Raw genomic sequence first — 144179 nt, forward strand, 5'->3', positions numbered from 1 at the left:
ACTATGGTTGTACACAAGAGTGATGTACTAAGACTGCAATCAAGAGTTCCTCTGGGAAGTGTATCAGTCTACAATGTTGCCAGATCGAGCATATTACCGACATTGAGTTCAGAGGGGAGCACGACTGTATTGTCCACCTTACGTGAACGACGCGGCGGGCGGTTTTTTCTCTAAGACTATCTGCAACACATATTGCACGCTTAAGAAACAGAAGAATTAAAAAAACAAAATTATAGTTTATGAAAGGAACGTTAACAATAGCGTTCGAAGTATTCATTGTATTGCATATGTGTGTCATCGTCTTCCAATGCCCACTCAAGGAAGTCAAGGATACACAGTCTAGCTTCAGTATTATAAATACGCCTCTCTTTGTGGATGAACTCTGACTTAGGTTGATAATCATTTTGAATATTTAGCAGTGCTGAGACGGTAATAATCGAATTATCCGCTAACTTCACACTTCACAGTGGATTTTCTCAAACTAAGAAATTACCTGAATTAGTGAAAATTTCAAAATGGCTTCACATAGAGGCTATGATGCCTAGAAGAGTCTTTACATCCTGCTGACGTGAGAATAGCATAATCTCCACGTCAGAAGCTTGCTTCTACTTAACCATTTAAGAGACTCGCATTTTTTCCACCATGACTAATTTTGTTAGTTAAGCGCATCATCCGTTACAGCACACTTCTGGGGCTGGGAAATGTGGCCACAATGGTCTGGTGGAACGAAATATCACAAGTGCAATGCGTGGGTTCAGGCATTTACTTTTAAGAGGCACAAACAGATTTATTTTATCTCTGGTAACCTCAAGAGAAAGACGTTATAATCCATAATCCGCATTAAACATCACGTTCCTTCATTCCCAGCAGGACAGAGCTGGTTTACTTTGGGAAATGACATAGGCGGAGGTCATGGTAAACAGAAATACTGTCGCCAGTAAACTTACTTACATTAGAAAATTTTGTTTTATTTGATGAAACGATAGCCATTTAAAGGAACAGGGCTCTTATTTTGCTTGTACTTGATTGAACTAGAGACGTTGAAAAATTTGGTGCTGGACTGTGATTCGAATTCGTATGTCCTCTTTCACGGATCTGAATCTCTCGGAACACTATAGTTTAATCATTTCGTTCCTTTTCCCAAGACTGCAATCTTCTCTAGGTCTCCTCCAAAGGTAAGTATGTGGGTCTAAATCCCGATCCAGTACGAAAATATTCATCGTTTCATTTCAAGCCCTATCACGTGCACACCGGCCTGCTAGTGAAAATTAACGTCCATTTTTAATGTTTGCTCATGTGTTGCCAACAATTTCTGGTCAAACAGACACGCATCTTACTGTTGGTATGTAAGCAATTGATACTTAAGCTATATTTGTGGACGAAAAAGAAAAATGATAGGAGTGTGGTTCGATTGTTGCTCAGGCACAAAAATTTGTATCCTTATTTTAGTTTCAAACACCTAGCAGCTGGTAAGAAAAACCGATACGTAACATTTGATATTACTTAGTTAACAATCTGATTACGTGTTGGGTTAATATCTTCGTCACAGACCTCCACATCATGAGCTACATCTTTAAGTGTATACACACTTTGTTGCTTCTGAATTGAGGTATATCAGACATCTTTCGTGGTTAGTTAACAGGGATGAAAGGGTTTTGATAGGTGTCCCGATTTATTCCATTGATCATAAATACGACCTTTCGTAATGATGTGGAACGTGTCATTTTAATGAAAGATTTCTTTACATACCAGTATTCAAGTTTTTACTCTCTCTCCCATTCTTTTTTTATTTCTCTCTCTCTCCCCCCCCCCCTCTCTCTCTCTCTCTCTCTCTACACACACACACGCACACACACACACACACACACACACACACACACACACACACACACACACAGCCGGCCGTGGTGGCCGAGCGGTTCTAGGTGCTTCAGTCTGGAACCGCGCGACCGCTACGGCCGCAGGTTCGAATCCTGCCTCGAGCATGGATGTGTGTGCTGTCCTTAGGTTAGTTAGGTTTAAGTAGTTCTAAGTTCTAGGGGACTGATGACCTCAGCTGTTAAGTCCCATAGTGCTCAGAGCCATTTGAACCATTTGAACACACACACACACACACACACACACACACACACACGTTTTATTTATATTTATTTGTTTGGTGTGCTCGACTATCAGCGAGGCACGAAAACGTCCGTGATGAGTTTCTTAGTTTTGAGTACAGTTATGAAAGAAATATAAAAACAACTATGAGAGTTACTGATTTATGATGCTTAGTTTGCAGTCAGTTCTGAGTATTATTAGCAAGTACGCTCCAGCCCCTAAACCTAGTTACAGAAATGCGAATCAGACGCATTACATATTCCAGGCCATAGCAGCCGCATCTTTGAGACGGCAGCTGTGGTCACTTCCCAGCCCTCTGTAGGATCAGATCAGTTCGTCTTCTTCCTGCTGGTATTGTAACTGAGATTTGGCAACAAGGCAAGGTATGTTTGGCAACTCTGTGATCGACGAGTTACTTCCTGGTATGCACGGAATTAAGCCTCAAGGTTCATTTCAGTTTTCCTGTCATTTCCATTGAATAATCTGTGTTATTATCCCTTGAGGTGTAACAAAAGATTGTAAATTTTCGGTTATCAGCCCAGGAAAGCCGTTCAACGTGGAAATTTCACCTAATCTCGTCCTTTACATAGCAGTTACGAGTTCTAGCCACTATTGGCCTTGTAAGAGCAAAACGGAACACAGGCCTCTTTGCAAGCGCTCTGGTGATGTGCTGACCTGTGAAAAAGTATCCTTTATGGTTCGTTGTTCCAGTCTCACTGACTGCAACATTTTTATCCCTTCTGTGAAAGAGCTACAGGGAGACAGATCAAATATCGGTAAGGAAACTGAAAGAAAATACTTTGAGCTCATAGTGCAATGGTGAAAAACTTACAGTGCTGCACAACAGGTAACGCCTCCTTCCGCTGCTGACAATCAAATTTTGGGTTTCTAGGAGTACATAACTTTATTTATGAAATGCACATTTGCATGCCTGTTGAGTATGACACACCATACCGATTAAACAAAAACCCAATCGAAATCTGTGTGAGTAGTATTTTACTAATTCATGCTGATAGAGGCACACTCGTGTACAGATACTCAGTTTTATTAACACAAACTTTCGTGGTTTGTTTATGGGGGGTAGTTTTATTTCATTTCTTATAATTCAGTGCACAATTTTCGTAAGGTCTCTTTTAGTGTTGTTAAAACAGTACTAAACGTAAGAGAAATTAATCATAAACGATATATGCGAATTCTCTGATGTTATCTGTAGCAGTCTGACAATACACATGCAGTTTATTGATTACATGCATGTAGAAAACTTGTTCTGAGATAAAGCTGTCAAACAAGGTTAGAAGAAGAATAAAATGCCACTACCAGACGACTGGTAATGTAGAAAATACTTTTCTGACTATTTTGGTATGATGCACTCTCCCCATACATAATACATAAGCTTCGTGGTGCATCTGCTGCCTGGCTGTCTATTAAACCTGAAAAGAACAAAATGTCACAGAAGTTAGCCCTTTTTACACATGCAGCCATTTTGGGTTGTGAAGTGAAGGGAATTATGATCAAAGTTCCATTGAATTGATAACTTCAGCAGACAGCAGAAATGCGTTTAAAAAATGTAGCAGTGAATGTAATAGAACTTACGACGTCTTACCTATGGTGCGCGACACTTACGATTACGCTACAAACTGTAATGTAGCTACAGCAGCACCAGAAGTCAAGATAATTCCTCCAGATCTTCCGCATTCCACATTGCAGTGAGATAATGCATATGGCCGGATCTAGACTTCTGAGAGACAGACAGTTACAGATTTTCTTTTGCTCTGCACGACGTTTTCAACAAACAGATAGCGCAGTAGAGTAGCTCAAATGGAAAGAAACACTTCCTATTTAAATTTCTGTATCCTACACTGTTGGCAGTTCGGTGTGGGTGGCAGTTACGTGATTTTATTTCAGTGATTACAAAATAGAGTCGAATGTATGCACTGGGTAGCCGAGACAGCTAGTTCATGGCGATTCGGTCAACCAAGTAAATTAATGTACTGAACATGCTGCAAACCAATACAGGGAGCCTGTGTGTCGGAATTCTCATTGAGTGTGTTCGATAGAAAAATGAATCTCACAGAAGAGAATTTGGTGGTGTGTTGGATTGATGATAGGGTCCTATGCTGATGGTGTGGGCTCGGTTCCAACTTCTACCGATGATTTTTAACAGGGAGAGACACAATTCTGTTCTCTTCTGGCTACGCCAAGTGAAGAAGGTATAATGGCATTGTGGTCCTAAATCCACATTAAACATGATATTCCTTCTCTACCAAGTAGACGTTAGGTTGAACCACAATAAAGTCAGGAATGGTGAAATATGGGAACCCTATCACTAGTAACCTTTCTTATACTAGTTATTTATTTCTAGTGACGAAACCAACGCTATGTAAGGTCACAGGACACTTATTCCATCTTTTATTTGAGCTTCTGTATGTCGATAAAATTGGTTCTGAACTTGGAGTGCAACCCAGACCGCCCTTAACGCGGAATTTGATCCCTTCGTGACAATACAGCTCGACTACAATTTATTGTTTGTTCAAAACTGCAGATTCCTGAACATCTCGACACATTGCGCGTGAATGGGTTCGAATCCTAGCCCGGCACTAAAGTTTTCATTATGTATTAACATGCTCTATCATGAGAACACCTATCTGCTGCTCGCTAATAACTTCGATTTTTAATGCATTTTCATTCGTTGTCAACACTAACGATATCTGACGTTTTTGACTCCCAGTGAGACACAGAACTATTTGAGAGACCAGTGTAAGTTCAAGGTTGTTATTCCGAGCTGCTGGTGGAGAAAAATTCGGTAGCTGACGTCTCTCTGTGTAGTCAACAACGATATGTGTGGCGTTCGATTCCCAGTCACCACAGAACTCTTCGTCATATTATTTCTAGTTGAAACACGCTCACATGTCGCTGCTGGTGTAACAAACCTATATTCAACGTTCGTTTTCTCTAGAATATAACAGCGATAGGTGCCGCGTTGGAGTGGGGTCCTAGGAAGGAAATAATTAATGTTTCGTCTCGTCATTTCAGTTAAAACATCTAGCTACTGCCGAGAAAATCCGATATGTTACAGTTGATTGTGCTTCGATAACAATCCTATTAGGTTCCGGGTTCGAATCCCTGTCCAACACAAAGCTTCACCTCACAACATTTCAAGTAAGTTACTTGTGAAGAAGCAATATTTAACATCTCTCGTAGTTCGTTAACATGGACAACAGATGCTGAGTAGGAATCCGCGTCCGTTAAAAATGTTTACATTATGTAATTTAAAGTTGATATTTGCTAACTCATACTGTCTGAAATCGAGGTATATCACTCTCTGTATGCCTAGTCAGGAATGACTGTTAGTTTTCGTCAGTAACGAATTCTTGGTCTGCATGACCTGGATTTGAATCCATATGCAGAACGAGGCGGTTCGTCGTGTCATTTGAAGTTCATACATATTCTCAACTAGCTGCTAGTGAATAACTTAAATTTTTAATGTCATTTTGTGCTAAATAACAAGTATGGTATGTTACTTTGAAGAGGAAATCGCGAATACGAGGAACTTACTACGTGCGTTACCTATCTGACATAATAATGTGAGTGGTAACATTTCAGGTATGTGATTTATTGCAATAAATGTGAGGTTACAAGCCTTAAGGACAGTATTGTCTGTGATAAGATGTTCCCTGATATTTGTAGTATCGTGGTATTACTTTGCATCTTGAGTTATTGCGATACAGAGCAGAGTTTTCTAGTGATGACTTGTTGGAACCATTTTCAATAGCCAAACGACTGTACCAAGGAGCGATTAGAGGACCTGCTAGACAGCTGCGCTATGTGGGTTGTGTGCGAAATGCAATTCAGTTCTGTACCTCCGTAACAGACGCCGATTTGGCGGTTACTGACAGTGCTGGCATCTATCGGAACTTCATGATACTATTGAGGTTGACTCGGGAACATTCCACGATGTCTCACAACAAATTCCGCCATTTGCCAACCGAAATTAGCCGGAAAAAAACATTTGTTGAATTACTTATTGAACGTTCATTGTACATATTTAGATTTGCAGAGTTTTACTCATGCTATGCAGTAAGTGATGATTAAAAATACTGGAACTCAAAAATCTTTGTTCTTTGATACGCTGACTGTTAAATAAAATGAAGCACCCAAAGTGGTAGGAAAGAATGAAACGAAACTTCATGGACTGAGAGGGTACATGATGTTATTGGAGTCGTTGCAAAATCGAATCAAATTTACAAAGAAATTGGCAGTATGAGTCCATTATCATTATGATGTTGCAACACCTCTGGAATTGATGCATACCCTGATTTGGTTGGACAGAATGTAATAAATCCATTGTATCAACTCCTGAGGCAAGCACTCTATTAAGTGTTGTAACTGGTCTTTGATACTCTGAGTACTGGCACTGGGACTTAGTCAACGTCCAAGCTGATCCCACACCTTTGCTATTGGGGACAGATCTGGGAAACTTCCTGACCATGGGAGTGACTCAGTAATAGGCAGACTGCTTGTATAGACACATGCCATGTGCAGACGAGCATTGTCTTGTTGAGACATGGCACTATGATACTTTATCATGAGAGGTAACGCATGAGGATGCAAGATGTCGGTGATGGTCATTCACGGTATTGCTTAGTCATATTCCATTGCTGAACACAGTAAAACGCCATTCATCTGCAGTCCTTGGTGCCTAGTCACAGCATACAGCCACTTGTGTTGTGGTGTTAACGGCAGCCTTCGGTGTTTCCTTAGTCTGGCTCCTGCTAGTTTCCGACTGTTGTGGTCGGTTGACACAGAATTTTGCAGTGAGTCCATTACTTGTTGTAGGATGCTGCTAACGCTGACGCCCTGACTTTGAGCATCCCTAAACCCCCCCTCCCCCCCCCCCCACACACACACACGCTTGTTCTCAGACGTGAAAGGGTTATGATGTGCCTTGTGGTGGGGAAAACTTGGTCATCGTTTGGAACCTTGTCGATAAGTATGCCCTTCCTCACATTCCCGTGCAGTCCAACATCCGCCAACTATAACACCGCAATGGCTCACAAATCTTAATACTGCATGAGGTTAACCAGCGACCAAATGGAGACCCACAATGAGGCCATTTCAGTCTCTGCCAGGTGCTGATAATGCCTTCTCACGTAAGCATGCAACGTTTCCATGTCCTACAATGTTATCTCTTAACAGCTGACAGTTCTCATGACTCATATCATATCTTATTAGACCTGATAACAACATTAAACATGAAGAACATTAATCACTCTGGTCGTCATTCTGTCTGTCACAAAGAACTGTAACTCTAATCATCTATGTAATTGCCGATGAAATAAACATGTACAAAGCTACATTGATATATGACCATGTTTTCTGTGTGCTCCATTTTTTGACAGGAATTACAGATCGTTGACGCTTTTTCGTATCATCCTCGTTTCAACGCCGTGTCATCCATTTCCTCTACACTTAACTTAGTACAGAATTAAATGAAGTACTAGTCATTCCATCCCATAGTATAGCAACAACATAAACAACAACTTTAGAATAGCTACCCTACAACACATTCTACGCTTACTGCGAAATTTTTCTCCTGACACAAACTGCATAAAAGGAATAACAAAACATTGTGTTTGCACGACGCATATACACACACTAGAGTGTATCACGACACAAGGCAGTGTGTTTAATAACTAAAACACTAAAGAAATCAACAACAAAAAATTGAGAAAGAGAAGGCATATGCTACAACTGTTAAGTAATAATTTTTAAGCGGCTGCAGACATAAACCTGTGTGGAGTCTGAGAGACCAGATGGCTGCTCAGCTCGCCTTTGGGTCATAGACGCGAGAGGGCGTTGCCAGCTTGTTGACACATGGGTGCCAGGTCGATAATGGCCTGACGACTGCCAGAGGCTTGTCTGGAACTGATTCACTCACAGCAGCTACCACAACAACATCCTTCATCACAAATGAACAGCAGTCAGAATGGCTTCATGAACTAGGTGCCTGCTGCAGAGAGCCATACTCAGCAATGTTTGATGGTCATTGAGGTATTTGGATAGCACCTTTTCGTCATGTATGATGTAATTTAACCATGGCAGCATGAGAACAATTTACAAATTTAGCCATTTCAGAAATGCTTATACCCTTGGCCCAAAAGCCAATGAGCATGCCCATTTGGATGTGAGATAAATCGCTCCATTTCCGCATTACCGACAACGACTCTACTCTTATCCACATTTGCCCAACATGCTTTATATTCTCTCACTGTTAGTGCTGCCTCCTGCCGTCTGTGAGCGGTTACTGCATGTTGATGTCGGACAAAGGCGGTGGCCCCTTTAATGTGATTGGACTGTGTAATTGTGTTCTACACACATTTGAGAAGAGACAATCATGTAATTATGCAGGATTTACTTTGGAGGCGAGGTGAATTGGGCGCAGCAGAAGAGGACTTGGTGTGGCATTGTATACGTTCTGACATAGGGAAATCCTCTCCACCACCAATCAAAACAAAGAAGAGGAAACACATATTTTCAAAAGAATATCTACATTTTAATTATATTTCATGTTTCTTTATAAAGAAATTTTAAATTAGTGTAAATTGTTTCGGTTCATGGTCCACTCAAAAACGATTTTTCATATGTTATTACTTTAAAAATTGTTTTATTAAAAAGTATATTCGTCATTCATATGTAAGGTGAAATAATAACATATGCTCAATTCTTATAGGTAGAGGGCACTTTTTACTGTTGCCAATCAGGTGTCTCTAAAACTGCGATATAAGGTTTTAACAGATTAAAATTTACTTTAGTTATGGCAGTGAACCAATTGTTCTGTACTGAGAAGTTACTCTGTAACTGCAATATATGGTATGTTGGCATTTAATACGTTCCAAAATTTCTTTTTGTAATCTCAGTTATTTCTATTACTAACTGTATCTCTCTTGTTATTTATATGTTTTAACTTTGTCCAACAGATCTGAAGATGGGCAGCTAGCCCCAAACCGGTCATTGAAAATAAAAAATAGTGATCAAAGACTGAAATGCCATATTTTTATTTTTATTTATTTTTATGATACAATATAGCTGCTTTGGAAGTACATAACAAGGATCAGAAAAGGATGATGCTGCTGGAAATACTGGACTGCCAGCTTTATGTAACTCATATATTGTAGGAACCATGGGATTGATATTAACAACCATACAGCTGGTGGTTCCAGATACAATACTTATAAATGATTTGATATTTGTAGTGGTAGTAGTAGTAGTAGCTTTATCATCTGTGGATCTCTTTTTACAAGGGTATAAGACATGTCAAAGTATTTACAAGTTTAGACCAATTTAAAATAAGCTAATTTGTATACACATGATTTACAGACTTCTAGTTAGAGACATTCATTAGATTTTCTCCTGGCATACAGTACTTTTTTTACAAATAACTTATTAAATAAAGTAATCCCATGCTGTTCACTCATATCTCACTTTCAGTCTCTGCACACACTATACACACATTGTTTCATTACACTTCACTCACTACACACACAAACACTCACTCTCTCTCTCTCTCTCTCTCTCTCTCTCTCTGTCTCTCTCTCTCTCTCTCTCTCTCTCTCTCTCTCTCTCTCTCTCTCACACACACACACACACACACACACACACACACACACACACACACACTGGTGATCTCTAGGCCATTTTCTGTACCACAACTTCCCATTTGCTATCCAGAAAAACTGAGTCAGCATCCCTCTATAATGAGTGAAATGTTGAGTTCAGAAAGAGGAAGAGGTGCTAGTATTGTGCTATGCATAGCTTGGGGGTAAGTATTTCTAGAAAGGAAAAAAGAAGGAGAACAAAAACATAATGTGAAGGTGTTATGTGGAATGTTGGATGTTTATAATCATTACTATTATTTATTTGTTTAACATTTTTAAATCAAAATCCTACTTTATTTTATCTAAGTAATCCTTCAATGTATAAAATTCATTGCATAATAGGGCATGCAACAACAGGTACTTTTAGTTGCCTTTTTAAATAAGTGTATTTTTTAAATTTCTTTAATCTCTTTTGGTAATTTATTGTATAGCTTTATTCCACAGTAGAAAATGCTGTTTTGAGTTTTATGTTTATTTTTTCTTGGTAAATGTAAGTTGAGTCTAGCTTCTATTGCATTGTCATGGACAGAGCAGTTTGAGCAGTAATTACCAATATTATGTGTGTAAAACTGAGTGGTAATTTATTCACCTGGACCAGTTAAAATCCCCAGTGTTTTGAACAGATGTTTACAATGAGGCCAATTAGTATTTTTGGTTATTATTCGTATGACTCTTTTCTGGAGTTTGAAGATCGTGTTCATATTTTGAGTGTTTGTTCCCACAAAAAGGATGTCATAGCTAAGAATTGAGTGTACATATGAGTAACATGTAACTAAAAGACACTGTTTGTTACACACTGATGATAGGATTCTAAGGGCACAACAAGCTGATGAAATTCTGTTTGCAAGTACCTCTGTGTGTTCACACCACTTCAACTGAGAATCAATATTCATTCCTAGAAATTTGCATTTATTACACAGTCTGTGAAGATGCCATCTACATTTAATTTAACATTGTCATTTTTCCTCTTCAAACTGAAATTCATGCTATTAGTTTTGTTTATGTTCCATGTCACTTTATTGATTATTGATCAATTACAAACTTCCTTGAGAGTTTCATTTGCTTTTTGTGCAAGGAGTTCTCTTGTTTGCTTAGTGACTATAATACTGCTGTCATCAGCGAAGAGAATTCTTTCACTATGAGTATCACTACTGGGAAGATCATTGATGTTTATCAGGAATATTATTGGTCCTAATATGCTACCTTGCAGTACCCCTATATTAATGTATTTTGGTTCTGATAAGGGTTTTACTAAATGTTTAGATCTATTTGAAGTAGTTATCTCTACTCTTTGTAACCTACCTGCTAGGTATGATAGAAACCAGTTATTAACTACCCCTCTTACTCCTAATGCCTCTAATTTGTTTAATAGAATCTTGTGGTCGACTGTATCAAAGGTCTTAGATCCAAAAATATGCCTGTGACACATTCATCTTTATCAAGAGCATCAAGTGTAACTTTTGTGAGTTATACTACACCTGACTCCATATTTTTGCCACTTCAGAAACCAAACTGTGATACGCTGAAAATATTGTATTTGTTCAAGTAATTCATTAATCTGTCTTCCATAATTGCTTCTATTATTTTTGAGAATGGTGACAGAAGGGAAATGGGCCAGTAATTTTAAATGTCTTCCGCATTACCTTTCTTAAGCAAAGGTACGACTCTTGCCTCTTTTAACTGCCCTGGAAATGTCCCTGATGTGAAGGATTCACTTATTATATTTGTTAAAGGGCCTTATATAATCCCTATGCAATGTTTCAGTATACACATTGGTACTTCGCCTAAGCTTACTGAATTTTTATTTTTAGTTTTTGAACAGTTTTATTGACTTCATTCGCTCTGGTTGGAAGTAACATTATTGTATTTAGTGCAACACTGTTTACAGGTCTTATATTTGTTTTGACGAATTTTTGCTGTAACCTCTCTGCAATACCCTAAAAATGCTCGTTTACATAGTTTACTAAGTGTTGTGGATCATGTATTACCTTATTCCCCTCTCTTAGCAGGATGTTATTCTACGTTTGTTTGCCTCTCCCCGTTTCCTTTTTTATAACATCCCAGACTGCTCTGCTTTTATTCTCTGCATTATATATTATTTTGTCGTTAAATGAATTTTTGTAGCAATCAGAACCTTCCTATAGGTCTTTTTGTACCATGATACAAATTTAAGTATTATGGATCATTGCGAATTTTTTTCATGGAACTGAAGTGTTTAAGTGTTTGGGGGGACGTATTAATGCCTGTTATTATCCATCTGTTATTGTGAGATGTTGATACAGACATGCATATTTTTGGAAATGCCTTTTCAAAGTTCAATTGAAACAAGAATTTATATAATTTCGTATTCACATTAGTTTTCTTATGCACTACATCTCAGCTTTGTTTTGCTAGTTCTTTTGAAAAATCTTTTATTTTGATTTCTGATAGATGTCGTTTGTAGGTTTGTAGTTTAGGGAATGATTCGATATCTGATTTTACTGTTGTAATTTGACAGAGATCGTCTGATAGTTCGATGACTTTTACAGCTACATCATATTTTTCCCTGTCAATATTTGTGGCCACATAGTCAATTACTGATGCAGTCATTGTCGTAACCTTTGTTGAACTATTGACCACTAGGGACATGCCAAAACATTTACGAAGATGCTGCTGGATTCATTTATGATATTAGTGTTGATGTTAATGTTCCCACACAGAATTATGTTGACCTTTGTACTTGAGACTTTATCTAGAACTTCTGTTAATTTATTGAAAAAAGTGTCCACACAACCACTGGGAGATCTATACATACACCAAATGATTAATTTCTTGGTGATATCAAGCCCCGTTAATTCTATAGCTGATATTTCAAAGTGTTTGCCTTCACTCACTGTACCGAGGTCATGTCTTGATTTGAACTATGTTCCTTTTCTGATATAAATGCATGATCATCCACTCCTCGAAGCAGTTCTACAGTAAGAGTTTGCTCTTTTATACAATGATAATACTACATGTTGGATTTCTGTGTCTCTATGCCAGTGCTCAGTAACACAAACTATTGTGCAGTTCAAAGATTAGAGCTCAACTTCTATTAGTTGTATTTTATTTTTTATTGAGTGCATGTTTTGATGGAGGATGAAATGCCTCATGTTACTCTTTCCAGTGGTTAGTTTTTCATTGTGACATCTGGTATGTGTGATATTTGAAGTGTTAAAATCTATCTTGTGAGTAATTGTTTCAGTGTTTTTTAAACTGCTAGAGATACTCTTAAGGCAGGGGAACCTGTTGTCTGGATTTATCCTAAGAAAGACCCACTTTTCCTACCTGTGATTACAGGTATTTGACCACTGGCTTTTACCTGTCCATTGAAAGCTGCAGTCAGATCGTTACGTCTATACATCAGAACTATTAGTGAAATGGTTCACTTTGGTAGTGCAATCACTTTTGTTCAGAAGAGTTTAGTAGTGATAAAATTGTTGCAGATTATTTTCTTCTTAAACTTGCTTAACATACTAATTACTTGTGTACTAAATTACTAGAACGGATTACAGCTTGTTACTGACATTTAACACCTTCAGGTCATTGAAAGACGCATTAAATATGGTATTGCTCATGGTTCATGTAGACATTCTATTGTGAACAATGGTGTCATGGTTAGCTTTGATGGCAAAACTGATGCATTTTAAATCATGTATCTCGATGTTAATAGCCAGCACACCTGAGCAATGGTGCAATATCTTCCAGTGTAAAACACTGTACAGCTTTCTCTGGAAAGTGTTGAAACTTCTGAGGTGAAAAATGTACCAGATGATTCTGATGTAGGACACATTTTAAAAGCAGATGACAAATATGATGATATTATTTAAAATTTTCATTCAGATTTGACTTTATTTCTGAAGAACTACCACTGCCATTGATTTTTAATTTCTACATAAAAAACTACATAAGACTCTGCAAGCCACAATATGGTGCATCTTAGAGAGTACCTCGTGCCGCTTATATTCGGATGGAGCGAATTTAAATGCTGAAAAAATGTAGGTAGATTATCAAGTCCATGTGGTCACACCACAAATGTATCATCCACATACCGCAGAAAACGAAAGGGATTGAGAGTGTCTGACTGCAGTGCTTTTTCTTCAAGTCCTCCATAAAATAATTGGCCACCACAGAAGACAGAGGGCTTCCCAATGCGACACCGTCCACTTGTTCAAAATATTGATCACGAAATAAGAAGTGAGCAAGTGTTTAAATAACGCCACTACGTCCTCCTCAGACTTGTTGCTAATGAGCTCTAAAGAGTCCTTCAAGGGCACCTTTGTAAATAAAGACACAACATCGAAACTTACTAAGACACCCGACGATTGCAAACTAAGAGTTTTCAGGTGACCTATGAAATCGTTAGAGTTTCGAATATGATGGTCCCACTTGCCTACGATAGGTCTCAATAGTGATGTCAGATATTTGGCAACAAAATAAATAGTTTCTCCTATGTTACTTACAATAGGATGGAGAGGCAACCCAGTCTTATGGATCTTGGGTAGGCGATAGAGTCTAGGAGTATCTGCAACCTGTTGACGCAAACCCTTAGTGACTTGCGCAGGAATCTAGCTCTTCCTGATGAGTTCCAAAGTCTTTCTCTGGATCCTACCTGTGGATCACTTTTTAATTTACTGTATGTAGGATCGTCGAGCAGTTTGTATAACTTGCTATTATATTCTGTGCGTAAGAGACGCAGAGTAGCATTTCCTTTGTCAGCAGGTAAGATGAAGATGTCCTGGTCTTCTCTCAGTTCTCGTAGAGCATTTCTTTCAGCTGAGGTAATGTTAAAGTTGGACGTCTTAGGTCTAGCTCGAGTCAAGATGTGGCACGTGTCACGCCTCTTCTCTTTGGCAGTATCCTTAGGAAGTTTCGAAACAGCCTGTTCTATTCCACTAATCACATCTCGGATGGGAATGGTCTACACGGTGCAAAATTCAGACCCTTCTCTAACACCGAAACTGCAGCGTCGTCCAAAGTCTTCTCCGTGAGATTATACACGGTACGTCTTCTTGGCAAGAAGTTGCGTTTGGGCTTAGAGTCGATCTATTTTGTCATTTGACGAACCTTACCTTGCCATTCAGTCCAGTGGCCAAGTGGCGCTGTCTGCCCAGTTCCAGAATACCGCTGAAAGGTTCGTTGAAATCTTCAGATGGAGTGATAGTAAATATGTGGGCACCAAGTACAATTTCTATAGCGCACCATTTGTCTCACAAATTCTGTACTCGGCTGTCGTTTAATTCTAATGGCGGCCACAGAATTTATACAGTGTTAAAATTTGGCAAACGTATGAATCTGCATCTACATCTACATGGATACTCTGCAAATCACATTTAAGTGCCTGGCAGAGGGTTCATCGAACCACCTTCACAATTCTCTATTATTCCAGTCTCGTATAGCGCGCGGAAAGAATGAACACCTATATCTTTCCGTACGAGCTCTGATTTCCTTTATTTTATCGTGGTGATCGTTTCTCCCTATGTAGGTCAGTGCCAACAAAATATTTTCGCATTCGGAGGAGAAAGTTGGTGATTGGAATTTCGTGAGAAGATTCCGTCGCAACGAAAAACGCCTTTATTTTAATGATTTCCAGCCCAAATCCTGCATCATTTCTGTGACACTCTCTCCCATATTTCGCTATAATACAAAACGTGCTGCCTTTCTTTGAACTTTTTCGATATACTCCGTCAATCCTATCTAGTAAGGATCCCACACCTCGCAGCAGTATTCTAAAAGAGGACGGACAATCGTAGTGTAGGCAGTCTCCTTAGTAGGTCTGTTACATTTTCTAAGTGTCCTGCCAATAAAACGCAGCCTTTGGTTAGCCTTGCCCACACCATTTTCTATGTTTTCTTTCCAATTTAAGTTGTTCGTAATTGTAATACCTAGGTATTTAGTTGAATATACGGCATTTAGATCAGACTGATTTATCGTGTAACCGAAGTTTAACGAGTTCCTTTTAGCACTCATGTAGATGACCTCACACTTTTCGTTATTTAGGGTCAACTGCTACTTTTCGCGCCATTCAGATATATTTTCTAAATCGTTTTGCAGTTTGTTTTGATCTTCTGATGACTTTATTAGTCGATAAACGACAGCGTCATCTGTAAACAACCGAAGACGGCTGCTCAGATTGTCTCCCAAATCGTTTATATAGATAAGGAACAGCAAAGGGTCTATAACACTACCTTGCGGAAGAATGGTTTGCTTGTCGCGGTGTCTCAGTAAAAATGCAAGGGTGCTTAACAATCTATCTTTTTTTGAGATGTAACTTGTCAAACTGACATATGTTTCTCGCCATCCCTCCTCCCCCCTCCCCCCTCCCCCCACCCGCAAAGCGTAAAGGTACCAGAACTGACTCTCGAAGCTTTCCTGGCGGATATTTTGTAAATAGTCTGCATGGGTTTGCCACCAGATGACGTGGTGCATATTCCAAAATATTTCCCCTGAGCAGCTGTCCGACATCTTCAGGTGGTTCAACCTTGCCGGTGGCTACGTACGACGGTATCCGCACGTCGACGCCCTGTATGTACAACAGGCGCACGAATAATGATTTGCAGATAGATGGCGCCATACTGAAACGCCCTCTGCCGAAAATCGCAGAGCGGCTCTTCTTCGCGTGCGCTGTACGCTATGTTTACTAGCCAGGAAATTCTTGAAAAGTCACAGTATTTTAATGCATTATGAACTTGTCTTTTACCGAAGTGTTGTTATCTTAAGAAACAACCAGAATTATCTCGTGTTTCCGTTAATATGCTAATAACTGAAAAATTTCTTAGCGCCTCTCCGTTTATAGAAATCTATGAAAAACTGTATGTCTACTTGTCAACTTATGTCATTGTATAAGTACAAAACAGGTCTCTAATGCAGTTTGCAGATCGACAGTGATACCAGCATCGTACAGCACACAGGAAATTGGTTGGAAGCTGAAGCCAATAGCACTACTAAATTGTCATCTGCAGGTAACGGGTAATCATGCAGTCCGTAGCTCAACATTATTTAGTGAAGATATTAAAATCACTTAGTTGTAACACTCAGAAATAGTTATAATCTGTGAATCCATCTGAGAATCCGTACATTATGCCTGAAATTGGATTTGGCTATATGCTACGTTACTGCTTTCTTCTTCTGATTCTTCTTCTTGTTTTATACTTCACGGGTTAAGCATTGAGACTGTTATGTCTTCACACATTATCTGTCCATCTTTTTTTGGGTCTTCCAACATACCTTCTTCCTGTTGGTTTGTAAGCTAAGGCTAGTCTGAAAGTCGATTACTGTCAATTCTCTGTACTTTTTCGTAACAGGTGTTAGGGTGTTTGGTTATTCTGCTTTCAGTTGCCACTACTTTCAGTTCTTGTCACATTGTTTCGTTTTCTATGTGGTCTGTTCTTTAGTATCCTTTTGTTCTTCTTAGAAATTTCATTTCTGATCTTTAAATTTTATCTAATGTTCTTATTAAAGATGGCCTGCATTCACTCCTATGAAAAAGTGCTGTAACAGCTTTATTTTTATAAAATTTTGCTCTCGTTTCTTGTCTGGTCTTATTTCTAAATACGTTATGAATGATGCCACATTTATTTCTAAATGTAACCCGTTTTACATTTAGATCTTTATTGCGGTATAGGCACCTTAACATCCCAAATAAGTGAAGGACGACACCTGCTCCAAAATCACATTATCCATAATGATTTTGTATCGTATCGTATCTACACCCCAGAAAGCCATCACTTTAGTTTTGTTTTCGGAACTATCAGTATCGTGTCGTTTACAAAAGTAGTTCAGGTGGTATAGTGCACGTTGTCAGTCGTCTTCTTTTTCTTGCAATATCAAGATATCATCTGCATAAAGTAAAACATGTAACATGGTGTCTTTTGATATTTTAATACCTTTTCGTATGTTTAGGATAATGTCATTACTGAAAATATTAAGAAAAGTGGGTAATATCGGGCACTACTGTCGTACCCCTTATTTATCAAAATTTCTTCTGTTGTTGTTTCACTTGCATTTACTATAATTTTTAATTCTTTGTATAGTCATCTTACGCCCTTTACTAACTTTACGTTATGATACGTATAATATACATACCAGTGCATAAGTATTATACGTATATATAATATGTTGCAATAGGGATATAAAACACGCTAGCGCTGTGGGTTTCATTCAGAATGACATACAGAAATATGCGGTTGTAGTGGCTTTTCCAGAATAATAAAATATCCTTACTTTAAGGTTTGCAACGCTTTATTACTTTAGACAGGGGTATTATACCACAATAAAACAACAGTGCGTGTAGAAGCAGAGTCCATCCATCTTTAATCCTCCTTGAAATTTCGAAGAATGGCGAAGAACGAATAAGAGAGGTTTAAGATCTGAAAAAGAAGAACAAATAAATCACATTTCACCGCTTTACATTGATCTGTATTTTACAGTTTCACATAAACATGCACATATAAGCATTGAATTACTAACATTTATCCACACATTTCGCCTGATAATAGTGCTGATTCATTGTGGTCTAAATTTTACAAACCACTGAAAGCGGTACAAATTTATAAATTTATATGTTTCCAGCCGTAGGTTTTGATACCACTTGAGCAGCTGATACAACATAATTGAATATTAATTCAAACTACGAGGGTAATCCCAAAAGTAAGGTCTCCTACTTTATTGTAAGTACATAGACCTGCTGTAGGCTGCAGTACGTAATGGGAGATGAAGAAGCTTGCACAGGATAGAGTAGCATGGAGAGCTGCATCAAACCAGTCTCAGGACTGAAGACCACAACAACAACAGACCTGCTTATTTCTACTTTGGTTTACATCAGTTTACAGCTTGAACATTTAGCTATTTTTCGACATAATCACCATTTCTGTCGATGCATTTTTGTAGACGCTGTGGCAGTTTTTGTGTGCCCATGTCATACCAGCTCACCACGATGCTGTTCAGAGAGTTATGAATCTCTTCTTTCACTTCGTCATCGGAGCTGAATCGCTGGGACCACAAATAACACTGACAGCTACTGTGAGACTCTGAAAAAACTCAAACGGGCAATTCAGAACCAGAGAAGAGGAACGTTGAGCAAGGGCGTACACATTCTCCATGACAACGCTCGCCCACACATCTCTCGGCAAACCGTTGCTCTCCTGCGACAGTTTCAGTGGAACATGATCACCCACACACCCTATAGTCCTGACTCGGCGCCCAGTGACTATCACCTGTTCCCTAGGTTAAAAGAACATTTGGCCGGAAAGCGACTCAGCTCCGACGACGAGGTGAAAGAAGAGAGTCATAAATTTCTGAACAGCATGGCGGCGAGCTGGTATGACATGGGCATACAAAAACTGCCACAGCGTCTACAAAAAATGCATCGACAGAAATGATGATTATGTCGAAAAATAGCTAAATGTTCAAGCTGTAAACTGATGCAAACCATTGTAGAAATAAACAGGTCTATGTACTTATAAAAAAAAATAGGAGACCTTACTTTTGGGATTACCCTCATAGTTACTGAGCTCATGGTGCAACCGTTAAAAGACATCACACCTTAAGAAAGAATATACATAGAGTTTCCTGTGTTCTTTTTTACTGTTTTAATTCTCGCATTTATCTAAATTTAATGTTTTGATATGATTAGCTCAAAAATTCCAGATAATTTTTAAATTAGGAAATTCAAAATTGTATGGCTTTCAGGTTAAGACACAGCGAAGTATAATTTCAGACATTGACATGCGAACAGGTAACACGTGCATGTTTCATTACTGGAACGAATGCGCTCTGCGTGGTCTCTCTGTGCAAATTTGTAAGATTGTACTGCATATCTCGTCCTCGTGGACAATGAATAAAACACTTGTAGATTCGATCACTTCTGACAAAACTCTGAAACTCGTACTGTAAACCTAAGAAATGTCATACTATTTTATGTTAAGCGTAACACAGACAGATATATGAAGAGAATTTTATTTGTCTAGAAACAGGTCTACGGTAATGGAAGTAAGGGAAGCTTACAGATTACGTTAAGATGACGAATTTATGAATAAGGTTTGTGTACCACGCCTTAAGGCATCAGTGAGAACATTCCATCTATCATGAGTGCATTCTGAAGAAATTATTGAAGTTGCAGAAAAATTTGTTGAAGGTAGGATTCTCACATGTTTACAGAAGAATGCGATAAGAAAAGTGCAGTTGTGATCATGGCTTTTTTGAAGCGTACTTTAATGAAGGAGATTTCTTTTTGAAACACGAAAGTGGAATATCTTATGGCTCGCGTCAGGGCCAACGGTAGGCAATGAAGTAGCGTCAAATTTGCTCACAAATCGGAATCAGAGGTTCTTCACAGATAAGTAAGCTGACTGCGAGGGCAGAAATGTTCGCCTACTCATTCATTTGAACACGCACATATGACTCATTTTAGTGTGTGTGTGTGTGTGTGTGTGTGTGTGTGTGTGGTGTGTGTGTGTGTGTGTGTGTGTGTGTGTGTGTGTCTGTGTGTGTGTGTGTGTTACAAGCCATAATGCTGAGCTGGTGTCCCTTTTCTTCACTCAGCAAAGAGTATAGTGTAGCAAAAGACATCGTGCTTGTTCTCATGGATGCTCAGGCAAGTAAAAGAAAAAGATAGGATGCAAAATGATACTTGAAGAAGTGATCTCGGTGTTCTAGAGATCGACTACGTGAGTACGATATACGAGAAAAATTCAGTTGTGCATCAGTTCGTATCGCCAGCAGTCGAGACCAAAATGATATCAGGTACTTGCTATTCTCGTAACAGTTCTCGATTATCGAATGTGTATTCGTTTCCGATTGTTTCCATACTACACTTGCTTAGGGAATTCGGGTCACGGCTATCACTTGTGCGCTTGTTATATTATAACAGTGGTACAATTTCTCTACTCCATGAATCGATCTGATAATGGTTAGACTATGCAAAAATCGCAATCCCTGTTCGAGTGTGCTACCTCCGCGTTTCAAAAGGCGATGTTTTGTTACGTCTCCCTCTCTATGACACTGACAAAAGTCGGGCAATTTTTGTGGTTGTACACACGAAGAAAACTTCCTCACCGCCACGAAAGACTCTCTGGAGAGAGGGAAGAATCCTGCAGCAGTGATGCATAATGGCCGCTGAGATCTCAGCATGAGTAGGAGCAGCGACCGTTTGATGGACGTGGGGCATTCGTGTAGTGACGTCACCGCATCGTATATCGCCAGCGTCAAATTCTCGCACTGAAACACAACAGCACTCATTACTATCTCTTCTCTAAAGAAAGGACAAGACAGTACAATAACAAAATGTCACAAATGCTTACAAATGTTTTGAATATAGTCATCTAAATGTATACCTAGAAAACCTCATTATGGTGCGTGCCTGAGAGAACTTTGTGAATCACTGTCGCGTCCCACCTTTCATGTTCTGGTCGCGAATGATCCGCGGGAAGAATAATTGTTGGTAAACTTCCGTGCGAGCTCGAACCGCTCGAATTTTACATTCATGGACCTTTCGCTATATGTACGTAGAAAGAAGCAATATTGGGTTGTCTCTCTTAACCGCCTTTATTTATAAACAAACAATACGAGGTGCATTCAAGTTCTAAGGCATCCGATTTTTTTTCTAATTAACTACTCACCCGAAATCGATGAAACTGGCGTTACTTCTCGACGTAATCGCCCTGCAGACGTACACATTTTTCACAATGCTGACCTCATGATTCCATGGCAGCGGCGAAGGATTCTTTAGGAGTCTGTTTTGACCACTGGAAAATCGCTGAGGCAATAGCAGCACGGCTGGTGAATGTGCGGCCACGGAGAGTGTCTTTCATTGTTGGAAAAAGCCAAAAGTCACTAGGAGCCAGGTCAGGTGAGTAGGGAGCATGAGGAATCACTTCAAAGTTGTTATCACAAAGAAACTGTTGCGTAACGTTAGCTCGATGTGCGAGTGCGTTGTCTTGGTGAAACAGCACACGCGCAGCATGACGTTTTTGTTGCAGTGCAGGAAGGAATTTGTTCTTCAAAACATTTTCGTAGGATGCACCTGTTATTGTAGTGCCCTTTGGAACGTAATGGGTAAGGATTGCGCCCTCGCTGTCCCAGAACATGGACACCATCATTTTTTCAGCACTGGCGGTTACCCGAAATTTTTTTGGTGGCGGTGAATCTGTGTGCTTCCATTGAGCTGACTGGCGCTTTGTTTCTGGATTGAAAAATGGCATCCACGTCTCATCCATTGTCACAACCGACGAAAAGAAAGTCCCATTCATGCTGTCGTTGCGCGTCAACATTGCTTGGCAACATGCCACACGGGCAGCCATGTGGTCGTCCATCAGCATTCGTGGCACCCACCTGGATGACACTTTTCGCATTTTCAGGTCGTCATGCAGGATTGTGTGCACAGAACCCACAGAAATGCCAACTCTGGAGGCGATCTGTTCAACAGTCATTCGGCGATCCCCCAAAACAGTTCTCTCCACTTTCTCGATCATGTCGTCAGACCGGCTTGTGCGAGCCCGAGGCTGTTTCGGATTGTTGTCACACGATGTTCTGCCTTCATTAAACTGTCGCACCCACGAACGCACTTTCGACACATCCATAACTCCATCACCATATGTCTCCTTCAACTGTCGATGAATTTCAATTGGTTTCACACTACGCAAATTCAGAAAACGAATGATTGCACGCTGTTCAAGTAAGGAAAACGTCGCCATTTTAAGTATTTAAAACAGTTCTCATTCTCGCCGCTGGCGGTAAAATTCCATCTGCCGTACGGTGCTGCCATCTCTGGGACATATTGTCAATGAACGCGGCCTCATTTTAAAACAATGCGCATGTTTCTATCTCTTTCCAGTCCGGAGAAAAAAATCGGAGGCCTTAGAACTTGAATGCACCTCGTACACCAAACCAGAGAATAACCTCAGGAAATACAAATGAGGAAAACTGACCGTTCCTTTTAAGCAGACGAAAGGTAAGGTTGATGGGATACGAGTACGTGTAGTAGCCCCGGCTCGATGGGAGAGGGGAGGCGGATTGGGCAGGGGTCGACCACACGAGGTTTGGCCACGGCTTCCTCAACACCGTCAACCAACCAGAAGGCTACAAGAAGGCACAGTCGAGGAAGGAGATAGTTGCAAGCACGAAATTTCATCGTGTAACACAACAGTGGTAGGTAGGGGAGACGGGAACTGAAAACAAGGACAATGCAGCATCAGGCGCTGCTTCCTCCGGATGCTTGAAATAACCTGAGGGTGTGTTAGGGGTGCACCTCGATAGCAGTCAAAAAAAAAAAAAAAGGTTCAAATGGCTCTGAACACTATGGGACTCAACTGCCGTGGTCATAAGTCCCCTAGAACTTAGAACTACTTATACCTAACTTAACCTAAGGACAGCACACAACACCCAGCCATCACGAGGCAGAGAAAATCCCTGACCCCGCCGGGAATCGAACCCGGGAACCCGGGCGTGGGAAGCGAGAACGCTACCGCACGACCCGAGATGCGGGCTCGACAGCAGTCGAGCCAAGTACGCCAGGCACACCCCAGCTGAGCGGGGGCTCGCACAAAATCCCAAGGAAGTAATTGACGAAACAGGAGCGATAGCGTGGACGTCATTCAGTCCTCGCATGTTCATTCTTTAGGAAGGCCCAGAGACAGAGTCGCGATCCCAAAGACAGAGCCGCGATTTGTCCCAACTCCATAAAGGTAGACGACTGTCCATCCTTTCACCAGACTATCGCATGAGTCTCGGCTGCTGGGAAACACACGTCCTCTGAGCGAATGAAAAGTTTACGGTTCGACTACGGATGGAGGGGCGCGAAAGAACTAGGCGACCAGTTGCCGCCCCAGCGTGAAGACTTCACGAACACCGGCGCAGGTCAGACGACAGGTGTCATCGTCCACAGAGTTACAGATGGAGCATAAAGGACGGTCCATCAAACCAATCGCATGTAAACTCTGATCAGTGGCGAATTTTCCATAGTCGACGTGATACCATGTCATTCTGACTGACGTCGGGAGGTACGGCTGAAGAAGGTCGCGCCATACCGCCGTCCACCTCGTTAATGGATGCTTGATTCAACGTTTTTGCAGTGGACGCTATGTGGTAATTGACTGTAGAAATCATTTGGACGTCGGGGGAGCGTACATGGGAGGCCCGCGCCGACATAACTAAGGTCCTCCAAAAAAAAAAAAAAAAGAAGAGAGACAGATGTGCAAATAGAGGAACAATATGTCCTATTGACGCCGGCGGGCCCGCGTCTCGTGGTCGTGCGGTAGCGTTCTCGCTTCCCACGCCCGGGTTCCCGGGTTCGATTCCCGGCGGGGTCAGCGATTTTCTCTGCCTCGTGATGGCTGGGTGTTGTGTGCTGTTCTTAGGTTAGTTAGGTTTAAGTAGTTCTAAGTTCTAAGGGACTGATGACCATAGATGTTGAGTCCCATAGTGCTCAGAGCCATTTGAACCATTTATTTTGACGCCGGCGGGGAGATGGGGGCCGGCGTGTAAATGTCCAAGAGCTGTCGCGTGAGTGAATTCCCTGTGCCCGATCCTCGGTCATCCTCATACGCCTTCGGTTCGGCCCAAATCCCCACATACCACACTACAAATGTAGTGCCCTCCTTCCACTATCCTCTGCTCGCAGCTATTCAGCTGAGTCCAGCAAGGATTCAGACGAGTAACTATCATTTCGCCGTCAAGGTCCACATATCGCATATTTATATGTGTGAAGTCCAATCTTTCGAACTTAAGCGAAACTATCTTTTCCTCCAGCACTATGGCAATATTGTGCTGATTTCTGTCCACAGATACACTACTTGGATTTTGTAGATGGGTGCACCAATTAATTTCAATAGCAATTAATGTCAATAATATCTGTATATTTCCTCCTTCTTATCCTCATTTGCATTTTCATATCAGCACTGTTTCTTCTGCCCAAGCTGGAGTATCATTGTTAATTTCTGCATCCTCCTTCGTGGCTCGTTAGGCCCGTCCTGTTATACCTCGTGAGCCGTACTCGGTACTTCATCTGTCAGAAAAGGAAAACCCCACGGAAAAATCAGTTTTTAATTTTCCTGAGTCCAAAAACCGATTAAAAAGGCAAAATGATATCGTTTTCTGATTGTCGTGAGGCGGAGACAAGACATGTTTAATGTGCTGCCCATCATTTTCCGCTAAAAGTTGAAATCGATAAAGGGCATGTTCCACAACGGACTGGAGTATCTCTGGGGTCACGTTCAGAATGCGTTGCACAACGTGTGCCTTCAATTCACTACGTTTGTAATTGGAGCACTGAACACATCTTTCGCATAACCTTACAGCCAGAAGTCACACTAAACCCTCAGCTGCTGACAGGTGTTGTTGATATACCTCGATGGAGACAGCTGAAAATGTGTGCCCCGACCGGGACTCGAGCCCGGGATCTCCTGCTTACATGACAGACGCTCTAACCAGCTGAACCACCGGGGACACAGACGAATGCGTGCAAAGGATAAGTAACTGCAGTCACGCTATTCACCTGTGTCCTCAGTGGCTCAAATGGATAGAGCGTCTGCCATGTAAGCAGGAGATCCCTGGTTCGAGGCCAGGTCGGGGAACAAATTTTCAGCTGTTAATTATCATTTATTCTAGAGAAGCTGCACGGTCATCAATGGTATCTGTTCTTTCGAGAACAATTACTATATATATATAGTTAAAAAGCTACCCGGCCATTGACCTCCGACCCGACGAATGCACACAGGTTGCCCGAACTCTTTCGGGAATCGTCACCTTAGGGTGCGCGAGTAATGAGTGGATGGGCAAATATCTATTAGCTAAACTACGTATGTAGATTGTGGACAGTTGGGAATGTGGGTCTCACGGGAAGCGTGCAAGGGATAAGTCCCTGTAGTCGCGCTATTCATCTGTGTCCTCTGTGGCTTAGATGGACAGAGCGTCTGCCATGTAAGCAGGAGATCCCTGGTTCGAGTCCTCGTCGGGGCACACATTTTCAGCTGTCCCCATCGAGGCATATCGACAACACCTGTCGGCGGCTGAGGGTTTAAGTTAGTTATCATTTATTCTAGAGAAGCTGCACGGTCATCAATGGTATCTGTTCTCTCGAGAACAGTTACTATCTTCTTATACAGGGTGTTACAAAAAGGTATGGCCAAACTTTCAGGAAACATTCCTCACACACAAAGAAAGAAAATATGTTATGTGGACATGTGTCCGGAAAAGCTTACTTTCCATGTTAGAGCTCATTTTATTACTTCTATTCAAATCACATTAATCAGCAACAGAACATACCAGCGTGACTTCAAACACTTTGTTACAGGAAATGTTCAAAATGTCCTCCGTTAGCGAGGATACATGCACCCACCCTCCATCGCATGGAATCCCTGATGCGCTGATGCAGCCCTGGAGAATGGCGTATTGTATCACAGCTGTCCACAGTACGAGCACGAAAAGTCTCTAAATTTGGTACCGGGGTTGCGTAGACAAGAGCTTTCACATGCCCCCATAAATGAAAGTCAAGAGGGTTGAGGTCAGGAGAGCGTTGAGGCCATGGAATTGGTCCGCCTCTACCAATCCATCGGTCGCCGAATCTGTTGTTGAGAAGCATACAAACACTTCGACTGAAATGTGCAGGAGCTCCATCGTGCATGAACCACATGTTGTATCGTACTTGTAAAGGCACATGTTCTAGCAGCACAGGTAGAGTATCCCGTATGAAATCATGATAGCGTGCTCCATTGAGCGTAGGTGGAAGAACATGGGGCCCAATCAAGACATCACCAACAATGCCTGCCCAAACGTTCACAGAAAATCTGAGTTGATGACGTGATTGCACAACTGCGTGCGGATTCTCGTCAGCCCACATATGTTGATTGTGAAAATTTACAATTTGATCATGTTGGAATGAAGCCTCATCTGTAAAGAGAACATTTGCACTGAAATGAGGATTGACACATTGTTGGATGAACCATTCGCAGAAGTGTACCCGTGGAGGCCAATAAGCTTCTGATAGTGCCTGCACACGCTGTACACGGTACGTAAACAACTGGTTCTACCGTAGCACTCTCCATACAGTGACGTGGTCAACGTTACCTTGTACAGCAGCAACTTCTCTGACGCTGACATTAGGGTTATCGTCAACTGCACGAAGAATTGCCTCGTCCATTGCAAGTGTCCTCGTCGTTCTAGGTCTTCCCCAGTCGCGAGTCATAGGCTGGAATGTTCCGTGCTCCCTAAGACGCCGATCAGTTGCTTCGAACGTCTTCCTGTTGGGACACCTTCGTTCTGGAAATCGGTCTCGATACAAACGTACCGCGCCACGGCTATTGCCCCGTGCTAATCCATACATCAAATGGGCATCTGAGAACTCCGCATATGTAAACATTGCACTGACTGCAAAACCGCGTTCGTGATGAACACTAACCTGTTGATGCTATGTACTGATGTGCTTGACGCTAGTACTGTAGAGGAATGAGTCGCATGTCAACACAAGCACCGAAGTCAACATTACCTTCCTTCAATTGGCCCAACTGGCGGTGAATCGAGGAAGTACAGTGCATACTGACGAAACTAAAATGAGCTCTAACATGGAAATTAAGCGTTTCCGGACACATGTCCACATAACATCTTTTCTTTATTTGTGTGTGAGTAATGTTTCCTGAAAGTTTGGCCGTACCTTTTTGTAACACCCTGTATATAGAAGTCACACTCACTAACATCAGGTGATCTGGACGGCCAGGATGTAGGAAAATGACGGCTTAGAATTCTAGCAATGCCGAAGTGCCTCTCCAGAAACCGCTTCACGAACTCTGTAGTGTGCGCAGGAGCGCTGTCTAGCATAAAAATTATCCTACGCACACGTCCACGCTGTTGAAGGGTTGGAATGACGATGGAGCGCAAAAGACTGTCATAGCGTTTACCAGTGACGGTGCAGGCAACAGGACCCACAGCACTCATCTTCTCGAAAAAATACGGTTCTATGATAAATGATGCTGTAACCTGCATCTTTACAGAATGAAGTGGTAAAGGTTGACGTGCGTGCGGATTTTCCGTTGCCCATATTCTGCAGTTCTGAGTGTTGACATATCCTTGAAGATGGAAATGGCCTTCGTCTGTCCACAGAAAGTTCCATGTCCGTTCGTTGTCCATGTCCATCTGAGAAAGAAATTACAGGGCGAGCGTTTCTCTCGCTGGAAGGTCAGCAGGAAGCAACTTCTGAACATGGGTGATTTTGTATGGATAGCGATGCTTTTTTTTTTTGTAGGATTTTATGCACCCTGTTCGCAAGCATGTCCAACGTCTGAGAAATTGCCCATGCACTACATTTTTACACACCAGCGCTCGACCCCTCGTGCAGTACTGTGGCCACATCTTCGGCAGACGCCGGATCAATCGTTTTCCTCCATCTCCCACACTGCACTTCAAAATAACTTGTCGTTTCGAATTTTGTAATCATTTTCTCCAGACCACTGGCAGAGATCGGAACGATGCCTTTTTTCATACCCTGCAAGGCTACTGTAGAACAGTCACCGTTCTTGGAAAAGGGCTTTACCAACAGCGCGCGTTACTTAATGGAGGCAGCCATCTTGGGCATCTCGGATGTAAACTGAGCAACAGCCGTGTGTCGTGCGACTGTTGGTGTGTCTTTTATAACATTACAGCGCCATCTATTCGTCAAATTTTCGTTTCTTTTTCTTTTTTTTTTCTTACACATCGTTCCCTGTGCTTCAATAGTGTGCTGTTTAGATTTGACGTCATTCTGAGAAGTGTTTCTCTTTCTACAGTGTTTTGAAACTGGAACTTTAATTATGGACACGCTGTACATTAGAAAGATATTCAAGAGTCGTGCTGAGGAAATGTACGTTTTCAAACTCTGAAGATTTCAATTTGGCAACTGATCAAAGCAGTTACACCCTTTCTGTGAATTTTATGAAAATGTCAACTTAAGTGTTGGCGACATAACTGATATCTGAATAGAACTTCGGGTAACGATAACCACTGTCATTCTACGTTTTTATGAACGATCCAGTCTGTATAATTCATCGTAAAATAGTGTAACGGATTATTCTTTCTTCTCTTACAGTTAGGACAAGAAGAACTGATATGTCTCATTATAAGGTCGTTGTTGACCGATCCAAAATGATGTTGAAGACTGGAAAGAATTGTGTCCCGAAATTTTCCTAAATTATCAGAAATCGATGCGGACAGTGCTCGATACCATAGAAGATGGAGACAGAATGGTAATGGTTTGAAGGGATGAAACGGAAAGGCCCTCTGCTTACCTTCAAATGAACTGACAACCTTACTGAAGAATATTATGTGCCCGGTGCCATGGCTCGGAAAGAGAAGTCATAAAAATCGTCATTTTCCACTTTATATGTGTGTAATTTGCAATGAAGAGAGGTCATCCATGTACTCGAAAGCACAAAAACACAGGGGTCGTATAGCGAGCAAATTTGTGGAAACTGGTTGTCAATTTGTTTCAGGCAGTTACAGATAAAATCTGCTAAGGCCGTTGCCGTAATGTGCTTCAACTTTATGTGCACTACAGGAGACGTTAACGCGAAATATTATAAGATCTCTCGTTTTTGAAAGTAGAGACGATTCCAACGAATCTGTCGCAGACGACTTGAATAGTGATTAATCGTGATGAGTTTTTCGCTTTTACTTTACTTGGTTTCATGTTGTTATAGAAAGGTCACACGTTGTTATTCCTGCATTGTTTTTTTATTCTTGTCTTTCTTTTTCTTAGTATTTTGCTCACTAACCTTTCTTTGTGTCAACTCTCTAAAAGTGTAAAGTATAAAACCCCATTACGTCGCTTTATTTCACTCTTAATCTGCTGAATTCATACTGTATCATTGCGTGGATATGTACATTCATGAGCCAAAACATTACGACCACCTGCTTAATAGCTTGTTTGTCCGTCTTTGGAACGAAATACATCACTGATTCTGCGTATCAGGGATCGACAGTTTGTTGTTAGGTTTGTGGCTGTTATATCCTAGCCAGTAATGCCAACCGAGCCCGCTGCCAAAAGGTTGGCAGCATCAAAGTCCGGACGCCGTCCGCATAAGCAGCGCCAGCGATACAGGAAATCGCCGCAAGTCTGCGCGCGCCACCGCTGGCTTCTGGCTTCTTAAGCGCTGGAGTCGCGAGCGCTAGGACAGTTCTGTATTCGCCGCTCAGTTGTATACTCGCCACCGATTTGTGTACTTGCTAGTCAGTTTTGTGTTCATCGCAGCAGAGTTGTTGTTTGTCGTCAGCCGACGCTGACCTAGCCGCTCCGACTCGAACTAGACAGATTTCTGTAGACACGGAGTTCACTACTGTGTTTCTGTATCTTCATTAATAAAGATAAGTACCGACTTTTATTTAATCAGAATGTTTGGGTTTTCATCTTTCTGTTCACTGTTCCAGCGGACCGGTCGGCCCGCTATTAAAAGTGTGGCGGTGACTTCGTAAGCCGTTTCTACAGCGAAGTGTTTGTCGCTACGAACGCCGCCACAAAAGTGGCCATATATGGCATTAGATATCTACGCACAGATCATCTAATTCGCCCTTTATTGGGCCGCCAATTTGCCTACGCAGTGATGGTGGCCGATAGCGACCCAGGTGGGTTCCATAGGATTTACATCAGGCGAATTTGTTCGCCGAGGAATTAACGCGAGTTCACTATAATGTTCCTTACCACTATATGAAGGTTCTGGCTTCGAGACACCGATAATTATACTGATGAAAGATGACATCGAGCATGGAGGGATGCAAACGGTCCGCAGCTGTCAGTGTGTCTTCAATTACTACCACAGGCCCCATACAAGCGCAGGACAATGACTCCCATAGCATGATACTACTCGCACCAGCATGCGTCCGTGGCGCACTGTACGTTTAGAGCCGCCGTTCACCTCGATGGCGGCGTTTGTGGAGACGACCATCGAGCTGGTGCAGCAAAAATGTGATTCACCTGAAGGGCCAACACGTTTCCATTGATCGGCGGTCGAATCCCGTATCGTAATTAACGACGTCGTTTGGGACGTCATGTGAACACGTAGCGGTGGTCTGCTGCGGACGTCCATGTTCAACAATGTACGTTAACGGTGTGCTCTTAAACACTTGTGAGTGCCACAGCATTGTGTTCTTTCGGCAGAGATGCCACAGAGTACCTACCATATATCCTACTTTATAGAGTAGACACGCCTCTGAACTCCATGTCTTCCGAAGAGTCATGGACGTCCAACCATTTAACGCCTAGTGGTAGTTTTGTGGTGTCACCGCCAGACACCACACTTGCTAGGTGGTAGCCTTTAAATCGGCCGCGGTCCGTTAGTATACGTCGGACCCGCGTGTCGCCACTATCAGTGATTGCAGACCGAGCGCCGCCACACGGCAGGTCTAGAGAGACTTCCTGGCACTCGCCCAGTGGTACAACCGACTTTGCTAGCGATGGTTCACTGACAAAATACGCTCTCATTTGCCGAGACGATAGTTAGCATAGCCTTCAGCTACGTCATTTGCTACGACCTAGCAAGGCGCCATTACCAGTTACTATTCATGCTGTAAAACATGTACCGTCAAGAGCGATGTTCACCATTTATGGATTAAAGTTAAGTATTCCAGCAGCAACGTACGTTTTTTGCTGAAGTCTAATTTCCTTGTCCTGTTCCAGACCTCACGCCATCCTGCGTGAGCTAAAACGCGTGCCTTTCGGCTTCCTCTAGTAGTACCGGGTTGACTCTCTTGGCAACCCACAACAAGTTTCACAGTTCTTCTACCTCTTCCTGTAGATGCGCTCGACAGTAGTACGTGAACATTAGACCAGCTTCGCCGTTTTCGAGATAGTCGTTCACAGCCTGCGGGTAGTAATAATCTGACAGAGCCTCTTATCTCAGTGGATTTCCCCATTTGCAGCCCATATCTTCGCTAGGGTGATCCCCGTCCGTGTCTGCTCCGCTTATATACATTTGATACCGCGTCACTTGCCCGCATCGCCACTAAGCAGAATCGAGCCTCTCGGTGGGCAGTGGTCATAATGTTTTGGTTTACCAGCTTATAAAGAGGACTGCTGAGGTTATTTAAGTTTGCACTTCTCTCTGAGTATTTAAAGCCTTTGATCATGATTTTAGCAGTGGGAAACGAAACTTTAGGCAGAGAAAGATGCCGTGGATCACGGCCTAATTCCCATAAAACAAAAATACCAACGACCGCTCAAGGCTCGAATGAGTCCAGACAAGGTAGCAATAATCATAGCAGATCGGAGAAAGAAAATGTTAATATGGTTTTAGTGATGTGCAGGAATGATTATGGAAAGGTCCCGGAGCTAATCTCGCTTATAAAATGCATCAGTGCCCACATATTACTAGAGGCATAAAATTTAATGAAACAATATGACGACAGAAATGATATTCTAAATTTCGGTTCTAATGTATATACACTCCTGGATATGGAAAAAAGAACACATTGACACCGGTGTGTCAGACCCACCATACTTGCTCCGGACACTGCGAGAGGGCTTACAAGCAATGATCACACGCACGGCACAGCGGACACACCAGGAACCGCGGTGTTGGCCGTCGAATGGCGCTAGCTGCGCAGCATTTGTGCACCGCCGCCATCAGTGTCAGCCAGTTTGCCGTGGCATACGGAGCTCCATCGCAGTCTTTAACACTGGTAGCATGCCGCGACAGCGTGGACGTGAACCGTATGTGCAGTTGACGGACTTTGAGCGAGGGCGTATTGTGGGCATGCGGGAGGCCGGGTGGACGTACCGCCGAATTGCTCAACACGTGGGGCGTGAGGTCTCCACAGTACATCGATGTTGTCGCCAGTGGTCGGCGGAAGGTGCACGTGCCCGTCGACCTGGGACAGGACCGCAGCGACGCACGGATGCACGCCAATACCGTAGGATCCTACGCAGTGCCGTAGGGGACCGCACCGCCACTTCCCAGCAAATTAGGGACACTGGTGCTCCTGGGGTATCGGCGAGGACCATTCGCAACCGTCTCCATGAAGCTGGGCTACGGTCCCGCACACCGTTAGGCCGTCTTCCGCTCACGCCCCAACATCGTGCAGCCCGCGTCCAGTGGTGTCGCGACAGGCGTGAATGGAGGGACGAATGGAGACGTGTCGTCTTCAGCGATGAGAGTCGCTTCTGCCTTGGTGCCAATGATGGTCGTATGCGTGTTTGGCGCCGTGCAGGTGAGCGCCACAATCAGGACTGCATACGACCGAGGCACACAGGGCCAACACCCGGCATCATGGTGTGGGGAGCGATCTCCTACACTGGCCGTACACCACTGGTGATCGTCGAGGGGACACTTAATAGTGCACGGTACATCCAAACCGTCATCGAACCCATCGTTCTACCATTCCTAGACCGGCAAGGGAACTTGCTGTTCCAACAGGACAATGCACGTCCGCATGTATCCCGTGCCACCCAACGTGCTCTAGAAGGTGTAAGTCAACTACCCTGGCCAGCAAGATCTCCGGATCTGTCCCCCATTGAGCATGTTTGGGACTGGATGAAGCGTCGTCTCACGCGGTCTGCACGTCCAGCACGAACGCTGGTCCAACTGAGGCGCCAGGTGGAAATGGCATGACAAGCCGTTCCACAGGACTACATCCAGCATCTCTACGATCGTCTCCATGGGAGAATAGCAGCCTGCATTGCTGCGAAAGGTGGATATACACTGTACTAGTGCCGACATTGTGCATGCTCTGTTGCCTGTGTCTAAGTGCCTGTGGTTCTGTCAGTGTGATCATGTGATGTATCTGACCCCAGGAATGTGTCAATAAAGTTTCCCCTTCCTGGGACAATGAATTCACGGTGATCTTATTTCAATTTCCAGGAGTGTATAAATAAGAATACAAAGACAGGCAGAAAGATCATTCTGCTTAGCAAAAGCGACAAGAAAAAGATCTCAGATTAACTGAGTGGTCACCACGAAAATTTCGTCTCCAGTACTAACAATGCTGAGTATCAACGGACAAATTTCAAGAGCATTGCAAAAACGCTTTAGGTACGTATGTGTCGAACAAAGTTTTGAGGAATGGAAAAAGCCCCCTCGTGATTCAACAGTCATGTTAGAAAAATGTTACAAAAGCAAAGAGAGCTTCACTGCAAATTTAAACGTAGCTAAGCCCTCATAGACAAGCAAAAACTAAATTAAGCCAAAATTATCGTAAGGAGACCCATGAGTGAAGTGTTCAATGAATTCGAAAATCCTGTCTTCCGGATTGACAGAAAATCCTAAGATGGTTTGGTCTTACGTCACCTCAGTGAACGGATCGAAGCGATCTGTCCGGAGATTCTGTGACCACAATGGTAGTGAAACGGAGTACGACACAGAAAAGGCTGAAAACTAAATGTCTTTTTCCTAATCTGTTTCACAGACAAACATAGCACTGTGGGGTCTACTTTAAATAGTCTCACGAATGAAAAAAATAGCGAAATAAGTGACAAAGGGACAGAAACAGAACTGAAATCGCTCAACAGAGGGGATGCCACTGGACCTGGCTGGATAGCATTAGGATTCTACATGGAGTACGCAAAAGAACTTGCCTCTCTTCTAAGTGTATTGTACATCTTTGGAAGAGTGAAGTGTTCCCGATCGATGATTGGAAAAAAGAAAAAAAAACACATGTCAATCCCGTTTTCAAGGAAGGTCTTCGAACAGACGCACAAAACCGCGCAACTATAGATCTGTATCTCTGACGTCGGCCAGTTGTAGAATTTTGAAACACGTTTTATGCTCCCACATTATGACATTTCTGGGAACAGAAAACCTTAGTAGGAACCAACAAGAGTTTCGAAAATAATCATCGTGTGGAAACCAGCTCCCTTTGTTCGTTCAGACATCCAGAAAGCAGCAGATACAGGCTCCAGGTAGACTCCGTTCTCCATGACTTGAATTTTGGTGGGAGCATAGTGCACGCATTTTACGCTAAAGACAACATCAATTTAGTATAATGAAGGAATTTTTTATTCTGGTGTTGTAATTACTCGTACATACATCATTGTTCCTTTTGAAATCCATAGGGGTATTTGTAACAAACTTCGTGAGGAAACAGGTATACCACGAAGCAAATGTCGAAATGCCTACATCCTTAAATATATGTCTGCAAATTGATTGTTATTCTTACGGAACGCAGACCAATGAAAACTTTCTTTCATAATGACGACTTACCCAAAACATTATTTCATATGACACTCTTGAATGGCAATAAGTTATTTTATTAGTTGTAGAAGCCTAGCTGCACCGGAGGAAGACAGTAAAATATAATTAGCAAAGTTATAATGGTTCAGATATGTTGCCTTACCGCACATTTTTCTGCTCTTCTCAGACTTAGGAATATGAAATATTACTCTAGGGCTGTAGAGATTTCTTTAGACAGGGGGGGGATATCGTTATCTGTCCTCTCTATCAATTATAGACTTCTAATGTCTTGTCTCCCGTCGGATATAACTGTACATATTATTAAAAATGTGTCAGAAGCTTTCTGACAATCTATGAATCCTAGGCAGTATGACAATTTATAGTCACTTCTTGATTCTATATTTTTGTTATTGAGTTGGGAACAGTGCAGAATGCTGTGTTGATTTTTAAAGGTGGTTTGGTCCTTTATATAGTTCAAATTCAATTCATTTTTTCTGTGTGGTTACTGATAAATATAATGATTAATGACGCAAAATCTGTGTAAAAGATTGAAACCACAAAAGCAACCATTTAACCCAACTGTACCACAAATACGAATAATATCCAACGGTGGCCCGAGCGTCTGCTCTGCGGTCTCGGCAGACAATCATGCCTTGTGGTCTCTTCTGATCGCCAACAACAGCTTTCTGCAATAATCACTCATTAAGGAGCTAATATAGCGACAAACTGCTCGGAACCATTTTTTCCCAAGAAGTTGTTAGGTGTAATCGAATTTCTGTCTTGTACAAGTATTTATAAACGTCTTTCTCAATGTTTCGACTGTCATATCCTCGACACATTTATTGACACTGATTCCGAGCCACTGATAGCTTTAGGACCAAAATTTCAACAGAATGTGAAGGAGATCTTGTGAAAGAATGTTACTATAAAATTTACTGTAAACTGGGTTCCGGTAGTCAATGTCGGTTCACATAACATTTACCTATTTTGTGCTCTACTCTTTGCTTGGTATGTGTCGTGAAGTTATCACTGTTTCTATTTTTGGAGAAGGTTTATTCTTGGTTTTCTTCATATATCATCGGTTACGGTGTCACTAAAATCAGCAACTGGTCATCTAGTTTGATATTTCTGTAAAGTTCAGTCTACTGTTAACGTAAATTTGAACCACAAGTCCTGTATATCCTATAACTAAGAAGGTTTGCAGTTACCGCTGGAGATATGAGACAACTGGTTTCAGGCCTACCTTACTAAACATGTAGAATTATTTATTTCTCTTTCTAGCCCTGTGCATATTTATGATCACTTGTAACCCAAAGAGTTTGTAAGTAGACTCAGTTGACATTGTAATTTCTTGAACTTTTGAATCTGCATCGAAGAAGACGCTACATCAATTCTATCAAAATGCCGTTCCTGTGCAGGTTCATAATTGTTACAGAGATCTTATTACTGTTTGTTACAGGAAAGCTTTCTGGAACAGCCATGCAAATATGTCATTTCATATATATTCATATTAGAGGCCCACACTCGACCTCAATAATTCATTACGATTGTAGAAAAGAACTGATGTTAAATGCTGGAGTCTGTTTCCACAGTGATCTGAAACAGATTTACATGCTGGTTAGAGAAAAAGGGAAAGTTTTGGAAGCACAGTGGATGAGACGGGCGCAGTGCAGTGATTGTCATAGATAGGCTGCGCAGGCATCTTTGTGACACCCCACGACACCACCATGCAGGTGGCCAGCGCTTAGGACATCCTGTAGCGACCGCTCACCGCAAATGTTGTTATGATGTGGAGTGATGAGGTAGTTTTAGCGAAAGGCACTCTTGCAGCCGAACCTATTAACTGGCTTTTGGGACGGACGCTGGAGATCGCTTATCCTGCAGGTGAAGAGAAGCCCCAAGCTAGGCGCTTCAGAAGTGTGAGACGACACTGAACGCGTAGCTTTACAAAAAAACTTTTTTTGAGGACATAATACATACGGAGATTGGTACATCTAAACTTTTCCAGAGTGACAAGGAAGTACAACAGTGCAGGAGGGAAACTGCTTCATTAGGCGAGCAGAGTTAGAGGAATAGCGAAGAATGCCTTTTTTAAAGGAGAAGAAATTTTTGGTCAGCCAAGTAAAAAATACGCCAGATAAGAGGAACCGCACTATCTGAGAATCATTTCGAGCGGGCAGAGCCTGGGAGATTTAGAGCACCTAGCGAAAAACGCAGCAATGCGGGGATTCGTAGTCGGACGCATTCGCACAGGAATTACTTAACTTTTTATTCTTGCGTGTTTGTCATCCTCAAAGCTTGTCGTCTCTCCTCTCGTCTTGGAGCACTTTACTGCTCCGCCATCGTCGTCAGCTTCAGCCACCAGCTGATCTGATGTGTTTGAAGGAATTTAGAAAATTTTTGAGGCATTCAACACTCAGCGTCACGTCTACTAAGATGGCATGGTGGGCACATTCGTGGGATGGGGTGGGGGGTGGGGAGAGGAGAGGCAGGGATGGAGCGGTGTAAAATAGTGTCCCTGAATTTTTGAACCAGGCGGCAGTAGAGGGCACCAAAGTAAAAAAGTAAAATGTATATTATTTAGCATGCAAGACTTAACACAGTGTATCTGTGAAGTAAAATATTGTACTAAAAGTTACAAATCGTGACAGTCATTGTTGTTTTTTCATGTTCTTTAATCCATTGTATCTCAATTTAACCTGTCAACCACCAAAAAAATTAACATCCCAACTAGTAATTAATTTATGATATATGTTTGGCAAAATAATTTTAAATTTACTATCGAGCTTCATACAAATTTTTCATCATATATAGTATTTAAAAATCTACATGCTCTAATGTAATATGTTTCGTTTACTTCTAGCTCGCTAATTTTTTTAACCAAATTAGGTTTTCTAGCATTGTCGAACTTCTTTAGTAGAGCCTACACTTGAGCAGATAAAATGTTTATTCAGGGTCTGGCATGCCACACACTAAAAAGTGGAAAACATTTCATATTGAACAACTTGCACTTGGTGATATCTATAGAATGAGTTTTCAGCCTACAGCCTTCTGTACATCACCGCTTCATAGAATCTATTTCTGGATTAACAGGAGCACTCCTTTAATTCGGACTGAGCTACTCCACCCCTTCTGTAGTACAGGTATCGAACCCGCCCCAGGATGACGATGAGTCGTACAGAAACAAGAACAGGAAATGTTTTGTCAAATGAGACCACATGTGACACACTTAAGACTCCGTCAGATAATGGCCAAAAGTCTTCTTCGACGTACTCACGTAGAGTTTTACATAATAAAGTGCTTCAAACTTGTATATCATGTTGATATTTCAGTTATGAACTTCACTCAAGTTGAGACGCTTTCATCAATTTATTTCGGATGTAAACCTTGAATATCATAGTTTCTCAACTATGTTTTGTCTAGCTTTTGATATGCAGATAATTGCTATACGTCTATCAACTAAGATTTTTGTCGACCCCTTCCCAGCAACCTACCTTAAATTTTGGTGGCGCATTGCCGGGATTCTTTCTCTGAGAACTCCAGATACCACAGGTTTGCAGAGGTAAAACATTTATTGAATTACACACATCATCGCCTTAATAATAATTAAAGTCGCATACAAGAACTTAATCTAAGAGCAAGCGCGTAATGATGTACATAATATTTCTAACAAGGGGCATAAGAGGTTGATTGGTACACTTTCGTCGTTGACGAGAAGAAGATCCATCGTTGAAATTTTGGAATGGCAGTTTTATTTCTTGTTGATGAATGATATGTTGAGAAGTGAATGAAGTTTAGTGTATGCGCGAATGATGAGTCACTTCACGTTACGTTGCGCTATGAATATCGGGAATGTTAGCATTCTGAATATTTCGTTGGGGCATGCGAAGAGTTATTCGAGGGAGGGCACAAACTTTACCTTGCATGAGTGAAGCAGAAGGAGACATTATAGATAATTCAGACAAGTCTAGCAGAAATTTAGAAATGGAGGTGCCTCAGGAACATATCCCGGTAACAGAGATTCGTGAACCGACGGAAGAAATGAATTAGGGAGAATCTAATACGTTTTCGGAACGTGACCAGAAAAGAAGCAATAACAAGCAAGGAGGATAGGAGCAGCGTGTAATCTCATCTGATACGGGAAATCTAGAAGCTGCAGAATATGAAAGACTGGGACAGAGTGGCACTAGTCGTGAATCGACGCCGCCGGCATCTACGGCATTTGATGTGCGAACTTTCCTACATGAGCAGTTTAGCAAAAGTCAAGAAAATAGCGATGAACTATGTAAACGTATCAAAGAGAAAAATGTTGAACAATTTAGAAGCCACGTGGAATTACTTGGGATAAACGAGGAGAAGAGTGAGAAAATTAAGGGAAGAATGCAAGGAACAACTCGACAATTTAAAACAAAATCTAGATATTAGATAGGAGCCGCGAATAATAAAACTGAAGAATGCATTACGGAATCTGAAAAAAGGAAAAAGTGTCGATGGCAAAAGACAGGAAATACATACAAGAGTGGACTTCAGAAAGTCATTGAAAACATTAATTCGGGGAGAGAACAATACGTCAACTCGAAGATCAGCAAACAGCCTTGAGACCGCATCTGACCAAACGGTTGTTGTTGTGGTCTTCAGTCCTGAGACTGGTTTGATGCAGCTCTCCAAGCTACTCTAACCTGTGCAAGCTTCTTCATCACCCAGTACCTACTGCAACCTACATCCTTCTGAATCTGCTTAGTGTATTCATCTCTTGGTCTCCCTCTACGATTTTTACCCTCCACGCTGCCCTACAATTCTAAATTGGTGATCCCTTGATGCCTCAGAACATGTCCTACCAACCGATCCCTTCTTCTAGTCAAGTTGTGCCACAAACTTCTCTTCTCCCCAATCCTATTCAATACTTCCACATTAGTTATGTGATCTACCCATCTAATCTTCAGCATTCTTCTGTAGCACCACATTTCAAAAGCTTCTATTCTCTTCATGTCCAAACTATTTATCGTCCACGTTTCACTTCCATACATGGCTAGACTCCATACAAATACTTTCAGAAATGACTTCCTGACACTTAAATCTATACTCGATGTTAACAAATTTCTCTTCTTCAGAAACGCTTTCCTTGCCATTGCCAGTCTACATTTTATATCCTCTCTACTTCGACCATCATCAGTTATTTTGCTCCCCAAATAGCAAAACTCCTTTACAACTTCAAGTGTCTCATTTCCTAATCTAATTCCATCAGCATCACCCGACTTAATTCGACTACATTCCATTATCCTCGTTTTGCTTTTGTTGATGTTCATCTTATATCCTCCTTTCAAGACACTGTCCATTCCGTTCAACTGCTCTTCCAAGTCCTTTGCTGTCTCTGACAGAATTACAATGTCATCGGCGAACCTCAAAGTTTTTATTTCTTCTCCATGGATTTTAATACCTACTCCGAATTTTTCTTTTGTTTCCTTCACTGCTTGCTCAATATACAGATTGAATAACATCGGGGAGAGACTACAACCCTGTCTCACTCCCTTCCCAACCACTGCCTCCCTTTCATGTCCCTCGACTCTTATAACTGCCATCTGGTTTCTGTACAAATTGTAAATAGCCTTTCGCTCCCTGTATTTTACCCCTGCCACCTTCATAATTTGAAAGAGAGTATTCCAGTCAACATTGTCAAAAGCTTTCTCTAAGTCTACAAATGCTAGAAACGTAGGTTTGCCCTTCCTTAATCTAGCTTCTAAGATAAGTCGTAGGGTCAGTATTGCCTCACGTGTTCCAACATTTCTACTGAATCCAAACTGATCTTCCCCGAGGTCGGCTTCTACCAGCCCTTCCATTCGCCTGTAAAGAATTCGCGTTAGTATTTTGCAGCCGTGATTTATTAAACTGATAGTTCGGTAATTTTCACATCTGTCAACACCTGCTTTCTTTGGGATTGGAATTATTATATTCTTCTTGAAGTCTGAGGGTATTTCGCCTGTTTCATACATCTTGCGCACCAGATGGTAGAGTTTTGTCAGGACTGGCTCTCCCAAGGCTGTCAGTAATTCCAATGGAATGTTGTCTACTCCAGGGGCCTTGTTTCGACTTAGGTCTTTCAGTGCTCTGTCAAACTCTTCACGCAGTATCATATCTCCCATTTCACCTTCATCTACATCCTCTTCCATTTCCATAATATTGTCCTCAAGTACATCGCCCTTGTATAGACCCTCTATATACTCCTTCCACCTTTCTGCTGTCCCTTCTTTGCTTAGAACTGGGTTTCCATCTGAGCTCTTGATGTTCATCCAAGTGGTTCTCTTATCTCCAAAGGTCTCTTTAATTTTCCTGTAGGCAGTATCTATATTACCCCTAGTGAGATAAGCTTCTACATCCTTACATTTGTCCTCTAGCCATCCCTGCTTAGCCATTTTGCACTTCCTGTCAATCTCATTTTTGAGTCGTTTGTATTCCTTTTTGCCTGCTTCATTTACTGCATTTTTATATTTTGTCCTTTCATCAATACAATTCAACATCTCTTCTGTTACCCAAGGATTTCTACTAGCCCTCGTCTTTTACCTACATCATCTTCTGCTGCCTTCACTACTTCATCCCTCAATGCTACCCATTATTCTTGTACTGTATTTCTTTCCTCCATTCCTGTCAATTGTTCCCTTATGCTCTCCCTGAAACTCTGTACAACCTCTGGTTTAGTCAGTTTATCCAGGTCCCATCTCCTTAAATTCCTACCTGTTTGCAGTTTCTTCAGTTTTAATCTACAGGACATAACCAATAGATTGTGGTCAGAGTCCACATCTGCCCCTGGAAATGTCTTACAATTTAAAACCTGGTTCCTAAATCTCTGTCTTACAATTATATAATCTATCTGAAATCTGTCAGTATCTCCAGGCTTCTTCCATGTATACAGCCTTCTTTTATGATTCTTGAACCAAGTGTTGCCTATGATTAAGTTGTGCTCTGTGCAAAATTCTACCAGGCGGTTTCCTCTTGCATTTCTTAGCCCCAATCCATATTCACCTACTACGTTTCCTTCTCTCCCTTTTCCTACTACCGACTTCCAGTCATCCTTGACTATTAAAGTTTCGTCACCCTTCACTATCTGAATAATTTCTTTTATTTCATCATACATTTCTTCAATTTCTTCGTCATCTGCAGAGCTAGTTGTCATATAAACTTGTACTACTTTAGTAGGCGTGAGCTTCGTATCTATCTTGGCCACAATAATGCGTTGACTATGCTGTTTGTAGTAGCTTACCCGCATTCCTATTTTCCTATTGATTATTAAACCTACTCCTGCTTTACCCCTATTTGATTTTGTGTTTATAACCCTGTAGTCACCTGACCAGAAGTCTTGTTCCTCCTGCCACCGAACTTCACTAATTCCCACTATATCTAACTTTAACCTATCCAATTCCCTTTTTAAATTTTCTAACCTATCTGCCCGATTAAGGGATCTGACATTCCATGCTCCGATCCGTAGAACGCCAGTTTTCTTTCTCCTGATAACGACATCCTCTTGAATAGTCCCCACCCGGAGATCCGAATCGGGGACTATTTTACCTCCGGAATATTTTACCCAAGAGGATGCCATCATCATTTAATCATACCGTAAAGCTGCATGCACTCGGGAAAAATTACGGCCGTAGTTTCCCCTTGCTTTCAGCCGTTCGCAGTACCAGCACAGCAAGGCCGTTTTGGTTAGTGTTACAAGGCCAGATCAGTCAATCATCCAAACTGTTGCCCTTGCAACTACTGAAAAGGCTGCTGCCCCTCTTCAGGAACCACACGTTTGTCTGGCCTCTCAACAGATACCCCTCCGATGTGGTTGCACCTACGGTACGGCTATCTGTATCGCTGAGGCACGCAAGCCTCCCCACCAACGGCAAGGTCCATGGTTAATGGGGGGATTTTTGGACTATACGGAAACAATAGCTGAGGACAATAATATTAGTCAGGTCCGCTATCGCGAAAAAAGAAGAATATTCGACGGACGAAACAAACTACAAGTGAACCTGACCCCAATTGGATAACAGTGTGTGTGTGTGGTTTGAGGTTTTCGGGCGCTAAACAGCGTGGTCATCAGCGCCCAAACGCATAGAAACAGGAACACATGCAGTGAAGGGACGAAGACGGGCACCGAACAAGGAGAACGGCTAAAAGACACAGATCTGACGCAGTTACACATCCTCACGTACAGAGGCAAAACAAGAGGAGAAGAAACGCACTAAAAGAGGAAAGGAAACACAAGGAAAAGAGAACAGAAATCGAAGTGAAACAAGTAGGTAATCGTGACTGGCGGACCTCTTACCTAAAGCCTGGGTGAGCCAGTCACCCAGCAGCACATTAAAATCCTCTCCCTAAAATCCGAGGCAACAAATTGGACAGGACACAAAACCGTAAGACCTTAACCACAGTCGTTGCGTCGTCTTGCAAAATAGAGGGCAAATCCGGTGGCAAGGAAACCACCGCCCTCTGGTCAGAGAATAAAGGACACTCAAGTAAAATGTGGCGGACCGTAATCTGGACGCCACAAGCACTGCAGATTGGGGGGTCCTCCCGCCGGAGTAAAAAACCGTGCGTTAAGGGACTGTGCCCGATGCGGAGGCGAGTGAGGAGAACCTCATCCCGCCTGCATGACTGGTAGGACGTACGCCATGGGCGCGTGGTGGCCTTGACCAGACGCAGCTTATTTTCACCGACTGCCAGCCACTCCTCTTCCCATTGACGCATAACACGAAAATGCAAAAGGGAGGTAACAGCATGGAGGGGGACGGCACATTCAACAATGTGAGGGAGGGAACATGCATCTTTGGCAGCCACATCCGCCAGTTCGTTTCCGCTAATTCCCACGTGCCCCGGCACCCAGCAGAAAGAAACCTCCTTCCCCTGACGTTGCAGGTGGAGTAGGGCATCATGGATGTTCTGGACGACCGTATCCGCTGGGTACAAGTGTTGCATGGTCTGAAGGGCACTCAGGGAGTCAGAACAGATGAGAAACTTAAGACTGGGAACACATCTCATCTGCTCCAGTGCCCGCAAGATCGCAAACAATTCGGCATCAAAGATGGTAAACGCTGCAGGAAGCCTTAACTTGACGACTCGATCATGGAAAACAACAGCACAACCAACAGAGTCCCCCTGTTTAGAGCCATCCGTAAATACTGGTACATGGTCGGGATGCTGGTTTAAAATATCATAAAATAAGAAGGTAAAAACAAACGCAGGAGTGCAGCTCCTCCGGTACTCTGACAAGTCTAAAAGGACGCTGGGCCTCTGGAGCAACCAGGAGGGCAGACGGGTAAAACCCTGGAGTTGGGATGCCACACGCTCCACACCAAGGGACTCAAGCAAATGCTTGGCACGAATCCCAAATGGTGTACAGACAACCTAAGAGACACCGCGACATTACGCTCCACTATAAAAATCGGCGATGTGGCGGAAAAGGTATCTCCTGTTTTATTATTAAAGTATTTAAGGAATAAAAAGCACCATTACATAAAGTCTGTATTCTGTCATCATAAGAGAAATTGTAACAACATGAAGTGATAATGTGTACCCTCCGTCTCGCACAGTACGGTAGCTTGCGGCGTATCTATGTAGATGTAGATACAAGGGAAACATGTAACTGACATTTCATGAGATAAACGAACGCGTCAGAAGAAGTCAAAAAGATAGGAACGGAAGTACGAAGAAAAGTAACGTTGGACGACTGTTAATTGTTAAGTTCACAAGTGGGGAAGTGCGTGTTCAGGACTAATTGTTACGAGTAAGGATGTTTCATCAAGTTTACGAGAGGCGAAGGACGCTGCCGAGTGGTGAGAGGTGATGTGAGTTGCAGGAGATGAGGTTTAATAAGTATTAACGAATGCAAGGGACGCTGTCATTTACGTATGATTTTCTGTAGAGGATATTTAGAGTGGAGAATGTTTAGGTCAATCGCTGAGTTAAATGAGTACTAATGAGAATAAGGTGTGACCATTTTAAGTATCCCCAGGTTCTGTTAATATGATGTGAACTGTACGAGACATCTACATCTACATGGTTACTCTGCAATTCACACTTAAGTGCCTGGCAGAGGGTTCATCGAACCATTTTCATACTACTTCTCTATCATTCCACTCTCGAATGGCGCGTTGGAAAAAGGAACACTTAAATCTTTCCGTTCGAGCTCTGATTTATCTTATTTTATCATTTCTCCCTACATAGGAGGGTGTCAACAAAATATTTACGCATTCGGAAGAGAAAGTTGGGAATTGAAATTTACTAAATAGATCTCGCCGCAAAGGAAACCGCCTTTCTTTCAGTGACTGCCACCTCAACTCGCGTATCATATCAGTGACACTCTCACCCCTATTGAGCGGAAACGCGAGACGAGCTGCCCTTCTTTGCCCTTTTTCGGTGTCCTCCGTCAATCCTACCTGGCAAGGATCCCACACCGCACAACAATATTCCAGCAGAGGACGGACAAGTGTAATGCAAGCTGTCTCTTTAGTGGGTTTGTCTCATCTTCTAAGTGGTCTGCCAACAAAGCGCAGTCTTTGTTTCGCCTTCCCCATAATATTATGTATGTGGTCTTTCCAATTTAAGCTGCTCGTAATTGTAATTCCTAGGTATTTAGTCGAATTGACAGCCCTTATATTTGTGCGATTTATCGTATACCCAAAATTTATCGGATTTCTTTTAGTACCTATTTTTTAGTGCCAATTGCCACTTTTCGCACCATACAGAAATTCTCTCTAGATCATTTTGTAGTTGGAATTGATCGTCTGATGATTTTACTAGACGGTAAATTACAGCGTCATCTGCAAACAGTCTCAGGGGGCTGCTCAGATTATCACCTAGATCATATGTATAAATCAGGAACAGCAGAGGGTCTATGACACTACCTTGAGGAACGCCAGATATCACCTCTGTTCTACTCTATGATTTACCATCTATCACTACGAACTGTGACCTCTCTGAGAGGAAATCATGAATCCAGTCACACAACTGAGACGATAGTCCATATGCACACAATTTAATTAATAGTCGCTTGTGAGGAACGGTATCAAAACCCTCCTGGAAATATAGGAATATGGAATCTATCTGAGATCATTACTCACTGGGAATAAAGAGTTAGCTGTGTTGCACAAGAACGATATTTTCTGAATACGTGGTGGTTATGTATCAATGAGTCATTTTCTTCCAGGTGATTCATCATGTTCGAGTACAGAATATGCTCCAAAATCCTACTGCAAATTAAGGTCAGTGATGTGGATCTGTAATTCAATGGGTTACTCCTATTTCCTTTCTTGAATATTGGTAAGACCTGTGCCACTTTCCAGTCTTTAGGGACAGACCATTCTTCAAGTGAGCGGTTGTATATGATTGCTAAGAAAGGCGCTATTGTGTCTGAATACTCTGAAAGGAACCTGATTAGTATACCATCTGGATCGGAAGACTTGCCTTTCTTAAGTGATTTGAATTGTTTCGCAACACCTAAAATATCTAATTTTATGTCACTCATGCTAACAGCTGTTCTGGTTTAGAATTCTGGAATATTTACTTCATCTTCTTTCGTGAAGGAATTATGGAAAACTGTATTTAGTAACTCCGCTTTAGTGGCACCATCATCGGTAACATTTCCATCGCTATCGCACAATGACGGTATGGACTGGTTTTTGCCACTGGTGTTCTTTACTTACGACCAGAATCTCTTTGAGTTTTCTACCATATTTTGAGACAATATTTCACTGTGAAAACTATTAATTGCATTTCGCATTGACGTCCGCACTAAATTTCGAGCTTCCGTGAAACTTAACCAGTCTTGGGGATTTTGCGTCCTTCTGAATTTGGCATGCTTTCTTCGTTGCTTCTGAATCAATGTTCTGACGTGTTTTGTGTACCATGGTGGATCAGTCCCGTCTCTTATTAACTTATGCGGTATGAATCTATCTATTGCTGTCGATATTGTATCTTTGAATTTGAGCCATATCTGGTCTACACATACATAATTAGCTAGGAAGGAATGGAGACTCTCTCTTAGGAAAGCACCATCGAATTTTTATCTGCTGTTTTAAATAGATATATTTTGCATTTATTTTTAATGGTTTTGGTTGATATGGTTTCGAGCCTCGCTACAATGACCTTGTGTTCACCAATCCCTGTATCCGTCATGACGCTCTCTATTAGATCAGGATTATTTGGATTATTTGTGGCTAAGAGGGCAAGTGTGTTTTCGCAACCATTTACAATTCGTGTGGGCTCATGAACTAATTGTTCAAAGTAATTCTCAGAGAAAGCATTTAGTACAATTTCGGAAGATGTTTTTTGTCTACCACCGGCTTTGAATATGTATTTTCGCCAACAAATTGAGGGTAGATTGAAGTCTCCAGCAATTATAACTGTATGAGTGGGGTACTTATTTGTAATGAGATTGAAGTTTTCTTTGAAGCGTTCAGCTATTGAGCTATTGTATCATCTGTGTCGGGGGGGGGGGGGGGGGGTCGGTAGAAGGAGCCAATTATTATTTTGGTTTCTCTTGTAATGGAATCAAAACCAAAATGAATATAAAAAGAGGACAAACTATAAGGATGAAATCTTGGATTGATCTGGCGACAGACTAAGAATAACGATGGAACGTGGTAAGAGGTAAATAGGTAAATGGTAAGAGGTAAAACAGGAATAGAAAGAGGTAAGGTAAGAAAAACTCGTAAATTAAAATTATAGATAGTAATAGATGGTGGTTCAGGACTGTTTTGTGTATGTTGTGAAGAAATAATATGTGTGCTTTTGCGATTTTGTTACAAATTTTGAGATTTCCCATCTTGAAGGATCCACAATGAATTGAGAGAGAAAGACACTGATTTTTATAAATGAGCTAATGGATGATATTCTAGGACGAGTGTAAGGGTAAGGGTAGGCAAATTAGGAATTGTAGGTGGCCACAATAGTCTAGAGGTGACGAGAGAATCACTGCTGGCACGGCTAATAGTGGCGCGGATCACTCAGTGTCAGTGGATCTCTCAGGTCTAGCGTGTGCAAAAAAGAAAAATTTACGAGACCGTATCCCAGTTTCTACACCAACTGAATCGCATACAATGTCTAATTAATGTGAATTTACGAGATTATATGGACAAAGAAGTGAAGGAAATATGTCTAACTTTGAAATTTAAATAACTGACTGCACTTTATGCTGATATTTTGAATTTTTGAGGTTATAAGTAGCTTCATTTTTGTTAATGAAATAATTTCTGAAGGAAGAAGTATAAAATTCATTGATTACCTTTTGTAAACCTAAGTAGCAAGAAAAATTTTGAGACACGTAGCATAGATTTCATTGAGTAACCTTTGTAATTGCATGTAGTTTCATTCTGTTAAAACAATTATTTTGAGAAAATAAGCAGAGATTTAACTTAAGTAATGAGTAATTTTTGATTTGAAGTTTAAAAAGAAACAGTATGCGTGTGGCATATGTTACTAATATTTGTAAGTATAATGATAATAATTAGTATTTGTCTTATTTATTTTGTGTAACTGGTTATTATTGCAACTTGTTTCGAGGTTGCAGGAGCCGCACGAGAACGAGAAGTATGAGGGCATTCGCAGATTGAGAGGAGATTCAATTTAGTGGACGGGCTTTGGAGTATGAGGAAGTGAAGGACTCACACACCTTGAAACTGGGTCTAATTTGGTCACATGGCACGTGGCTATTGCCACAACCTGCCATTCACCACTACGAACTTGCAAAATTATACTTTTACAGCCATGAGTTATGGAAAGTCCAACCATATTTGACATTAACACTTGCCACTACCAGCGATACTAAATACTGAAGGTCATTAACGTTTCAGTAAAAGAAAGGAATCTGTGACATGAAGACCACTTTCAATTACAAACTTTTATACATACACTCGTTATCTGATTTGAGACCTGAAGTTATAGCACACAATGAAGGTCATTTATGTTTTGACAATTTGTACTTTGAATAATAAGTGTGGGCGCAATGAACTTTGGAAAATCGATACAATATGAACGATACCCCATCGCAATTAGCTTACCGTGCTTGGATTAGAACCCCCTCCACACGACAGATTGTGAATGAACAGTGATCGCCGATCTATTCAAACGGTGACAGCGATATCTTGTGTGATGAACTGGTTGTGCCTCGAATCACTATAAATTCTTGTTTGTGTTTATGTGATGATTTTTCAGCAATAATGTTTCAAATGAACTAGAATTCCATGAAAACAGTAATGATTTTATTCGTCCACTGGACAATAAGTGCATAAATGAATAAATTCACAGACATGTACTATAGTCACGACAGTAAAATAAGTGTTGCCACAGACAAATGATTGCTTCATATACTGATATTTTATGAAGTTACATTCTATGGATAGTTTACTGTGAAAATATTATTTAGTCTCATGGTTTGGGTGCTATGATCGATGTTTTGTAATTATGTGTTTTGTGTTAGCCAATTTATCTTGTGATGTGTATACATTTTTGATGGCTTAAAGCCATGTGTACTGTGTGTTTCCTTGTGAGTTGTGATGAGGTATTATGTTTTGGTAGTGACCTGTGATGATATTTTTATGTTTATGATATCTGCTTGTCTCTTGTATGACTCATGTTTTGGTATTATCAAATTAGATTTTTCATAGTATTTCTTAATTAAATAATGATCGTAAGTATCAGACAATATAAAGGAATCAGTCATTTAATCAGTAAAATATTTGTGGAGTGAAGGTAGTTGGTTATTGTTTTGGTCACAGGGTTGAATGTGTGAGTGTAAGGTGCAAACTATCCACGTGTGGACGAATCAATTAAATGTTATTACAGTTTGTAGAGTTTTGATATGAAAGCAGATAGAATAAGATTTAATGACAAAGATTTTGAGGAGTATGAGTGTAAGCTGGAAAGTTTATGAAATGTAAAAGATTAATTCACCAACAAATCTGATTGATGCGTGAGCTTTGGTTTGCTAGGATAAAGCATAAATAAACATATTACATTGACAACATCCACATCCCAAACAGTGTTACTTACGAGCATATAAACCCAGTTCCACATAGGAGTCAAATTTTTTTTAATCATCTGCGCTTTCAGCGCAACTCATTGAAAATTTAAATTTTAGGGAAGGAGTTTTCCAGAACAGTCAAGCTGTATCTGTAAATTCATATAAATTCCTATTATAAATCCAACCTCTACCTGAATAATTAGTTACACTCAGAGAAATGAACTGATATTAAATGTATGAGTGAGTATCACTTCCCGTAGTACTCTAAATCAGACTTCCACGCTGTCTGCAAAAAAGGGATTGTTCTGAATAGCGCCGGTCCTCATTGGAAGGCCAGCGAGGGGAGGCAGTCTCATTGCCTCGCACCTATGTGACATCTCACAGCGCCGCTTTGCTGATGAACAGTTAAGACATCCTGTAGCCACAGCACACGCAAATGCTTTTATGAGGTGGCATGAGTTGGAATTTTTAGTGAAAGACGCTATTGTCTGCCGAACGTAGAAAGCCGACGTTTGGAATGGACTGTGGAGATCGTTATCTTGCCTTTGAAAACCACGAGACGCCACCGCTAAACGCATAGCCCTTACAAAAAAACTTTGTATAGGGACGTAAAACCTACGAACATCGGTTCATCTAAACTTGTGTGACAAAGAAGCATGGCAGTGTCAGAGGGAAGCTTTCTCACTTGCTGAGGAAAGAGATGGAAATAGCGAGGAATGAGGAGAATGGTAGAAAAGAAGTCATTGTAACAAAGTAAAACCTGGCTTAGAGAAGGGGGCCGGCACTATCCGAGGAGTATTTTGGTCGATTGGACCATGAAAGAGTTTGAGCCCAGCCAGTCAAACTGAGCATGTATCGAAAAACGCGGCAAAGCGAGGTTTCTTTGGCGGACGTCCTCGCACAGGAATCACTTCACTTCTTCTTGTGTGTTAGCCAAATTCAGATCTTGTCGTCTCACTTATCGTCCTGAAACACTGCTACCACTCTGCCATATTCTTCAGCTCCAGCCACCAGTTGATCTGATGCGTTTAGAAGGCTTAGAAAATTTCTAGGCAATCAAACACTTAGCCGTAGGAGAGGACTGCAGGCACCGCCACTGCTTGAAGTCACAGTACTTCAGTCACTGACAACCGCTACCGCTTAAGATGTAGCGAATTTCGATTCATTTTGTAATTTTACAATCTCAGACCCTCACTCTGAAGATCTTCGTTCCAAGGTCCAGAACAGTTTGCTTCCCAAATCCACAAGAGGTGTTACCTTTAGTAGTTCTATTATATGCTAACTGTTTTCAAGACAGTCACTCAGTATTTGCGCGATTTACTATCTGTTTTCTCTCAGACTCTCATCTTACATACATCAAAGATACATTCACATATGTTGCCATTATTAAATGTTTGTTAAGAAGTTGACACAGTTTCCCACTACTGTGTATGAAAAATTAATTATCAGAGTATTTGAATATTAATGTGCCTTAATTGTTAGTTGTCCAACTTTTGAAATGCAAGTAATCGAAGTAATTAGAATACATGTATCAATAAACATTTCACTACCCTCCCCTACAAGATATCTTACATGTGATCTTAGTTTTCATTCAGATTTGGAAGCAAACCGTGCAGCTTTTCAGTCACTTCCACAGCATCTACAGCACTACTTCATTACCTTAGGATTTCCAGGCGCAGATAGTAATTCTGAGTCAGATCTGTGTACTGTTTCGTAACAACTGCAGCGAATATAAATAGCCACCGGCTGCTTTCCTTACACTTTCAACTATATTGACAGTATCGCTTTAGTTAAATGAACAACTGTCTTATTTGTAAGGCTCCTGTTGTTCTCACGGAGATACCACTAGTAACAGCCTGAGTTGTCACATAATCACCGAAGTTCCTCGTAGAGACCGTCTGCTCAGTTCAGAAACCAGTATCACACGGACTGTGCATGGTGGTAATTATCAGGCTAATATAATCACAGATTGTTTTTGCGTCCATTCACTCAATTTTAGTTTTAGACACTACATATTTGTAAGGAGAGATTTATCCCAGAAGCCTAGGAGCTCTGACAACTTGTACATTAAATAAAAAATGGAAATGAAACATTTATTCGACGTCTTTAAATAATTCCACACGAACTGCAGCAGCTTTACATCATTCATAAATACATGATCCACACATATTAACGAGACCGCCGCCTGTGTTAGAGGGCAACATGCAATAACCACTCACAACCAGCAGGTGGCAGTACTAGCAATGGAGGGTATGTAAATCGTGTCGCGTGGATACAGTGAACAGTGTCGTAGTTGTCGTAATACGGAAACGAAGTGGTTTATCAGAGGTCCAGAAACGCATGGTCAGTCGCTTTCGGGCCAGGCGTGGAAGTATTTTCGAAACAGCTACATCTGTAAATTATTTACGTGCCTCTGTGTTTAAATTGCACATGCGCTATCAAAAAACCAGCGCCGAGGCAATTGGTACACCACGGCCATGGATGACATGGGTGAACCATAGCTGGCCGGCCGGTGTGGCCGAGCTGTTCTAGGAGCTTCAGTCTGGAACCGCGCTGCTACTACAGTCGCAGGTTCGAATCCTGGCTCGGGTATGGATGTGTGTGATGTCCTTAGGTTGGTTAAGTGTAAGTAGTTCTAAGTTCTAGGGGACTGATGGCCTCAGATGTTAAGTCCCATAGTGCTCAGAGCCATTACAACAATTTTGAACGATAACTGGGGAAATGTGTAGAGGCGGATGTACGTGCAAGTTTTGAGAAGCTGACCACCCAGATAAACCAAGGTGCTACCAACATTGTCTCCTCAATGAATGTTCAACGAACGTTGCTGAGTAGGGATCTGTGCAGCACGCGCCTGTTTCTTACATCCATGCTGACTGTAGTTCATCGGTGACAAAGGCTGGGATTTGAGCGCAAATACCGCTGCTGGACGTCCACTGAGTGGCGACAGCTGGCGTCTTCACATTAATCACGATATAAGCTCCGTTGGACACAATGAAACATCTCCAAGCAAAACCTTGCAACAGTTGTTGGAAATGTCCAGGCTGGAGGGCATTTCCTGTATGATCTCCTCATTCTGGAACCCACACTGGATTAACACAAGTATGCATATGCACTTGGGAACCACGTCGACCCCCACATGCAGTTTGTTTTTCCTTGGCACAATTGCATCTACCAGCAGGACAATGCAACGCACCGCTTGCAGTATACAGGGTGTTACAAAAAGGTACGGCCAAACTTTCAGGAAACATTCCTCACACACAAAGAAAGAAAATATGTTATGTGGACATGTGCCCGGAAACGCTTACTTTCCATGTTAGAGCTCATTTTATTACTTCTCTTCAAATCACATTAATCATGGAATGGAAACACACAGCAACAGAACGTACCAGCGTGACTTCAAACACTTTGTTACAGGAAATGTTCAAAATGGCCTCCGTTAGCGAGGATACATGCATCCACCCTCCGTCGCATGGAATCCCTGAAGCGCTGATGCAGCCCGAGAGAATGGCGTATTGTATCACAGCCGTCCACAATACGAGCACGAAGAGTCTCTACATTTGGTACCGGGGTTGCATAGACAAGAGCTTTCAAATGCCCCCATAAATGAAAGTCAAGAGGGTTGAGGTCAGGAGAGCGTGGAGGCCATGGAATTGGTCCGCCTCTACCAATCCATCGGTCACCGAATCTGTTGTTAAGAAGCGTACGAACACTTCGACTGAAATGTGCAGGAGCTCCATCGTGCATGAACCACATGTTGTGCGTACTTGTAAAGGCACATGTTCTAGCAGCACAGGTAGAGTATCCCGTATGAAATCATGATAACGTGCTCCATTGAGCGTAGGTGGAAGAAACTAAATGAGCTCTAACATGGAAATTAAGCGTTTCCGGACACATGTCCACATAACATCTTTTCTTTATATGTGTGTGAGGAATGTTTCCTGAAAGTTTGGCCGTACCTTTTTGTAACACCCTGTATACAGGGTGATCCATTGATCGTGGCCGGGTCAAATATCTCACGAAATAAGCGTCAAACGAAAAAACTACAAAGAACGAAACTTGTCTAGCTTGAAGGGGGAAAGTGGATGGCGCTATGGTTGGCCCGCTAGAAGGCGCTGCCATAGGTCAAACGGATATCAACTGCGTTTTTTAAAAACAGGAACCCCCATTTTTCATTGCATATTCGTGTAGTACGTAAAGAAATATGAATGTTTTAGTTGGACCACTTTTTTCGCTTTGTGATAGATGGCGCTGTAATAGTCACTCACATATGGCTCACAATTTTAGACGAACAGTTTGTAACAGGTAGGTTTTTTAAATTAAAATACAGAACGTAGGTACGGTCGAACATTTTATTTCGGTTGTTCCAATGTGATACATGTACGTCTGTGAACTTATCATTTCTGAGAACGCATGCTGTTACAGCGTGATTAGCTGTAAATACCACAATAATGCAATAAATGCTCAAAATGATGTCCGTCAACCTCAATACATTTGGCAATACGTGTAACGACATTCCTCTCAACAGCGAGCAGTTCGCTTTCCGTAATGTTCACACATGAATTGACAATGCGCTGACGCATGTTGTCAGGCGCTGTCGATGGATGACGACAGCAAACATCCTTCAACTTTCCCCACAGAAAGAAATCCGGGGACGTCAGATCCGATGAACGTGCGGGCCATGGTACGGTGCTTCGACGACCAGTCCACCTGTCATGAAATATGCTATTCGATACCGCTTCAACCGCACGCGATCTATATGCCGGACATCCATCATGTTGGAAGTAAATCGCCCTTCTATCATGCAGTGAAACATCTTGTAATAACATCGCTAGAACATTACGTAGGAAATCAACATACATTGCACCATTTAGATTGCCATCGATAAAATGGGGGCCAATTATCATTCCTCCCATAATGCCGCACCATACATTAACCCGCCAAGGTCGCTGATGTTCCACTTGTCGCAGCCATCGTGGATTTTCCGTTGCCCAATAGTGCATATTATGCCGGTTTACGTCACCGCTGTTGGTGAATGACGCTTCGTCGCTAAATAGAATGCGTGCAAAAAATCTGTCATCGTCCCATAATTTCTCTTTTGCCCAGTGGCAGAACTGTACGCGACGTTCAATGTCGTCGGCATGCAATTCCTGGTGCATAGAAATATGGTACGGGGGCAATTGATGTTGATGTAGCATTGTCGACCCCGACGTTTCTGAGATTCCCGATTCTCGCGCAGTTTATCTGCTACTGATGTGCGGATTAGCCGCGACAGCAGCTAAAACACCTACTTGGGCATCATCATTTGTTGCAGGTCGTGGTTGACGTTTCACATATGGCTGAACACTTCCTGTCGTCCAGGATACCGAGCAGCATACATAGCACACGCCCGTTGGGCATTTTGATCACAATAGCCATACATCAACACGATATCGACCTTTTGCGCAAATGATAAACGGTCCATTTTAACACGGGTAATGTATCACGAAGTAAATACCGTTCGCACTGGCGGAATGTTACGTGATACCACGTACTTATACGTTTGTGATTATTACAGCGCCATCTACCACAAAGCTAAAAAAGTGTTCCAACTAAAACATTCATTTTTCTTTACGTACTATACGAATATGTAATAAAAAATTAGGGGTTCCTATTTTAAAAAAACGCAGTTGATATCCGTTTGACGTATGGGAGCCATCTAGCGGGCCAACCACAGCGCCATCTGGTTTCCCCCTTCAAGCTAGACGAGTTTCGTTCTTTGTAGGTTTTTGATTTGATGCTTATTTCGTGAGATATTTGGCCCGGTCACTATCAATGGACTACCCTGTATGCATGGTCGGAGGAACACAAAGATGATTTTACCGTATTCCCCTAGCCAGCGCATTTAGACACAATCAAGAATCTGTGGGACCACCCTGAATGGGCTGTTAGTGCTATGGAGCCTTAACTGAGAGACTTAACATAGCTGTCCACTGCACTGGAGTCAGCATCGCTCCACATCCCTGTTAGTACCTTCCAGAACCTCATTGACTCTCTTTCTGCATGTCTTGCAGCCATCCGCAGTGGGAAAAGTGGTTATTCAGGCTTTTGAGAAGCGGTCGCATTAACGTGATTGGACAGTGTAAAAAAGACACGCAATTCCAAGTAAAAATCGTTATTACTTTTAGGTTACTGGAGATGTATCATTTAATTTAAAAATATGATGCGTAAACTAACCACGTCTGATTGTTAGTAGTTGCGCGTTTAAATTCCGAAGGATTAAAGCTGTAATTCAGTAACGACATCGCGGTAATTAGAATGAATGGAGCCTCTCTTCCTGGACCACAACTGAAAAACTTCTGAGTTACTCCCTATTAACCCTTCTTTTATTCCTTTTACTTTAACTTCAATTGTAACTCTTCTACCTGCCTTCGTGGAGAAGTGAGTTGCATCTGATACAAAGGGTGGCGAGAAATGGTCTGAAAACTTGTAAGGGTGTTGCAGGGTAGCTTGTGCTGAGAAGTAGTTGTTAAGAAAAAAAAAACGATACGTTGTGCCGTTTCCGAGTTAATTAGCGTTCAAGTTATAGAATCTGGCCTGACAGATACAATTAGTGTCAGTTGTTCTCAAAGCGTAGATAGCAGTGCACGAGACCGCTCAGCCTTTGGCTCGGTTTCGATCCTTACTATCGTCCCATGTCCACTTTTTCCATCGAGCTCTGTTGTTCAGTTTTAGGCAACCTAATGAAGAACGTTTTGGTGATACGTCTCTGGCGAGCCGCTTGAATTTGCGCGCGCAACAGCCTGGTTGGCTAACTTCTAGGCTTTAACCAGGAAAAGGCGCAACATACAGATTTTTTCCTTAACAATTGTTTCTCAGCACAACTTACCATTCAACACCCTTCCAAACTTCTTAGACTGTTTTTGACTACTATTTAGATTTTATCTTCCTTATTACGTACGGATTTTACTGCAGAAATTGTTGGCACAGCAAACTAGTGTCTTAGCACATTTTTAATTAACTTTCGACTTCACGTAAAATGTGGCCATTTAAAAAAGTAGATTGAATACCAGAATATTAACTAATGTTATATACATATAAGCTGATCTTCAAGTAATTAAACAGCTACAAATGCAAACCCACATGGACAACTGAAATTGAAAAAGATTAAAAAGCATTGGAATTAGAACGGACATAATAGGTTACGTAACACTTTTTAGGTTAAGCATCTCAGAAGACAGAATTTCAGGACAAAAATGTGTCAGCAAATGGAAGGAAACAGAGGAAGGAAGGAAAGGAACGACACCCTCGAAGGATGAAGTAAATCTGGGAGGAAGAAAAGTGCTTTGTTGAACGCAATAAATACAATTCTCTCATCGTATCATATGAACTAAATATTTGTATAAACCAAACAGCACATACAAACATAGAAATATCTTGGAGTGATATTATAAACTAGCTGCCGAGCTCAAAGCAACGTACCTCCACCATTAGTTTGTCTCCGAACCAACAGTAGAGCAAGAGCTCACTAAATATTGCAAACATGTAGCCGCAGATCTTCCCAGTTTCTCGGGCTCCTTGTGCACTCTGCAACATACACAGTGTCAGAGGACCTAAATATGAAACAAAATAACAAAATTTGCCTGTATTTTTGAAAGAAAAATAATAACTATTTGGAAAAATTTGGAAATGTTAGAGAGTATAAGCTAGTTTAAAATGGCACGGTACAGTGCTTAATTCTCTGCAGTTACGAATGTAGACTAAAAGAAGTTCTTAGATAAGACTTGGCTGGTCAAAAGCAACTATGATAAACATGTGATATTATTATTACACTGAAGATAGAAGGTTGGGGTCTTAGAACTGAGATGGGGAACCAAAAACCGGTAACAAATATATAAGAGAGATTTTTTTGTGGGGAATATTTCTGGGTATTTAGGGAATGAAACGTACGTGTGAGTGAACTATATAAATTCCTTTATTCGTTTTTTCTATCTTTCGTACTTATAAAGTCAACCAGCAATGGGCAGTGACTGTTCTCAGTCATGCTTAATATATTGACACTAACATAAAAATAAGAGTTACACAAAAGAGAAACATTGTCCCTTTTTTTTTTCATGGACATCATCAGAACCGTTAAACACAAAGCAGGTTTCTTGTTTGATATCTCCCAATAGTATCTGATGAGGATTCTCCCAAGGGATCAACATCATCCATGCTGTCGTCACTCTTCAAAGCTATGTCGGAATCAGAATTAGTCTCGTTTCCTTTCCCTTTTTTGTGTACTTGCCACAGCTTTGGTCACAGACATAGTTTTCTGGCTTTTTGTTTTTGGCCTGCTCCGTTTTTTGTTTGGAAGCTTTTCTTTTTCAGCAATAAATTCACTACTGGAGGTGTGGTGTCTCGCGGCTAGTTGCTGGTGTATGAAAACGGCGCCAAGCTGTACACCTCTTTGTGTTTAGTAGCTGGGCCGTACGCGACGGTGTATCCGTTTTAGGAACCGATTGTATCATCCGCTGCGCAACAAAATTACTTTTTCGAAACCCTGTAATTGTCTTCCATTCCGACGCATAAGTTTGGTTCAGAGGTGCCTACAACGTTCTTCTGTAACGGTGAGAAAGCAGAGCGCCCAGCGGCTTACTCAAGGACTCGACGGCCTTTCAAACTCCAATGCGCTGACACATGTGAAGAAAATGTCACAGCTTAGAAGTTCATGTGAGCTGTAATGTGGGTTAATGATGTCGCATTGCCATCAAAATTTTACCACAATCCTGCCTAACGCCGTTGTGGGCGTGTCAGACGATGGGAAGGTCGTTACAGGCCCTCTTAGTCACATTTCACTCCTTCTTTTGATGCCTTTGCAGTGGAGGTCAGGTTTGCTCATAGGTGGCCGAGGATAATAGCATTTCAGTTACAACGCCGGTCAGAATCGACTTGAAAAGGCTTCTGGGGTTGCCATAAAGGGCGTCAATGGAACTATCCTTTCCACATTGGGGCGTTGATTGCACATACTTCGGGGTCGAAAACGACAGTCGGAGTGCGATTACCACCAGTGAAGAACGGGGGAGGGGGGGGGGGGAGGGGGGCGTGCGGGGACACAGCAACCGATAGGTGAGTATAAAAAATGGTTCAAAAGTTTCTAAGCACTATGGGACTCAACTGCTGAGGTCATTAGTCCCCTAGAACTTAGAACTAGTTAAACCTAACTAACCTAAGGACATGACACACATCCATGCCCGAGGTAGGATTCGAACCTGCGACCGCAGCGGTCTCGCGGTTCCAGACTGCAGCGCCTAGAACCGCACGGCCACTTCGGCCGGCGGTAGGTGAGTAAAACGGTCCCTTTAAGACCACAGTTCGGCAACACTTTAGTCATCAAACAAGCTCCTGTGTTGAGCATGTTACAAATGTAGTCATCAGAAACTTCGCAACACATTCAACCACACGGCGGCTCTAGCGAATGAGAGTTAGTCAATCTCTTCGACACTCTTTAGGTGCCGTTTGCTGGCCTTCGGGCGCTAGAGCAGCCCCGGAGCTGAATGTGTTTCGAAGAATCTGAGAGGTACATTTTAAAGTGCACAACAATGGTGCATCGGTGGCACAGGGGATGTTGCCGAACTGGGAGATCTTAGAGAAACCCTTTGCCGTTTTCACGCACATTTTAATGTTGTCTCCCCATCTTCCCCTTCCCCCCACCTCCACCCTTCCCCGCCGGCACTCCTCAGGAGGGCGCGTTAAAGGAAGGATGAAAAAGCACAAAAGAAAAAGGTTTTCTGCTTCGGATCACGTTTAGATTTCGGTGAGTGGCTTTGAACAGCCTCTAATGGTTCCACCCTGTATTGTTGTTGTTGTGGTCTTTAGTCCTGAGACTGGTTTGATGCAGCTGTCCATGCTACTTTATCCTGTGCAAGCTTCTTCATCTCCCAGTACTTACTGCAACATACATCCTTCTGAATCTGCTTAGTGTATTCATCTCTTAGCCTCCCTCTACGATTTTTACCCTCCACGCTGCCCTCCAATGCTAAATTTGTGATCCCCTGATGCCTCAAAACATGTCCTACCAACCGGTCCCTTCTTCTTGTCAAGTTGTGCCACAAACTCCTCTTCTCCCCAATTCTATTCAATACCTCCTCATTAGTTATGTGATCTACCCATCTAATCTTCAGCATTCTTCTGTAGCACCACATTTTGAAAGCTTCTATTCTCTTCTTGTCCATACTATTTATCGTCCATATTTCACTTTCATACATGGCTACACTCCAGAAACAACTTCCTGATACTTAAATCTATACTCGATGTTAACAAATTTCTCTTCTTCAGAAACGCTTTCCTTGCCATTGCTAGTCTACATTTTATATCCTCTCTACTTCGACCATCATCAGTTATTTTGCTCCCCATATAGCAAAACTCCTTTACTACTTTAAGTGTCTCATTTCCTAATCTATTACCCTCAGCATCACCCGACTTAATTCGTCTACATTCCATTATCCTCGTTTTGCTTTTGTTGATGTTCATCTTATATCCTCCTTTCAAGACACTGTCCATTCTGTTCAACTGCTCTTGCAAGTCCTTTGCTGTCTCTGACAGAATTACAATGTATACCGGAGCAAAATTTGTCGCACTACACTGCAAAGGGGTCACATCACGTCCATAGAGGTTGCAGTCCAAGGATGTCCTTAGAGTAGAGTTGAAACTCTTAGGAGCTGGGAGCAATGTCGAACGTTGTCAAGAACGTCGTCCTACTGCTCATCGTACTGCTAATTGTCGTTGTCGACCGCAAATTGTGTGGAAACCGAAGTACCAAGGGAAGGAGGGCTTTCACTGTCGCCCTTTATGCCATCTCGTAACGTCTTTTCGTGTCGATTCTGAGTGTCGTTGTGTCTGAACTGTTTTCCTCGGCCACCCACAAGAAAGTATGTCAAGATATTTTGACTCAAGTATCTTTGAAGCTGCCAGGTAAGTCGAAAAGCTAGTCCCCTGCCCAGAGCGTATTTGCCTTTCTTGCACTAGGACAGGAGCATTTCTCATTCTGGTTACATAATGTTCCTTCTGGAGTCACATACTTCAATGAAATATTATACACAGAGAGAAAGTAAATGTTAAATATTTTAATGAAAGTAAATCTCATTCTGAGTGAATGGAAAACGACGTTCTCGCCCACGTGCAGCTACTTTGACTACATTTTGAAATGAGTGACTACTTACCAGAGCTATCTGTACCAACAAAATGCAGAGAACAGAACCGAGGGAGGCGCTCTGAACCAGTAGCATGTTTCCCAAGCAGTCCTGAAGTGACTCAACGTTCCTGTTAAAAAGACACACGGGGAAAACAGTTTAATATCTGGTGGAGCTTACATCTGGTTAAATTCAAATTGAGAACAGGTTGAGAATCGGATTTTTCATCCATAACTGTGATATCTAACTCAGTGCCCACTATAGACAATACTCGTTAACCTTAGTCGCAAAAGAAAACCATTTGAAATGACCTAGTTTCAAAAGTTGCTGTTCAGTAAGGATGATGTAATGAAACAATGTTTGCAGAGAAGTATATCATAGTTTTTGAAAGACAACATGGCATATGAATAGTAACAACAATCACAACAATTAACATAAGGAGTAAGGACTATGCAATGTGGGTTGGGTTGGTTGGGGGAAGACACCAAACAGCGAGGTCATCGGTCTCATCGGATTAGGGAAGGACGGGGAAGGAAGTCGGCCGTGCCCTTTCAAAGGAACCATCCCGGCATTTGCCTGGAGCGAGTTAGGGAAATCACGGAAAACCTAAATCAGGCTGGCCGGACGCGGGATTGAACCGTCGTCTTCACGAATGCGAGTCCAGTGTTATGCAATATGAATGTAATACGTACAAATGGGATGAAGAAAACCATTTGAAAGCGCGTATGTGCAAGATTGGAAGCACTAGCAATTGAAGCCACAGTGTCCGAAATGACTTTGATGTGATGTGAAATGAAGTTATTTCCGATTAATGGTGGAGCAACAAGAACATGGGAGGTTTTTAAAATATTAAAAATACTCTCAAACAGTCGCTGAAACATGTATACGAGCTTTCTACTGGCACAACTTCCATGAACAAATACTGAATCTTCTTTTAAACATTTCTGACGGACAGTGATCCCTACTTCCCCCTTTTAATGGTATTTATAATCTGAAATAACCTGGATCGCTAATCAGGAACACTAAGGATGGAGAATAACATTAGGACCTAACAGGTTATTTTCGTGTGGTATGGCAGTAAACAAAATACTTCTGGAAATGGTTTCTCTTGTGTATTTCATGAGATAATTACAGAAATACGACAGCAAAAAATTACCAGAAGACAGTTTCTGTCAATACACAGTCACTGTTTTCGCTGGCAAAAGTATTGACTCCAGAAGTGGCTTCGATTTGTCGACAGAGAATTGTACGAAAAGCAACAGATACACCCATTACACAAGACACGTTAGTGCTTCTCAGGACATAGGTAAGTATATTGTGTTCCTACATTAAACGTGAGTCTCTACAGTTTGTCAGTGATAAACACTGACCAGTTAAAACATAATGACCACTGCCCACCGCGACGTTGGATGACTGGTGGCGTTGTGGGCGCGTGACGGGGTAACAAAAATATGTAAGCGGAGCAGACACGGGCGGGAGATCACCCTTTAGAAGATATCGGCTTCAGATGGTGAAATCCATTGAGATAAGCGACTTTGACAAAGGACAGATTATTATTTCCCAGAGTCTGTGAACGACTATCTCGACAACGGCGAAGCTGGTCGAATGTTCACGTGCTACTATCGTGAGCATCTACAATAAGAGGTAGAAGACTGTGAAACTACCTCTAGGCGCTAAATGCTTGGACGTCCACGACTCTTCACAGAACGTGTGGTTCGGAGGCTTGTCTGCTCTATAAAGTGGGACAGATAGTGATCTGCCGAAATAACACAATGCTGGTGCACGCACAAGTGTTTCGGAGCACACCGCTAATTGTAAATTGTTGAAAACGGAGCCCCGCAGCAAACCACCCCTATCTGTTCACATGTTGACCCAACGACATAGTAAATTACGATTGCAGTGGGCACGGAACCATCGGGATTCAATGGAAACTTGGAGAGCTCCACGGACGCAGGCTCGTGGGAGCAGTATTATGCTGTGGGACAAATTCTCCTCCGCTTGCGTGGGACCTGTAGCAGTAATCGAAAACAGCTGCGAACCCACTGCTTCCCTTCATGCTTGATATCTTCGCCGACGGCGATGTCATCTTTCAGCAGTATACGTGTCCGTGGTTCGTAGCCAGAACCATGCTACAGTGGTTTGAGGAACGTTACAGTGATCTAACGATGATGTCTCGGCGACAAAATTCGTCTAATGTAAATCCTGTGGAACCCACCTGGATCGCTATCGGGTCCCATTAACTGCGTACGCAAATCAGCGGTCCGTTATTTAAGCGAATTACATGACCGGTGCGTAGGCACTAATGCCACATACCTCCACAAACCTACCAAGAAAGTATCGGATCCCTGCTACGCAGAATTAGTCATGTACACTACTGGCCATTAAAATTGCTACACCACGAAGATGACGTGCTACAGACGCGAAATTCAACGGACAGGAAGAAGATGCTATGCAACTGATTAGCTTTTCAGAGCATTCACACAAGGTTGACGCCGGTGGCGACACCTACAACGTGCTGACATGAGGAAAGTTTCCAACCGATTTCTCGCACACAAACAGCAGCTGACAGGCGTTGCCTGGTGAAACGTTGTTGTGATGCCTCGTGTAAGGAGGCGAAATGCGTACCATCACGTTTCCGACTTTGATAAAGGTCGGATTGTAGCCTATCGCGACTGCGGTTTATCCTATCGCGATATTTCTGCTCGCGTTGGTCGAGATCCAATGACTGTTAGCAGAATATGGACTAGGTGGGTTCAGGAGGGCAATACGGAACGCTGTGCTGGATCCCAGTGGCCTCGTATCACTAGCAGTCGAGATGACAGGCATCTTATCCGCATGGCTGTAACGGATCGTGCAGCGACGTCTCGATCCCTGGGTCAACAGATGGGAACGTTTGCAAGACAACAACCAACAGCACGAACACTTCGTCGAAGCTTGCAGCAGCATGGACTGTCAGCTCGGCGACCATGGCTGCGGTTACTCTTGATACTGCATCACAGACAGGAGCACTTGCGATGGTGTACTCCACGACGAACCTTGGTGCACGAATGGCAAAACGTCATTTTTTCATATGAATCCAGGTTCTGTTTACAGCATAATGATGGTTGCATGCCGGCCGGTGTGGCCGTGCAATTCTAGGCGCTACAGTCTGGAACCGCGTGACCGCTACGCTCGCAGGTTCGAATCCTGCCTCGGGCATGGATGTGTGTGCTGTCCTTAGGTTAGTTAGGTTTAAGTAGTTCTAAGTTCTAGTGGACTGATGACCACAGATGTTAAGTCCCATAGTGCTCAGAGCCATTTGAACCTTTTTTTTATGGTTGCATTCGTGTTTGGCGACATCGAGGTGAACGAACATTGAAAGCGTGTATTCGTCATCGCCATACTGGCGTATCACCCGGCATGATGGTATGGGGTGCCATTGGTTACACGTCTCGGTCACCTCTTGTTCGCATCGACGGCACTTTGAACAGTGGACGTTACATTTCAGATGTGTTGCGACCTGTGGCTCTACCCTTCATTCGATCCCTGCGAAACCTTGCATTTCAGCAGGATAATGCACGACCGCATGTTGCAGGTCCTTTACGGGCCTTTCTGGATACAAAAATGTTCGACTGCTGCCCTGGCCAGCACATTCTCCTGATCTCTCATCAATTGAAAACGTCTGGTGAATGGTGGCCGAGCAACTGGCTCGTCACAATACGCCAGTCACTACTCTTGATGAACTGTGGTATCGTCTTGAAGCTGCATGGGCAGCTGTACCTGTACACGCCATCCAAGCTTTGTTTGACTGAATGCCCAGGTGTATCAAGGCTGTTATTAGGACCAGAGGTGGTTGTTCTGGGCACTGATTTCTCAGGATCTATGCACCCCACTTGCGTGAAAATGTAATCACATTTCAGTTCTAGTATTATATATTTGTCCAATGAATACCCGTTTATCATTTGCATTTCTTCTTGGTTTAGCAGTTTTAATGGCCAGTAGTGTATTACATCAGTTGAAAGACGGACAAGCGAGCTATTAATTAGACGGTTATAATGTCTTGGCTCATCAGTGTATATAGATGATGTGCCCATTAGTAATCTGACATCAAGTTTCATGATCAGCCACAGTGACTGTGACTAGTTTTCCGCACACCATGTTCACATCACGTGGCAGCTTCAGTTCCATGATTCGGCAAATGATGTACGTGTACGTCAACACAGGCTTTCAGAGGCACAGCCTTATACAAATAATGTCTTCTGTATGTGTTACACCGTTAATACTATCATAGATCGTAAGGGGAGGGGAGGGGGCACCAGCACATCAGAGCAAATGCCTGTGGTTATTGGGGTCAGCCAAGACAACGACTTTAGGTTAAATTCAGAATTCAGATAATAGTATGAAAGAAATTTACACTACTAGCCATTAAAATTGCTACACCAAGAAGAAATGCAGATGATAAACGGGTATTCATTGGACAAATATATTATACTAGAACTGAAATGTGATTACATTTTCACGCAAGTGGGGTGCATAGATCCTGAGAAATCAGTGCCCAGAACAACCACCTCTGGTCCTAATAATGGCCTTGATACACCTGGGCATTCAGTCAAACAGAGCTTGGATGGCGTGTACAGGTACAGCTGCCCATGCAGCTTCAAGACGATACCACAGTTCATCAAGAGTAGTGACTGGCGTTTTGTGCCGAGCCAGTTGCTCGGCCACCATTGACCAGACGTTTTCAATTCTTGAAAGATCTGGAGAATGTGATGGCCAGGACATCAGTCGAACATTTTCTGTATCCAGAAAGGCCCGTACAGGACCTGCAACATGCAGTCGTGCATTATCATGCTGAAATGTAGGGTTTCGCAGGGATCGAATGAAGGGTAGAGCCACAGGTCGTAAGACATCTGAAATGTAACGTCCACTGTTCAAACTGCCGACAATGCGAACAATAGATGACCGAGTCGTGTAACCAATGGCACCCCATACCATCACACCGGGTGCTATGCCAGTATGGCGATGACGAATACACGCTTGCAATGTGCGTTCACCGCAATGTCGCTAAACACGGATGCGATCATCATGATGCTGTAAACAGAACCTGGATTCATCCGAAAAAATGACGCTTTGCCATTCGTGCACCCAGGTTGGTTGGTTGTTTGGGGAAGGAGACCAGACAACGTGGTCATCGGTCTCATCGAATTAGGGAAGGATGGGGAAGGAAGTCGGCCGTGCCCTTTCAGAGGAACCATCCCGTCATTTGCCTGGAGTGATTTAGGGAAATCACGGAAAACCTAAATCAGGATGGCCGGACGCGGGATTGAACCGTCGTCCTCCCGAATGCGAGTCCAGTGTCTAACCACTGCTCCACCTCGCTCGGTCGTGCACCAAGGTTCGTCGTGGAGTACACCATCGCAGGCGCTCCTGTCTGTGATGCAGCGTCAAGGGTAATCGCAGCCATGGTCTCCGAGCTGATAGTCCATGCTGCTGCAAACGTCGTGGAACTGTTCGTGCAGATGGCTGTTGTCTTGCAATCGTCCCCATCTATTGACTCAGGGATAGAGACGTGGCTGCACGATCCGTTACAGCCATGCGGATAAGATGCCTGCCATCTCAACTGCTAGTGATACGAGGCCGTCAAGATACAGCACGGCGTTCCGTATTACCCTCCTGAATTCACCGATTCCATATTCTGCTAACAGTCATTGAATCTCGACCAACGCCAGCAGCAATGTCGCGATACGAAAACCGCAATCGCGATAGGCTACAATACGACCTTTATCAAAATCGGAAACGTGATAGTACTCATTTCTCCTCCTTACACGAGGCGTCACAACAACGGTTCACCAGGTAACGCCGGTCAACTGCTGTTTGTGTACGAGAAATCGGTTGGAAACTTTCCTCATGTCAGCACGTTGTAGGTGTCGCTACCGGCGCCAACCTTGTGTGAATGCTCTGAAAAGCTAATCATTTACATATCTCAGCATCTTCTTCCTGTCAGTTAAATTTCGCGTCTGTAGCACGTCATCTTCGTGATGTAGCAATATTAATGGCCCGTAGTGTAAATTGACAGTGGTTCCCAATTCTTTTATAGTAATAGAGTCAAAAATGATGTCAACATATTAGAGGAGGGACGGGGTAGGGCAAAAAAATGAAGTAAATGTCTTCTTAAGGTATTTGCAAGATCGTGGTAGTTGAAAAAAAAAGACGATTTTATTCGTCTGTCCGAAACCTATAGTAATACGACTGATTATAAATCAGCTGCATATTCATGTAACTCCAATATGGAGAAAGGAGGTGTTACGTTAAGAAAAGAATGTAACTACAGAATTGTAGAAACAATTAAATTCTGTGTAGATCAGGGTATAGAAGCATGTGTCTGTGAGTTAATATTGGGAAACGTAATGCCTCTGATTCTTTAGCACACAGGCCTCCACTGATTAATGGGAAATTTTCATAAAAAACTTTAATTTATTATTCTGCTGTCTATCAGGCAGCATGTGGCATAGCACTGTACATCGCCCTACAGAAATCATACGATAGCTAGCTTTATATACTCGTATGTGATGAGTCACTTTTTTGCCACCACAAATGTGTCTTGGATGAGGCAGCCAGTAGATTCATCCGTGCGTGTGCCGCTACTATAGAAGCAACAAAATATTACATTGTTATAAGTTAAATTATACCTTTGCCATATGTCAAATGGGATGAAACTCTGCACAGCATTTTGTAGCGTCAATAGCCAACAATAATATTAATTTCAGTCTTATATCCAGAGAAATACACAAAATCACGTAAAACACAGAGTTTGGATTTTCTAAATTTATTTTTCTAACGTTATGGTTTCTCTTAAATAATGACTATTTTGTTTTGTTTTGTTTTATTGTTTGAGTGAATGAGGACTAGATTTGGTATATTTGCGACGTGTGAATCTTTTCAACAGTAAGTAACGGCGTGTGCAAGAGTGTGAGAACGTGGATATACATGTTTCTTGTGCCTCATACATCGGGGAAATTATGAATTATAGAGAAATCAGCTTAAGTTATTTTTAATATTATAAAGTGTTTCAGTAGTTCAGTCATTTAAAGAGGAAGTTACTTGCTATAATAATTTTGTTTAAAATCATTTGATAACGTGACTGACTCAGTGTAGTAAATACGGGATGGTGTAGATCAAAATCGAAAGCTCATTGACTACCCTGGGACTCCGCGGTCAGAAGAGAGTGATTTTGTGCGCATTAAGTCTGTGAGGAGGAGGCGGTCTGGAGTCTGAGAAGAGTCAGCACTTGGCCTTAGTGGTGACCAGATGTGTTGCACTGTGCTCTGTAAAAATGTAGCAACTACAATTTACTGTGAAATTTAGAAGATTTAAACATATTAGAAGGTGATGAAGTCTTCTCTTGTTATCAGCCGAGTCAAGGCGTCGTTCTGTGGCAACGTTGCAACAAGTTTCCAACTTGTCATCTTCAGATGAAGATGATAGTAGGAAACTTGATGAAACAAGTCAGGTGAAGATGATAAGTAGGAAACTTGATGAATCGTTGCAGCAGAACGACGCCTTCATTTGGCTGACAACCTGAGAAGACATCATCGAGATGCGCTGAGAAAGTCTAAATTCACATGTACTGGAAAGTAACTACAAACGTAAATGACGATTATGCAAATTCTTGACTCTTTTCTGTGAAAACTGTGACTTTATTCCGAATAAGTAAAATTCCGTGTGCCCAGCTGCGAAACTGTAACCGAGAACTTATAGAGAGAAGTGAACATTTGACAATAGAAAACGTTGTGTATTTTCGGTATCGGGTCGATGTGGAAACCTTAAACTACCTACAGAATAGTGATTCTTCATGTGAAAGTCATATTACCAACTGTAAATTGTACAGACTGGGTGGCATAAATTTATACTGAATGAGACAATTTAATGACGATTTTATTCAACTTTTTTTTGCTCGTTTTGTAACCTGAAACTTGAACTATTTAGTAAGCTGTCGAGAATTACAGCTGTTTTAGTCTAGGAATATTATATGTCATATCAGAGCAAAATGTCAGTGGAATAGTGTTATATAACGAACCGCCTCAAGGAGGAAGGAATTATTTACTAGTGGCGATTTTAATGTAAATTTCTTGAAGGAATTTGACATGAAAAGTGATCCAGAAATGCTGTTAGTTACTTATGATTAAGGATCAGTCACAAATTTTCCTATCAGAGTAGCTCGAGATAGCAATAACCTTGTAGAAAATGCATTCTTATAACAAACGAAAGTTACCTGCCTATTTTGTGGTTATTGGATAGTCTTATCACGACCAAGCAGTTCATTAAGTGTGTTCTATCTCAGAAACCATTCGGAATAGAGCATACGTCTACACAAAGTTCTTTGCTTGAAAATAGCGTTCTGTTATATCCTTGAATGCTGACTATTCCTCATTGGAAACACTTTGTGGGCTGTTCCATTTCAATTTGGACGAAAAATGAGAAAACTAACCTCATATTTTTTTAAAACATTAGTAATTTCTACACGTGTGAATTATTGTACAAGAAGCAACTTTCAAAAAGTTATGTTTACTAGTTTTTAGTTAAAATTCACTAAAGCTAGCGTTAAATTCGGAACTAGACAAATTGCCTGGTGTGTAACTCAAGAACCTTATAACGGTTTTCAGTGAACTACAATTCATTTTGAAGTTGAGTGTCTGGTGTTGAAGGTGATGTATAACAATAACACAACAATAATTAGTATCAGTTTTGAAAACATTTATCTCATGTATTACGAATAAAAATCATTAGCATTAAGATTAAAGTTACATAGGCTTGAACCTATTTTTATTACATACTAATTTCAGTTTTAAGTTTTACGCAGCCCCTTGTCTTAAATGTGGAAAAAATAATTAGATAATAAATACACACATTAAAAAAACTTTTGCATCACTTCGGTTCCGAGAGTTCCTGAACCTGTACAAAAAATTTGAATAGAAATCAACATAAACATCATTTCCGCCCTTTTTACACCTCATGAAAACCACACATTGCATTTTTTACCACCATACAGCGAGATCTTCAGAGGTGATGGTCCAGATTGCCATACGCATCGGTACCTCTAATGCCCAGCAGCACGTCCTCTTGCACTGATGCATGCCTGTATTCGTCGTGGCAAACTATCCATAAGTTCATCAAGGCACTGTTGGTCCAGATTGTCCCCCTCCACAACGGCCATTCGGCGTAGATCCTGTAATGTTCCCCAAGTGTTAGCGGATTTCGTGACTGTGTGTTGTCGCGCAGTACCGCTGAGACAGTTTCAGCGCTGCTTAATAGACGCTGCGATTACAATAAAATCTCTCTGTAACTATATTATCTATGTAATTTTAAACGAACCGCCTAATTATACCTTTTTTCTCAGCTTTTTTCGTGAATTTGGTAAGTAAATATGGCTTACTTTGTTTGGGGATGTCTGTTGGCGACTGACCGCATATTAACGGCACCAATCAGTGTAATACGTTTGGTTTGTTTTCAAAATAGAACCTATACCTAAAATTTCACTTTTTGCAAAACGAAGCCCGATAGCTTTTAGGCGTAAATCACGTCATAAAATTATGCTCGCCAACAAACAGTTCCGGTAGAGAAGCCTAGCGAAATAAATATGAATTATGATGGTGGTAATTAAGATCCAAAAATCTAATCAAATTAAAAAAATATTATTAATAATAAAACCACCACCATAATCCCTCAGGGTCTTTGGTTGGTAGTCCATGAGCAGCATTTTTCAATCTATCCCAGATATGTTCGATAGGGTTCATGTCTGGAGGACATGCTGGCCACTCTAGTCGAGCGATGTCGTTATCCTGAAGGAAGTCAGTCACAAGATGTGCACGATGAGGGCGCGAATTGTCGCCCCTGAAGACGAAGGCCTCACCAGTACGCTGCCGATATGATTGCACTATCGGTCGGAGGATGGCATTTACGTATCATACAGCCGTTACTGAGCCTTTTGTGACCACCTGCGGCGTACGTCAGCCCCACATAATGCCACCCTAGAACAGCAGGGAACCTCCACCTTGTTGCACTTGCTGGGCAATGTGTCTAAGGCGTTCAGCCTGACCGGGTTGCCTCCAAACACGTCTCCGACGATTGTCTGGTTGAAGGCATATGCAACACTCATCGGTGAAGAGAACGTGATGCCAATCCTGAGTGGTCCATTCGGCATGTTGTCGGGCCCATCTGTACCGCGCTGCATGGTGTCTTGGTTGCAAAGATGGACCTCGCCATGGATGTTGGGAGTGAAGTTGCGCATCATACGGCCTATTGCGAGCAGTTTGATCGTAACACGACGTCCTGTGGCTGCACGAAAAGCATTATTCAACATGGTGGTGTTGCTTTCAGGGTTCCTCCGAGATATAATCCGTAGGTAACGATCGTACACTGCAGTAGTAGTCGTTGGGCGGCCTGAGCGAGGCCTGTCATCGACAGTTCCTGTCTCTCTGTATCTCCTCCATGTCCGAACAACATCGCTCTGATTTACTCCGAGACTTCTGGACACTTCCCTTGTTGAGAGCCCTTCCTGGCACCACGTAACAATGCGGACGCAATCGAACCGCGTTATTGATTGTCTACGCATGGTTGAACTACAGACAACACGAACCGTGTACCTCCCTCCTGCTGGAATGATTGGAACTGATCGGCTGTCGGACCCCCTCCGTCTAATAGGCGCTGCTTATGCATGGTTGTTTACACTTTGGGCAGGTTTAGTGACATCTCTGAACAGTCAAAGGGACTGTGTCTGTGATACAATATCCACAGCCAAGGTCTATCTTCAGGAGTTCTGGGAACCGGGGTGATGCAAAACTGTTTTTCATGTGTATGTTTACGCTAGTGTTGTACTTCGGTTGCGATGGGCTGCCGCCTCCGTTCAACCCGAAAATAAGGCTCACAGCGTTGTTGCCTAATATTACGAATTCAGCCAGCGGGTTTTTCCGCTTTGTCTATTTACTTTTATTATTTATTTATTTTTTGCAGCCATTCCATTGAAGATACCATTAAAACGTTTACTAAAATTTGTTTCAAATCACAGGCTGAATAATATGGCATAAATTTTATTCCACTTAAAATAGTGTTTTTTCGAAAAAATACGAAACAGGATGGAAACTACATTAAATTAAAGTTCTAAACATTAGCCCCTCAAACTGTCCAATGCTGCTCTCGTTTTCTCATTTCATTTCGGAATTTTACTTCGAATGGTTTTTCAGCAACGAATCTCAGATTCGGGCAATTTTATTGATTTACTATAACTCTGACTTTTAAGTACCCGGAAGCACTTTTTATGACAACTACAAATTTGGAGAAGATATTAACTTAACGTCTACTTTAGACGACAGAAAACTAAACCCCTACAAAAAATGCAAAGTTTTCTGCTCTCCATATTGGAGTGGCTTAGACCATATAACAAGTTTATTGACAAATTAGTTCCTACACTCAAACAGCAATTTTCCTGTCCGTTGCGGTACATTACCCCGCAAACTGGGCCTTAGTAGTAGCCCATGCAGTCTCAGTGGTTCCTCTTGCTCCAAGGATGAACCTTGCGGCAGTGTGGCACTATTGGGAGTTTTCTCGCCTAACTTACATCATGAGTTGCTCTCTACAATTAACACACGACAATGTACAGAAGGCGTGCAGAAATATGGAAACACAAAAACACGAGATATTACAATGCCTAATAGGGTGTAGGAGGCCGGTGTATTGGAAACAGCTTCCAGGCGTGTCTGAATGATTAATACTGATTCTGTATCGTTTTCAACGGAATCTTACACCATTCTTCGTGCAAAGTAATGGCAAGTTCAGTTAAAGGTGATGGAGTGAAATTGCGACAGAGTGTACTTCTCTCCAAAGTACACTGTAAAGGTTCAGTAACACTGAGATACGATAATTCACCCTCGTGCACGCAAAACAAATCATGGACGGTTCGAACTGTGTGAACAGAGGCCCTGTGGTCTTCGAACCCAGCGTCATCACTGCGACAAGAACGCTGTACGACGGGACAGACCTGGTCAGCCGAAATCGTCACATAAACCTTGGAAGTTGTGCGACATTGCAAAGTAACCATAGAGCCTATGGAATACCACGATATGGTTGCCCAAATCGTCACCGAACCGCCATCATATTTCACTCTTAGGAAGTTAACTCGATCAGAAGTTCGAAACAGTGTGAAACTGAAGACTCATCCGATCACAACGTTCTTCCATTGCTCCATAATCTAGGTTTTATGGCGTATGGAACACGTTTTCCCGTTGCAGGCATGTGCATCACTGATGAGTGCTTTCGGAATCCCAACCCGCTCTGCGATCCCCGCTTCTGGAACCTCGTTTGTGTTGTTTTGATGCTGACAGCGTTCACAAGTGCGACATTCATTACTGCAGAGAGTTATGCAGCTGTCGTCATCTAATTTTTCATTACGATCCTTAGTTATAGGTGTATGGCGGTTCTCAGACAAACACCCCATTGTTGTCCTTAACTAAACAAAAAGCACTGTTGCCCTAGCTACCTCAAATGTTTAATAACTACCACCACCAACATAGCGCACTATTTACAGCTTTAAGCAATTCGTTAAAATTTTGTGAGTGTTTTACGCAGTATTCGCAAAATACCCATTTTTTTTCTTTTTTTTCAGGACGATACACCACATCAAGAAACACGCAGCAGGCCTACGTTTTGACTGAAACGAACTTATCACCCACACTTTTGGTATGTTACGTAACAGTCATCTCCCTTAACTCTATATGATTATACTGGACTTGTACAAACCGAAGATGGTAACGCTTCTACTGATAAAGGTATGTACTTCGCTAACATGCCTAACACTTGAGCCGCTACCACCAGGATAAGGAGAGTGGAAGCTACTACCATTATTGAACAATGTGTATATATATATATATATATATATATATATATATATATATATATATATATATATATATATATATATATATATAGCTTCCATACTCCGAGAAGTCTACTCCTATTGCACTGCGGCGGCCGCTGTGGCCGAGCGGTTCTAGGCGCTTCAGTTTGGAACCGCGCGACCGCTACGGTCGCCGGTTAATCCTGCCTCGGACATGGATGTGTGTGATGTCCTTAGGCTAGTTAGGTTTAAATAGTTCTGAGTTCTCGGGGACTGATGACCTCCGATGTTAAGTTCCATAGTGCTCAGAGCCATTTGAACCATTCGAACCTATTGCAATGCACCATACACTGCAGTGTTTGTCTTGATGTCACCAAAGGTCGTTGAAAGAGGGCGATAGTCACTTCTTTATCTAAAACAGAAAAATGCAACATGACCTCTCTGGCGACGTATTCAGAGTGCATCCGTCCGTACTGCTCCCGCCACAGATGCCGCCTGGAGCTCTCGCCACTTCAGCGCTCTGGTTGGCTGGTTGCGACACGCGCGCGGACGGGCAGCGCACCTGGACAAACAGAAAATTAATGGCACAGGCCTAACACTGTTATGACCGGCGAGGGGGGCAAGGGAGGAGGGCTTTCCACCCCTCTTCCATCCTCCTCACCAGTCACCAGCCCAGTTCCTTGAGGGCAGGTAGGCGAGGTGTCTGAACCTGCAACCAGCCTTGATGAGAGAGATCTCTCCATACGAATCTAGATTTAAAAAAAAAAGTGATGATGCATTCAACCATTTCCCTTCCACTAGTCCTATGCATTCGAGTAGACCGCATGCAGGAATTTGCATTCCTCCTAGTCGCTTGATGTGTGACAAAAAGTTCCAAACACATGTGCCATGCGGTGCGTCCATATGTCTTCCCACAATAACACACCCAGGTCTTCTCTACTGCCAAATGGTGCAGTCTTCTCATTAGCATGGAACATTTCTTATACTGTCTGCGCTTTTTTGTGAACGTGCAATGATGTTATTATGGTAGTGCACTTAGGTCTGCCTATTAAGATGTCAGTCCATCCATTTATTTACGCACAAAACTCATGGAAGAATGTTGTCTGCCACTGCGTAATTTGCTTCAAAATTGAAGTGCCTTAAGGCGTGCTACCGGTTTAGTACAGTCACTGAGGCTCATACAAATAAACAAAAGGGAGTGGCCTCAGTCATTACCAACTGGTTCTGCTAAATCAGTCATACACTTTATATGAAAAACAATAAGAAGACGAATTAAAAAGCAATTTATTTTTTTTCCAGAACTTCACAGTGCAGATTAATAGAACGTGGGCCATCTATTTTTTTTTTAATATACGAGGGTTGCTCTTCCGTGGATGGCACCGTTTTTCCCATATTCTCACCTTTATCAGGTTCTCCATCAAAAATCTAACCATCGATATGTACATAGCTATACGATGCAGTAGTAATATCATCTCTCTCTCCTATCCAAGCCTAACATATTTATTGAAAAACAAAAGACGGTACTTAAGATGCTGGATGTCTATCAGTAAAACTATCGTTTTATCTTCCAATTTTGTCGTTGCGGTCATTTTACAAGACGTATGTGAGAGGAAGTAGTATGCTTTCTCCTAACATTTAGGGGAAGCGGTAAAGACATTACCTTTCAACCCTCTTTTGTCACAGTATTGAAATATGATTCGTCTATAATTGTCAACATCTCTTGGTGCTTTGGAAGAATGTCTTTACATTCTAATCATTTTGTGACACATGTGTGTGGTGCTGTGATCATTTAAAACGTGTTTTGTAATACACTTTTCCCATGCTCTGCACATATTCCGCAAACCACTACACATTACCAGGTGGACTGTGTGATAACAGTGGTCGGCTGCTGTGGTCGAGCGGTTCTAGGTGTTTCAGTCCTGAACCACGCGGCTGCTTCGGTCGCAGGTTCGAATTCTACCTCGGGCATGGATTTGTGTGATGTCCTTAGGTTATTTAGGTTTAAGTAGTTCTAAGTTCTAGGTAACTCATGAGTTGGATTGGGTTGTTTGGGGAAGGAGACCAGACAGCGAAGTCATCGGTGTCATCGGATGGGGGAAGGAAGTCGGCCGTGCCCTTTCAAAGGAACCATTCCGGCATTTGCCTGGAGCGATTTAGGGAAATCACGGAAAACATAAATCAGGATGGCCGGACGCTGGATTGAACCGTCGTCCTCCCGAATGTGAGTCCAGTGTGGAATTGATGACCTCAGATGTTAAGTCCCATAGTGCTCAGAGCCATTTGAACCATTTGTGATAACAGTGTTATCGATTTTAGTTCCTATTCGATACTCGCAGTGGTCTAGCAAAAGCTGGTGTCATGACCAAGGAAGCCTTACTGCTGCGTCTTTAGTACACCGGGACTGCCCAAAGTAAATCTGAAACACGACACGCACAATTCGTTCTTGTGAAATGATTGTCTACAGATATGTCTCTGTACATATCCTAATTACATTATTCGTATTCCTATGATCATTGTGCTAGATATATGATGGGAGCGGCATAATGGTATCAGATTCCTAGTTACAGTTAAGCGTTTTGCAAGAAATACATCGTCTTTTATCAAATGGGATATACCAGTACCAGTATAATGCGATTCTAACAGCATCGCAGAATTTGCAACACACACTATTCACTGGATCAGTTTCATCCGGCCACTGTGGCCGAGCGGTTCTAGGCGCTTCAGTACGGAACCGTGCTGCTGCTACGGTTGCAGATTCGAATCCTGCCTCGGGCATGGCTGTGTGTGATGTCCTTAGGTTAGTTAGGTTTAAGTAATTCTAAGTCTAGGGGACTAATGACCTCAGATGTTAAGTCCCATAGTGCTTAGAGTCATTTGAACCATTTGATCAGTTTCATTTGTGCCATCCCTATGCTGATTATCCACAGTAAGTCACACACAATTCAGAGCTACTGCAAGAGTACTAGACGCTGTAAGCTTTATCCACGCACTGTTCATTCACCCTCCCCCAACCCCCCTCCCCGCCCCCCTCGTCCACAACATGCTATCTAGAATGGACTGATCATAACATCGTATTCTGATTAAAGCAGTGCATACCTTCTTTTACCGTGAAGGCTATGCATTTACGTGTAGTGTTGTTTGTAGTATCAGAAAACACACTCACCAGTGTTTACACGTAGGTTGGAACTGTAGTGTTGGAGACACAGGTGAGATGCGGAAGTGATTTGCGGCTGTTCACCTGCCGCACTTAAGTCGACCTCTCAGCTCTTAGTGTTTCAGTTACTTCTCTTAAGACTCCAGAAAATGAATCTGAGCCCAACATATGGACTGTACAGGGTTATTACAAATGATTGAAGCGATTTCACAGCTCTACAATAACTTTATTATTTGAGATATTTTCAAAATGCTTTGCACACACATACAAAAACTCAAAAAGTTTTTTTAGGCACTCACAAATGTTCGATATGTGACCCTTTAGTGATTCGGCAGACATCAAGCCGATGATCAAGTTCCTCCCACACTCGGCGCAGCATGTCCCCATCAATGAGTTCGAAAGCATCGTTGATGCGAGCTCGCAGTTCTGGCACGTTTCTTGGTAGAGGAGGTTTAAACACTGAATCTTTCACATAACCCCACAGAAAGAAATCGCATAGGGTTAAGTCGGGAGAGCGTGGAGGCCATTACATGAATTGCTGATCATGATCTCCACCACGACCGATACATCGGTTTTCCAATCTCCTGTTTAAGAAATGCCGAACATAATGATGAAAGTGCGGTGGAGGACCATCCTGTTGAAAGATGAAGTCGGCGCTGTCGGTCTCCAGTTGTGGCATGAGCCAATTTTCCGCGGGCTACGCGTGAAGCTTGCCCGCACGCGTTCAACCGTTTCTTCGCTCACTGCAGGCCGACCCGTTGATTTCCCCTTACAGAGGCATCCAGAAGCTTTAAACTGCGCATACCATCGCCGAATGGAGTTAGCACTTGGTGGATCTTTGTTGAACTTCGTCCTGAAGTGTCGTTGCACTGTTATGACTGACTGATGTGAGTGCATTTCAAGCACGACATACGCTTTCTCGGCTCCTGTCGCCATTTTGTCTCACTGCGCTCTCGAGCGCTCTGACGGCAGAAACCTGAAGTGTGGCTTCAGCCGAACAAAACTTTATGAGTTTTTCTACGTATCTGTAGCGTGTCGTGACCATATGTCAATGAATGGAGCTACAGTGATTTTATGAAATCGCTTCAATCATTTGTAATAGCCCTGTACTTACGCTCGCTCCATATGCTTACTGCTAGGTATTTTACGGCAGTTAACTTTTCCAGTAAATATGTAGGGAATATCTATTCGTATTTTAGTGCAACTGTTTCAATTACATTCAGGTCTATTACACCACCAGTCACCGATTATCGACAGGTTCCCATGCAGTTCGTTAATGCCTTCCTGTAGACGACTCCATCATCTGCAAAGATGTTACACATAAACGAATACCCGCACAAGCAGGAGTTTACATTATTCCAGTATTATCGATTACCCATCTATCCCACTCTAACGTGTTGAATGGGTAAATAATGATTGCCTATACATACTCTAACCCACCACTATGTTTTCGGGAGAAATACATCGTCTTTCCCAAAGCTTTTTACCTGTTACGCATTCGAATGCAGTATATCAACCTAGACGGTCTTAGTAGCATCCACATGGTGCATTTGATTCAAGCATCAGCAACGAACATAAACAGTTGTCGACCCCCACGATTGGTAGATGGCAACTCTTTTTGGTAGGGTGTAAACAGGGTGAATCACCTAAAGCCTACACCGCATATATTGCTGAAATCGAAAGTGCTATTGATGTGCAGCTTTCATAGGTTGGATTGTTAGCCAACCAACAGATTGTAATAATGCTTATGCCCCCCCCCCCCCCACCTCCCTCTCTGCCAAACCAGCATACACTCATACAGAAAATAGTGTGACTGGGCTTGATATTTACAATTGATTTGCATTTGCAACCAAATGTAGAATACGTGATATGTTCCCTGCTCTCACGGGTTGAGAAAACTGCTGCTTGTGTGAAATGTGGAGCCCTCTTTCCTCGTGTACTGTGTATCAGAGACCTGTTTCAGCTACAGTAAGGCTAGATGTTTACTATTATATTACATCGGCAAGCAGATGTAGAATACACGATCGTCCATTGAATGTTTAGGAGAGAAAATTGCTGCTTGCATCAAGTGAGGACCTCCTCTTTCCTCATGTGCTGTGTGTCAGAGACCTGTTTCAGCAATTCTGACGGAAGCTGCTACTTCGTAGGAAACACTGTTATTTAATTATGTATGTTCTGTACACTGTTAATATGCATTGAGGAAATAAAGCATTATAGCTAAAATGCATCCTGTTTTTGTTTTTTCGTATATCAATCTCTCTTTAATCTGCTCTTAATATGACAACTACGATTACACTATGATCTTAATACCTCCTGACATGCGTTAAAATGTGTTAAAAATCGTGTTGGAACGTATAATTCGTAGACAATACCATCTTTCTACCAAAAGTATTCAGTAATCTAAGGTGTAAAACAAAAAACTTAATTTTGTTCCCCAACAGAGCATTATTGTTAAAACCTGGGCTACACAGTTACATAAAATCTGGTAACAAGTGCTTTGTGACACGTAGTCACTAGATTCTGTATTGGCATATATTGCAGACAGTAAAAGGAAATTTTATTCTATTGCCACATGAAGCTGTTCATAACATAAATTACAGAATTATAGAATGCTGTCTACAGCCACATGTCATATTACTGCAGTAAGAAAGCATTACACAACTGATGTAATCGGAACTGGCAGAAGAAGGTGCATGATTTCTCAATATATACTAGCTACACATATTAGCACTTTAAAAGGGGGTACGTCTATGCATTCTAGTGACTCTGTGCCATTTTCCATACAAGGGAGCAATATTGTGGTGTCTAGAGGCATATTAGTAATTACTAGAAGTGGGGCAGTGGGAATGTAAGAACCCCATATAAAACAATCCACTGCAACACATACCACATCCTGCAAACTGCTTATGTTCATGACATTTTGATGCTTGAGAAATATGCTCTGCGATAACTCTCGAGCCGTTAATTTTAACGTAGCAAGGCCAAGCACAGTGGGCTTGATGCACTGACACTACTGCTGCTAAAGGCAGGGCTGCCGAAACAGAATGAGCTGTAATTAGCCGTCACCTGATGCTCGATACATATGCCAGTTTGCTGAACAGCCTCTGCCACTCTATTTGATCGAGTCTCAACTTCGCACCTCGCCATACATTCTCAGTTTTTGCTATAGCTTTGTGGTCACTGTAACGAGCTATCCAGACATTAAATCACATGGGCCAGTTAGTTGTTACATGAAACATACCGGTGAACAGTAACATTGATTGGACGGATCAGTAGTGTTACAGTCCGAGTCCGGATCGTTTTGCTATCAGGAAATCGAGCAAAGAGCGAAAGGAAAAGGTCATGTGGAGCGCTGGGGCACTGATGAAACGTAATTAAATTAACTTATTGGCGAGAGTTTTGGAATATCTTTGTCTTTTTCCCAGCGCTTCCCGGCAGCCACTGTGCTGAATCTGCACTGCTTGAAAGTGTGAGGTGGCAAGTCAGTGCCTGTCGAGGAACTTGTTGAGCCCAGGCCCTGGCGTTGTTATTCGGACAGTGTAGGGGCCATGCATCTTCACAACCCAGCATAGCTGTGGAAGGCTATAGGAGCCTCAGCGCTGTTGATGAGTGAAGCTGTACTTAGGCTTGGTCCCAGAATACTGCATACTCCTGTAGTTGGTTATCGAATTGGCGTGAAGGTGGAACAGCAACACAAAGGACAGCACAAGTGATATCCCCAGTATAGAGCCAGTAAGGCTGTGATTGTACAACCCCCATAGTGGAGACACAGCAATCCAGCGCCCAAGCTGAACAGCTTGTGAATGAGGGGATCAGTTCTTCATCCACGGAAGATCGACCATGCCCTATCCTTACTCAGTCACCACTGTGACTGGCAAGACTGCATTTTGCAGACAAGAAGTCATCTCCATGGCCAGATGATTGTAGATACGCAGCAATGGACTACATGTCGGATGCAGCTTCAAGACCAGGGGTGTCCAAGCAAAATGTTTGCCTGGGCCACATTGGAAGAAGATGAATATTCTTTAGTTTCACATAATATACTGAACACTAACAATAAACACTAAGGAAAAAGAAGAACACGTTGTACCAATGAGAGAATAGCATCGTGTGTCGAGAGTTTTAAATTTAAAATATTTAGTTAGTCATAAGTCCACATAAGAGAATTTTTTCTTTTTCTTTTTTTATAGATCGCATCATAAATTCACACTTCTTCGGCAGCGCTGACACTCGCTTTGGACAACATGTAGTGACCCCCGCCCCCCCATCCCCCTGTTGTAGACACTTCTTGAATTCATCAGAGCGTCGAGCGTCCTGCAACTTAATAGAGCTGGTCTTCCATCGTTCCTTTATGTGAAGTTTGCTTCCTGAAAGATGTTCATGACATCTCTAAGTGTAGTTACTACATTTGGTCTCATTGCAATAGACTGTTCTGTCTGCTCTGCAACTGTTGTCAAAATGCTGAATCAGTTCTTGGCTTCCCTCTAATATAGTCTCACGAAACGAGCTCTGGGCTTGTTTGTACTTTGGGCCCTTGCATTGACATTCGGTTATGACGTAGCTACACACCCCACTGAGAAGTCGGCTTCTACAAAATTTTATTCCTGCTCGTACTGCTCTTACTTAATATTCCACTGTAACACGTTCCTCCATCCTTTATAAAATTCATCGCATATTTTCATACTTTCCTACTAGTCTACGTGTCTTATTCTTAATTCTTTTTAAATATTGCATTAATTCTTAATCAATTCCTTACTCCTACTTTCGAGTGCTCAGATCTGTGATTCACTGTAACTCCTCTGTAGCACCATATATGACACGATGCAATTTGGACGGCTACAGCAGCAGTAGCACATTCGTAAATGGCTTTCATCAAGTGCATGGTATTTCCTAGTATGGCCTCGGCTGGTTACCGTGGAGTTACACGTCGCCTCCAATGCGTATGGGGTGCCAACCTCACTGACAGGCAGCGTGCCTGTCGCAGCAGAGAATGCTGTTGATAAGCCACTAATTGGCTGTGCCAGGTATCCATTTGGACTTGACTATTTAGTCCACTGCCGGACCACGCTGTCAATTACGTCCTATGCCTAGTCAGTGTACCAGCAGCCCAACCACATCAGCAGTTCAGTTCAGTGCTATAAGTTGGTAGTACCAGCAGTTTCATCCCAGAACTCCATGCCGGCTGACCTTTCCCAGTTCGTGGTGGTCTTCCTCAGCAGTACATTAGCCATCATATGCTGGCGGGACCAGCACAGTAACATCCCACGGCTTCAGGCCGCCCCCTACCGTCACTCTAGGGCTCATTAGATAGGCACATCACAGAAAATGTCACAGGAGACATATTTCTGTTGTATGTAATTGTGTAGCTATTAATCCTAGGAAATTATAACACTGTTTCGGATTTGTTAATAAACATTTGTTTTTTAAAGTGTCTTTGATCTCGCAGTATGAGAATACTTGAGTTTTAACTACTTGCTTCTTCGCCTTCCTAGAGTTTTTATTCCATACCACATGAATGTTGGAGTCTGCATTAAATCATCTACTGCTCCACTGAAGGATTTTACCAGGCCTACATGAATAGCCGATGTTTTCATCAGAAACTGCACCTTCAAATTCAGTGGTCACGTCATCTCTCTAACACTTGAGATGGATCCTTGTACTTAGCTAAAAACTTATTTGTTCTTCCTTTTGGTGTGTATGGGTTAGTTCCTATACCCACTGACCTACTTGATAGTGTGGCGATTTCAACAATCATTGCTCTGTCTTTTATTTCTATTCTAATGCTTTTGTATTTGCTCATTTCATCCTCTGCCAAACTTTTCGTATCCATCTTGCGAACTTCTTCACTGCCTCCTCATTAGCACTTAATTCAGGTTTCAGAACCTCAAAAGGAGATGGCATCACTCTACAGTACACAAACTCTTAGGGCGAAACACCTGTATTCCTGTGTTCGTTTGAATTATATGCTGAGGTGACATGCTGGAAATATGTATGCCAAGTATCATGTTGACTGTTCAGGCCGTTTGGCAGACTCACTTCATCCATGCCGAAATTGTCTAAACTCAAGGGAACCAAAATTTATCCATCCATATCTGAAATTCGTACTACCCTCATGCGCACCATACAGCGCAAATTATCTATCTGTTGCATGCCAGTGGATCTACCATGCACCACAAAATCCTCGATAAGTTCGTACCTACACTAACCCAGACCAGTTTTCCTGTAACTGCTGGTGCGTCATTCCGCGTATTAATCTTTAGTGTATGTCTACGCAGTTTAACTGTACCAGTTAAACTGCGTACAGCTCCACCTTGCGACATTGTTTCACTAACAGCTGTCTCCCCTAACGGAAACAGAATCTCACCAAATTCGATCACACGCCGCGAGCGATCAATTATTGTGCGATGTCTATTCATAAAACTGAGTCCGAGAATTGCACAGCACCGTCATCAAGATCTGACAACATGTCCATAAGCTGTAATTCTTCAGGCTTTCCCGGCGATATGTTGACGTGTTGAATAATCGGGTCTTCTGTCGGTTGTTCACGTCGTTCTCGCACGATATTTCGACGGCGTGACTTCATACACTACTTAAAATTTTCAGCCTCAGAGCTAAAAGTGAGCAGCGTTGTCCCCAATGATTCTACCTCATTGTTACCCGCTCCATGTAACTTGCTCGTACATCGTGGAGACTGAAGTCCCTTCCTGTCTAAGAGGTCCAGACTAACAACTGACACATGTGCGCCCGTGTCTGCCAAGGATTTATCCTTCTTATTCCCCACTATGCCGTCCAGCAACAATCCGTCTCTGCACTTAACCTTGCAGTGTATTGTTTTATTGGTAATGACCTCCGACGGTCAAGGCATTTCTGTTTGCTTTTAACGAACGCGTTTTCTTTTGTGCTTCTCCTGGTTACTATTTCTGCAGTCAGAGACCTTATGTCCAACCTCAGCACTTTCAAAGCACTATGGCTGGCGACGTTGCCCCTTCACGTGACCTGTTTGTCCACATCTGTAGCATTTAACATCAGATATCCGCTTTCGAGTCGAAAAATCTATTTCCTCTAACTGTGTGGCAGTTCTGATAGCAGAGCAAAATCCACTAGAATTCTTCATTCTCACCATTCGCGAAATCTCTGCTGGAATACCCCTCAAAATGCGTCCACGACCCTATTCTCTGCTTCCGCCTCCGCCTTGTGCGTTAATTCGTAAGTCTGAGAATTCAGTTTATGAATCCTTTATGAATCCTGTAGGAGAATATTTTTGCTGATTCATTATGTTACTGCATTAACCCCATCAGCTGTTCTTTGAAAAATCTAGCACTGTTTTTCTTACGATATCATTGGGGTACTCCTACAGACAGCAACTTAAACGGTTGTATCTCACCAAGGGTTTCATGGTAAGTGACGTACGTTTTAGCGTCGTCTTTTAACCGTAACTTGCACTGGAACGATTTCCTAACCGACTTGCTTCCTTAAAGTCATCCAGGAAAGCTGACACATCCTCTCATGTTTTCCCAGAACAATATGTAATGAGACTAGCTGCCATAGGATCAATAGATGAAACAGGTATCCCCTCCTTGTGCTTGCGTCCGCCCAGTTGCTACACGTAACACATCTAGTTCTCTCTCCTTTTTTTCAGTAAACTGATTTGGTTTTATTTTATCCTGGAGTAACGCGGCTACCAAATTTTTCAAAATTTCAACGGTTTCACTCAAAGTTACTTAAGGCATTCCTGAATTACACTTCAGAGCAAGTGGTATCCCTTAATCACCACGTAACATCCAAAAGCGAAAGTAACTATCGCCCAGCGAGACTCAGTGCACTGCCTTACTTCATGGCCAAATCGTCTACAAGATCCACACGTTACGGGCAAGCCTTAGAACGCGGTAATTCACGTCCTTATAAATAACAAAACTGGCACCTCCGAAATGTGACCGATCTGCAGGTTCTTGTTGCCTAAAAATTGTCTCTTTCGAGTTACTATGCAGATCCCTCAGTCCCAACATGGCCCCAAAACAAAAGAAAAAGAAAACAGGCCAACGGAAATTGGTCACTCACAGCACCGCATGATCTCCACTTCTTGACGCTAATGTTACGTTCTGAGCCGGGGTCATGCTGTTATCAGCATCTCAAACGAGATCGGGATTGAGGCATCCTCTGGAACGCCGGGGCGATGATGAAACATCGTTCAATTAACAATCATTTACTGGCGAGAATTTTACAATCATTCCATCTTCTTCCCAGCAATGTCTGCTTCAAAGCGCGAGGTGCATATGCGTGCCCAGCGACGAAGCTGCTGAGCTCCGGTCCTGGTGTTGCCTGTGGTCAATGCCTCACCTCTTAGAATGGTGTGGCGGCCGTGCGTCTCCGCAAATCAAATGGCTCTGAGCACTGTGGGACTTAACATCTGTGGTCATCAGTCCCCTAGAACTTAGAACTACTTAAACCTAACTAACCTAAGGACAGCAAACACATCCATGCCCGAGGCAGGATTCGAACCTGCGACCGTAGCAGTCGCACGGTCCCGGACTGAAGCACCTAGAACCGCTCGGCCACCGCGGCCGGCCTATGCGTCTCCGCAGCTGGGCCTGAGCCTCGGCACTCTCGATCAGTGGAGCTGGCGCTTAGGCTCAATCTCAGAGTACTGAAGACGCCTGTAGTCGGTTGTCGGCGTGAAGGTGGAAGACTCAACAGCAACACAAAGGACAGCTCGGGTGGTGGTTCCAGCATACAGCTGGTGAGGTGGTATTTCTACTGCTCCCCACTGTGACACAGGCATATGGCGCCGAAGCTTGCAGATGAGCAGATCGGTTCTTCACCCACGGCAGATTAACCTGGCCCCCACCTCAGTTAGTCGCTGTTGTGACCCGCGGGACCGTGGCTCGCAGATCAGAAGTCCCCTCACGGCTAGATGCCTGTAGACTTCCAGCAGTGCACTCCAAGTTGGCAGAAGCTTGTAGGCACTTCTTGGATTCACCACAACATCCTGCAGGTTAATAGAGCTGGCCTCCCATCGGAATCTGTGATGCAGGTGGAATGGCCTAACTCTGAGAATTAACATGAGGAGGGAGGATTTTTTATCGCACGTGGAGAAGGGATCCATTCCCGCACCTCGTTGGTTGACCGAATATGTTCTCATTTCCTGATCCTGTTAACGCTCTCGGCTGCTCTATTGTTTCGATTTCAAGGTTTCAGGGCGTTCCTTTACATGAATTTCCCATTCTGAAAGGCGTTCTTATGACATCTCTACGTAAAGTTACTACATTTAGACATGTTACAATACAGTGCTATCACTGCTCTGCACTGTTTTCAAAGTGTTAAATCAGTTGTGCTTGGATTTCCTCTCGCATAATCTCATGAAACTAGCTCCCAGCTTGTTTGTAATTTGGATCTCATTCGCTTATGATACCGTGGCGTATGTGGCAAATGTGGATCCCTTAGGAACGTCTCAGTCGGTTTCTAACAAAATTTTAACTCTGCACTTATTTACTTTTATGCTGTGCAACAACACTAACTACACTGGTGTATTGTTGGATTAATATATACACACGACCGACCAGAGTTGCTGTCTACCAGTCATGAGGGTCCACATCTGTTCGTGTTACGAGGCTGAAGTCTGAAACAAACGCATCATGTAGATGCTGCTAGGATAGTATGGATTGGTATATTCCTTTCGAATGTGTAACAGAAAAAAAAGCTTTAGGAAAGACGATGTATTTTTCCCCAAAACATAAGGGTGGATTAGGATGTGTGTAGAGGTATATAGGCAATAATTTTTTCCTCGATCAACGCGTAGAAGTGCTATTGATTGATAATCAATAATACTGGTATGATGCACCCTCCGTCACATACTGTGTAACGCCTTGTTTGGGAATTTGTTTACATGTAGCATTTTCGCAGGTGATGGAGCCGTCTGCAGGAAGGCATTAGTGAATTGCAGGGGGACTTGTGGCGACTCGGTGATTGACGTTGTAATGGACGTGAATGTAAAGAAATCTATTGCAATTAAACAGGACTAGATATCCCGTACTCTGTCACCGGAAACATTAACTCCAGTAAAATACCTACTAGTAAGCAGGTACAGCAATCTGAAGTAGAATGCCTATTTCAGGCTGTGGTTCATTTGCTGGAATCTTAAGGTACGTAACTGAAGCACTAACACTAAAACTGACAGGTCGACTTAAGTGTGGCCAGTCAGCAGCCACAGATCTCGTCCGCATCTCGTCTATGGCTCTAAATCTACAATTCCGGCCTACGCTAAACACTGATGGGTTTGTTTTCTAATGATATAAACACCAAGCAAGCGCACAGCCCTCGAGGTAAAATAAGATATACGCAGCTCTAGCTAGAATAATATGTTGAGCTCAGTCCTCTTTCGAAGAGCACGTGAGTGTGTGTGTGTGTGTGTGTGTGTGTGTGTGTGTGTGTGTGTGTGTGTGTGTGTGTGTTGGGGCTTACGGACGCTCAACGTCGAGATCATCAGCGCCCTGACACACATTAAAAGAAACGAATGTGGAAAAATTTAGTTCAATGGACGCATACGCGCAAAGAAAGCGGGAAAAGATGAAAAATCATGTATAAGAAAATAAAACGTAAGGAAAACGAGATAGGAGCGTCAAGGATGCCACAGGAAATTGTCACTGTCTGGCCACTTACGTAAAACATGAACGAGCCAGTCACCCTGTGAACAAATTAAGACCCTCTCCCTAGAATCCTGGTTAAAAGCATTGGACTCATCACAGAACTTTAAAACTTTAACCACATTCGTTTGAGTATTTCCTAAAAGAGATGATAGATCCGCCGACAAGTTAGCCGCGGCCCGCTGGTCAGAAAACAAAACGCAATCCAATAAAACGTGGCGCACTGTGACCTGGACGCCACAAGTACCACGCATTGGAGGGTCCTCTCGCCGGAGCAGGAAGCCATTCGTCTTAGGGCTGTGGCCTATCCGAAGCCGAGTGAGGAGAACTTCGTCCCGTCTACGTGACTGGAAGGAAGTACACCACACACGCGTTGTGGGCTTGAGTAAACGGAGCTTATTGTCAGTCATTTCCAGCCACTCATCCTCCCACCGACACATGACTGGTGAGCTCAACAGCGAGGTGAGTGCTGCAGGGGGTGTCACACTAAAATACTTTCGGATCGAGACACTGATCCTTGGCTGCGAGATCTGCCCTTTCGTTCCCAGCAATGCCGACGTGCCCTGGAACCCAGCAGAAAGCCACCTCCTTCCCCAGTCGTTCTAGTTGGAGGAGGGTATCCTCGATGGTCTAGACTATTTTATCGAAGAGCACGTACGGAAAAAATGAGCAACGCTGTAATTAAAGTCTAAATCTCTAGTACTCTTGCAATGACTCTGAACTGCGTATGACTGGTTGTGACTGATCTTTGTAGCGATCACATAAATAGAAATGGACCAACTGGTACTTTGTATTGGAAGTTCTGTCACACTGTTAGAACTGCATTACGTTGGCATTCCACATTTGAAAAAGAACTATGTATTTCTCGCGAAACGCTTTGCTGTCAACTAGAACTCTGATAACATTATACTGCTATCATCGTATATTTAGCATAGACATCATATTATTATACATCAGAATTTCTTGATGCAGTGCTGGTATAATAAAGGAGCAGCAACAAGGTTTCGTTGGCCATAGCACTAGACTACTATTCCTCTATATTCTCTCCATTAAAAAAAAAAGACCTATATCTGATATAGTGATCATGGTACGCACAGAGGCATACACACAATCATTTTTAATTGATCAGCATGTGTGTGTCGAGTTTACAACGGTAAAGACATTCTGACGACTATAAACCAAATACATTTCAAATTCAAGTAGATGCGGAAGGTGTATCAAAGATGCGGAGATTCGTGAATGGTGACGATATGGCAGACGGGGAAGGAGTGAGCAACACTTTGACAAAAGAAGGTTGAGAGGCGATCTCTTTATCACTTCTTCTACGTGTTGTGTGGAAGGACATTAATTTTCCGCACGTAAGTCTGGTAACTGCAGATGACGAAGAAATTGAAGAAATGTATGACGAAATAAAAGAAATTATTCAGATAGTGAAGGGATACGAAAATTTAATAGTCATGGGTGACTGGAATTTGGTAGTAGGAAAAGGAAGAGAAGGAAACGTAGTAGGTGAATATGGATTGGGGCTAAGAAATGAAAGAGGAAGCCGCCTAGTAGAATTTTGCACAGAGCACAACTTAATCATAGCTAACACTTGGTTCAAGAATCATAAAAGAAGGTTGTATACATGGAAGAAGCCTGGAGATACTGACAGATTTCAGATAGATTATATAATGGTAAGACAGAGATTTAGGAACCAGGTTTTAAATTGTAAGACATTTCCAGGGACAGATGTGGACTCTGACCACAATCTATTGGTTATGAACTGTAGATTAAAACTGAGGAAACTGCATAAAGGTGGGAATTTAAGGAGATGGGATCTGGATAAACTGACTAAACCAGAGGTTGTAAAGAGTTTCAGGGAGAGCGTGAGGGAACAAATGGCAGGAATGGGGGATAGAAATACAGTAGAAGAAGAATGGGTAGCTTTGAGGGATGAAGTAGTGAAGGCAGCAGAGGATCAAGTAGGTAAAAAGACGAGGGCTAGTAGAAATCCTTGGGTAACAGAAGAAATATTGAATTTAATTGATGAAAGGAGAAAATATAAAAATGCAGTAAATGAAGCAGGCAAAAGGAATACAAACGTCTCAAAAATGAGATCGACAGGAAGTGCAAAATGGCTAAGCAGAGATGGCTCGAGGCTAAAGGTGAGAATGTAGAGGCTAATCTCACTAGGGGTAAGATAGATACTGCCTACAGGAAAATTAAAGAGACCTTTGGAGAAAAGAGAACCACTTGTATGAATATTAAGAGCTCAGATGGAAACCCAGTTCTAAGCAAAGAAGGGAAAGCAGAAAGGTGGAAGGAGTATATAGAGGGTCTATACAAGGGCGATATACTTGAGGGCAATGTTATAGAAATGGAAGAGGATGTAGATGAAGATGAAATGGGAGATATGATACTGCGTGAAGAGTTTGACAGAGCACTGAAAGACATGAGTCGAAACAAGGCCCCGGGAGTAGACAACATTCCATTAGAACTACTGACAGCCTTGAGAGAGCCAGCCCTGACAAAACTCTACCATCTGGTGAGCAAGATGTATGAGTCAGGCGAAATACCCTCAGACTTCAAGGAGAATATAATAATTCCAATCCCAAAGAAAGCAGGTGTTGACAGATGTGAAAATTACCGAACTATCAGTTTAATAAGTCACGGCTGCAAAATACTAACGCGAATTCTTTACAGACGATTGGAAAAACTAGTAGAAGCCGATCTCGTTGAAGATCAGTTTGGTTTCCGTAGAAATGTTGGCACACGTGAGGCAATACTGACCCTACGACTTATTTAGAAGAAACATTAAGGAAAGGCAAACCTACGTTTCTAGAATTTGTAGACTTAGAGAAAGCTTTTGACAATGTTGACTGGAATACTCTCTTTCAAATTCTGAAGGTGGCAGGGGTAAAATATAGGGAGCGAAAGGCTATTTACAAATTGTAGAGAAACCAAATGGCAGTTATAAGAGTTGAGGGGCATGAAAGGGAAGCAGTGGTTGGGAAGGGAGTGAGACAGGTTTGTAGTCTCTCCCCAATGTTATTCAATCTGTATATTGAGCAAGCAGTGAAGGAAACAAATGAAAAATTTGGAGTAGATATTAAAATCCATGGAGAAGAAGTAAAAACTTTGAGGTTCGCCGATGACATTGTAATTCTTTCAGAGACAGCAAAGGACTTGGAAGAGCAGTTGAATGGAATGGATAGTGTCTTGAAAGGAGGATATAAGATGAACATCAACAAAATCAAAACGAGGATAATGGAATGTAGTCGAATTAAGTCGGATGATGCTGAGGGTAATAGATTAGGAAATGAGACACTTAAAGAAGTAAAGCAGTTTTGCTATTTGGGGAGCAAAATAACTGATTATGGTCGAAGTAGAGTGGATATAAAATGTAGACTGGCAATGGGAAGGAAAGAATTTCTGAAGAAGAGAAATTTGTTAACAGCGAGTATAGGTTTAAGTGTCAGGAATTTGTTTCTGAAAGTATTTGTATAGAGTGTAGCCATGTATGGAAGTGAAACATGGACTATAAATAGTTTGGACAAGAAGAGAATAGAAGCTTTTGAAATGTGATGCTAAGAAGTATGCTGAAGATTAGATGGGTAGATCACATAACTAATGAGGAGGTATTGAATAGAATTGGGGAGAAGAGAAGTTTGTGGCACAACTTGACTAGAAGAAGGGATCGGTCTGTAGGACATGTTTTGAGGCATCAAGGAATCACCAATTTAGTATTGGAGGGCAGCGTGGAGGGTAAAAGTCGTGGAGGGACTCCAAGAGATGAATACACTAAGCAGATTCAGAAGGATGTAGGCTGCAGTAGGTACTGGGAGATGAAGAAGCTTGCACAGGATAGGGTAGCATGGAGAGCTGCATCAAACCAGTCTCAAGACTGAAGACCCCAACAACAGCAACAACAAGTCTGGTAAAATGACTGCAATGAAAAAATCGAGGGCTAATACGAAGATTTTATCGAGAGACATTCAGCAGCGGAAGTTTCGTCTTTTGTTTCTCGATAAATACATTAGGATGGGATAGGCAAGAGAGGCGATATTACTGCTCCATCGTAAAGCTATGTATATTTCGGTGATTGAAGTTTTGGTGGAGAACATGTTAAAGGTGAAGATATGGGGGAAAATCGGTGTTCCAACGAAAGTGCAACCCTCGTATTTTAAAGGTGATTGATTGCCCACCACCTTGCGTTGTGAAAGTATTGAATAAAAAATAAATTTCTTTCTAATACGTCTTCCTCCTGTTTTTCATATCAAATGTGTGACTGATTTAGAAAAACAGTTGGTAATGACAGAAGCTACCACTTTTTCACTGTTTGCATGTACACAACTGACTGTGCTAAACCGGCATCACGTCTTTAGGCACTTTAGGTTAGAAGCAAATCACGCAGGGAAACACCATATTCTTTCGTCAGTGCATCAATAAATGGATGCACTGACGTCTTAATAGCCAGACTAAATTTATTTTGCTGGCTCGTTGATAAAGTTTTTTATTAAAGATATGGGACTGCTCTGCAGCAAAAAAGTTTTGGCCAACAGACAGACAGACACTCTTTCCGAAAGACACACACGAATGGTACTAGGTGCGTGGGGAAAAACAGAAACACCTGACGATTCCTAGGAGTGACACATCATATACACTGTATAAGTGATCACTAAGATATCGGAACTTAAGCTAAGGGAGAGCCATCTGCTATAACTGGAACGTAATTGGAATGCAGCATTTGAGAGCATTGTACAGGTGCTATTCGTGGTCAAATACAACAGCACCACCATCAGGCTTCACTAACTCTGCGTTTATGTTCAAGCATACATTTCTCACGTGTCTGAATATCTTTGTCCACCCCATGGATGTTAAGGGAGAGCCATGTGCAATAACTGGGACGTAATTGGAATACATTCTGTCAGAATGAGGGAAAATAAATACTGGATTTGTCAGTCCGTAATTGAACGTTAATTTTGGAAACATAGGAGTCGTATACCACTGGGAGCGTATAAAAGCTTTGTGTCACGTAGAACTGATCTTGTATTCAGCGTGTATTAAGGCGTATGTCGTGCACTACCACTATGATATCATTACTCGTTTACAAAGTATAGTGCAGCGGACGATGTAACGAAGCTTACTGCACATACCATGCTATGGAGAAAAATTACCATAGTAATGAAATACTAATTACGTCTAATTTATGGTACTGAGACAAGTTGCATTAAAAATTTCTTAAAGTAAGTGTACGTATTGACGACAGGTAGCTAAGGCTCTCTGTCCGGCCTTGCCGTGCAGCAATGACCCGTGGAAGCAGAGAAGGGCAGGGTGTGTGTTTGTGGCAGGAGAAGTGTCTGGATATTTTTTTATCACTATACAAGCAACTAGGAGGGATGCAAGTTCGTGCATGTGCCTGCTGGAATACGTAGCGCTAGTGGAAAGGAGGTAGTTGAACACCCCATTACTGTTTTTTTTTAATCAAGATACATATGGAGCGATAGCGCTATTAGAGGCTGGCTCATACTCCTCGCTTATCAGCCCCCTATGCACTAAGCTGCTGGAGGGAATGGAGAGCCCCTCCTCCCACCGGCAGGATAGTGTCAGGCTTGTATGCATAATGTTCTGTTTGCCCACGTTGGCTGTCCAGCCTCAGGGCAAGTCAGAGCCAGCTAACCAGCGTACTCCAGTGACAGCAGCTCCAGTCGTCGGCTGTAGCGGTAGCAATGTGGACGGAAGTACTTTGAATACGTCACTATAAGGGCTCTTGTCGCATTTTTTTCAGTTGTAAATAAAAACGTAATTGTCGCCCTTCTTCCACGGTTTTGTGATGTAAGGACAAACGCTCTGCGGCGTATCGTGCGGCGTAATAGTACCACACTGTTCGGAGTACGTAAGCTAAATTGTTTTGTTTGTTCTTCAATAATGTGCGCAGCTCCCTCTCTCCTATTCTTATCCTGGTGGTAGACGCGCAAGTGTGGAGCATATTAGCAAAGTATATACCTTCCTCTGTAGAAACATTAACAGCTTCAGTTTTTACAAGTATAATCCTATAGCGTTAGGGGAACTGATAGTCACGTTAAATACTACAAGTGAGGGTGATAAGTTCGTTTAAGGAAAACCTAGGCCTGCTACGTATTTCGTGTTGTGGTGTGTCTTCCTGAGGAAAAGTGTCAGTTCCCAAAAAATTTTAACGAATTGCATACACTTATAATTAGCGTCATATGTTAGTGTGCTTTCAAGATATGCACTGTGGTGCTAGTTGTCATACATTTGAAGCTCTGTACTTAGTTTGGGTCTTCTTGAAAAAGTAAGTACTTGCGGAAAACTGGACGGAAAGAGTAAAATTTTAAGAAATTTCCTAAAAACTTTAAATATCATCATGTGTTGGTGGGGATAGTAATTAAATATTTAAGGTCACGTATCTTACGTGTGTTTCTTGAAAATCGTTAAAATAGCAGCTAAACCTACAAGTAAATGTGCCACACTTTCGTCCGTGTTGGAACTTATCGGATAGTGTTTTTCCGCTTTTTCTGTGTGATCTTCAATATGGTGCCTATTGAAACACGAAATACGTCGGCTCCCTTGGACACAGAAGCACATACCACCCGAACACCAATGACTTGTCCACGTTCGAATTCATTTAACTCAGACGTAACGCACTCACACCTAACAGAACACAGTTCAGACCACGACTGACTCTTGCAAGATACTGAGAGCATTGTACAGCTGCTGTTAGTGGTCAGATACAGCAGCACCACTTGCAGGTTTGGCTAGATCTGCATTTATGTTCAAGCATGCATTTCTCACGGTGTTTGAATATCTTTGTCCATTCCTGCAGGTCAAATATTCTCATTGTACTTCTCGACATCGGCTGGTCTTACCTGATAACAGCTTGGTGGTGAAGGATAATACTGCGCAATCGACTGTGAATATCGCCAGCACTGGCATATTCAGATGACAGTTGACTTCCTTTGGTGCCCTCGTTCGCGAACAAGGCCTTTGTATGTTGTTGTTGATGTATAGTATCCTGTAGTTTACAACTGTCATGATGTTCAGTTAAATAATCGTCAAGTTCCAAAGTCCTCTTGGAACCCTTTTGCGATGACGAGTATTGTGTGCCTTCACCTCCATTGCCCAATTCGTCAATGTGCTTTCTTAGAATTATAAGTTGCATACGGAGTTGCTCCATGAGGCAGATATTTAAGCAATCAATTATGGCGTTGAACGCCAGAGCATCTGCTGTGATGTAGGCGCAGATCAACCAACCAACGAGCCAGCCAAACGAGTGGTCCGTCTGGAAGGGCAGTATGATTATCAGAGGAAGTCCCTCGCCTCTCGTAGGGTACGTGAGCCACACAACGGTATCGAGAGCGCCGAATATTATGTATGCTGTCACGAAGCGGCGCAGTGCAGCAGCGAGAACTTGCAGAACAGGGATGTCACTAGGAGTCATGAACTCTCCAAAGTCCTCGCGCACCTGCAAACAGAAGAGTGTCTTTTACATTCGCTGCATGCGGCGTCCGCTATTCGATACTATCTAGCAGAATACACTCATGCTCATAAATTAAGGATAATTGCAGAATGTGGTGCCACACAATTTGGCACTACACAAAACTGGCGCTAACAGCATAGTCACATAGGGAACACACACGACACAGATCTATAAGCCCAAAGTGTTGATGATAAGTTGAGAAAACCGTCTCGAAACATATGTGCTACAAAATGTCACTGTCTCCTGCACATGTACCCCGACATCAATATGGGATATGATCACCATGCACATGTACACAGGACGCACAACGGATTGGCGTACTCTGGATCAGATGGTCGAGCAGCTTCTGGGGTATAGCCTCCCATTCTTGCACCAGTGCCTGTCAGAGCTCCTGAATGTCCTAGGGGTATGAAGACGTGCAGCGATGCGTCGACCAAGAGCATCCTAGACGTGCCTGATGCGGTTTAGGTCTGGAGAACAGTCAGGCCACTCCATTCGCCTGATATATTCTGTCTCAAGGTACTCCTTCACGTTGGTAGCTCGGTGGGCCCGTGCGTTATCATCCATCAGGAGGAAGGTGGGACCCACTGCACCCCTGAAAAGGCAAACACACTGGTGCAAAATGACGTCGCGATACACCTGACCTGTTACAGTTCCTCTGTCAAAGACATGCAGGGGTGTATGTGCACCAATCATAATTCCACCCCACACCATCAAACCACGACCTCCATACAGGTCCCTTTCAAGTACATTAAAGGGTTGGTATCTGGTTGCTGGTTCACGCCAGATGAAAACCAGGCGAGAATCACTGTTCACACTATACCTGGACTCGTCTGTGAACATAACCTGGGACCACTGTTCCAATGACCATGTACTGTGTTCTTGACACCAGGCTTTACGGACTCTCCTGTAACCGGGTGTCAGTGGAATACACCTTGAAGGTCTCCAGGGTAATAAACCATGTCTGTTCAGTCGTCTGTAGACTGTGTGTCTGGAGACAACAGTTCCAGCGGCTGCGGTAAGGTCCCGAGCAAGGCTACCTGCAGTACTCCGTGTCCGTCTGCGGACACTAATGGTGAGATATCGGTCTTCTTGTGGTATTGTACACTGTTGACGTCCCGTACTGTAGCGCCTGGACATGTTTCCTGAGTGCTGGAATCGTTGCCATAATTTTGAGATTACACTTTGTGGCACATGGAGGGCCCGTGCTACGACCAGCTGTGTTTGACCAGCCACCAGTCGACCTAGTATCCTACCCCTCATAATGTCATCAGTATGTGTTCTTTGAGGCATTTTCAACACACAGTCACCATTAGCACGTCTGAAAACGTCTGCACACTTACTCGCTGCACCGTACTCTGACATGCACAAACACAGCTCTGCGTATGTGGACTGCTGCCAGCACCACCGTGCGACGACCGCAGGTCAAATGCACCGCACGGTCATACTCCGTGGCGATTTAAACCCGCAAACCGCCCACTAGAGCGTTGTTTCACCACGTATCACCATTATCCTTAATTTATGAGCATGAGTGTATTATGGATTTAGAGTTTAAAAAGTCAGATTGTAAGTTAGTTACTTACTATAGTTTTCTAAATCTATGAAAAAGAGGTGCCTGTACAGATTTCGAGAAACAACCTAGTAAGTGGCTATACTCGTGCTTGAGAATAATCAAGCAATCGTCCCATGCATAGAAAGTGCCGAGTAAAAAAAAAAACCGAGGCATCCTTTAGGGGAGGAACAAACTAAGTGAGACTTCACAGACTGTTAGGGCATGTGATGTTATTTTAGTGATTACAATATCGTTTCCAATTGACAAAGAACTAGACAATAAGAGTCAATTTATCAGTATGCCATCTCACTTCTGCAGCCTGGATTCATGCAGTAATTGAAAACAGTGTCATAAAGCCGTTGTACGCTCTGCTGAGGGAAGCTGGCCCACTGGGATGGAGTTGACTTCCGAACTGGACCCACGCATGTTCTGTCAGCGACAGATCTGTGGACCTTGCTGGCCATGGGAATACCTCAAACCACGCAGACCGTAGACATACATTATGTGCATGGACGGGCATTGTCCTATTGAAAAATAGCACCACAGTACTTAGGTAATGACTGCAGGATGTCCATAGTGTATCGTTGTGCTTTTGGAGTTTCAACCATCAGTACTAGCCATGACCTGAAGTCATATTCGATGGCTTTCCACATCATGATGCCAGGAGTACTACTGTTGGTACTCTCCAAAACACTGGAAGAATAAGACTTACCGACGAACGTCATCTGGGGTAGTGCACAACTGAGATTTATCACTGAAGACAATGGGAAGCGATTCATCGGCAGTCCATGCTTTCAAGCCACGCAGTCATTAGGAATGTGGTGTTAATAGCAGCCTACGCATGGGACCGTAATTCCCTATAGCGGCTGCTGCTTGTCTTTGAACAGTGGTGCGGGATAACGCAGAATGTCAAATGTAGACTATTACAAGTTCTCGAATGGCAGTCAGGCGCAGACGTGAAGCGGCTACGATGCGTCCAGTCCACAATACATAGTGCCACGTGTCAACATGGTGGTGTCGACACACCACATAGTTTGATTCCTGCTGCCCTGTTATTTTAGGGGAGCGGAATGAGACAATTCCAGTGATACCAGAATTACAACAGTTTTTACGTGTTTTCCTGAACATTTTTGTGTACACATCGGCAAAGCTCACCCCATTCCCTCCTTGTTTCACGAGTTGTGGAGTGCCTTGTTCCACAAAGAGAAAATAAGTGCTGGTATTTCTTGATCGACAAAAATACTTCTAGTGTTAACCGTATAGTCAATTACTCACCACCTTGTGTTTAATCATGAGCTAAAATTTCTGTTTGATACCTCAGGCCTATAAAGGAAAATTCATTGTGTCTTATTAGGTACAAGGTGGCTCACAGTTGCTATTATACTCTTCCAGAGGTTGTTTAGGGGCTTTGTAGTTCAACTATTAGTTATGAGAATATGTATGGAAACCATATGTATCCATGTTATCCATGCATATTGTCAAAATAGATGTACATACGTATATATGTATGTATGTATGTTTCATTTCTCCTCCTAAACCACTGGGGTGATTTCAGCCAAGCTTTTTATACGCAGCACGTTTTGTCTGCACAGAGCCGGTGTGGTAGTACCCTGTGGTGGTAAGAACCACCGATCTATCAAAGGGCTGGGGCTGGGGATGAAAAAGTAGTGCAACCCACAAACCCCAAATACTCACATTTCATTCAGCCAGTATTTGAGACTGAGGACACTTAGTGACTTGCAATAAACAATAAACACAATTTCCGATCTTTACAAAACTTTTTTTCTCTGCCAGCCCCCACAAAATTATGAAAGGAAAAAATTTTATCACCTACTCCAGCTTTCGATGTTCATGCAGAAAACAGTCGCATCAAGTATAACGTTTTAATTTATTACTTCTTTACTACTAAATTTATTCGCAATACATTTTGCACATAGTATTCACATATACCACTCAGTGTACCTGTGAAATTATATCACTGTACGACAAGCTTGAGGTGATATGAAGTCGTAAGAACTAAGATGCCTGAAAAACTGCCACATCATACATGTCATTTAAATTTCTTACTTCTTTGCTACTAACTCTATTCGTAACGCATTTCACAGACAGTATACATATATGCGCTCAATGTACCTACAAAATTAAATCATTGTACGACGCATGGTTCAGGGGATAAGATGCCAAAATCATTAATCTGTGTGAAAACTGAACTCCTGTGCGAAAATCGCTAGAGATACAAGTGAAATATGAGAACAAATATGTGCAAACAACAGGGTGACACTTATTGAACTATATGAAATAAAATCACCACAACTTCTGAACGGTTTGCATTAGGAAATTCAAACTGCACGGTTGGTAGCGGAGCAGGATGGGAATCAGTATGCGCATGCATGGTTTGGTTTAGCGACGAAGCCCACTTCCATTTGGAAGGTTCGTCAATAAGCAAAATTGGCGCAGTTGGGGGACTGAGAAACCTCATTTCGCGATAGAGAAGTGTCTTCACCCCCAATGGGCGACTGTGTGGTGTGCAATGTCGTCACGGAATAACCGGTGCGATATTCCTTGATGGCACGGTGACTAGCGAACGGAACGTGAAAGTTTTGGAAGATGATTTCATCCTCATCATCCAAAATGATCCGGATTTCGACAAGACGTGGTTCATGCAAGACGGAGCTCTACCCCATCGAAGCAGGAGAGTATTTGATGTCATAGAGGAACACTTTGGGGACCGCATTGCGGCTCTAGGGTATTCAGGGGCAACTGGCATGGGCCTCGATTGGCCGCCATATATCTGAATATGAACACATGCGACTCCTTTTTGTGAGTCTATATTAAAGACAAGGTATACAGCAATAGCTCCAAAACCATTGATGAGCTGAAAACAGCCATTCAGGAGGTCATCCACAACATCGATGTTCCAACACTTCAGCGGATCATGCAGAATGTCGCTATTTGTTTGCGCCACATCATCGCCAATGATGGCAGGCATATTGAACATGTCATAACCTAAATCTGAATATCTATAGTGACGTTTACATGTCGAAAAAAGCGTATGCAAGCGGTAGTTTTTAACTAATTTACGTTTTTTTCATATAGTTCAGTAACTGTCACTCTGATTATTAAACACATGTGAAATATATTTGACACCTGTGTACGCTGGTAAATCCACTGGTAAGAAGTTGATCTTAAACCCCTGTGAAGATTTCAACAATTTTTTGTTCACATATTAAGTACTATCTGGAAAGAAATACTGTGGAGTTGAGAACTACCAGTCTCCTATTGGTGAGAGCGTGATAACGTGGAGAGAGAAGGAGGAGGACGAGGACGAAATGGGCATGGCGACAGGGTGGGGAAATCGATAGAGAGAGGGGAGAGGAGGAGATGAACAGCGAAAGGGTAGAGCAGTAAGAGGGTAGAGACAGGGGGAGGAAGAGAGAGTCTGGAGAAGGAGATGGAGAGGGAGAAGGGGGTAGGGAATGGACAGAGAAACGGAAGGAGGACATTGGACACAGATACAAGGGAGGAGGAGATGGAGAGAGGGAATGTGAGTAGGAAATGGACAGAGAAAGGGAAGAGGAGGAGAGGGACAGAGAAATGGAAGAGAAGATGGACAGAGCGAGAGGGGAGGGGGACAGAGAGAGAGCGAGGAGGGGGTAGGAGGAGATGGGCAGAGGTGGAAGGAGCAGATGGACAAGGAGAGTTTGGAAGAACAAATGGACAGAGAAAAGCGGGAGTAGCAGGTGGACAGAGAGAGGAGAGGGGGAAATGGGTAGAGAAATAGAAGATGGGTAGAGAAACAGGGAGTACGACGTGGGCTGAGAGTGAGGGAGGAGGAGACAGACAAAGAGAGGTGGGAGGAGGAAAGAGAGGGAGAGGATATCTAGAGAGGACAGGAGAAGGTTAACTGAAAAGGGGAGGCAGAAGATGGAAAATGGGGAAGGGGCAGAGAGAGGGGCTGGAGGAGATGGATAGACGGGGGGGGGGTGATGGGAGTGGACAGAGAGAGGGGGGAGATGGAGATGGACAGAGAAGAGGGCGGAGGGGACAGAGAGAAGGGAAAGGAGATGAACTAATAGAACTGCATTAATACATATACTGGCAAGGGCAGGTACTGATATAAAGCAAAAAAATTAAATTATGGCTTTCTTAATATTCAAGCTAATATTGTCTTATAATGACAACTACAAAAAGTGCTGGTTATAACGACCACCATCTTTGTTACGCAGATTATGTATATGCCGCAAGTCTCGTATTTCTTTAATCCTGGCTACTTTTGACTTCTTTTCCAGCAAAAATAGGAAGACTGTTCTCATTCATTCGGTAGTCCGAAAAAGATTAACCTTTGCTTCCCCATTACTCATGATATTTGCTGTATATTTTGCTAGATCTCCTCATTATCCCTCATTACCCAGCCATCTCTAAATTAACATATAATTTCTGCAATAACCCATCTTCCAAGTATCTCTATTCTGTTCAGCTTATTGTTCGTCATAAAGGAATTATAGATATATATTCTTGTCTTAGCAATATGGTATAGTGTTTTAGTTTTGTGTTACCAGATATTCACTTCCTGTCATAGATATTATTTGCCAAATGATATGCTATGTAGATTTTATTAACTCTTACAACTGTTGCTAATTTTTCCAGTCTGTTCCACTGTAAGGCTTCTCCAAGATAGTTAAATTTACTGCCTCGCTCTATTTTACCTATTTGTATTTATATTTATTTTGATGCAATTTTTATAGTTGTCATTATTTTTTGTTCAATAAAAATTCTGATACCTACTCAACATTCATCCCTGAAGATTCATTTGACTAAGTGCTTCTATGAGATTTTCTTGAAGTATTTCAAAATCGTCTACAAAACCATACAGTTTACCTTAATTCCATTTGATTTCTTTCACAGAATTATTGCTTCATTTTTGTGATTTTTTGATAAAAATCCCAGATTCTAACATTTTTTTTCTAAAACACGGTTAAGCTATGAAGGTGATAAGCCGTCCTTTTGTCTTACATCGGTTTTTATTTCAAATAACTAAGATATTTCTTCCATAAATTCCAATTTAGATACCGTATTTCTCAGAATTTCGTGAATGTTGTCGAGAATTTAGCTGTAACATTAAATTCTGCAATGATTTTATCTATCGTTTCTCTGCTTACAGAATCGTATGCTTTCTTGAAATCAATAAATGGCACTAACACAGTTTTGTTGATTAAAACTTACTGTAATACATTTTGGCATACAAAGGATCTGTTTTACTTTGAAATTCTGAACGTACACAGACGGAAAAAAATCGCAACACCTAAAATTAATTCATATAGGCTAATGAAATTTTGGGAATATGTTTGTCTAGGTAACATATTTGAGAGATTAACATTGCAAGACCACAAGTTAATTTAACAGAGTGCTCAGCCATTGCAAATGTTAAATGCTAGCACATAAATAACCGGTGGAACTCCCTAACTCCTAGAATGTTGAATTCAAGCATGTGAACGTCCATGCACTGTGTGGTACAACGCCGCGTGTCAGTTTGTGGGCTGGAGATCCGTACCTGTTACACTTAGTCGGTCAATACTTGCTGGTTGTGGATGACGCTGGAGTTGTCGTCCGGCGACGTCCCAAACGTGATCAGTTGGAGACAGATCCGGTGATCGAGCAGGCCAAGGCAACATGTCGACACTCTGTGGAGCATGTTGGGTTACAACAGCGGTATATGGGTAAGTGGTGTCTTTGCTGGAAAACATCTGCTGGTATGCTCTTTATGAATGCCAACACAACAGGTCGAAGCCCCACAATGACGTAGAAATTTGCAGTCAGGATGCGTGGGGTAGCCAGGAGAGTGCTCCTTCTTTCATATGAAATCGCACCCCAAGCTATAACGCCAGGTTTGGCTCCTGTGCGTCTAGCACGCAGATAGACCCTCAGCTGGTCTCCTTCTAACCAACACATGGCCATCATGGCACCGAGGAAGAACCAGCTTTCATCAGGAAACACAACAAACCTCCACCGTGCTCTCCGATCAGCTCTCGCTTGACGCCACTGAAATCGCAAATGGCGGTGGTTTGAGGTCATAGGAATGCACTCTACAGGCCGTGTGGCTCGAATCTGTCCTTGAAGTAACCAATTTGTAACAGTCCATTGTATCACTATGGTGCTAACTGCTGCTCAAATTGCTGCTGCAGATGCAGTATGGTGCGGTAGAGACATTCGTAGAATACGATTTTCTTCCTTCTCTGTAGTGCCACGTGTCCGTCCGAAGCCCGGTGTTCTTGCGACTATACAATCTCGTGACCACCGCTGCCAACAATCATGTACAGTAGCTGCATTCCTGCCAAGCCTTTCTGCAATATCACAGAAGGAACCGGCACCTTCTCGCAGCCCTATTATACGACCTCGTTCAAACTCAGTCACGGACTGATAGTGGCGTCTTTGTCGGGTAAGGGCATTCTTAACTAACATCAGCTCACCACATCCAGTCTCTAAGGTAACTCATTTTCACGACCGTTGCAGCTCGTAATTAAAGTAAACCTGCCTTTCATCATCACAGTGGCGCTACTAGCGCCATTCTTATGCGACTGGTGCAAAATTTGAATAGACATAATTTTTCAAATCTACAAACACACTGTCGTTTATGTCACACAACTCCTCCTTGGTGTTGCGATTTTTTCCGTCAGTCTACTTCAGATACTGGTACGTTAATGGTTGATGCAAAGCCCAAAAGTTTATACATTTTATAATTTGAAACAGATGCCTGATTTTCTGATGCAGCACAGAAGGCGCGCCGCCTTAAATGGTAGAACTGACCTGCTGAGAAAGTTTCTGGAAGTCGCGCTCGCGCCAAGCGACGTGGCAGCGGCGATACACGCACGTGCTGCCGGTTTCAAACACACTCACTGTTAAAGTGAAACGGTCGAAATCCCTTGTTCCTTCGCGGTAGATTGCAACTACGTCGCAACTGTTGGTATAAGAAACACAGACCACTCCGAGCAGTCTGAGCACGTAGGAGATGCGACACGACCACGGGCCCGCCCTGGGGTGACAGATGGCACCTGTCCAATGCAACAACCAGAGCATGTAGTCCAAGCTGGTCGCCTCCTCTGCAGCTGTGGCTAGGGACGCTGTAGGCTCCATGTTTCTCGGAAACCAGGACCTCCTGTTAACAGAAGACATATTAGCAGTGTCGTTTCTGTCACCAAACATGCTTAACGTAACGCCAGAAAGACGCTTATGATGTAATATTTGGGTGTCTAACAACCATAATTCAACTTTTTGTTGCGGCCACATGTAGTAAGCGTTGCTTCATGAAGTGGAGAATGGCAAAACAGAGGCACGCCGGCGATCGAGGTGTTGCAAAGTAAGCAGGCACATATAGCCTTGCTGACAGCAGCAGTCTACCAACAGACTGACGCAAGGACGCACGCAGACCGAGCGCCGAGCGAAGCCTGGAGAGTGCTGAGGAAGGGAAAGTGAGGCCAGCAAGCTAAGTTACGCTGCAATATACTGCGGGAGTAATAACAAAAAGCTACCACCGAGGGTAAAAAACGTCCTCCTGCCGGTTATAAATAGTGGAGTGCAGGCAGAAACGGACAGAAGCTATTAGGAAGCAGTTCGGATCTGAGGACGGACGTGGTCCGTGTCCGAATGTTCAATCTTCGTAGGTGACGATTTCGGAACTCTGTTCCAGCTCGCAGGAGTTACCCGTTCACCGCTAGATGTCAACTTCAGCTCTGGAAGTCGGGCCGATTTCGGTCGGCACCATGGCTGACTAACTACAACGAGAACTTCCAGCAGGACCGGCTGCAGCGCGGTCTCGGTCACAGGCGCCGCCGGGGACTGACACCCGGACTTCACGGCAGCTGGCCCCACGGCGCGTGGTCCGTCCATTACGGGACTTCGCGGACATCGCGACTGACGGCTTCCCAGCCGCTGGGGCAGCAGGCGTTGGCAGCTGACCTAACGGCGACGAGTTCATCTCAACCACAGGGCATCCTGGCTTCAGCGGAGCACTGGTGACCCGAGGCTCCCGAGTGCGGTCAGCGGCGCGCGCTGCGCGCATTGTCGGTGAATCTACACAGCAGCAGCGAGGCGGAGGGATCCGCAGGGCTGGGCAGCGACGACGAGGGAGAAATTGTAAAGAAAGTTCAATAAATAATTGTAGAACTCCACGCCGTCTCAGTCTTTGGCGCAGCCACTGTGTCTGCTGCTAGCAAGTGGTCTAGTACGGTAACAAGTGGTCCAGAAGTCGTAACATTTTAGACGTGCTGCTACATACACACACATCTGAGCAATTTGAAATACCAAGACAGAATGGCCTTAACTTCAACCTAATTCGAATGATATACCAGAAATATGTCATAGAGACAGAAAAGATATGCCGCACACACAGGACAAGCAGTGCCCTCTGATGTGGGACTTCAAATGCGAGGGATGGAACTTAAATAGTGACAAAAATTTATTCACAAGCAATAAAAAACACTTACATGTTTGCACCTGTTACTATCCTTCAAAGTAGTCACCAGCGTTGTGTAGAACCCGTTGCCAGCGATGTGGAAGAAGTAGTGTACCGATAGCAGAATCTATTCTGTTGATGGTGCGAATGGAGCGGTCTATTGCCTGTCCAATCTTTGGAACAGTTCTGAAGCGAATACCACGAAGTGGTTCCCTCATCCTCGGAATCAAATCAAAGTCACAAGGACTTACGTCCGGGGAGTATGGTGGATGATACAGTACTTCCCACCCCATGGACCGAACACAGCAGCCACAGCTTGCGCTGTATGCGCCCGCGCATTGTCGTGAAAAATGATGTGTGGGTTGCGCAGAAAGTGTCGCCGCTTCTTTCGCAAAGCTGGTCACAGGTGACGCTCCAAAAACGAACAGTAATACTGTGCATTGACGGTATGCCGTGGAGGAACGTCATGCGTTAGGATAACACCATCACAGTCGTACACAAGAATCACCATAACTTTCACCGTACTGGGGCTCTGACGCCCTTTCGAGTTTCGGGGCGACCCATAATTACGCCAGTCGTTGGACTGGCGTTTCAGTTTTGGCTTCGCGGCGTTCGCTTCAGAACTGTTCCAGAGATTCGACAGCCAGTAGACTGCTCCATTCGCACCATCAACAGAATAGGCTCTGCTAACGGTATACTACGCCTTCCACATCGCTGGCAACGGGTTCTACACAACGCTGGCGACTACTTTGAAGGACAGTAACAGGTGCAAACATGTAACTCTTTCGTACCGGTTGTGAATAAATAGTTGCCACTGTTTAAGTTCCAACCCTTGTGTCTGTAATATCGATGTTACACCAGTCTCAGGAAGTGAAGAGCCGTCAATCGAAGTCGAAACGTAAAAGGAAGTGTTCAAATGCCTCACCGATATCAAAGGTTTTTTTAAGGCAGCATTCGTCTCATTAGTTTGACTGATGTGGTCTGCCACGAATTCCTCTCCTGGGCCAAGTTCGTCTAAGACTAACACTTGCATCCAACGACCTCAATAGTTTGTTGGCTGTATTCCATTTCTCTGTCTTCCCCTACCGCTTTTACGACCTACATCTTTCTCCAGCACGAAGACATTTATTTCCCGATTTCGTAGCACACATCCTATCAGTATGTGAGTGAATTCGAACGGGTTAGAAAATCGCCGCCTGATTCGAATGCTTGTAGGACGACGTGCAGCCTCGTCCTAGATGTTGGCTCGACTATGGTGCAAAAATGGTTCAAATGGCTCTGAGCACTATGGGACTTAACATACGAGGTCATCAGTCTCCTAGAACTTAGAACTACTGAAACCTAACTAACCTAAGGACATCACACACAACCATGCCCAAGGCAGGATTCGAACCTGCGACAGTAGTGGTCGTGCGGTTCCAGACTGAAGCGCCTAGAACCACTCGGCCACGTCGGCCGGCGACTATGGTGCGCTGCAACAACCATAGACCTCTTTCTAGAGGATTCGATACTGTCCGTTGCCGACTGAACTAGTATGATGATTCCGGAGAAGGTCTGAAACAACCCGCAATGTCGCGAGAAAAATAAAAACAACCGCTATAAGAGGCTGTTTTTAGAGCACAGGGTACTAATACTGGTACAGGCGACTCCAAATGGTGTATTTCAACACTGCCGTACAAAAGTGTGTAGGAGTAGGCTATACAAGCCTACACTGAAGAAGAATAGTAGGTACAATTGCATTCATGTTCTTCAGAGTTACCTTGCGAGCTGACAAATGAAAATATCTGGGATACAGTGACTTGGCAGTTTTTTCTGAAAAGGCTGCTTTTTGAACTCGCAAACTGACCTTTTTGAAGGAGGCTCCCGTGTCTTATACTATATTCCACGAAGCACACGCTAAGGCTTTTCAGTACGTGAGGGACTCACACCCTGCTAAAATATCATCGTTAGAGATCATGAATGATTATTTAAACACAGTCATTTGAGACGTTCACGTAAGTAGTATGTACCATAAAATTTATTTATTTATGAATGTATGTCACGGTGTCGCAATTTTCTCCATCGATATCAAAGACATTCTCTTTTGTCAAAATTAAAACACAATATGCGATTACCGCCAGAGCGTTGTGCACACTCGGGAAGAGAGTTGTAATATTCACATCTACAGCATGTCGTCGGGGAAGTTTATACAGTCTTCAGAAATTCAGTACAGTACATATTTCGTTGTCATACGTAAAACAAGCCAGAGTGAAAACCTTTGGTGATTCTGTTGCCTGCAAAGAGTATCGACTGACGAGAAAAAAATCAAAGCACTTTATTGTAACCACCCTCACTATACGAGGTGCATTCAAGTTATAAGTCCTCCGATTTTTTTTCTCCGGACTGGAAAGAGATAGAAACATACGCATTGTTTTAAAATGAGGCTGCATTCATTGTCAATACGTCCCAGAGATGGCAGCACCGTACGGCAGATACAATTTTACCGCCAGTGGCGAGAATGAGAACTGTTTTAAATACTTAAAATGGCGACGTTTTCCTTACTTGAACAGCGTGCAATCATTCGTTTTCTGAATTTGCGTGGTGTGAAACCAATTGAAATTCATCGACAGTTGAAGGAGACATGTGGTGATGGAGTTATGGATGTGTCGAAAGTGCGTTCGTGGGTGCGACAGTTTAATGAAGGCAGAACATCGTGTGACAACAAACCGAAACAACCTCGGGCTCGCACAAGCCGGTCTGACGACATGATCGAGAAAGTGGAGAGAATTGTTTTGGGGGATCGCCGAATGACTGTTGAACAGATCGCCTCCAGAGTTGGCATTTCTGTGGGTTCTGTGCACACAATCCTGCATGACGACCTGAAAATGCGAAAAGTGTCATCCAGGTGGGTGCCACGAATGCTGACGGACGACCACATGGCTGCCCGTGTTGCATGTTGCCAAGAAATGTTGACGCGCAACGACAGCACGAATGGGACTTTCTTTTCGTCGGTTGTGACAATGGATGAGACGTGGATGCCATTTTTCAATCCAGAAACAAAGCGCCAGTCAGTTCAATGGAAGCACACAGATTCACCGTCACCAAAAAAATTTCGGATAACCGCCACTGCTGAAAAAATGATGGTGTCCATGTTCTGGGACAGCGAGGGCGAAATCCTTACTCATTGCGTTCCAAAGGGCACTACAGTAACAGGTGCATCCTACTAAAATGTTTTGAAGAACAAATTCCTTCCTGCACTGCAACAAAAACGTCCGGGAATGGCTGCGCGTGTGCTGTTTCACCAAAACAACGCGCCCGCACATCGAGCTAACGTTACGCAACAGTTTCTTCGTGATAACGACTTTGAAGTGATTCCTCATGCTCCCTACTCACCTGACCTGGCTCCTAGTGACTTTTGGCTTTTTCAAACAATGAAAGACACTCTCCGTGGCCGCACATTCACCAGCCATGCTGCTATTGCCTCAGCGATTTTCCAGTGGTCAAAACAGACTCCTAAAGAAGCCTTCGCCGCTGCCATGGAATCATGGCGCCAGCGTTGTGAAAAATGTGTACGTCTACAGGGCGATTACGTCGAGAAGTAACGCCAGTTTCATCGATTTCGGGTGAGTAGTTACTTAGAAAAAAAATCGGAGGCCTTAGAACTTGAATGCACCTCTGTATATCTTGATGCTGAAGCATCTCGATCGAGCGATTTGACTTTACCCGAGATGTCTTAAGGATATCCAATAGAATACTAGTGGAAGACTTTATGTTAGTATGTCTGCTCACCCGTACCTTAATGTCTCAATGTACAGTTTATCCGCCGCAACGTCAACGCTCTTATCATTTTACAGTTACAGATATGTAAACCATATTCTATAGATTATCCTCTACAAAGGGACAAGTACCTTTATCCATAGTTAATTGTAATTAATATTAATTATATAGTATTTTATCGGCTAAATAAAAAGAGCTTGCAGCATAGTGAAACTACTTGTATACAAAAGCCGATCACGAGAAAGATCACTCTGGATTTCAGAGAAATGTAGAAACACGCGAGGTCATGCTAAACCTGCGATTTATGAGGTTAACTGAAGAAAAGGCAAACCTAAGTTCACAGTGTTTGTAAATTCAGAGAAAGATTTTGACAGTGCTGACTAAAATATACCCTTTTAAAGCGGTACTACTGGTAGAAAGAGCGAAAAGTGATGTCCAATTTGTACGGAAACTAGACTACAGCTATAAGAACCATAATGCATGGAACGAAAACAGTTGTTGAAGAGAGACTGTGACAAGGCTGTAATTTCTCCTTGATGTTATTCAGACTGTATAGTGAGCAAGTAGTTAAAATAAAGGCAAATTTTGGAAATGGAATTAAAGTTCAATTAGAAGAAATACACTATGTGATCAAAAGTATCCGGACACCCCAAAAAACATACGTTTTTCATATTAGGTGCATCTTGCTGCCACCTTCTGCCAGGTACTCCATATCACAGACCTCAGTAGTCATCAGACATGGTGAGAGAGCAAAATGGGGCACTCCGCAGAACTCACGGACTTCGAACGTGGTCAGGTGATTGGGTGTCACTTATGTCATGCGTCTGTACGCGAGATTTCCACACTCCTAAACATCCCTAGGTCCATTGTTACCGATGTGATGGTGAAGTGAAAACGTGTAGGGACACGTACAGTACTAAAATGTACAGGCCGACCTCGTCTATTGAGTGGCAGAGACCGCCGACCGTTGAAGAGGGTTGTACATGCATACATTAATCCTTGTTCCATAGACCACGAATATATTTCGTAATGGTGTGGAACGTGTCACTTTAACATAAGTTTTTTTTAACGTTAATTTTCATTTTTTTTTCATTTTATTTTTTATTTTTTACAGTTACTACTTCATATCTAAGAATCCATCTATTGAGTAGAAGGAGTTGTCATTCAGAAATTCTTTTCATTTGTTTTTAAATGTTGGTTGGCTATCTCTCAGAATTTTAATACTATTTGGAAAATGGCCAAAGATTTTTGTGGCAATATAATTCACCCCTTTCTGTGCCAAAGTAATATTTTATCCAGAATAGTGAAGATCATCCTTTCGTCTAGTGTTGTAGCTATGCTCTTCGCTGTACTTTTGAAATGAGATGGGTATTAATGTGTAATAGGCAGACATCTATCCAGACCATCACACAGGAATTCCAAATTGCATCAGGATCCACGGTAAGTACTATGACAGTTAGGCGGGAGGTGAGAAAACTTGGATTTCATGGTCGAGCGGCTGCTGCTAAGCCACACATCACGCCGGTAAATGACAAACGAGAAGTTCATAAAATAAATCTCTACAATGCATACGGCTGTTGGTAAATTATTGCATTAAGAAATATTGAATTCCAGCATCACCGATGGAGGGCGCCACGAACTTATATGTCATTTTCAGCCAAGTGTCCGGATACTTTTGATCACATAGTGTATATACTTTGCGATGTACCGATGACGTAATTCTGTCAGAAACGGTAAAGAATTTGTAAGAACCGTGGATATTATTAATAGTGGCCTTAAAATAGGTTATAACATGAGCACAGACGAAAATAAACCACACTTGATGGAATGGAATGGAATTAAATCAGGCTGACAGAACTGTATTAGGAAATGAGACATTAAAGTTATTATATGAGCTGTGCTAATTGGGCAGCAAAGTAACTAACGACGGCCGAATCCGAGAGAATATAAAATGCAGAGTGGTAAAAGCAAGAAAAGCTTTCCCGGGACAAAAATAGTTATTATCGAATATAAATTTAAGCGTTTATAAGTCTCTTCTGAAGGCATTTGTACAGATAGTAGCCTCCACGGAAGTGAATGTTGGACGATAAGCAGCATAAACAAGAAGCTTTGACACTGTAGAATACAGAATTTACGTGGACTGGCCGAAAAGCCTGCAACCAGCCTCTATTGCAGCATGGTCAAGCTCAATGACAGATGGTGCGCCTCCAGCAGTCAAAGGGTTAACTCGTTAGGATTAAACTGCAAAGTCTCCTAGTACGGAGAATAGCACCGATCACTGACAGTTAACGCTTGCGAGCGATTTGAGGGCAACGAAGTACGCGCTATTTCGGCCAAATAGCTTGTACCATGCCAATTAACTTAGCTAGGGAATAACTAGGATCTCGGCTTCACCGAAGACGTATCTGACTGGTGTTTAACAGGCGAGAGATGATGTTGATGTTTGGTTTGTGGGGCGCTCACCTGCACGGTCAGCAGCACCCGTACACATTCCCACTCTGTACGCAGTCCGATCTTGCCACATTCGTGAATGATGAGGACGACACAAACACCCAGTCCCCAGGCAGAGAAAATCCCCAACCCGGCCCGAGATCCCGTGATCCAGAGGTAGCAAAGCTAGCCACTAGACCACGAGCTGCAGACAACTGACGAGAGAGATTTAGAATAAATTCTCAGGTTCACAGCTCGCGCCGACATCCGCCACTGCCGCCGCTGACGAAAGGTAAACACACGCGCGTTCACGCCACGCTAGCAGGTGATATTCATTTGACACTCAGAACTGCGGTCGTCTCCCTCTCGCCTATATTTTTTCTGGATTCGACCATGACCTGTAGTTAAACATATTCGCCATTGTCGGACCTAATTGAAGAAGAAACAGGAGATGTCCGATCTAACGAAAAGGATTGATCAGCCAGTGTAGAGTTATGAATTGTTTTAATTGTGTACTTCTCTTTGATTATTCTTTACCGACCCCCATTCAATTTTTGGTATTTCCATTGCGCATTTTAGCGTAATTGATATCTCTGGCCACAATTGTATTTAATTTGTTTGTATGTTTATCGACCACCAGACATGGTAATCAACCATCTTAGCACTGAAGAACCTTATAATAGTTAGGAATTTGGCTTCACCGTTGTAAAAACTCAGTATTAATATTTTACCATTATGTACGTAATTTTGCTAACATGGCTACGTCATGAAACCATACTTAGAGTAAAACTAAATCTTAATAACGAAAATCTAAGATTTTCATTCTTTGCTAACATATAGTTATGCCATAACCCGTACACTACTTTCTGTTATCGATAACGTTTCCTTTACAGGGAGTGTAGTGGAACCGACATTGAGATCATTGTCTGATTACATCACTGTCCGTACTGCTGCACTCTTCTGAACATTGCATGTGCAGGATGGTATCTTCCTACCTGGCAAGCAGTAGGTTCAACACCAAATACCTAAAACACTCACAGAGCGTCCTTGCGCACCTGTCGTAGGAAGATAGATCAGAACCAGTCCCACACGTGTTAGATACAGACATTATCTATTGTTGTTTTCCAGATGTCAGGAAATACAATTAAAGATTCAGATAATGGAATAGAGGATGGGGGTTTGAACATGAACTTTCTATTCAATTGTAGTAGTTAGTTCGCCTAAAATGCGATTCTAATTCAGTTACAATGTTTTATGTAAGCATGCCAATTACTCCAAAATTAAATGAGAGTAGGTGTTGCCAACATATTTTCGTCACTTACTATGTGAATACCTTAAACATTTCTACAGATTTGTCACCTGATTTATTAGGGTCAGCAATCCCGTATATGTTTACATACGAAGAATAGTAACAACACTTTAAATTGCTGGGTTTTCTTAGTTGCCAGTTTTTAGTCCAGCTCATTGTACTGATTAAGAATAACCAAAAAAGTAACAGACAATAAAGTTAAGTTGAACTAGCCCTTGGTCAATATTATAGGTTTATCGGTACTGTAGGCATGTTATATAAGTGACAATATCGAAGATATCACAAAATTTGCAATGGAAAAAAATTGGGGGGGGGGGGGGGAGGAAGAAAAACATAATATGTGGAAAGGATCCTCCTGCTTTATCACAGGTACACGAGATAACAATGTCATTCTTCATGGACGTCGCTTGTGGCGTGTTTGTTTATTCTAGGAATCGTTGCCGACATACCGAGTGATAAAATTTTGAAGCTTTCTTGATCCCAAAGTGCGCTGTAATCTAGGGACCTGAATGGGAAGTTAGAATAAAGTTTAATCTGTTTGTTATTATGATAAAAATTAATGTTTTATTTGGAGTATTGATGACACTGTTGCACAGTTTCAGCTGTATAGCCATTCTGAAGTGTGACGCAAATATCATTATGTACCATCGCTAAAATGTAAATGATCATTAGTTATTTAGTCGACAGAACAAAATTAAAATTAAGGAGTTACTTACTCAAAGGGATATATTTCAATTATAGTCATAATTTATGATGTTAATATGTAATAAGGTAAGGTAAGGATTGAGAAGGTTCTGCGCAGAATCGGAGAGGAAAGGAATATGTAGAAAACACTGACGAGAAGAACGAACACGATGATAGGACATACAGGGTGTTTCAAAAATGACCGGTATATTTGAAACAGCAATAAAAACTAAACGAGCAGCGATAGAAATACACCGTTTGTTGCAATATGCTTGGGACAACAGTACATTTTCAGGCGGACAAACTTTCGAAATTACAGTAGTTACCGTTTTCAACAACAGATGGCACTGCAAGTGATGTGAAAGATATAGAAGACAACGCAGTCTGTGGGTGCGCCATTCTGTACGTCGTCTTTCTGCTGTAAGCGTGTGCTGTTCACAACGTGCAAGTGTGCTGTAGACAACATGGTTTATTCCTTAGAACAGAGGATTTTTCTGGTGTTGGAATTCCACCGCCTAGAACACATTGTTGTTGCAACAAGACGAAGTTTTCAACGGAGGTTTAATGTAACCAAAGGACCGAAAAGCGATACAATAAAGGATCTGTTTGAAAAATTTCAACGGACTGGGAACGTGACGGATGAACGTGCTGGAAAGGTAGGGCGACCGCGTATGGCAACCACAGAGGGCAACGCGCAGCTAGTGCAGCAGGTGATCCAACAGCGGCCTCGGGTTTCCGTTCGCCGTGTTGCAGCTGCGGTCCAAATGACGCCAACGTCCACGTATCGTCTCATGCGCCAGAGTTTACACCTCTATCCATACAAAATTCAAACGCGGCAACCCCTCAGCGCCGCTACCATTGCTGCACGAGAGACATTCGTTAACGATATAGTGCACAGGATTGATGACGGCGATATGCATGTGGGCAGCATTTGGTTTACTGACGAAGCTTATTTTTACCTGGACGGCTTCGTCAATAAACAGAACTGGCGCATATGGGGAACCAAAAAGCCCCATGTTGCAGTCCCATCGTCCCTGCATCCTCAAAAAGTACTGGTCTGGGCCGCCATTTCTTCCAAAGGAATCATTGGCCCATTTTTCAGATCCGAAACGATTACTGCATCACGCTATTTGGACATTCTTCATGAGTTTGTGGCGGTACAAACTGCCTTAGACGACACTGCGAACACCTCGTGGTTTATGCAAGATGGTGCCCGGCCACATCGCACGGCCGACGTCTTTAATTTCCTGAATGAATATTTCGATGATCGTGTGATTGCTTTGGGCTATCCGAAACATACAGGAGGCGGCGTGGATTGGCCTCCCTATTCGCCAGACATGAACCCCTGTGACTTCTTTCTGTGGGGACACTTGAAAGACCAGGTGTACCGCCAGAATCCAGAAACAATTGAACAGCTGAAGCAGTACATCTCATCTGCATGTGAAGCCATTCCGCCAGACACGTTGTCAAAGGTAGCCATATTATTGCTACGCATGGTGGATATGTGGAAAATATCGTACTATAGAGTTTCCCAGACCGCAGCGCCATCTGTTGTTGACAATTGTAACTACTGTAATTTCGAAAGTTTGTCTGCCTGAAAATGTACTGTTGTCCCAAGCATATTGCAACAAACGGTGTATTTCTATCGCTGCTCGTTTAGTTTTTATTGCCGTTTCAAATATACCGGTCATTTTTGAAACACCCTGTATGTTAAGACAGCAGGGACTGACTTCCATAGCACTGGAGGGATCTGTAGTGGGCAAAAACTGTAGAGGAAGACAGAGATTGGAATACAGTCAGAAGATAATTGTGGACGTAGGTTGCAAGTGCTACCCTGAAATGAAGAGGGAAGAAATTCGTGGTGGGCCGCATCAAACCAGTCTGAAGACTGATGTAGTTGGTTAGTTTGGTATGTAATAAAGTGCAATTAAAATTGAAAATTCGTCAGTATCCAGCGGGGTATAACCTCATAATTATAGTGAAGTATTTTATTATATTACCTGACTTTAAAATGACACTGAGCATTGCTTGTTTTCCTGCCACGTAACATACCACTGGTCATTATATTAGTGTACTGGATTAAAAAATTGTGACACCTTGCGGGTGAAAAGTGTAGACATAGAAGGACAATTTGTTACGTTTCATACCTGATGCTGATTCAGCTGAAGATGATGTAAGGTGTCGAAAAATGATTCTCACTGAATGTTAGATTGTCCTGCTGTACTCACGGAGTATTTTCCACATTATAGCACCGACTGGACCACATCAGAATATCTGTCGGTAGAGATAGCATGAAACACACATTATGACTAGGTTCTTATTGTAGCTGCGTTTGTCTACTGGTACTGTGTTTAATCTGTACAGCAAATATCTGAGGGTTGGTTGTTCTACAGCCAATGTGTGGTTTAATATTTGCCATGGTATTGCATTTTTGTTGTCCTCTTGTCCATCTGGCTGTCTGTTAAGACACTTTTTTTCAGGACTGGTTAGAGGTATCAAATTGAAATTTATGGTTCAAATGGCTCTGAGCACTATGGGACTTAACATTTGAGGTCATCAGTCCCCTAGAACTTAGAACTACTGAAACCTAACTAACCTAAGGACATCACACACATCCATGCCCGAGGCAGGATTCGAACCTGCGACCGTAGCAGTCGCGCGGTTCCGGACTGCGCGCCTAGAACCGCGAGACCACCGCGGCCGGCAAATTGAAATTTATGTCAAATACTAAGGTCTACAGCCTCTTGGTGGTGTAAACAATGTAGGCTTCTAAATTGATGCAACCAAACGATACGATCACACTTCGCACATATTTTGATACTCGCAAACTCATTCATCAAAGCAAACTCACTCATATAGATGAAGAGCGTATATTTTTGTTGGTCCTGTGGTCTAGCGGGAAAGCATGTGATTGCAAACTGAAAGGTAGTGGAATCGAATCTCAGTTAGATCACAGATTTTTTCAGGATTCGTTTTAACCTAGCCTTCAGCTCTCAGCGATGAGAGGAGATGCCTACACGTCGTTTGCAGTCTACGTTAGACTGAAAGTCCCCTTTCTCCAGTTGGATAACTTGGGTAAGTTAAGGAAACCCAAGTCGCCCAAGAGGCGTCCAATAGAATACCAGGCCATTGAGCCATATAAAATTATTTATAGTAGTATTATTATTGTCATTGTTAATATTATTATTATTATCTATATACATAGTTAAGTTTGTACAGAACCCTCAGAGCTCGACTCTTGCTCGCACTTGTGCGTTTTTTCCTTTTTCTTTTTTTTTTTTTTTTTTGTACATTTCATTCTAAACCTCACTCTTGAAAACTTTATGTATGTATCTATTAGTTTGGTAGCCTGTTTTTATTCATATACGGAAAGAAGTATGCTATGCTTCCAGATACATGATTTCGGTTGCTTTGCCTAAACACATACGAAAGTTTTTATGTCTAATGAAGGATTCTCTATACACTTCCAAACGTACGTCCTGGAGGTCTGTGCTACCATATGCTGTCAGCCTTGGTTGCCATGTTTATGTCTTTCCAAACAACTTTCACTATAGTTCATTATTGCTCTTAACAGGAAGCCAGCAAATTGCTTAACACGAAACCACTAAATTCATTCAGAATGAGATTTTCACTCTGCAGCGGAGTGTGCGCTGATATGAAACTTCCTGGCAGATTAAAACTGTGTGCACACTCCGCTGCAGAGTGAAAATCTCATTCTGGAAACCTCCCCCAGGCTGTGGCTAAGCCATGTCTCCGCAGTATCCTTTCTTTCAGGAGTGCTAGTTCTGCAAGGTTCGCAGGAGAGCTTCTGTAAAGTTTGGAAGGTAGGAGAAGAGATACTGGCAGAAGTAAAGCTGTGACTACCGGGCGTGAGTCGTGCTTCGGTAGCTCAGATGGTAGAGCACTTGCCCGCGAAAGGCAAAGGTGCCGAGTTCGAGTCTCGGTCGGGCACACAATTTTAATCTGCCAGGAAGTTTCACTAAATTCATTCGAATAAAACGTGCACTGTAATTTCTTTAAATAACTATATGCACTATTGCCACATCGCAAAATATGAGGTTTTGGCTACATGATAGGAATTCCTACGTGGCTGTGATTTTTGTTTGGTGTATAGTCCTTTATTTTACTTTGCGATAGTAGTCTGTCCACCTTCTGCATTATGCTGGTAAGTTAAATAGGCTCAGTGCTCAAAGCTCAATAATGTGAAGTAATTTAGAGAATCCCAGACGTGAATATTCGACACAGCAGTCGATACAAAACACTGCATACGGCGTCCTTCTCTTCTGTGTCTTTTTGAGGAACCGTGCTATTTGAGGTCTGAGATCATGTCCCTCTCAGAATCAGCCTTGTAGTAGTTCATAGTTAAACTAGAATTTAATATGCATTATCAATTAGTCTTGGTGTATACATGTTCACTTGCTAACTGTCTGGTATCTATTCCGATCGATTGCTCGTCATTGTGAGTGTTTGTATGCTGTGTTAATAATAAGTTAAAGTATATGTTTATGAAACTTAGACAGGAGCTCTCACACATGTGTGATTTTTCATATTAGTGACCTGATCCGTGCTCAAACTAACTATTCCACCTAAATTGTATATGCCCTCCTTTTGTTCTATGTTTTTGAGGAACCGTTCATTGAAAAGATATATAGATGTCGTCAGAGTCAGTTTTACTTTTTCGTTATATGCGAACACAATTGGTGAGGATGGATAAAATATCTTTATTACTTTGTTTCCTTAGTTTTTCTTTCTGCCTCTGTAGCTCGACAATGTGGAGGACCAGGGCTCAATTCCCGGTTCTGCCACGAACTTTTCCGTGACGGTAGGACTGGTACAGGGCGTACTTTGTCTCTTGGGACCAACTGAGGAGCTACTCCAACGATTAGTTGCGATTCCAAGGTCTAGAAACGTGACAACGACTGGGAGAGCAGCGTGCTGACCTCATGCCCCTCCACACTGCTTTCGTTGACTCCAATGGCAAAGGATGCCATGGCATTGGTCAGGCCCATCTGGCACGACCATGGCTAGAATGTGGAATTTGTAATGGGTCAGCCGCCCTTACGTGTTGAGAACAATATATCTTTGCCTCACGTAGATCGCAGTAGGTACTGTCGATAGTCGAGCGTCCAGTGCGCCAGAGAGGAGTCAGTGTCGAGACTCCGAGCAAGTTGGCTGCTAAGCGAGCAGGGTGGATTTCGTCAGGACGGCTGACCGCGTTTACAATTGTTTAACGGCTGTGTGTGTCACCCAGAGCCGTGGGCCTGACCTCCGGCAAATACGTAAATGACGTTTGTTGTGGCGTAGCAAGACAGCTACGCCACTCGGAAGTAGCTGAAAGGCACGCGTCAACTCACGCAGGTGGCGCTAGGTCTGAAACACGATACGTAATGAATGCTATAAAGAAAAGTACGTAGCTGCTGGAATACTTAACTTTAATCCATCATTTGTATACAGCATTCTTGATGATACAAGTGAGACTCTCTCTAGAAATGGTTAATGGCGCCTTGCTAGGTCGTAGCCATGGACTTAGCTGAAGGCTATTCTAACTATCTCTCGGCAAATGAGAGAAAGGCTTCGTCAGTGTAGTCGCTAGCAAAGTCGTCGTACAACTGGGACGAGTCCTAGTACGTCTCTCAAGACCTGCCGTGTGGTGGCGCTCGGTCTGCAATTACTGACAGTGGCTACACGCGGGTCCGACATGTACTAATGGACCGCGGCCGATTTAAAGCTACCACCTAGCAAGTGTGGTGTCTGGCCGTGACACCACAACGTTAATTGAGAGATTTGATTGATGTGTTTAAGTGTTCATTTGTGCACTATGATTACGCGACAACCGCGTCAGAGGAGTGAGGATTTTGTATTCAGTACCACATGAAGAATATTGGCGAGTGACGATATTGATAGGCGACCTGTGATGAGTTAACCGTTATTCCTTTGTTAGACGAAGGGAGTAACTGCCTCATTCGCACTGTTTAGACAAAAGATATAGAACATTAACAACAAAGTATGTACCGATTACTGCTACCTGACATCCTAATTAGCTTTGCTGGATTTGGTGCAAAACAACTCCTGTGCAAAATTAACTGATCAACCTTTATCACTTGCACACGGTCAAACTAATTTAAACTTTTAGGCTATACTCCACTAGTCAGTAACAATGAGTTTAATAGGGAGTGTTTGAAACTTCACTTTACTTTTTGTGATGTCTTCTAGTCTGTGTGGCCTTTATGCGGTATAACTACCTGTGTTAACTTGCAAGCGAGTTTTGTCTATTGACTATGTAAAGTGTATCATGGGAGTGTGCTCAATGAATGTTTTAAACCCTCACATAGTGAAAAAATAAATATGACAGTCTAATTGCGCTTCATGTGTTGAAGTGTTTTGTGAAGTATTTGTGTTTGAATAAAGTGAGGACTTTATGCTTTCCCCACTCCCTCCACTACTGAATCCACTAGTCGAATTGTGCTATTATAGCACAACTAAAAGTGATGTGAGAGCTTCAAATTGTTTACAAAAATGGTGTGGATATATGTCACTGAACTGTATTACCCTTACATGGCAGGTCTCTAAATAAAAGTATGTCAATCCCTCACATAACTCTGTGTTCAGTTAAAGCTGCTGAATGTTGTCTGTGATTGTCGTAAGTTTTTAGGATACACTTGTAATTTGTCCCAGAGGTCCCAGCAATGGGCTTATGAGTTGTGACATCAGTTCCCAGTGGCTGCTACTGACTCTCCACGGCAGCGGTGACGATGGCTACCGAGGTGGTGGTTGGTGGCCATGGGAAGAGAAGAGGTGGGTGCGAGTGTGGTGAGGTGGAGCTGGGGAGAGAGGGGGCATTAAATGTGTTCGCTGTTTTGTTTAAGCAACGAGTGTGTCCTGATTCGTTGAAAAAACGAACGTTAAGAAAACTTTACACACAGGCAGTCGAACAGAGAAACTTCCAGCAACTGTCGCTAGGAGAACTGTGTAATCTTCTAATGTCCTATAGTGTGTTGGATATACGACACTGGGCTAGTTGTGGTGTGATGTTGGACTGTCCGTAAATGAACTCAGCCCTACTATCCAAGGGCACCAGAGAGGCGTTTCTCAAATTGCGGTTGATAATAAAAGGGTGGGATTAAAACTCAGGGTGAGTGGAAATCAACGATAATATTGGCTGAGGCCGGCCGGAGTGGCCGAGCGGTTCTAGGCGCTTCAGTCTGGAACCGCACGACCGCTACGGTCGCAGGTTCGAATCCTGCCTCGGGCATGGGTGTGTGTGATGTCCTTAGGTTAGTTACGTTTAAGTAGTTCTAAGTTCTAGGGGACTGATGACCTCAGAAGTTAAGTCCCATAGTGCTCAAAGCCATTTGAACCATTTTATTGGCTGATGACACTGCTATTCTCTGTGGAACTGAACAGTTATTAAGGTATCTATTGACTGGAAGGAACAGTCTAATGAGTACAGAATTTAACCTAAGGGTAAACTGAAGGAAGTTCCTTGTCTGCCTGTGTGCCGTGCAGTTGCGTTCAATGAGTTAGTGTGTATATAGCACATTGTGATTGTCACCTCAAAAGCATCACAGTCAGGTAATTTTCTCTTTAGCGAGGATCTGTTTGTACGTTTTCAGTTACTCCTCACTGCTTTGTTTATGTTTTCGAGATCTTATACAGTATTTTTTTAACACATTACGATGCGGACAGGAACTGTTTTTGCTGTGAGCAGACACAAAGAGAATTGGTTGCTGTCCACAGACAGCTAGAGGCTGCGTTTGTCACAGACGACAGGCTTCTAGCTGCTGCTCAAAGCTGCAGCGACATCAGGGCCGTTGGAATCCCCAGGTGACCTGGTTGTCGCTGGATTTTCTTTGTCATTGCATCTTCTGATGCGTAACATCTGTCTGGTTTGTCTGAATGGTTAGGACCTTTGGAGACGCCATCTTTCACCCCTTGTTAATTACATAGTCCCCGTACAGGCATTGCAGCTATCTAAGCTACGCAGTGAGTCGTCACGACGAATAATTATAGTTATGACACGGAACGACAGAGCTTGTTTGCAGCTAGCAATAATAGTTGTGGTACTAGATTTCTTCTCAGGAGAGACGTGGCCAGGGTCGAAGAAGTGAAAGAAACTGCTGTGCGCTGTTTCAGGAAAGCATCTGGACTTCTACAAAAGCTTGACCGCTTTGTTTGTGAGCGCAGGCTCTGGAATCTCGACATAAAGTCAACCCACGAGGGCGGCCCAATCTTCAGCAGGACAATATAATAAACTAAGTCTGGCAAGAGGAATAATTCATTTCAGTACCCTATTCATCTTGGCCGTCTGAATTATAATAAATTTATGTGAGCTGAGGTATGTAGCAAGGGTAGGAAAACTTATTTCACTCGATAATGAGACGCAGACAGTGGTGGGCTCGTATATAACTGGGCAGTAAGAGGGAACAGGCCACACAGCTGGCTTCTTATGGATTGGCAACAGATACGAGGTGCTACCCAATGTTGGTAACACTTCTGAGCCAGCACGGGATGCCTCTCATAATGTGCCAGCATTGGGAACTCCTATTTCAGCCAGGTAATTGAGCCCATCAGGGAAATATCATGCAGGCCAGGAAAGGATGCCGATGTGCGCTCGGGATTTTTGGTCCTGCCCATGACGTGAAGGCTCTGCCAACGGCTATCGAACGCACTGCATGCAAGCAGCTGCAAATCCTGGCACATGTCAGCACTAATGATGCCTGCGCCTGGGTTCTGACTCCATCCTCGGTTCCTTGCGTCGGATGGCTGATTTGGTGAAGGCAGCTAGCATGACTCATTAAGATCTTTTTGTGGCGTCGTACCAAGAGTTGTAGTTTAGAGCAGAGTGGAAGGTCTAAACAAGAGGCTCAGACGACTCTGCGATGGCACTGGATGCGAATTTCTCGAGCTCTATTATCAGGTGGGGAATTGTAGGTTTTCCGTTCATAGGTCAAGAGCGCTAGTAATATAGCAGAGTACGTGTGGCGAGCACATGGGGACGTTTCACGTTAGAGGAAGCCACATATGGGATCAAAGAGGAATTGCCTGTCAAAGTCGAAGTTCCTTCAACCACAATGATCTCAAACAATGCTCGCCCTCACAGATTAGTTAGAGAAAAAGTTAATATGATGTTAGTAAACGGAAGGAACGTCCAAGGAAAGATCCCAGAATTAATATCGCTAGTTGAAGGTTATAAAGCTCAGATAGTATCAGGAACGAGAATTTAGTTAACGTCGGAAGTGAATAGCAACAAAATCCTGAGTTGGACTGGAATATTTCATGTAAGGATATGTTAAGTGTCAGTGGTGGCGGCGTCTTTGTTGCAGTAAATAATCGAGATTATCACGGATTCCGAATGAGAATTAATCTGGATGAAGTTAAGCAACAAATGTCTGTCAGCACTAGTGATCGGATGCCTTTACAGAACACATGGGTCAGGAACTGTAGTGGTAGAGCGATTCAGAAAAAAAGTTGCACAATATCATTAATAATTTTAACAGAGTGTGACTTCAACCCCGTGCTATCAAAATTGGTACCAGAGACAGGGATATGTGTGATATTAGTCTCAATGTCTTGTACGAAAATACATCAAGCAGATAATCAGAGAACCAGTTGGTGAAAACAAAGTCTTAGACCTCCTAGCAGCAAACCCAGCTGAATTTATGAATCTGTTAATGTACAGGAAGGTACTACTAATCATAAGGTTGTGATAGTAACTATGACCACGGGTTTTAGAAGTACAGGTTTATTACAAATGATTGAAGCGATTTCACAGCTCTACAATAACTTTATTATTTGAGATATTTTCACAATGCTTTGCACACACATACAAAAACTCAAAAAGTTTTTTTAGGCATTCACAAATGTTCGATATGTGCCCCTTTAGTGATTCGGCAGACATCAAGCCGATAATCAAGTTCCTCCCACACTCGGCGCAGCATGTCCCCATCAATGAGTTCGAAAGCAACGTTGATGCGAGCTCGCAGTTCTGGCACGTTTCTTGGTAGAGGAGGTCTAAACACTGAATCTTTCACATAACCCCACAGAAAGAAATCGCATGGGGTTAAGTTGGTTGGTTGGTTGGTTTGGGGAAGGAGACCAGACAGCGTGGTCATCGGTCTCATCGGATTAGGGAAGGATGGGGAAGGAAGTCGGCCGTGCCCTTTCATAGGAACCATCCCGGCATTTGCCTGGAGTGATTTAGGGAAATCACGGAAAACCTAAATCAGGATGGCCGGACGCGGGATTGAACCGTCGTCCTTCCGAATGCGAGTCCAGTGGGGTTAAGTCGGGAGAGTGTGGAGGCCATGACATGAATTACTGATCATGATCTCCACCACGACCGATCCATCTGTTTTCCAATCTCCTGTTAAACAAATGCCGAACATCATGATAGAAGTGCGGTGGAGCACCATCCTGTTGAAAGATGAAGTCGGCGCTGTCGGTCTCCAGTTGTGGCATGAGCCAATTTTCCAGCATGTCCAGATACAAGTGTCCTGTAACGTTTTTTTCGCAGAAGAAAAAGGGGCCGTAAACTTTAAACCGTGAGATTGCACAAAACATGTTAACTTTTGGTGAATTGCGAATTTCCTGCACGAATGCGTGACGATTCTCTACCGCCGAGATTCGCACATTGTGTCTGTTCACTTCACCATTAAGAAAAAATGTTGCTTCATCACTGAAAACAAGTTTCGCACTGAACGCATCCTCTTCCAGGAGCTGCTGCAACCGCGCCGAAAATTCAAAGTGTTTGACTTTGTCATCGGGTGTCAGGACTTGTAGCAATTGTAAACGGTAAGGCTTCTGCTTTAACCTTTTCCGTAAGATTTTCCAAACCGTCGGCTGTGGTACGTTTAGCTCCCTGCTTGCTTTATTCGTCGACTTCCGCGGGCTACGCGTGGAACTTGCCCGCACGCGTTCAACCGTTTCTTCGCTCACTGCAGGCCGACCCGTTGATTTCCCCTTACAGAGGCATCCAGAAGCTTTAAACTGCGCATACCATCGCCGAATGGAGTTAGCAGTTGGTGGATCTTTGTTGAACTTCGTCCTGAAGTGTCGTTGCACTGTTATGACTGACTGATGTGAGTGCATTTCAAGCACGACATACGCTTTCTCGGCTCCTGTCGCCATTTTGTCTCACTGCGCTCTCGAGCGCTCTGGCGGCAGAAACCTGAAGTGCGGCTTCAGCCGAACAAAACTTTATGAGTTTTTCTACGTATCTGTAGTGTGTTGTGACCATATGTCAATGAATGGAGCTACAGTGAATTTATGAAATCGCTTCAATCATTTGTAATAGCCCTGTATTGTTAATAAGGTTAAGGAAATATTTTTGCTTAGGAAGAGTGACAGGATACAGATTACAGAGTATCTGAGTAGTCAGTATCCAATACCCAGTGCTGAAGAATAAGATGTGGAGCACAAATGGGAAAAATTCAAAGGGTTGCTGCTGCACGAAATGACCATTTGGTTAGAGGCACCATGTCACGTATCGCTCGGCCCCTCCCACCGGAGGTTCGAGTCCTCCCTAGTGCATGGGTGTGTGCGTTGTTCTTAGCATAAGTTAGTTTAATTTCGTTTAAACAGTGTTTAAGTCTAGGGACCGATGACCTCAGCAGTTTGGTACCTTAGGAATTCACACGCATTTGACATTTTTCAAAGCGCTATTGAATATGCCTTAGACAAGTATCTTGCGAGCGCTGTTGAATATGCCTTAGACAAGTATCTTGCGAGCAGGATGTTGCGGGATGGGAAACCCTACCATGATTTAATAGCCATGTTAGAAACATAGAAAAAGAGAGTTTCATCACAGATTCAGAGAAGTCAAAGCCTAACTGACAACCGAAAGCTGAACTCAGAGAAAATGGGTTTAAGGAGAGCAGGGTGAAAAACGTTCAGTGATTTTGAAAGTAAAATTTAGTCAACCGACCTGAGTAAGAATGAGAACAGGCTTTGTTCTTACGAGAAACCAGTAAGCGATTCGAAATCCTCTATTCATCAATTAAGTGACTGTACTGGCACCGAAATAGTAGGTAACAGAGAGAAAGTCTTCCGAAATTGTATCACCACGGAAGATAGTAAGACAGTCCCTCTTTTCATCGTAGAAATGGAACATAATGAGATTCGCAATCACGGAACAGAAAAGCAATTACAATCCTTAGTAGTGGAAAGACATCAGGATAATATAAGACACCTATTAGATCCCACAAAGATTATGCAAAAAAAACTTCTAGTTGCAGTTTATCCCAGATTTCTGGAGCAATGAAGGGTACCTAGTAACTGTAAGAAAGCGCAGCTCATTCTTTTCAAGAAGGGTCTTAGAACAGATACACATAATTATATACTCATATCATTGACGCCAATCTGTTGTGTTCTGGAATATGTTTTATTCTCACGTACTTTGATGTATTCGAAGAAACGAAAATCTTCTCTACAAAAATCAACATGGATTCCGCAAGCAGAAATCTTACGAAACTCAGCTCGCTTTTTTCCTCCATGAGATTCATAGTATTGTGGCCAAACAGACAGAAATTTCAGAACCCGATTCAAGGAAAATTTAGACTTCTACAGGCTTGATAAATGTAACAAATCAGCAATTCACATTAAAGACACAGTCCACCCTTTGAAAATTGAAGACAACCTCGAAATTTTACACAGAATAGCAAAAAGTAAAAGAATGGATATCATCAAAGAAATAAAAATTTTCTTACATGATACTAAGTATGGAGATAACATTCTTCATGAGATAACCGAATTGAAAAACTCAAAATTTTTCAGCAGTTTTAAGCCAGTTCTAACTCAATAGATTCAAGATATGCCAATGTAAATAACTGACTAAAAATTTGACAGAACCAAGAATATCGATACAAAACCTCGATAATCGATACAGACTCACATGCCACAAGTCCGCCATCTTGTGTTACATGCATATTGTTTACATGTATGTCGAAGCAATTTGTGCAGTGAATTACGTTGGAAATCAGTGACAAAATACAATGTGCAATAGTGTAATGTTAATCAACAGTTCCGCCATTATACCAGTGATGCAAGTGAAGCTGCAAGGTAATGAAATCGTAAGTGATCAACTGTCATATAAAAGCCTTTCACACTATATTCGCAGCACACAACTCATGTAAAACTATCTGCATACTAGACAGGCTGTGATATCATACATAGTCAACCACAGGGAAGAAAACCAGCAGAAGACATTAATGACTTCGATTTCTGGCCATACACTGCAGCCCCTCCTCTACAGGAAAAAACAAAGGACACAGAGATCTAGATTAATCTAGTTAAAGACGTTTTATTTTTAAGTAACATTTCTCTGTATGTGCGTATGTATAAACACCTGAAGATAAGCGGAACATGTTCGAAACGCGTTGTATTATGTTAGATTAAACATAAAACAAAAAATAAAAAAGTGACTGATACCAGAAATTACAAATACATAACTATCCATAGTTCTGTAGACAACGGCGGTCAAGTTGATGGTTTGTTGCTTGACTGCAGAAAGACATGTGCCACCGTCAAACACCGCCGTTTACTAAAAAAATGACCTTTTATATGAAGCTGATAACTGGGGTAACTGAAAGAAGTGTGATAGGATTGTTAGTCTTTACAGTGTATACAGGGTGGTCCATTGATAGCGACCGGGCCAAATTTCTCACGAAATAAGCATCAAACGAAAAAACTGCTCGTGGTCGTGTGGTAGCGTTCTCGCTTCCCACGCCCGGGTTCCCGGGTTCGATTCCCTGCGGGGTCAGAGATTTTTCTCTGCCTCGTGATGACTGGGTGTTGTGTGCTGTCCTTAGGTTAGTTAGGTTTAAGTAGTTCTAAGTTCTAGGGGACTGATGACCATAGATGTTAAGTCCCATAGTGCTCAGAGCCATTTGAACCATTTTTTGATAAAACTACAAAGAACGAAACTCGTCTAGTTTGAAGGGGGAAACCAGATGGCACTATGGTTGGCCCGCTAGATGGGGCTGCCATAGGTCAAACGGATATCAACAGAGTTTTTTTAAATAGGAATCCCCATTTTTATTAGATATTCGTGTAGTACGTCAAGAAATGTGAATGTTTTAGTTGGATCACTTTTTTCGCTTTGTGATAGATGGGGCTGTTATAGTCACAAGCGTATACGTACGTGGTATCACGTAACATTCCGTCAGTGTGGACGGTATTTGCTTCGTGATACATTACCCATGTTAAAGTGGACCATTTACCAATTGCGGAAAAGGTCGATATCGTGTTGATGTATGGCTATTGTGATCAAAATGCCCAACGGGCGTGTGCTATGTATGCTGCTCGGTATCCTGCACGACTTAATCCAAATGTCTGGACCGTTCGCCGGATAGTTACGTTATTTAAGGAAACAGGAAGTGTTCAGCCACATGTGAAACGTCAACCACGACCTGAAACAAATGCTGATGCCCAAGTAGGTGTTTTAGCTGCTGTCGTGGGTAATCCGCGCTTCAGTAGCAGACAAATTGCGCGAGAATCGGGAATCTCAAAAACGTCAGTGTTGAGAATGCTACATCAACATCGATTGCACCCGTACCATATTTCTGTGTACTAAGAATTGCATGGCGACGACTTTGAACGTCGTGTACAGTTCTGCCACTGGGCACGGGACGATGACAGATTTCTTGCACGCGTTCTATTTAGCGATAAAGCGTCATTCACCAACAGCGGTAACGTAAACCGGCATAATATGTACTATTGGGCAACGGAAAATCCTCGATGGCTGCGACAAGTGGAACATCAGCCACCTTGGCGGGTTAATGTATGGTGCGGCATTATGGGAGGAAAGATAATTGGCCTCCATTTTATTGATGGCAGTCTAAATGGTGCAATGTATGCTGATTTCCTACGTAATGTTCTACTGATGTTACTACAAGGTGTTTCACTGCATGACAGAATGGCGATGTACTTCCAACATGATGGATGTCCGGCACATAGTTCGCGTGCGGTTGAAGCGGTATTGAATAGCATATTTCATGACAGGTGGATTGGTCGTCGAAGCACCATACCATGGCCCGCACGTTCACCGGATCTGACGTCCCCGGATTTCTTTCTGTGGGGAAAGCAGAAGGATATTTGCTATAGTGATCCACCGACAACGCCTGACAACATGCGTCAGCGCATTGTCAATACATGTGCGAACATTACGGAAGGCGAACTACTCGCTGTTGAGAGGAATGTCGTTAGACGTATTGCCAAATGCATTGAGGTTGACGGACATAATTTAGAGCATTTATTACATTAATGTGGTATTTGTAGGTAATCACGCTGTAGCACATGCGTTCTCAGAAATGATAAGTTCACATTGGAACAACCGCAATAAAATGTTCGACCGTACCTACGTTCTGTATTTTTATTTAAAAAACCTACCTGTAACCAACTGTTTGTCTAAAATTGTGAGCCATATGTTTGCTACTATTACAGCTCCATTTATCACAAATCGAAAAAAGTGGTCCAACTAAAACATTCATATTTCTTTAAGTACTACACGAATATGCAATAAAAATGGGGGTTCCTATTTAAAAAAAACACAATTGATATCTGTTTGACCTATGGCAGCGCCACCTAGTGGCCAACCATAGCGCCATCTGGTTTCCCCCTACAAGCTAGACAAGTTTCGTTGTTTGCAGTTTTTTCGTTTGACGCTTATTTCGTGAGATATTTGGCCCGGTCACGATCAATGGACCACCCTGTATAAATGATCTAGTAGAAAGAGTCGGAAGCTCTTAAGGCTGTTCACAGACGATACCTTTATCTATAACAAAGTAGCAACGTCAGAAGACAGTGTCGATTTGCATAATCACCTGCAGAGGATCGATGAATGGCACAGACTCTAGCAGTTGACTCAGAACGTAAACAAATTAACATATTGCGCGTACAGACTAAAAGAGCCGGCTGGGGTGGCCGAGCGGTTCTAGGCGCTACAGTCTGGAACCGCGCGACCGTTACGGTCGCAGGTTCGAATCCTGCCTCGGGCATGGATGTGTGTGATGTCCTTAGGTTAGTTAGGTTTAAGTGGTTCTAAGTTCTAGGGGACTCATGACCTCAGAAGTTAAGGTCCATAGTGCTCAGAGCCATTTGATTTGATTTGAACACACTAAAAGGAACCCACTCTGTTCAACTACGTTATTGATGAAAAATTGCTGGAAACAATATTAGCCGTAAAATATATAGAGGTAATTATCCAGAGCGACCTTAAGTGGAATCGCCACATTAGACACACAGGAGGAAAAGCTGTTGCCAGAATGAGATTAATAGGAAGAAGCTTAAGGAAATGTAACTTATCCACGAAGGAAGTGGCTTACAAGGCGCTTGTTCGACCGATTCTTGAGTGTTGTTTATCGATATGGGATTCTTACCAGATAGAACTGATAGAAGAGGGGGAGAGAGAGAGAGAGAGAAGATCCAAGTAAGAGAGGCACATTTCGTCACAAGATCGCTTAGTTCGCGTGAAAGGCTTCCAGGGATGCTCAACAAACTCCAGTGGCAAGCTCTACAAGACAAGCGTTGTGCGTTACGGAGAGGTTTTTGCTATTAGGATTTCGAGAGAACAGTTTCCGGAAAGAGTCGGACGACATACTGCTTCCCCCCACATACATCCCGCGAAATGACTACGATGAGAAAATTCGGGAAATTAGAGCTAATATAGGTGCCTACCGGCAATCATTCTTCCCACGCACCATTCGTGAGTGGAATAGGGATGAAAGCATCAGTTATGGGTACCATCCTCCATACACCGTCAGGTGGCTTGTGTTGTACGAAGAAAATAGATACACAGAAGAGAGACGGAGGTAATGAGGATTAGCAGAAATCAGATGAGCAATAAGCTCACCATAAAAATTGGGGACCACGAAATAGATAAAGTTAAGGACTTCTGCTACCTGCGAAGTAAAATAAAACAGAAAGAAGAAGCAATAAAGGCATTGAAAGTTAGGTAGACTAATAAGACAAGGAATGAGGATGTTATTCGCAGAATTGGCGAAGAAACGAACATGATTTGGAAAATGCAAGATAATAGAACATATTAATAACGGAATAATATTCATGCTACTGGAGGGAGCTGTCAAGGGTAAAATCTGCAGAGGAAAATAGAGATTGGAATAAATCCCACAAATAATGAGGACGTAGGTTCCAAGAGCTACTCTGTAAGGAACGGGTTGGCACAGGAATATGTGACCAGCCGTATCGAACCAGTCACTAGGCTAATGACTCAAAAGAAGCATACTTTACAAGGTTTTATGTAAAAATTGTATGCTTTACTTAGTAGTACTTAGAAGGCTAGAATTTTGGGGGACTTTCGTTAAAAATAATTCGTACCTGAAAAGATTTAGCGATTATGATGTCTGTCGAAATTGAATAGAGATTAATATGCCCCATCAAATAGTTTATATTTGAATGTGAAAATAAATGATCTTTTGAGATTAGAACACCGTAAAAAGCAAAATGCGTCAGAGTTATCAACGCAACCACTAGCTGACGACGCGCGACAACTGCCTACCTACGATGTAGCATTGACACCTTAGAGAAATGTAGCAATTTCTGTATCATTTAAATGTCTAATCCTGTCATGGAACGAATGTCCCATTGATTTGCGTATAGAACTAGTGACTTGAAAAAAGGATTACTATAGAAGATATTTACATATGTTTTCAACTTCAAGAGTGATTAGAACTTTGGTGTCGACAACCTTGCTGACTATAACGCCATAAGAAGCGGAAGCACGTAATTACGTTTTTCAACCACTAGGAAAATTATGTTATTATGCTAATAACTACATTTTTATAATTAGCTCTGCTCTGTAGCAATGGTGCATACAGGGTACTCGGAAATTCCCGTTACAAATTAAGACTTGTAGAGAGCGGTGAAAACATAGTACTTTGGATAGGAACCCGAGTTAGGAAACATACCGGTTCCGTTCTACGACGGTTTCAGTTCAGATGTGTTATGCCTCCACACCTGCTGAGGGTAAGAGAAAAGTCTCAGACTTGGTTGTCCTGTTATGCAATAGGACCGGCAGGATGACGTGTAGCCGGCCGGGGTGGCCGAGCGGTTCTAGGCGCTACAGTCTGGAACCGCGCGACCGCTACGGTCGCAGGTTCGAATCCTGCCTCGGGCATGGATGTGTGTGATGTCCTTAGGTTAGTTAGGTTTAAGTAGTTCTAAGTTCTAGGGGACTGATGACCTCAGAAGTCAAGTCCCATAGTGCTCAGAGCCATTTGAACCATTTTGATGTACTATGTCAGACGGTCATCTGAAGTCACCATTATATGCAAATTTTAATTTCGAAAACTCCTGTAGAGACAGAGGAAGACTTGCTGGCACGAATTCTGGCCGCTGCACTAGAAACTGAGGACACACCAGGTGGGATGGAGAGTGTGTGCCAGAATAATTAAAATGTTTGTAACAAAGTTGGTGGTCGCCACATCGAACCGCTGTTGCAATGCATAAGTACTGATCTGTTTGTACAGTATGCAAGATTCCTTTTTGTTTTGGAAAATGTCTTAGTACAAACGAATGTACTTCAGTGATAAACGTGATAATTCGATGTTTCGTTACATTTCCTTTCGAATTGTTACCTAATAATTGTACTGCGTCACGTCTAATTCAGTTCTTGAAGCAGAAGTTGATAAGTTAAACACTTCAACTGAAGCCGTTCTAGAAAGGAAACGGCATATTTATAGAGTCCCTATTCAAAATGTTAAGCACTCCGTTCTACAAGTCCTAGAAATTTGTAACGGGATAAGAAGTATTGTACGAGTTCTGGAGTAATTGTTAGCATACTGGGTTCACACGCTGAGCTTCAAACTTGAAACATAAACCGACAAGCCTTACGTAACGAACGTAAGAAGTAGATTCCCTCACTGTAAACAATGTCGTATTGCGTATGGAATTAAAAAGAAACTTGCGTACTTTAGTGACCGGTTTCATGTATGGGAAAAGTCAGTCTCAGTATATCTGTTTGTTTTGAGATGCAATCAAACGATCTGAGGAGGGTTACCATTCTAACTACCCATATTACCATAACTAACTGCGCACACTTTGCATTAATTCCTCAAAAGACCGTTTAAAAAAAAAGAATGACACATTTGCGATGTATTTGTTTCCTGAAAACGTACTTCATTCATAGTTTAATATAATTTAATTTTTTTGTTATTTGAAATCTCATATGGAGTGATGTTATACTGTTGTGAATTTTATAAATTCTAAGCAATGCAGTGTATTTTGCGAACTGCACGGTAAATGGGATATCCAGAGATTCAAAAATGTGCATTATATTTTCTTTTACACTGAACCGCCAAAGAAACTTGTATAGGCATGCGTATACAAATACAAAGATTTGTAAACAGGCAGAATACGACGCTACGGTCGGTAACGCCTATATCAGACAAGTGTGGTGCAATTTTTAGAAGGTTACTGCTGCTACAATGGCAGGTTATCAAGATTTAAGTGAGTTTAGCGTGATGTTATAGTCGACGCACGTGCGATGGGACACAGCATCTCCGAGGTAGCGATGAAGTGGGAATTTTCCCGTACGACCGTTTCACGAGTGTACCGTGAATATCCGGTAATACATCAAATCTTCGACATCACTGCGGCCGGAAAAAGATCCTGCAAGAACGGGACCAACGACACCTGAAGAGAATCGTTCAACGTGACAGAAGTGCAACCCTTCCACATATTGCAACAGATTTCAATGCTGGGCCGTTAACAAGTGTCAGCGTATCGTTCCAAATTGTATCGAGCGGATGGACATGTACGGGTATGGAGAGACAACGTCATGGAACTGTGGATCCTACATGTCATCAGAGGACTGTTCAAGCTGGTGGAGGCTCTCTAATGGTGTGGGGCGTGTGCAGTTGGAGTGTTATAAGACCCCGTGATACGTCTAGATACGACTCTGACAGGTGGCACGCACGTGTGAATCTTGTCCGATCACCTGAATCCTTTCATGTCCATTGAGAATTCAGACGGACTTGGGCAATTCCAGGAGGACACTGCGACACCCCACATGTCCAGAATTTCGACAGAGTGGTTGCAGGAACACAACTCTGCGTTTGAACACTTCCGCTGGGCACTAAACTCCCCAGACATGAATGTTATTGAGCATATCTGGGATACCTTGCAACGTGCTATTCAGAACAGATCTCCACCCTCCCGTACTCTTACGGATTTATGGACAGCCCTGCAGGATTCATGGTGTCAGTTCCCTCTAGCACTACTTCAAACATTAGTCTACCCCCATGCTACGTCGTGTTGCGACTCTTCTGTATGCTCGCGGGGGATCTACGCGATATTAGGCAGGTGTACCAGTTTCTATAGCTCTTCAGTGTATGTTAATAAGAAATGCATAGACAGTTGCAAGGATATACAGTTCCTTTGCAAGAAATAGTTGTGTGTGTGTGTGTGTGTGTTTGTTTATGTTTTTCACATATGCGTACGCGGGCGAAGCCGCTGACAAAAATCTCGTTGTATATGAGGTTCATACGTTACTCCAAAAGTGCAGAACATTACTTCCATAAGGATCTGAATTCGAAATTAGAACGTATTCACGAAAAACTTCGGTCCAACACAAAACGTGAGGTATGGTAAACCTGGCAACAGAACGAACTGGATCAAATATGGACCCATAGATAGAAATCCGGATGAGGAGCTGGTGTTTTTGATAGGTCGTTCACCTGGAATGAACGCCTCTCGCTGGCCCGTGCAAGTTCTGAACTTGTTTCCTGACGGGATAGGGTATCGGAGCAGGGATGATTGCACTCCGTGAGGACCCGCGACTAATTAGCATACGGAACGATTCGTTGGAGAAAGCAATAAAATAAAAGTGTGCGGTATGAGTCCCAAAGTTAGCTTCCGCGCCTTCTCATGGTAAGACGACGACGTTTGGTTATACGCGCTTCGTCGACGTTTCTACTAGACTACGAAGTGTCGAAAATTCATATTACAACCGCCAGGTGTAGGAGTATGGAACCGGAATTCGGTTGAAATAATTACACGTCTGTTGTTCGAAACTAATAAACAATACTTTATTCAAAATAATCTCCATTGCTATTTACACATTTCTCCCACTTCTCCGGCAGGCTATGACTGACGCGCAAAAAAAAAAAAAAAAAAAAAAAAAAAAAAAAAAAAAAAACTTGGTTTGAAGCAAACCAGTGAGCGAGCCATGTTCGTACATTTTCATACGACTTGAAGCGTTGTTCAGCGAGAGCGTGTCCCAGTGATGCAAACATATGATAATCGGACGGAGCCAAGTCTGGAGAATAAGCCGCATGCCCTAGTGTTTCCCCACTGAACGCCTCGATCGTTTCCGCGACCTGTTTTTCTGCATGTGATGGGGCGTTATCATGGTGCAATATGACTTTGTGTCGCCTTCTCGTTTTTTACGTAATGCTCGATTTAAATCCATCACTTTCTGTTGGTAGCGATCAGTGTTAACGGTTTCACCAGGTTTTAGCACGTGATAATAGATGACACCCTTCTGATCCCACCAAACATAGAGCATTGTGTTCTTTCCAGAGCGATTTGGTCTTGCAGACGATTCACACAAGGTTTCCGATGCTTAGGATTCTCAAAATATTTCCATTTTTCACCACCAGCAATATTCGGTGGAGAAACGACTTTCTTTTGTATCTGGCAGGCAGCATTTCACAAGTGGTCTTTCGATTTGCTTACTGTCTTTCATTCAGTTCATGCGGAACCCACTTTCCCACTTTCTGCACCTTTCCCATAGCTTTCAACCGATGACAAACGGCTTTCTGCGTCACATTCAGTTGTTCCGCGAGTTCCTGTTGCACCGGCCGCAGTGGCCGAGCGGTTCTAGGCGCTTCAGTCTGGCACCGCGAGACCGCTATGGCCGCAGGTTCGAATCCTGCCTCGGGCATGGATGTGTGTGATGTCCTTAGGTTAGTTAGGTTTAAGTAGTTCTAAGTTCTAGGGGACTGAGGACTGATAACAGTCACATAGTGCTCAGAGCCATTTGAACCATTTGAAGTTCCTGTTGCGTTTGAGTTTCACTTTCAACCAATAAGGCCTGCAATACGTTGTCTTTGGTGGTTTCCCGCGCTCTTCGTTTCCCACGTCAAAATCACCAAGTTTGAATTTTTTGAATCTCTCGGAACGCCGTTTTTCCCAAGAGCAATTTCGCCAAAAGCTTCGACAAGCATTTGATTCGATTCTGGAGCAGTTTTCTTGAAATGTTAACAAAAACCAATGCTGTGCGCAAATCCTAGTACGTAGGCACAAAACTCGACATATTTACGGTTTTGAAACAGATACCGATGGAACGTGGGTTAGTGTGTTTTGACATTCGTCGTCAGCCGTTACAGGTAGCAGATGGCGCTGAAGAAGCGGTCTCACGGGCCCTACACTGACGACTACCGCCATCGACAGGGAAATTCCGCTTTCACACTTCTACACCTGGTAAAAGAAGTTACGTAACAGCAGGAAAAAGTCTGGCATTATTCCTTAGTTTCTTGACTTATCGTCTCCAAATTATAGGAATTTCTCAATCAGCAAACATCATTTCATTCAGCAATTACATATCCCAAAATTAATTAATTTCGTGACATGCATATTACAATGATTGTACTAAATGTAGCTTTAATCTCTCGGGGGAGGAAGGGGTTCTAAAATAGCGAAAACGGAAATTGGCGGCAGGCATCTAGCGAAATCGAAGTGATATCTCTTCGTGGACCTCAGCGCTAAATAAAGCAAACACCTCCAACTCTTCCCCCGACAAGCTCCATAACACACGCCGTCGCGGTTCGGCAACGGTCTGACGAAGTTAACGAAACGACCGTTGCGTGGATACGTATAAATACGAGCAGTTCCGCTTGCTGAACTTTTTTAAGTTTCAGACTGCTATCTGAGCCTTAATATCCTCTGATGGCGTCTCCAGCTTGGGCAACGAAACGTTAGGTGGAGAGAACTGCTTTGGACACAGCCTTGTATCCAAAATACAAATATCAGCAATGGCGCAAACAGCGGCCGTCAGAGCCTATATTATGTGATTAAACTGTGCGGGGTTCCCAAACACAACTTACGACACAGCCTCAGGCAATACCTCTCTGACTCCTATCAAACTCCATAAATTTTTCCTATGAGACTAGCGTTCTTGGTGGGCTATTACTCCTGGAAGATATTTCCGAGAAACTGCCGAGAAATGCCTTAACCACAGCCAAGATGACTGTTTCCAAAAATAAACATTTCACCCCACATCTACATCTACAGCTATACTTCACAAGCTATGTTGCAGTGTATGGCGGAGGGTACTTAAGATGCCACTGTCACTTCCGTCCTTTCTTGTTCCAGTTGGGAGTAGTTTGCGGGAAGAACGATTGCCGGGAAGCCCTCGTCCGTTCTCGAATCTCTCTGAGTTTATCTTCATGGTGTTTTCGCGAGATCTACGTAACAAAATATTAATTGTCACTTCTTGGAACGTACGCCCTCACAACTTCAACAGTAAAGCACAGCGTGATGCAGAACGTCTTTCTTACAGCATCTCCCACTGCAAGTAGTTGATCGTCTCTGTGACTCTTTGGTGCTTATTAAATGAACCTGTAACGAAACGCGCTGTTCTTCATACGATCCTCTCTATTTCCCCTATCAACAGTATCTGGTACAGATCCCATTCTGACGGGCAGTATTCAAGCCACGGTTGCACGAGGGTTTGTCAGCTATGTCCTGTGCTGAAGGACTACATTTCCTGCAGATTCTTCCAATGAATCTCAGTCTGGCATTGCCTTTAATTTCTCGTGGTCGTTACACTTTAAATCACTTCTAGATATCTTATGGAAGTAGTTGTTTCGAGTGACTATTTTACAATAGAGTAATCACACAACACTGGATCTTTCTATCCATGTACACGCAATACGTTAAATTTGTTTATGTTGAGTGTCAATTGCCACTCCATGTACGAAGCGGCTATCCTCTGCAGGTCTTTCTGCATTTCGCTACAAGTTTTCAAGCTTTCCGACTTCTCTGTATACAACAGCATCGTCCGTAAAAAGCCTACTAAAACTTGCGATGTTGTCTGCTATGTCATTTATATATGTTGCGAAAAATAATTGACCTATGACACACCCATGGCGTACGCCCGAAGATAGTTTTACGTTAGAAGACTTCTCTCCATTGAGAATTTTATGCTGTGTTATGTTTGCTACGAACACTTCAATCCAATCACACAGCTGGTCTGGTATTCTGTACCCTCGTATTTTGTTCATTTGGTGGCAAATCGGAATTCTGTCGAATGCCTTACAGAATCTAAGGAACACGGCTTCTATTCGGACGCCGGTATATGCCGCCTTCTGGGTCTCGTGGATCTCAGAATGAACTAGGCTTCACATGATTGTTGCTTTCGGAACCTCTGTTGAGCCTTCCGAAGCGGAGATTTTCGGTCTCCAGAAATGCCATAATACCCGGGCATAGAACATCTCCAAAATTCTACAACTGAGCGACGTCGGAGATATAAGCCTAGAGTTTCGTATGTTTGATTACATTGCAGTTAACATTTAAGTGCTTGGCAGAGGGCTCATAGAATCACTTCTAGACTGTTTCTCGACCGCTGGGGTCTCGAATAACACGTGGAAAAAGCTCTGGCTTCTCTTACTTCAAGACGCTTGTCGTTTTTTCCAGCATAGGTGGGAGTCAACAAAATATTTTGGCTTTTGGAAGAGAAAGTTGGTGATCGAAATTTACCGAAAAGGCCTCAATGCAACGAAAAAAGCCTTTGTTTTAATGGTTGCCACTCCAATTCGCTTATGATACCCGTAACACTCCCTTCTCTATTTCACGGTAATACGAAACGAGCTGCCACTCTTTGCACATTATTAACGTTCTCCGTAAAACCTATGTGGCAAGGATAGCATATCGTAAGGAAGTACTCCGGACCAGGACAGGAAAGCATAGTGTACGCAATCTCTTAGTAGACCAGATGCATGTTTTAAGTGTTCTGCCTTGCCCACAATATTTTCTGTGTAATTGTTCCAATTTAAGTTGTTCGCAGTTGGAATCCTTCGAATTTGATGGTTTCCTGCTCCCAGTGCATGCTCTACTAATGTCGATTTATGCATCTTTCCCGGTTGTCTGTGTTCCTTAGATCGGGTGGAAAGAGGCAGAAGCAGTTTCTTTTGATGCTTACTCAACAGTGATTAAATGAAGAAGCCTCAGATGAACTTGATGCTTTTCATGTGAAAGGCGAAAAAATTGCAAAATTTTCAGAGGATGTAACGAAAGGAAACATGAATTTCCGTGAGGCTTCTATTGTGTTCAAATGGCTCTGAGTACTATGGGACTCAACTTCTGAGGTCATTAGTCACCTAGAACTTAGAACTAGTTAAACCTAACTAACCTAAGGACAACACACACATCCATGCCCAGGCAGGATTCGAACCTGCGACCGTAGCGGTCTCGCGGTTCCAGACTGCAGCGCCTAGAACCGCGTGGCCACTTCGGCTGGCTTCTATTGTGTGTCTACTAGACGTTATGAAGCCTTAGGTATCACAGTTAAGAGACATTAAAAGCACTCGCACTCAATATGTTGACATCAGAATTAAAATAGTTAATTGAAGCTTTGATAAGTGAAGCAGACCTGTTTGTCTAGTCTCTAAAGGAATTACGGAACTGTTCACCCCTTTTGCCTGTCGAGAATGTGTTTGCAAATTAAATAAAATACTGTTTTTTGAATGGGGACTAAAGCATTGACACTCAGTATTAATAGCAAATGGAGTTACAGATGTAAAAGCTTTCCCACTATCTGACACATTTATCTGTTTTGAATAAAATGTTATCACAAAGACAGCTGAGGCAGAAACTCAGTAGTGTGTTAAAGACTTCAAGAAACTGCTTGATGCCCTCCAGGGAAGATGTAACTCAGTTCCACAATTATTGTTTGTAACGAAGCAAATATTTTGGCTGTGACAAATGTGGAACGAATACTAACATTTCTGTTGTGATTTATTCTTTGTTATAATTTGTCACTACGACATTTATTATGAATTACACATTCTTAAAAATATGGAATAAGAGCATTGCCCACTAAAGACAAGATTCTGTGTTCGTGTCCCTGTGCGACACACCGTCTTGATTCGTCAGGAGGTTTCAAAATCGGCGCACATTCCGCTACTTAGAGAACCTCTGGAAGATTTTACAATACTAGCTTTGCAATACTGGCGCATTTATTGCGGAATAATATGTCATTCCTCGTTTTAAAGTTTCTTTGCACCTCGAGTTTGTATAGAATGTGACTTTCGCCACAGCTAACACACATAAAGAAATTTTGCAACAACAAATTCAAGGATTACAATTAATCAGAAATAATCACAGTGTTGATAAGGAAATTCACTTTCAGGCATGTTTTTATAAATGTACTAGATATGAAGGGAACGAAGAAGGATATTTAGTCCTCCTAAAGCGATATGGCGTGAACCCTGTCGAAAACATGCAGTGCATACAATGAACGTGGCAGGACCTTACCCGACTTTTCGCTGTGGAGCGCGTCCACCCTAGAAGACTGCTCCTGTACAACAGCGCGCCTCTCAGTTGCCCAGAGCTATTTGAAACCTCTATTACGTGAGAATTTTTAAATTTAATTCCATCACATGACCGTCTAGAATCCTTACCGAAATCCTGCCTGAGCAGTAATTACTCTTCAATTGGCCGGTACATTTCTTTGTCGCTTTCCTCTTAGTCGGACGCACGTGACAATTTATCTGTGCTCATGGCTGATACTTAAGCCGCAATTAAAGCTCCTACAAATGTTTCAACATCCTCGGCTCCTTTCTTGCCGATGAAAGTGCTAATAAAATTATTTTGCTTGAGAATGTTTTAATTTCATTTCATCATGGGACTGTGTTTAGTTCTTACCGAATTCCTGCCTGAGCAGTAATTACTCTTCAATTGGGGGTTTCATTTCTCTGTGGATTTCTTTTTAGTCAGACGCACGTCACAACTTATCTCTGCTCGTGACTGACATTTAAATTGCAATTAAAGTTCCTACAAATGTTTTAACATCTTCAGCTGCTTTCTTGACAATGTAAGTGGTAATAAAAATATTGACCCGTTATTACCTTCTGCTATGAACAATCGACTGACTTTCGTAACTGCTCTGTTATCCAATGCGCATTTGGACGGTCTCATTCTAAAGGTCAACGTATCGACTGAAAGGCAAATATTCAGGGCAGAAAAATATATACTGTCTGAAAAAAAACAGTGGTTTACCCAGAAGGCATGGTCGGCGGTCAATGGAACATTCTACTCCTACACGGCATCGGTGAGTATGTAAATGATTAGAGCTGAAATTCTCTGTGGTAGGTAAAACAGCTTCCAGAATTCTGTAGTGTTGTTCACATTTAGTGTTGCAACCAGGCCTGATACGGTATGAGCCGTTAGATATTTAGTGACCACTGTGAAGGACAGGGAGACACCACATGTGTGAGACAGAGTTATCATCACCTGAACGACTCCAAAATGGGAGTCATTGTGGTTCTCCATTTGGCCTTCTGGTCGAATAGAGCAATGCGCACATTTGTTGGACATTATGAAACTACAGTAGCGTAGTTGGACAGCTGGGGTACTTGAGAGCAGCAATACTCGTCATCAAGGTTCCAGTCAACCAAATGTGGCCACCACAGGGGTGAATCGCTATACTGAGCACCGAGCACATCTCAGTGCCTTCATATTGTGCCTACCATCCGAGAACAAGTAATTATCTCCCTGCAACGTACCATGCAGCATCATCATCCAAGCAGCAGACAAACTTAGGAATTACCGTCGCATACGTTGGCTGCCACTAACACCACAGCACAAAGTCTTCATTTGGAGTAGTGCCTTGACCAGGAGGCATAAATTGCTTATGAACAACGTTGCCTTCTGTCCAGCGAACATTCGCGTTTCTGCTCTATCCTAGATGAACATCGTCGCCGAGAATGGCAGCCACCTGGCGAGAGGTCCAAATAGCCTGTTGTTTTGGGCACAGCAGAGTAACTCCTGGCACCATGATGCGGCGAGCCAACAGGTATGACTTCAAGTCACATGGTCACGTTACAACGGTACGTCACGGGCATGCTGGTCCTTTACGAGGGGCGTTTGAAAAGTCCATGCAAAGTCCGAGAGATGGCACCACCGGCGCGTATCGAGGTCATGTTTAGTTAGCAGCATCTTTGGAAAGAGCGCACACCAAGTTTCACCCATATTGGTCTATTTCTTTGTGTTTGGTATTCGTGTGAATCAAGGAAGTCGAGTGATTGTCAAAAAATGGACGAAAAAGAATTTCGTGTGGTGATTAAACATTACTTTATGAATGGCAAAATGCCTCAGGAGACAAAGAGAAGCTTGATAAACGTCACAGTGACTCTGCACCTTCGAGTAGAACAGTTTATAAGTGGTTTCAAAATTTTTCGGAGTGGCCATATGGGCACAAGTCCTTTTCCATCACGACAATACACCAGCACACACCTCAGCAGGTGTGGTCGCAAAATTATTGGAAATAGGATTCCAACTCGTTTCACATTCTCCCCTGTTCTCCAGACTTGGCTCCCTCAGACAACTATTTGTTCCCCAATTTGAAGAAATGGCTTTAAACAAACGAGGAGGTGATTGCAACAACTAATAGCTATTTTGCAGGCTTGGACAATTCCTATTTTTCGGAAGGGATCGACAAATTAGAAAAGCGCTGGACGAAGTGTATAAGTCTAAAAGGAGACTGTCGAAAAATAAGTAGTTTTTATTTTTGCACGGACTTTTCAAACGCCCATCGTATGTGTTTCTTTTCAAGCGTCAGTGTCGTGGTGCCATTTTTCAACAGGATGGTGCGCTTGGACATATAGCACATGTCTCTATGAACTGTCTGCGTGATTCTGAGGTACTCCTGTGGCCACCTAGATCCCCAGATATGCCCCTGGTGAAACATTATGACTAGAGCTCGAACGTCAACTCTGTCCCAGTGCCTATACCAAGGATATGAAGGAGTTCCAGCAGCTGTGGGTCAGCTTGTCTCAGGGTCGCATGAAACGGCTTTGTGATACCCTTCTCAACCGAATCAATGATGTCAACAGTCTTATCATGATGTCACCATCCTTAAGGGCGATGTCATTAAGGGGAGGTTGTACCTTCGTAGGGGGAAAATATCAAACAAAATGTTTTGCTCATAAACATTCCTTGGAGTGTATTTTACTAGATAAAAAAGTTTTCTAAGGGCATTTTAGCCATTAAAGGCTTTAAATATTCATTTACTTTAAGGGCAGCACATTTTGCCACGCGCCCCTTTTGCCTTCTGTCAACTTCTTGAACACCAAAAACCTAATTTGCTCATTTGCGAAAATATTTCGTGCTCACAGTTAGCCGCTCTGTTCACGCGGAACATTCACTTGTTCCTTGTGTTTCCAGAGCGTTTTCTGTGCTTGTTTACATTGGAAAGTTTGGTTTTGTGACAAGCTGCTTCGAATTGGAAGAGTATACAAAAAATGCAAAGGTGGGCCTGGAAGAAACCCGAAAGCAAATGTAGCGTAAATAATAGGGATTGTGTCAGTGAGAGTGCTGCAGGCTGTTCTAGGTGAGATTCAACACCAACTTCCTCAGTCATTGAGAGTGATATTTCTAGCAGTGAAAATACGATTATCAGGACCAGTGCTTCCAGAAGAAAGCTGGACACTGGTGCAAGTGCAGAATCTTTTGTAAGTACTAAATATAATAATGAATAGACAAGTGGCAATATTGTAATAGATATTGAACTACTGTCATCTGCCATATCTTCATTTGCAGTTTGTAAAGTTTGTCATGTTAGTGACAGTTTATTTTGTTATGAAGATACCACTGCAAGACATGGACTTGCAAGTAGACTATTTTTGAACTGCAGAAACTGTAGAGCTCAGTATTCATTTCGTACCAGTAGGAAGATTAACAGTGGGTATGAAACTAATACTATGTTTGTGTGTGGACTGTGTACTATAGGTAAAAGTGAATTAGCTGGTAAGACACTACGTACAGCCATGAATCTCCCAAGTGGCCCAACAATATTTCAGAAGTATTCAGGTACATTATATGAAGCTGCTAAGCATTGTGCTATTGCCTCTATGAATGCTGCTGTCAATGAGGTAACTGAAATGAATCATAATTCCACAGTTATTGCTGTGGCTGTTGTTGGGACATGGTAGCGTAGACGGCATACAAGTCTGAATGGTGCAGTAACTACAACAAGCGTGAATAATGGCAAAGTGTTAGATGTAGAGGTACTGAGTAAGTACTGTCATAAGAGAGGATTTATAAAGGACAAAGAAAAACTTAAATCTCATAAAGAAAGATTTGAAGGTAGTGTCAATTTTGAAGGGTCTAGTGGGGACATGGAAGCTGCAGTAGCAGTGAACATATTTTCCACGTCAGTTGATACGTTTGGGGTAAGGCATGTCAAATGGTTAAGGCATAGGGACAGCAAGCGATTCAAGAGTTTGGTAGAAGCAAAACCATATGGAGATGTCAGTGTGAAAAAGCTGGAGTGTATCAGGTATGTCCAAAAAAGAATGGGAACCCGTCTTCGCAAGTCGAGAAAAGATATGAAAGGTATAAAATTACCAGACGGAAAACCACTATCTGGGAAAGGTAGCCTCAGAGACAAGGAGATAGATAGTTTGTAGAACTATTATATTATGGCAGTTAGAAGGAACTGTGACAGTGCGATAAAAACGAATCAGGATATCTGGGCAACTTATTTTCATAAACTATCAACTGACGAGGAACCTTGTTATGCCTTGCGCCCAAAAGGACCAACTTCATGGTGCAAATACAACTTGTAACCTCCCCCTCTC

General features: G+C 42.6%; 1 protein-coding gene across 1 annotated transcript; it reads right to left on the bottom strand.

Annotated features, from left to right (window-relative positions):
- Window positions 1-18027: 18027 nt before the first annotated feature.
- On the bottom strand, window positions 18028-103549 carry LOC126092544 (uncharacterized). The gene is made up of 6 exons (XM_049908202.1): window positions 103541-103549; window positions 94574-95169; window positions 61073-61172; window positions 57354-57458; window positions 20829-20990; window positions 18028-18142 (listed from the first exon to the last, which is right to left on the bottom strand). The coding sequence occupies exons 2-6, from the start codon at window positions 95143-95145 to the stop codon at window positions 18086-18088; spliced, it is 996 nt and encodes a 331-aa protein (XP_049764159.1). The 5' UTR covers window positions 95146-95169; window positions 103541-103549; the 3' UTR covers window positions 18028-18085.
- Between the last annotated feature and the right edge of the window lie 40630 nt (window positions 103550-144179).

The sequence above is a fragment of the Schistocerca cancellata genome, chromosome 7, assembly GCF_023864275.1.
Source record: "Schistocerca cancellata isolate TAMUIC-IGC-003103 chromosome 7, iqSchCanc2.1, whole genome shotgun sequence".
Lineage (NCBI taxonomy): Eukaryota > Metazoa > Arthropoda > Insecta > Orthoptera > Acrididae > Schistocerca > Schistocerca cancellata.

Coding starts and splice junctions, on each gene's coding strand:
- LOC126092544 (XM_049908202.1), bottom strand. CDS start 95,145: ATGACTCCTAGTGACATCCCTGTTCTGCAAGTTCTCGCTGCTGCACTG. Junction 57,459..61,072: donor TGTTGGTACAGATAGCTCTG/GTAAGTAGTCAC, acceptor TGTATGTTGCAG/AGTGCACAAGGAGCCCGAGA. Junction 18,143..20,828: donor CCAGAGAGTCTTTCGTGGCG/GTGAGGAAGTTT, acceptor CTTCTTTTTCAG/ATCTTAAACCTCTCTTATTC.